At 45.0% G+C, this 121,896-nt stretch overlaps 7 protein-coding genes across 13 annotated transcripts; 4 read left to right on the top strand and 3 right to left on the bottom strand.

Moving 5' to 3' along the window:
- Nucleotides 1-282: 282 nt before the first annotated feature.
- On the bottom strand, nucleotides 283-35,417 carry LOC147210538 (kalirin-like). 2 transcript variants are annotated; one of them, XM_086112277.1, is made up of 57 exons: nucleotides 34,924-35,417; nucleotides 33,876-33,950; nucleotides 33,693-33,807; nucleotides 33,376-33,568; nucleotides 33,007-33,230; nucleotides 32,586-32,904; nucleotides 32,383-32,505; nucleotides 32,124-32,315; nucleotides 31,524-31,655; nucleotides 31,314-31,448; nucleotides 31,149-31,241; nucleotides 30,908-31,030; nucleotides 30,713-30,829; nucleotides 30,410-30,484; nucleotides 30,214-30,336; nucleotides 30,038-30,090; nucleotides 29,676-29,823; nucleotides 29,429-29,598; nucleotides 29,246-29,343; nucleotides 27,637-27,800; nucleotides 27,411-27,530; nucleotides 27,257-27,336; nucleotides 26,616-26,754; nucleotides 25,065-25,199; nucleotides 24,703-24,856; nucleotides 24,483-24,598; nucleotides 23,378-23,500; nucleotides 22,692-22,874; nucleotides 20,451-20,575; nucleotides 20,106-20,172; nucleotides 18,950-19,059; nucleotides 18,802-18,871; nucleotides 18,625-18,714; nucleotides 18,321-18,413; nucleotides 18,137-18,248; nucleotides 17,217-17,407; nucleotides 17,023-17,124; nucleotides 16,791-16,945; nucleotides 16,308-16,410; nucleotides 14,647-14,808; nucleotides 14,335-14,506; nucleotides 11,934-11,987; nucleotides 11,174-11,277; nucleotides 10,756-10,887; nucleotides 9,733-9,846; nucleotides 9,578-9,648; nucleotides 9,425-9,491; nucleotides 9,151-9,254; nucleotides 8,286-8,355; nucleotides 8,099-8,185; nucleotides 7,867-7,959; nucleotides 7,733-7,783; nucleotides 7,574-7,651; nucleotides 5,928-6,113; nucleotides 4,093-4,264; nucleotides 3,879-4,024; nucleotides 283-2,851 (listed from the first exon to the last, which is right to left on the bottom strand). In XM_086112277.1, exons 1-57 carry the CDS (start codon nucleotides 34,976-34,978, stop codon nucleotides 2,666-2,668), a joined length of 7,044 nt encoding a protein of 2,347 aa, XP_085968403.1. In that variant the 5' UTR covers nucleotides 34,979-35,417; the 3' UTR covers nucleotides 283-2,665. The 2 variants fall into 2 exon arrangements, with proteins under 2 accessions (XP_085968403.1, XP_085968411.1); XM_086112285.1 differs by having other exon boundaries at nucleotides 9,733-9,843.
- Nucleotides 35,418-36,164: 747 nt separating this feature from the next.
- Nucleotides 36,165-43,903, top strand: iqcb1 (IQ motif containing B1). The gene is made up of 15 exons (XM_086112240.1): nucleotides 36,165-36,364; nucleotides 36,439-36,546; nucleotides 37,035-37,203; nucleotides 37,321-37,438; nucleotides 37,516-37,591; nucleotides 37,702-37,801; nucleotides 38,727-38,893; nucleotides 39,435-39,529; nucleotides 39,606-39,724; nucleotides 40,502-40,568; nucleotides 40,835-40,910; nucleotides 41,007-41,167; nucleotides 41,413-41,550; nucleotides 41,650-41,806; nucleotides 42,412-43,903. The coding sequence occupies exons 2-15, from the start codon at nucleotides 36,444-36,446 to the stop codon at nucleotides 42,597-42,599; spliced, it is 1,734 nt and encodes a 577-aa protein (XP_085968366.1). The 5' UTR covers nucleotides 36,165-36,364; nucleotides 36,439-36,443; the 3' UTR covers nucleotides 42,600-43,903.
- A 286-nt stretch (nucleotides 43,904-44,189) lies between these two features.
- On the bottom strand, nucleotides 44,190-46,924 carry pomca (proopiomelanocortin a). The gene is made up of 3 exons (XM_086112265.1): nucleotides 46,894-46,924; nucleotides 44,822-44,943; nucleotides 44,190-44,745 (listed from the first exon to the last, which is right to left on the bottom strand). Exons 2-3 carry the CDS (start codon nucleotides 44,933-44,935, stop codon nucleotides 44,287-44,289), a joined length of 573 nt encoding a protein of 190 aa, XP_085968391.1. The 5' UTR covers nucleotides 44,936-44,943; nucleotides 46,894-46,924; the 3' UTR covers nucleotides 44,190-44,286.
- Nucleotides 46,925-48,594: 1,670 nt separating this feature from the next.
- ftcd (formimidoyltransferase cyclodeaminase) lies at nucleotides 48,595-56,345 on the bottom strand. Its single transcript, XM_086112252.1, has 14 exons — nucleotides 56,243-56,345; nucleotides 55,002-55,185; nucleotides 54,328-54,456; nucleotides 54,147-54,235; nucleotides 53,482-53,661; nucleotides 53,230-53,367; nucleotides 52,274-52,405; nucleotides 52,132-52,193; nucleotides 50,533-50,659; nucleotides 50,297-50,458; nucleotides 50,135-50,178; nucleotides 49,921-50,059; nucleotides 49,730-49,825; nucleotides 48,595-48,797 (listed from the first exon to the last, which is right to left on the bottom strand). Exons 1-14 carry the CDS (start codon nucleotides 56,297-56,299, stop codon nucleotides 48,714-48,716), a joined length of 1,623 nt encoding a protein of 540 aa, XP_085968378.1. The 5' UTR covers nucleotides 56,300-56,345; the 3' UTR covers nucleotides 48,595-48,713.
- On the top strand, nucleotides 56,272-67,279 carry senp7b (SUMO specific peptidase 7b). 5 transcript variants are annotated; one of them, XM_086112230.1, is made up of 23 exons: nucleotides 57,548-57,663; nucleotides 58,208-58,292; nucleotides 58,385-58,446; nucleotides 58,521-58,694; nucleotides 58,854-58,945; nucleotides 59,016-59,155; nucleotides 59,276-59,483; nucleotides 59,559-59,749; nucleotides 60,577-60,610; nucleotides 60,686-60,886; nucleotides 61,827-62,050; nucleotides 62,145-62,209; nucleotides 62,997-63,113; nucleotides 63,186-63,305; nucleotides 63,393-63,485; nucleotides 63,582-63,649; nucleotides 63,758-63,798; nucleotides 64,456-64,499; nucleotides 64,580-64,648; nucleotides 64,962-65,112; nucleotides 66,044-66,166; nucleotides 66,318-66,419; nucleotides 66,620-67,279. In XM_086112230.1, exons 1-22 carry the CDS (start codon nucleotides 57,653-57,655, stop codon nucleotides 66,402-66,404), a joined length of 2,400 nt encoding a protein of 799 aa, XP_085968356.1. In that variant the 5' UTR covers nucleotides 57,548-57,652; the 3' UTR covers nucleotides 66,405-66,419; nucleotides 66,620-67,279. The 5 variants fall into 5 exon arrangements, with proteins under 5 accessions (XP_085968348.1, XP_085968356.1, XP_085968325.1 ...); XM_086112222.1 differs by lacking the exons at nucleotides 57,548-57,663; nucleotides 66,318-66,419; nucleotides 66,620-67,279 and adding an exon at nucleotides 56,272-56,397 and having other exon boundaries at nucleotides 66,044-66,261; XM_086112199.1 differs by lacking the exons at nucleotides 66,318-66,419; nucleotides 66,620-67,279 and having other exon boundaries at nucleotides 58,385-58,428; nucleotides 66,044-66,261.
- A 413-nt stretch (nucleotides 67,280-67,692) lies between these two features.
- LOC147210533 (interphotoreceptor matrix proteoglycan 2-like) lies at nucleotides 67,693-89,588 on the top strand. 2 transcript variants are annotated; one of them, XM_086112179.1, is made up of 21 exons: nucleotides 67,693-68,197; nucleotides 68,271-68,438; nucleotides 69,266-69,432; nucleotides 69,523-69,551; nucleotides 70,311-70,343; nucleotides 70,752-70,807; nucleotides 77,040-78,367; nucleotides 78,458-78,607; nucleotides 79,850-79,908; nucleotides 80,006-80,026; nucleotides 80,131-80,384; nucleotides 80,497-80,558; nucleotides 80,633-80,849; nucleotides 80,977-82,478; nucleotides 82,549-82,768; nucleotides 84,641-84,851; nucleotides 85,198-85,386; nucleotides 86,233-86,428; nucleotides 86,790-86,869; nucleotides 87,060-87,112; nucleotides 87,245-89,588. In XM_086112179.1, the coding sequence occupies exons 1-20, from the start codon at nucleotides 68,119-68,121 to the stop codon at nucleotides 87,091-87,093; spliced, it is 5,055 nt and encodes a 1,684-aa protein (XP_085968305.1). In that variant the 5' UTR covers nucleotides 67,693-68,118; the 3' UTR covers nucleotides 87,094-87,112; nucleotides 87,245-89,588. The 2 variants fall into 2 exon arrangements, with proteins under 2 accessions (XP_085968305.1, XP_085968313.1); XM_086112187.1 differs by lacking the exon at nucleotides 70,311-70,343.
- Nucleotides 89,589-94,050: 4,462 nt separating this feature from the next.
- Nucleotides 94,051-108,124, top strand: LOC147210532 (target of Nesh-SH3-like). Its single transcript, XM_086112167.1, has 20 exons — nucleotides 94,051-95,576; nucleotides 96,150-96,593; nucleotides 98,283-98,462; nucleotides 100,732-100,800; nucleotides 100,878-101,010; nucleotides 101,797-101,978; nucleotides 102,154-102,206; nucleotides 103,097-103,136; nucleotides 103,465-103,524; nucleotides 103,725-103,784; nucleotides 104,255-104,302; nucleotides 104,387-104,527; nucleotides 104,615-104,704; nucleotides 104,771-104,980; nucleotides 106,000-106,105; nucleotides 106,191-106,270; nucleotides 106,371-106,400; nucleotides 106,478-106,636; nucleotides 106,702-106,824; nucleotides 106,904-108,124. Exons 2-20 carry the CDS (start codon nucleotides 96,506-96,508, stop codon nucleotides 107,017-107,019), a joined length of 1,968 nt encoding a protein of 655 aa, XP_085968293.1. The 5' UTR covers nucleotides 94,051-95,576; nucleotides 96,150-96,505; the 3' UTR covers nucleotides 107,020-108,124.
- Nucleotides 108,125-121,896: the final 13,772 nt, after the last annotated feature.

Genomic DNA, 121,896 nt, shown 5'->3' with positions numbered 1-121,896 from the left:
AAGCCTTTGTCGTCACTTTAAACGTCCTTTGTGAACCATTTCGAGTGCCGCGCTCCGTCTTTTGCACCTTTGAACAAGGGTGGGCAAACTTTTGACGACAGGGCCACTTTTTTAAAAGGAATTGACGGGTTATCGTTTGATGAAATGGGGGAAAAAAATAGAAATGAAAATGTCTAAGTGGAAAATGTTAATCAGCTTACTTTAATGTTGAAATAATTCATTCGTTTATTTCTTGGGTGATGTTTGATTTAATTAATTGACCAGTGAATAAAATAATTGAAATTATGTTACAATTTGTAATGTGTTTATTCACAATAAATCATTGGAAGGTCAATTTTGCAATTAAAAAATATAAAGTGAATCACAATATTTCACACAACAAAATAAAATGACGTGATGGGGGAGTGGGATAAATAAAATCCACCCTTTCTGGCCCATTGAAAATTGATCATACAACAAAACTGAAAATTAATTACCTACAGTTCACGTACATACGAGTACTGCATATACATTTTGATGAAATCATTTTGTGGAAAATTTGCAAAATGAATGCAAGAAATATGAAAGGACTCTTGATCACGCCAGACTTTTTTTGTGGCCACGTTTTGCCCACCCCTGCCTTAATGTTCACCATTCCCTTAAAGGACTCATAAGGGGCTGAGCTCCCTCCGTGACTCCCTATAGTAGAAACAAATCGGGAGCAAAATTCTGAGAATTTTCAAAGCTGGAAACTGTCTATGGGAATGAATAGGAATATACCAGCAATTTACGAAATTGGAAGTTGGCTCATTATAGCTCGAACATTTTCAATAAGTTAGGTTGGAGGATGAGTACTATTCAACTCCGCATTCACGTTTTTGTGGAAAAACAAAACATTCCATGAAACATTGAAAAATTCAACTCGCAAATAAAACGGAGTCGATTGATGTCATGTCGTTGAATTGTATCATTTTGCATGGATGATTTGTGCTTGAAGCTAACATGACATTCCCATTCGTTTACCGACCGCCAAATCCCTATTTAATACCCAAGGAAAGTTTCCAGTTTTTCCTATTTACATCATTTTCCACCACTGCAACCCAACGTTTTGCTAATAGCACACTACATTCGATCTTAAATCCGACAGAACGCAACTTCGCGTCAGTGTCAATCTGTCAATCACCATGCGCTTCCTTCTACCTTGAACTCAGCACCACTTTCTCAGGCTGCATAGTTGCTTAAGGACCAGGGTGTTGTCTGAGAATGGCACCAGAAAAAAGACGAGTCGAGAGCTTGATTGGAAACAGGAAGGTGGGACACGGAGAGAAGAGGTCGGGCACAAGGAGGTTGGGGCAAGGAAAAAAGGAAGTCAGACGGGGAGACAGGCGGACGAGATGACGGTCAGGAAGCGGGATGGGCAAAAGTTGGACGGCGGGACAGACGGCATCATGTTGAGAGACGCAAACGAAAAATGCATAATCAGCCAGCCAACGAGAGCAGGGCTGCACGTTTGGAGTCGCCGACGGTGGCGGTGGGCGACAGAGACAAGAGACCTTTTCGGGAAGTGTGTAAACAAGAAGGCGCCACGGTGCTTCCGGGGGGGCAGAACACAAAATGACCACTGCTGACCTGAACTGAAAACAATGACAAACACTTGTGCTGACAGATATTTTTTTCCATTTCCCTTAAAAAAAAAAAAGAAAGAAAAAAAGAAACAAAAATAATACACGAGTGGATGTTATAAAGAGCTGTACAGATGTTTAAAAAAAAAGTGGTGGTAAAAGTATATATACTTTTTTTTTAATTTATTGAGTGGAGCATATATGCCCTGAATGTATGAAAAAAAATAAAATAAAATCCAAGACTGGATGTCATAAATAGCTGTACAGATACTAAAAAAAAAAAGAAAAAAAAAGGGCTCGGGGGTGGAATGTAATTTCTTTTTTTTAATTTATTGAACGGAGCATATATGCCCTTAAATGTATGTTACCACCATGCCGGGAAAGTTGTTCAGCACCCCCGTCTTACAGGACAAAATTGGTGAGAGTTTATTGGTGTGATAAAGACGTCTGTCTGAGTTTGCTCTTGCCAGCCGGAAGGACGTGTGGCGTCATGGGCAAAAGGTCTTTTCGGAGTTGCGCAAACAAAACAAACCGCCGGCAGCACATGGTTGTCATGGCCCTGCTACAGTGGGGCACCACCGCACACTCGGTGCATTTAAAAACCTACACAGGAAGGCGCCACTAAGACACACTCACACACATACTCGTTTTCTCTCTCTCTCTCACGTGCACACGAATATGACAAACAGTTTCTCTATTCAGGTGAAAAAACAGATTCTATTATTCTTCATATTGATCATCTTCAACCAATCAGTGGCATGTATGCAGTACATATATGTGCATCCTCATCATGAAAGGGGCGGAGTCACGCAGAGACATCCAAAGGAACTCCGTTTTTTTTTTAAACTGTCTCTTGTTGCTTGGCAACGGCAGGTTCCCGGATCCAAAAGTTTGTGATGTCACCTGCGATTGGCTCGTGGACCAATCGGATGGCGGTCCTGAATGGATGATGTCTGGAGGTGTGTTTTGACACTGAAACCACAAGAAGGAGGGCGGGCCTAACATTACCTGCTACAGGAGGTCCGTGTGCGTGTTTGTGCAGGGGTGGTGGGGGGGGGGGGGGGTCATTGCGTGTCGAGCGCGCTGCGTGCCACCCAGCCCTCGGCCGCCGGCGAGTCGCTGTTGGCCGGTCGGTACACGAGACTCTGCCCCTGTTGGTTGGAGGCCAGAATTTGAACCTTCTCGCCCCGGAACACGCAGATCTCGTCTTCGCGTACGGCCACAAAGTCCTGGAGCACCAGCACCAACTCCTGGGGGAAAAAAAAAAAGGTCGGGAATCCAGTGGAATGGATGTGAAATAAAAGTTGGATCTAAAATGACGTTGGAAAATTCTTAACCATTTCATGCAAAGCACGGGAGCAGGGGTGTCCTATTCATTTTGCCACATTGTTGATCGGTTTCCTTTGTAGAACCCTGACGAATCTGAACCCGAATAAATGCAAGATTGTCCCATTTGACATCTACACAACAAATTGATGAATAGCTATTTTTGAAATCACAGGCCAGTAAAAACCCTTTCCCCAAATTATTTGCTTATTTTAAAAGCGGTTTTGTAACAAAAAAAAAAAAAGTCTTGCAATATCTCAATGCTTTTAAAAGTGAAGACAATTTGCACTTTTGTTATTTTAACAAGAAACATGAAGTTGATGCTCATAATTTGCTTTCAGGGGCGAAATAAAATGTCGCGGGCCAGATGTGGCCCCCAGGCCTTGCGTTTGACACCATGCACTCGAGGGAGCCCGCCTACCGCTCACACCACACTGACAATCACTGCTCGAAGAAAAAAGTTATCGGCCCAATATCAGCCTTATTTCAATGTATAAGTTATTGTGAAGGCCGCGGATACCAGCCACCGATACGTCAAGGAAAACAAAACAATTGATTCGCCTTTCTTTCCACGAGTTGAAACTAAATAGCTTGACATATTGACGCACGATCATGTGTGTCCGAAAGAAAGAAAAGTCTTGGTTCACAATTCTCCGTCGTTGGCCGGGTTCACATGGAGACTTTTTGCTCCTTCTGATTGAAATCATATCACGTGAAGCTCTCTGATCACCCGTTTGCATGCGACGTACTATATTCCGATCTGCGATTTACATGTTCCACTCTTTTATCAGCTCAATGTGTGTCGTGAACAATGTAAACGTCACGTGATTAATTGAGATGGAAGTTCATTTGTATACTCAGCACAGTAGTTATAACACTGTTATTAAACCAACATCTTGATGAAAAAACAAGTTAGTGTGCAGTTTTGCACACTTAAGATTTGATTCCCACCTGGACGTCCTGGTCGCTGTCTGGCAACGGCTGAGGGGCGTGGCCATTAGGTGTGGGCGGGGCCGAAGGCGATCGCCCCGACGACAGGGGACGGGTCACCGATATGCCGCCTTCCTTTTTCTGGTACTCGATGGGAGACTGGAGAGCTAAAGCGGGGCATTAAAACGTCAACGAGGTTGACCAAACGCTGCCGCGCATCCGTCCCGTCGCTCACCGGACAAGAAGTTGTTCTGTGCTTCCAGCAGGGCGGCGATGTTCTCCACCCAGGTGCTCTTGATGCCGGTGGAGGACGCCTGGAGCGTGAAGCGCTCCGCTGAGCCGCGAGACCACAACATAAACTTACAGGGGTCTCCCTCCACGCTCTCCTGCATGGCCAGGTAAGTCACCTACAGACACACCCACAGTGAATACCCGCTCAATCGCCGATTGATTTTTCTTTTTTTAAGCTTTGAAGACAAATGTGAATTTTAAGCCACATGTCATCAGTGAAGTGCCACAACAATCCAGGCAAGCACTGAGTCTGACTGGATGTACATATGGTGTAGCTAAAAGAGAAAACGCCGAAAACTGGATGGCTTTGGTGTCTACTAAAGTCCAACCAATGGGGATTTTTTTGGGCGGGGGGGTCATAAAGGTATGCTTCAAGGTTTGAAATTTCAGAATTTCTGGGCCACTGATGCTAATTTCTATAAAAACGTGTAGGATTTTCTAGCTGTTAGCATTGCGCTAGCAGACATTTGTTATCATATCGTTTGTTTTTTGTCGTTTAATATGACAATGCTCAATTCCCTTTGGTTGTATGCGATGCTGCTTTGTGTGTGTTAAAGTGGCAGCTGCTTCAAGCTTTATACTTAGAACGTCAATTGTCATTTCCGTCAACCCAGATTACCGTTTCGCCTGCTCCGTTCAGATTAAGCTAGCGGGCTTTTGTTATTACAGTCGAACCTCGATACAACGTCCCTCGAGGGACATAATGAGTCTCTACGTTGTCACGCTAATTCGCAAGGTGGCGGCGGCAGTTGGCTTCCCACGGTTTGTCGGAACGAAGGCCTATTCACTATTTTGTGGGGGGAAAAATAATCCAGTCGTTATGATGAAGTTTATGTTCTAAAAGTGTTTGTTGACAGCAAAATCAGCAAACGGAAAATGAATTCCGTGAAATTGGGACTTGGAAATGAGAACGTTATAGCGGTGAAAACGTTATAAACGGGGTATGTTGAAAAGAGGTCTGACTGGATATGTTTTGGTGGAATATGGTGTTCGATGAAATAAACAGCGTTTCATTTTCTTGTACAATAAATTTCAACTGGGTGCGACAAACTGCTTGGTGAGCGATTCTGTTCTGATCGAGAGCGAGAAGAGGCGCGATGGAATCGGTTAGAAAAGGTTTAAAAAGTTGAAATGTGAGTGGGAGGGGTTAAACCAATGTGGGCAAATTGGTCCGTTGGTCTTGTTAATCCGGCCCGCCGGAGGTTGGTCCACAATTGAGGTTCAATGTGAATGATTGCATTCATTTCAATTGGACTTGTAATGACAGGCAGTTCACCGCCAGGTGGCGCATTGACTTGAAGTCGCAGAACACGGGGAGGGGGGGGGTCTTTTCGACCACCTAGGACCTCTGTATCGCTCTGCTTCTACTGGTCTGATCACAACCCATCTGCAGCAATGCACAGGCTAAAATAGGTCATCAACAACACTGTTGTCATTTAAAAAAGTATATTAATACAGTACTTTCATGCTTTTGTTCTGTTGATGTTTGATATGGACTGTCAACAAATGCGGGTTTTTTTTTTTAATGTACCATAGCTCGTGCTGACCTGGCCCTTCTGTCAAATTTTAAAAGTCAATGCGGCCCCCCGAGCCAAAAAGTTTGCCCACCCCTGGGTTAAACCATTCCAAAACATTTTGACATGGTCTCATCGGATTGTATACTTGAGTTTGTTTGTTTGACGTGCGGGTCTGGAACACGTCACCCGGCGCTAAACGCGAGTGAGCCGAACTTCAGCGTGAGCACTCGAGCGTTTTTCTCGAGCGGTCCGCCAGTCTGACCTTGATGCTGTTCTTGAACTGGTATCCCGGATTGTTGGATCCTTTGCGCAGGAGTTCGCTGAAGATGATGATCTGCTCGAACAGGAAAACCCGGCGCTCTTTGCTGCGGGACAGAACTCCGCCGTCCTGCTCCCACACGCAGAAGGTCTCCTGTTGCAGCAGCTTACCCTGAGAGGTCAACTTCCCCTGAGGACAGACGCGCATCGGGTCAGGGGTCGCAGCGGTCGTGACAATGCACCGATGCGGGATCGGCATTGTCGCGACGCATCGTGATCGCAGTCGGCCTTCCTTGTCATGCCGGAATCGGAGCACGCAAAGTGGAAGACAACCCCAGATAACCCTCGGCTTCTTTTTTGCTTCAGATAGTCGAGGAGGGAGGCGCAAAATGCGCTTGCTTGCAAATACAAGACCGCAATTGTGAAGGCGGCATCCATAAATGCTTTGACAACTTTGACATAACGTGAATACACGATTAAAATAATTAAAAAATAATTAGTGCAATAATAATAATAATAATACATTTTATTTATAAGCGCCTTTCAAGACACACAAGGACACTTTACAATAACAAAAAACACAAAACAATACGGGTTGAGCAGCGGCAGCCAAAACGCGCCAGCGTTCACTTAACCCGGAAGTCAGAAAAAAAAAAAATCGCATCTGAGGCAGATGACAAAAAAAATCAAATAAAACTACAGCGTCCTGCATGAAGCATTTGAGCCATGTTGCGGCGGCACTGCCGCTGGCAAATTATAGTCGTGATATAACTTAATATTCAGCATCTTTAGATTGTCTTATTTAAGCCTTTAAGAAAATATGACTTCTGTGTCGTTGCTTTTTTTTTTTTTTTGGAAATATAAAATCTGACTGAATATTTATCATTTGATATTTTTGGGGCTTTATATCCCGATGCATGAAAACATGGTTGCAGCGGAGTAAAGAGAGCAATCGTAACTGATCAGTGGATAAAACTCCAATATCGACAAATATAAAAATAAAATGCAAGCAGGTGTTGATTTCATCATATCCATGTAAAAAATGTGTTCTGGCTCCGTCAGACCAGCGTCAGTAAACTTTGGGAGGTAGCCCGGATCATCGAGCCACTGTTAATGTCGAACACTTCAGCGGCACGGCTGTCTTTAATTTGTTTCTGCTCTGACGTCAGTTACTTTGCAAAACGGAGACGCGCAATGACGTAGCTATTGCATTTCTGAGAAGTACAATGTGTTCAACGTTTTCGCCCCTGTAGCGTTCACATTTCAAAGTCTCGCTTTCACATCCTTCATTTTCCATTTGCCCTATTTTGCCAACAAGGAACATCTTTCGAACGTTAAACTACATTGCAACGACCCGATTTTGCCCACAAAATTGAGACAATGCCTTCGTTCCAACGAACCGCGGGAAGCTAATTGCTAGCGCGACCTTGCTTTAAATACTGTTGACTTGACTTGACTTGCTTTGGGAACAAAATGTACAGCGCGCGCGCGCGCGATTCGCCTCCGTTGCTTAGCAATGCGACTGATCGACTCGTATGTTGTTGTACTTCCGGAGGCACGCTGTGGTCTTGAGTGCTCCGAAAACACGTAACTCACACCCAACCGACTGAATTCTGAACTCATTCGGGAGTTTCTCGTGAACGCGCCTACCTCGTATCCCTGCAGGCGGCCGAGGTTCATCATGTCATTGCAGCGCTTCGGGACCAGCGACATCAGCTCCAGTGCTTTCTACACACAAATAACAGGGAGGCGGTGACGAACACAACGGCCAATTTGCGACGGTCCACTTAGCCCCTGAAGAAAACCGACCTCGATCTCCTCGCAGTCCAGCCCGGCTTTGGCCGTGTACTTCAGGAAATCCTGAGACGCAAGCAAAGCAAGTCATCGTCAATATTTGCCACCGCGTGCGAAGCTCGGAAAACATGACGTGTCTTGCGACGGACCTTGAGGAGGAGCTGATACTTGGTGATCCTCTGGATGGGTTTGATGAGGTAATCGCTGATAGACATCCTGCAGCTGATCTCATGCTGGATTTCCTGCAGACACGCGCGAATGAGTCTCGCCTACTTTCAGCGGCGGGACAAACGTGGACGGGCTTCATGTTTCCCTCAGCTCGACGAAGCCGAGGCACCTCTAAGGCGCGTACGGTAGGACGAGCGTGGCGATGCACAATACCTCAAAGAAGGTCTCGTACTCGATGACGATGTACTCTGACCGCGGCTTGTTCTGACAGTAAACCACGTACATGTGAAGGCGACGCTCCTGGAGCGCAGACGCGAGCAAAAAGAGGACAATCGGTCACGCCCGCGGTTCATCTCCATTTGATGTGTGCTTCCAAAAAAAAAAAAAAAAAAGGGCTCACGTGTCTGATGAAGAGGTCGGCCAGAAGGTCGTGATTTTGAATGCAGCGCTCCAGCTCGACTAGGAAGAAACTACAGAACAACATACAATGAGTGCGTGTGGGATCATTCGTGTTTCTTCTGACTGTGAGTCATCTTACAACACAACCAATAACATTAGCAAAAAGATTTTAGCCATCTATAGGACCAGAGACGTGAGCTACATGAATCAGCACAAAAATATTCAGACCATATTTAATCTTTTTTTTTTCAATTACAATGGTGCGCTTCACCCAAAACAACACAATCCTGTTACTTATATCAGAAAAAGTCATCGACATCAAAAGTTTGTTTTTGTTTTCCATCACATGGCTAAATTTGTTCTTAACACAGCTAGCATGCACTCTTGGGCAAAATTAACCATTTGTGAATTTGTGATTTTTTTTATTTTATTTTTTTTAAATAAAAAATTCCTACTAGAAAAATATTACCCGATCCTCGTTTTTCATGTAAATATTGAATTTGCCTATTTTATACATACAGTGTAAGAGTATTAAGATAAGAAAACCTTTAATAGTCTCACAATGGAGAAATTGCCACTTCACTAAATTTGCAATTTATTGCTTCTCCTTTTTTTCATTTTTACCGGCACTTTTTTTTTAATTGAGCATTTTTAAACCTCCCTGTTTATATTGCTTGAAATAAATACTCTTTTTTTTTCTTTCAACAAGATTTATTCAACCATATTTTAAAAAATATATACTTTTCAGGTGTCTTTTTTTTTCAAATGACCTAAATGATCAAGTTTTCAAAAACGTTGTTGCCCTCCAGCGTGCCCCCCCCCGCCCCCCCCCGCCCCCCCCCCCCCCCCGTGTATTGTACACTCACTCGCGATGCCAGTCGTAAATCTGCTGGATGTTGCCAAAAACAATCTTGTCTTTTCCCCTCATGTCCTCTGGGATCCCTCTGACATCCAGCCTTGACATAAAGCCCTGTTTCACACACACACACACACACACACACACACACACACACACACACACACACACACACACACACACACACACACACACACACACACACACACCCGCGCGCTTTGGTGTCAGGTACATCAATGCCTTCAATAAACTGTGAATTACGCCGCCCACGTTTGGCATCTAACCTCAACAATGACACCCAAGTCCTTCACGTAGTCCTTCTCTGATTGGACCATCTCGTTCACGACAAACCTGCACACAGACACACCCAGCGTGAAGCTCGCCACGCCCCGCGCGCTCAACTCATCTCGGCGGACCGTGGAATGCTTTGGTCTCACATGCGGCCTCTCATAGCTTTGTTTTGCTGCTCACTGTCCGACTCGTTGGAACTTTGGTCCGAGTCGAGCGCCTGCGGACCAGTGACAGTCATATCAAAAAAAAGGCACACGGCAGCGAGTTAGAAAAAGAAAAGTGGTCGTGAATTCAATGTTACCGCGGTGTTGTTGGGATCTTTGATTATCTGCATGGGAGGTGGTAAAGGGGTGGTACTTTCTTCCTCTGGCTCCTCCTCTCCTCCACTTTGTCCCGCCTCCTCCTTCTTTGCCTTCTTTGCACAGAAAGCAACAAAGTCAACTAACTATTGTTGTCACTGATGCACGACGAAAAATCTAGTCACATTTTATTTGCTCTTTGTATTGAATAAAAACTACCAAAAAAAAAACTACATTAGTGCCTTGAGAATTAAGTTGAATTTATTCCATTACCACTCGTACGTTGTATTTCAAATCAAATCTTTTACCCCTGAAATGAATGGAAAAGCCATTAAATGTGTTCCAGCCTTCTTCTCCCAAAAATTGTAAAACATTTTATAAATTTGTATTTTAATGTGTAAAAATAGCATTCCGTAATAATTAAATCGAAGGTCAAGAATTAAGTTTATGTCGCACTATATCGATATAATGGCAATTGCGCTCCTACTTGTGTTGTGCCCGTCTTGGCCACCTGGGGGCAGTACTTGAAAGACAGGTGCGATTTAGCAGCAAACGTTGTAGTTGATGAAGCATATCTGATTGCGAGTACAGTGCTGCGCCATTTGCGTTCAATCGATTGTTTAAAGGGTTACAGCACCAAAACATACAATATATGCTAGCGTTAGCTTGAAGCTAGCTAACTGACATGCCAAGCTATGTGGTTGTTTTAAATGCACAAGGTGTGTTATACTGTATTTAGTTCAACAATCTAGGAGTGGCAATAAACAGCTTGAAGCTTTTGTTCTTCCTAATTGGATCTGACAAGCTGTGAGTTGAGTAACTGACTCGAGTCAAAAGCAACAACAAAAAACAAAGGCAGAATGTTGGCTCGTACCAGAAGTTGAGTCAAATCTATGCACGACTCTGTACTTGTGTGTTTTTAAGCGTTATTTTAGAATGTCAATTGACAAAAGAATACAAAGAATGGATGACAAACAGATTTTTGTCTTGTGTGCTTATTCATTCTTTCTTGTCTGCGCTCCTACCATTGTCGAGTTCCCTGTGAGGGGCATCGTCACTTCCAGCTTGTTGTCCCGCCTCCTATTTCGAATCGGAGCTTTTTTCTGTCCATCTGCTTTTCCTTGACTCAACCTCCTAACGGGACTGGTCAACCAGCGCTGCGGTGACACACACACACACGAGACCTTCAAATTAGTCAATCTGGTTGTGGTCTAATAACTGGAGCTCATTGCACTGTCATGGGACTGGTCTCGAGATTTTTGGGGTGAAAATCAATTATTTGCAGATTTTTGTGATTCAGGTGTTGGTGTTAGCTAGCTAGGTAGAAAGATATGGACAGATGGCTACAGTAGCTATCAAGTAAGCAATAACACGAATCGGAGTCTGGTGGTGTTTTTGGATGCCTGACTGCTATTACCAGAACTGATTTCAAGTCCTCCTCACCTTCAAGGTGTTTCCTGTCCCGGTGCCACTACGTTTTGGTGCTGGTGAATTGGCAACGGCCCCTGCAGCCCCGCTCGCATTGGAGACCACAGCGGACGTCCCACCTGGGAGGAAAGACAAGGCGCGCTCAAGGCACAACTTCTGAGGTAAGTTCCGAGTTATTGTGGTCAAAAGCAAACAAGTCAGAAGTCAAGTTCTACAATCTTGCCGAGTTACCTTGTATGTTAATTCATCCACCCATTTTTCTGAAGTGCTTTTCCTCACATATTTTTTTTTAATAACGCCAAAGCCAGTCTCCTTCTTGTCCAAGACTTAATTGTCTACTCGGTTGCCTATCGATGGATGAAGTTCGATGTTGTCGCAAATTTCTCATGTTGCCATTCTTTTTTTTTTTTTTTTGTCCCCACTGATGTCATCAAAAACATAAATAATTGAATCTAAATGAAATAATCTTTGGAGCTCCCTCCATGTTACTTGCTTTATCAAGTGGGGTAGACTGCACTTAGCATGACAGCCCACAAAAAAAAAAAGAAAGAAGAATAAACAGCCCCTTTTGAAAAATTCTGATTTTCTAAAGTCAACAGGCAGGACGTGTCAAGTCATGTTGTTCAAATCGAGTCTCATCTATACAAAGTCAAGTTGAATCTTTTAGACAAGCAAGTCCCAAGTCCTACAATTGTTCACATGAGATGCTTCAGGTCATGTGATTCCCCCCTCAACCCCGTAACTGGGGAGTCGTCCATTTTCACTTGTGTCTTACTTTGAGTGGGTTGAGAGTGCAGCCCGGCTGTCTCAGGGGTTAATGGTGCAGAATCTGCGGAGGTAAACAAACACACACACAGTAGGGGGGACATAAAAGCATTTATTTACTAACTGATTTACTATGCAAGCTTATCTATTCACTGTTCTTATTGACCCCCACCCCCACCCCTTTTTTCTGTCTGTTGTTTGATTGTATTGCTTTTTATTGTTGGCTGTATGGTGGCACTTTGAGATTGGTTGTCCAAATGTAAAGTGCGTTATAAATAAATCTATTTTGAATCTCTCTCTACCAGCAAACTAGTGGCAGGCAGGACAATTAAATGCTTTTTTTTTTCCAGCAGATGGCCGAAGGGACAGCATGTTGGAACAAAACTGAGCGCCACCCTCCCATTTTTAAACTAGACGGGACACACTCAAGAAATGGCACTTGTCTTGTACAATGTAAAGTCGTCAGTGTACCCTTTGGACAACGGTGTACATTTACAAACTCCCTAGTCATGAATGTGGCAACAAAAGTGAGATCACCCCCAAAGTGAAAATGTCCAACTGGGGCCCAATGAGCCATTTTCTCTCCCCGCACGGCCTCCTGTCACCAACGAGTGGCTCAGATGTAAATAGGGAGCAGGTGCGTTCAATTCAATCTCATGGCACTGGCAAGCAAAATGCTCTGACCGTCACATCCGCATACATCAGGCGGATGCGTCACGGTGCACCACACGCAGGTAGAAACCTGCGTGTCCAGTTTGACACGTCAAAAACATTCCTGCCACATTTCATCACTCCGGCTTCGGCTTCGCTGTCAATGTTTAACCACCTCTCCCACTGAACGTTCACAATTCGGACCCACCTCGTCTGTCCTCGCACGTAATCCAGCCCCACACCACCGAACAATCCCAGCATGCACTTGTGCCACGCCGCATGCTTCAGCGCGCATCCATGCGGCCAAAGCAAGCATCGGGGGTGACCCGCAGAGAAGCCACACGGTCGTTGTGAACCATTCGATACAAGTCCAAAAGGAGTACCGGTCAGGGGGCGTGGCTTAGTCAAAAAGGGCGGGGTCTTGAAGGGAGGGTGGCTTGAGAAGAGTTCCCATTTGTTGTTTTGTGATAACAAGGGGAAGCAAAGTGCCTTGAAATGGAGTTGATGACGTCAAATGAAATTGAAAAATAGAAATCATAAATTCACCCAGTCGTGAATTGAATTGTGCTCGCCCTCGCGAGTGCGTTTTTTTTGAGTGAGTGCCATAGCTTGTTAAATTCAAATGGATTTCCATTTTTACATGAAAACCGTTTTTAAATTTCGTTTTTAAATTTCATTAAAAAAACTTAACTTAAAAGTAAAATATGATGACTTGTAAAATTCTAATGTATTTTAATCAGCAATTTTAATTTCATTTTATAAACTTTGTCGTGCGTTTAAAAGTTCTAACTGAAATATTGTGTCAAAATATTCTAACACAAATTTAACTTTTTTATATATTTTAATGTTCACAAGTGAAGTGTCATTGGATTTTCATATAATTATTCAACTTGTTACGTGTATTTACAATTTTGAATCATAAAAAAATCGGGTGACAAATTTTCAGGTAACTTTTTAAAAACGTTTTTTAAAAAAAAGTAAAGTGTGATAAGTCGTTACATTCAAATGTATTTGAAATTGAAATGTTAATCAATAAAACAAAAACAGGCATGTGCAGTGCGGGGGACGTGGTGGGCTATCGGTGAAGGGCTGCCAGTGAAGGGAGTGACGTGCTTCCTCTTACGAGTCCCAGTCAAGAGGCGAGCAGCAGCATTATGGACCAACTGGAGATGCTTCATGGAGGACTGTCTGACTGTCTGATTTACACACCAAAATATTTTTTTTCCTTTTTTTTTTTAATGATTTAGTTAGCTAAGGGACTCACCCACTAAAAAAAGAGGTATTTATTGATTTATTTATTTGTTTAATGATTTTTTTTATTGCTTTTTATTTGTTTATTTGTCGTCAACCTTTATTTCTCCTGGTAAGGCAAGTGAGAACAGATACTCATTTGCAATGCCGACCTGGCTGCAGACCGATTCGTGCCAATAAGGTACAAACCACGTTTCCTAACGAAGCGCTCCGAAAAGACACTTTGAACATGTTAGCGCAGTTATGTTTAGAAATGTTATCCATGTTTTCAGAGGCTATTTTTGAACTTTTCATTTTCTTGATTGTCATGAACCTAAATTCAAATGTGGGCCCCGGGGTGACAAGAGCTGAGAACCACTGGTTTAGAGGACACCCAACAGAGACAGGAAAGGACCTGAATACAAACGGTGTTGACCAGAAAGCGTCAACAGGAAGTCAGATGGACAGCAGATAGGGGAAGTGGGTGTGGCGGGGGGGGTCGCAGATTCCGGGTTCCTGAAGACACTCACCCTTCCCGGAGCTCGGCAGCGACGATGAATTGGAGGCACTGAAGGAGGTGGTGGTGGTGATGCAGGAGGGGGCATTGCCCGAGGAGGCAGGGGACGCCGGCACCAGTGTTTCCATGTCGGCAGCACTGTGGGAGTGCGAGAGGCAGAGGGCGCTCATCGGCAACAAGCCCTCCTGGTGGGGGAAAAAACCCCAAAAATTAGAACAGTCACCATCAACACTTGACACCAATGGTGGGTTCTGGCATGTGCGTTATGTGCGGCCACACCGGTTGCTATTCCCGGGACCGCCACAAATGTATCTGGGCGTCTTACCTGTTGCGGAGTTTGATCGGTGGTTCTGACAAGACACCAGCCAGGTCGGTCCGCTGAGCGTTCCACGAGCTCCACAGTCTGACCGCAGCGGACGCTGAGCTCTCCGGGTGAACCAGAGGAGAAATCCAACAACACCACCACTAGCTCGCAGCCTCCCGACAGCTAGATGCAGGTACACAAACACGCAGGTGGGTTATTGCAAAGTACCGAACTTGACCCATCCTTCAAAAATGAGACACACCCAATCACAAACTCCACACCCTTTGTCAATGTAGTGTAGTATATTTTTCTGAAGACTTTAGTAAGTTACTGTCAAATGTATTCTTTTAGAATCTTCTGGTGTGCGCACCTTGGCCACCTAGGCGCATTAGAATACCCATTTGTTCATGGAGGAGACACGCGTAGAACGGTCAGTACTCAATCAGGCTCACAAATAGTAGTCGTTCTTCGCAGAGGATAAATAATGTATGACTTTGAATATTGTCATATGATCTGTCTACATGTCGTCCTCCACCATTTGTGCTCAAATATCCATTGCTAAAAAGGGTTATAGCATCGCAACACCGGTGCTGTTCGTTAGCCTGTGTATGACATTTCCAATTATGTGTTAGCATTAAGCTAGTGGACCGAAAGACAATGCGGTTGTTTTAAAAATATGCTGAAAAAAATTTGGAAAGCTCCTTTTGGAGGTATGAGTATGCCGGCTGACGCCAGCTGTACACGAACACCAAGTGGGAGCGGCATGGCTCGGGTGGTAGAGTGGCTGTTTCCCAATCTGAAGGTTCTGAGTTTGTTCCTCAACCGTTGAGTGACTATGAAAAAAAACTAATGGTATACAAGCGACAACAATCCTTGACTGGGAGTGTCCCGAAAGAGTTGGAAGTCTCTTTTTCGGAAGATTATTTCAGCATGTGCGAAACAGATGCTTCTCGTGAGGTTCACTCCATAAGTCAGGCCGCATCCCAGCTTGTTTTTGCTCGCAAGTCAAATCAAACAAATCAGCAAATCAACTGCTCGTATCTCAGAAGTCGGCTCACTCACACCCTCTGACGTTTTTGTTTGATGATGCGCCGTGAGATTCTTGTCATGTCAAACATGCGCCATGCTCAATCAAAGGGCTGGGAAACACTCTTACAGCGTTGGTCTAGTACCCGCCTCGCCCCGCCCACCAAACACGCCCCTGCTCGGACCGTGGCAAAATTAACCCGCATGAAACTGGTCCCTGGCACAAAAAAAAAAAAAAATAAGGTGAGGGGCCCCTAGTCTACAAGTAGAAATTCAGAATCTGATTGGCATCATGTCAAGACTTTAGACTTTTTTTTTTAGATGTTCTTTGGTTCAAAGCTGCGGGATGAAATGCCTGCATTAAAGATGAGCTGCTCTTTATACAACTCGGATTTGAGAGACGTTGATATAAGCTAACTGTCCCATAAAAAAACAAACAAACAAAACCTACCTCTGCAGCAGAGCAACGACGCAAAGTTTTCTCCAACAGTGAGACCATGAAGGGAGGAAACCCCCTCGCATGCAAACTTACACACACACACACACAACACACACACACACACACGCACAAGCGCACGCGTGCACACACCCAGCTGCAGCAGCGGTGAGGTCATGACGCACACGCCTCTCACAAAGTGTTGGCGAGTGAGCCGTACCTTGTCGCTGTCTGCGGTGTTTTGGGATGTTCGCGAGGCGATGGAGACGGTGTCTGGTTGGCTGCTGGCATCGCCCAAGCTGTCGGCATCCTCGCTGGTCTCCCTGTCAAACAGGAAGGGCAAAAAAAGTCTGTCAAGCAGCCAGATGCGGAAAGTCTCACGTCGTGGAACACGGGGCAGGGCGACACAGCCTCAAACTCTCGTCGCCGTGGAGATCGAAGCCCTTCACGGTCACCGCATGTGTCGCCATTTCTGAAATGGGTTAGCTCAGGTCAATTGATTAGAAACAGAAATGGTGAAAAGTCAGCGACATGATGTCCAAAGTCTGAACCCAAACTTCTGAATTGTGAAGCAGATGTGTGAAGCGCTCCTCGAATGATTCTACCATTCCTTTGAAATTATTATTAAAAAAAAAAAAAAAAAGAGATAACAGTTAATGATTTGCTCATTGAAGGTAACCGGGTCAGTCAAAGGCGCGCTCACCTGCGCGTGATGCTGCGTTGTCGCCCAAGAGTCAAATTTGGAGTTTTGGGAAGGGGGATGGGCTCCCTCAGCGCCCCCCGCAGGTGACCCCGTCTCTCCTGGATCACCTGGCGAATGCTGCGGACCCACTCCTGCTTCAGCTCCAAGGACGATGCCTAGTGGGAGAGCGTGACGGGTTGAAGGACGAATCCCGCCGCGGTTCTCAAACAGAAGCGACGCCCTGAACGTGTACCTTCAGAACCGTCTTGTTGTCCGAAGTGGGCGTCCTGCCGACCCAAAGCGCAAATTTACAAGGATCCCCTTCGATGTGCTCCGTCACGCCAAGTTCTGATGTCTGAGGTGGGGGGGGGACAAAATTGAGTCGTTAGCCGAGGCCCTCGTCCGTTTGTTTCTCTCGCTTTGCGTGCCCAAGCGGTGCAAAGCTACCCTCAAGCGGCTCTTGTAAAGGTATTTGGTTCGTCCCGATGAATCTTTCATTTCCTTGCTGAAGATGAGCGACAGCTCAAACAGGAAGAGGTGTCGGTCACGCCCCTTCCTGATGAGGGATTTTGGTTCCCAAACGAGAAAGGAGTCTTGCAGCAGGAGCTCACCTTGCACCTCCAGACCTTCTTCGAGACCTGACAATGAGATCTCAGCGTTATTCCTTTTCCAACTGGTCAGTGAACCCGCGAATCCACCACTTGCTGTTCGTATAAAAACAAAAAAATGCCTTTGCGTTCATTTTAATACGCCCAGATTGAAGTCTCCCGAAATTGAGAGATCCTTATTTTTCCAGTATATGGCGATAACAACCGAGTTCTGCCACGAGTCGTGACTTAGAAGCCGACAGTTGCCACAAGATGGTGGCAAAGCCCCGCTGTCGTCTAAGTGAAGCTCCTCAACCCCACCTCAACGTAGTTCCTTGGCACCAAGATGCCACAAGACTCTTGTCAAAGCAACACCGTAACTCAAATTCAATTGCAAATATATAGTGGAACGGAAAGCGAGATATAGTTTATTGTAAAATATGATTAATTAACTGATTAGTTAATTGGCTAAGAATGATTAACTCATTCAGTCGCAGCCAATTCTGGACTAAGTCTGAAAAGACGTTTAAAAACGTCTTTGGGAGTGAATGAATTAATTGATAAAAAAAATATATTTGTTGATGTGTTATTAATTTAGTTTTCACTGTCTTTGTTATTGATATTTTTATTATATATTTATTCTGAAAAGATCTAACGATATTTCTTCTTCTTTCTGCCTACATTATTGCTGCTGGAGGCTGTAATTTCCCCAGTGTGGGACTAATAAAGGATATCTAATATGACAGGAAGTTAAAAAAAAAAGGCTTTGGAAAGAGTCACCCTCTAACATGCTAACGTGCATAGCATCGTTAGCTCTCTTGGGAACACTCAGCATGACGTCCAGGCCTTCTTTGATCTCGCCTTTTCCTTCTTCGCAGCAGGCCAACAACTCCTGCAAAGAAAAAAACAACGCCCGCTCGTGAATGGAGTCAATGGTCGGTCGGCCCGTGCGTCGCCGGCTCACCTTCAGCAACAGTTGATACTTTGTGATCCTCTGAACGGGTTTAATGAGCGCCGATGAGATGGAGTTGGCCAGCCCGTGTCTCCTCTGGACCTCCTGCGAAACAAACCACACGACAAAAAACAGCGTCGTGTTCAGGACCACGCTCTCTCACTTGCCGAGACGAGACCAAGCTTTCGGGGAGTCGGGTCCAAGACGAGACCAAGGCTGTCACAATGTGGTCTCAAGACCGGTTTTGAGTGTGATAACGGAAACGGAAACTGTGAGATCAGAAGACCTTTTGGATGTTAAAAAAAAAAGGCCTCACCTCAAAGAAGCCAGCACCATGCTGCTGGATCAACAAGCTGGAGTCTGGCTTGTTCCTGCAATAGGTCACGTACATGTGGAACTTGTCAGCCTAAGAGGAGGAACAAAAACACACACATAAGGGTGGGATGGATGACCAACCCTTTTTTTTTTAAACTATCAAAGTAGATTTGGTTACCCAAGTGACAAAACAATGTCCCACATCTTCAGGAAGTTGCTCATAGTTCTCCAGCTCCTTCAAGAAAATACTAGAACAGACATGGCTGCGTCATTTGCGCGACGGACACGCACAAACGCCGACGCATTCGTTCGTGCTGATTCCCTACCTGTTATGGAACTCGTAGATATCCTGGATGTTCCCGAAGACCACGTCATCCCTGTTGCTGAGACCGGACGGGACGTCCTCGGAGCCGCTCGTCATCTCCCACAGGTACGTCTGCGGCGTTGCGGGCCACACAGTCAAGAGGTATCATGTTGCGCCAGCGTTAGCGCGCCGTTACGGCTTCAAAGCAATGCTTGCGAGGATGGGGAACCAAGTACGAATCATCCATGACTGTACTTGAGTTGATTTCTTTTTTTTTTAGGTATTTCTACCTCACTCGAGTAGCTTGGTAAGTAAAAGTATGGACTTGTTTACAGTTGTTGGACCAAGATAGTGATCGTTTCAGCAAAAGCTTTGGCCACTGAAATGACTGCGTTTTCATTGTCAGAGATGTTGTCAACATGGAAATATGATATGTTATATTGAATGTTTAATGTGTTTTTTTGAAGATTTGGCAGGAGCTAAATTATTTTTCCAACGCATTTTTTTTCTACGGCGGGGGTCGACTGTAGCGTAAATGCACAAGTTGTTTAAAAACTTCTGATTGGATCGATGAACTAGTATTGTTATTTTTTTTTTCAAGATCGCTGATGGCCTGATGGCCATACAGAATGTAAAAATTAAATTCTGAAATTTTAGTAGACTATCCATCCATCCATTTCCTAATCCGCTAATCCTCACGAGGGTCGCGGACGCGCTGCAGTCAATCGCAGTCGTCTTCAGGCAGTAGGCGGGGCACACCCTGAACCGGTTACCAGCCAATCGCAGGGCACAACCATCCGCACTCACAATCACACTTTGGGACAATTTCGAGTGCTCCATTAACCTGCCATGTATGATTCTGGAATGGCATGGGGGGTGGGGGGGGGGGGCACGCAGTCCATGTAGGAAGCTCGGAGTTGAACCACTGTGAGGCAAACGTGCTAACCAGGAGACCATCGTGCCGCCTTTAGTCGAGCATTTAAGTACATTTCAGACACGGTACCTGTGTTTTTTGTTTTGTTTTGTTTTGTTTTTTTACTTGTATTGAATACAATAAGTTGAATCAGTACTCGAACAGTCTTTTTCTTCTTCTTTATTCATCTGCGCCTCGAGCGTGAGCACTTTTGCCATCTCTGCCTAAAACCAATGTGAGCAGTGCAAACAGGATGGAGTAGTACCTCGATGCATTCTTGAAGGTCCCTGACGTAGACCCTCTCCGTTTGCAGCAACTCCGCCATGATGTACCTGCAATATACACACTTGTCAGCCAACATCAAGCGCACTGCAATGGTTCTTAGCATTTTTATGACAAGCAGCACTTCACACAACACTTGACTTGCCAAGTACCACCGCCATGACCAACATTAAAGCACAGTAGCGTAGTGGGCCTGTTAAACTAGTTAAATCATTTAAATTCACTGCACATAAACTAAGTTGAAAAAAATCGACCCAAATGAATGTTTGGCAACATATCACAATCATAAAAGGCGCGCAAAGGCAATGACCGAGACTCGGTTACTCACTCTTTCTTGCGGGCTGAGCGTCTCTTCTCATCGCTGACCTGGTGGCTGGGGTCTGACAGATTGACTTCCGGGTCCGAGTCAGACAGACTGTTGGGAATCAGCTCGAGCTCCAAGTCCTTGTTGTCCTAATGGGGTAGGGGGGGGAGGGGCACACCCTCCTGTTTATATTCATCTTCCGTTCATTCATCTTCCGAACCGCTTCATCCTCATTAGGGTCGCGGGGTGTGCTGGAGCCTATCCCAGCTGTCTTCGGGCAGTAGGCGGGGGACACCCCGAATTGGTTGCCAGCCAATCGCAGGGCACACAGAGACAAACAACCATGCACGCCCGCACTCACACCTAAGGACAATATAGAGTGTTCAATCAGCCTGCCATGCATGTTTTTGGAATGTGGGAGGAAACCGGAGCACCCGGAGAAAACCCACGCAGGCCCGGGGAGAACATGCAAACTCCACACAGGGAGGCCGGAGCTGGAATCGAACCCGGCACCTCTACACTGTGAAGTCGACGTGCTAACCACTGGACTACCGGGCCGCCCTCCTGTTTATATTCTTTAACTATTTAAAGTAATTAAATAATCATTTGTGAACCCATTAGGTGACGTACAAATGTAGCATCGTGCTTATCATGTTTCGGTTTGGGACCAACAGGTGGCACTGTAGGGCTCCCACTGCAGCTGCACACCTGTTATGTAATTTATGTAATTAGTGGTATAAAGGCCAAGTGCCAGTGCCAAGAACTTCAGACACCACTCATGATCAACTATATCGATTTCAAGAAAGCCTTCGACAGCATCCACCGGGAGTCACTGTGGCAGATCGTCCAGCTGTATGGTGTACCCCTCAAGTACATCAACATCTTCAGGTCATTGTACCACAAGTCAAACTGTTGTGTCAAAACCAACAGTGGCACAACTGATGATTTTGACATTGTCACTGGTGTAAGACAGGGTTGCATTCTGTCACCCCTACTCTTCATCATCATAATTGACTTTGTGATGAGGAAGTCCATCACAGGGGAAAAAGTTGGTATCAAGTGGGGAGGGAGCAGACTAGCTGACCTGGAATTTGCAGATGATTTGGCTCTATTAAGTCACACCCAGCCCGCACTCCAGGAGTTGACCAACAATCTGCATGAGCACGGAGTTAAGGTCGGTTTACGAATTAGCCAGGAAAAGTCCAAGGCCATGGCCGTCGGACAGCACCAACACCTTCAACCACTCACTCTACACCAACATGACATAGAGTACATTGACAGCTTCACATATCTTGGGAGTAACATCTCAAATACAGGTGGTGTGGAGAAAGACGTCAACAGTAGACTTGGTAAAGCTGCGGGAGTGTTCCAACGCCTCCGCAACATCTGGTCATCGAAAGCCATCACTACGACCAGCAAGCTACGCCTCTATATGTCAGTGGTTATCCCAACAGCGATTTACGCCTGTGAGACATGGATGAAGACAGCCAACATTACCAACAAGTTAGATGTCTTTCATCGGCGTTGCCTGAGATCCATCCTGAGGATCTCATGGAGAGACCACATCACCAACGAGGAGGTGATGAAGAGGGCAGGAGTGGCTGAACTGTCAGACATTGTCTCTGAAAGGAGAAGGAAAATGATCGGCCACGTACTCCGACTGCCAAGAGAGAGACCGGCAAGTGTGGCCATGGACTGGATGCCAGAGGGTGGAAAGAGGAAGAGAGGTAGGCCAAAGAAGACGTGGAGACAGACTGCCAAAGAAGACCTCAGTGAGATGGGTGTCAGCTGGCATGGAGCAAGAAGGGTCGCCAGTGACCGGAACAAATGGAGGAGGCTCGTCGCCCAATGTTCCAAATAGGAGCGGGCGGAACTAACTAACTAACTAAGTGGTATAAAAGGACTCCCCGCCCGACCGCTCATTGTCGGGTCATTGTGTTGCTTGTTTGCTTCTGTCAGGTTTGTTTCAGTCATTTATTGAGAGTTTTTTCGCTTCTGCCATGGTTTTTGTTTGTTACTTTGGATTCGTTTTGTTCTTTGGACTTTGTTTTGGATTTAGTTTTCTCTGTGTTTTAATACAATTCTTCAAGTTCACCCTGCTCCTCCCTCTTTCCTGCTTTTTGGGGTCCACCACCACCTCGCATGACACGTGACAGTGGTTGAAAATCACCACCCTGATGATGATACATTTACATGTTCCCGCTGTAACTGGCAATCCAATTTACAATGCGGTCAAAAGGCGGGGTGGGGGTCGGCGGGGGGTACCTGTGAGCAACCTCCCAGTGCCGTCTCCAGCACGTGGCGATACTGGCCCATCCTGATGGTGAAGTCCCGGTACCGTTTATCCACGGCGGAAACACAGCGGCGAAGCTCCAGGCGGTGGGCGTGGCCTTTAGTCAGCATGCTCTCGGCCAATTGGATGAGCAAGTGAACCTTTTCCTGGGTGTGCTGAGGAGAACATGACAGACGGAGTCAGAGGCTTCACGCCATCATCTTTGTCACCGTGCACACTCGGAGCTGATTAATAAAAATATATATATACTGTGTATATATATATATATATATATATATATATATATATATATATATCCAGCGCCTTAATATGGAATACTGACTATCATCTAGGCTGGTATACACATAGCTTGAATATCAACACTGCGCCTTAATATATGAAGATAAAAGCAGTTGTTTTAAAGACCGAATTTAAATAAATCACACCAAAAACATTCTATAAACATTTTACCTACATTCAAACAAAATCAATCACATCTTAAAAGATTAAATGCACTAAAAAGTTAAATACAACTGAACTGTGCTCAGGCAGTGGCTCTTTCACTTGCCAATAGGGGGAGCCCAAACAACACACTGCGCTTGTCTCACTGCGCTAAAGCCCTTCAAAACGAACAAAAATAAACCTTTAGACCTTGGGCCGGCTCCGTGCACACTCTTACCTTGGCCGAAACACAAAACTGCCGGTGCTGGTTGAGCAACTCCTGCGTCTCCGTCGCTGTTGCTCCTGGTGATGTGTGTGTGGCCAGGTAGTGGTCTCCTGACTGTGCCAACCAATCCAGAGCCTGTCCAATTGAGGGTATTGTATTTATTTATTATTATTTTGATTTTTTTTTTAAATAAATGACTCAATGCAGCCTTTCAAGACGAATATCTGCATTTTTACAGAGAACCAGTGACAATGTGGTGGGAACGCATATAGTTCTCTGTACTCTTTCAAAGTCCCACAAAGATACTGTACATGATTTGGACTTTTACTGTTTGAATTTCCCCCCAGAAGACCCTCCATGACTAATGTGCACATAAAAAGTGGTGGACACTAAGCCAGTTCATGTGACTGTTTCAAACTCCATTTTGATTTTATCGATTTTAGTTGACACGGCTCAAATTTGACAACATCCTTATACATTTTCATTTCAATTGTTGTGCATTTTGGGTGACTTGAGGGAAACTAGTCAGAAGTCATCAAATGTCAGGGTGAAAGGATGACATTGAGGCTACTTATGTTGCTATAAAAATATATAAGATAAGATATCCTTTATTTGTCCCACACTGGCGGCCCGGTAGTCCAGTGGTTAGCACGTCGACTTCACAGTGCAGAGGTACCGGGTTCAATTCCAGCTCCGGCCTCCCTGTGTGGAGTTTGCATGTTCTCCCCGGGCCTGCGTGGGTTTTCTGCAGGTACTCCGGTTTCCTCCCACATTCCAAAAACATGCATGGCAGGCTGATTGAACGCTCTAAATTGTCCCTAGGTGTGAATGTGAGCGTGGATGGTTGTTCGTCTCTGTGTGCCCTGCGATTGGCTGGCAACCGATTCAGGGTGTCCCCCGCCTACTGCCTGAAGACAGCTGGGATAGGCTCCAGCACCCCCCACGACCCTAGTGAGGATCAAGCGGTTCGGAAAATGGATGGATGGATGTCCCACACTGGGGAAATTTACAGTCTACAGCAGCAAGATTGTGGGTAGAAAGAAGAAATCGATCCATTTGATCATTGCAATACAGTTACATTTTCATCAACACAACATCAGTAGCCAGCGTTACGTACCTGCTGTGTGTGGTTCTGAAACATGACGTACTGCTGGCACTGGTCCAGTCGGCGCTTCTTTAATGTCCAAAAATGAAGCACTCTATTTTCTCTCTGAAGCAACTCACTGAGGATACCTGGACACGACGGACACACACACAAATGATGAGCGCCGTGTTTCCTGGGGCTCCTTTACATTTTCACATGGTGTACATGCGTGCGTGCGTTGGGTTCATGTCACCTTTGACCTGTTGCTCTGGTACCCGTGAGTGCCCAGTGACCTCGGTGACCCCCGACACGGTGACATTGTGGCCGGAGATGTTTGCCATGGTGACGCTATTGCGGTGGATGTACTTGAGGAAAACTTCTGCGTTCCGTCTTGCGAGCGTGCAGGCCTGTTTCCATAGTAACAAGAAAGTGAAGGGCGTCGTCATTACCGCTAGCAAATTAGAATTGTGTTTAACATCAGCAGTTCTCCAATTTGGGCTCCAATTTCTTTCTTTTTTTTTAAATTGCCCACGACTTTGTGAAGGGCCAAATTGTAGCCGGCAGACCCCGGGGAGCTGTGGAACCCGGGTGGGGAGCCACTGCTTTACACGACACCTTGAGAAAGGCTTCCTTCTGCTCCATGTGTTTGTTAATGAGAGGCAGGAGATGCTCAGGCTGTCTGTCTCCGCCCCCGCACCAGTCCTCCTCCCTGCGGTACTCCTGCTCCAGACTCTCCAGCACACCGCATACCTGCATATTCCAAGTGGACACACAGGTCAGTATGAGGGCACTTTGGGACATCATTCGAGATTACTGCTCACATACTAAAACACTCTCATATACACTACGGAAATGCACACACACACACACACACACACACACACACTCCCCCCACCTCTGAAATGCCCTCACACTCACCCCTGAAAAGGTCTTACACACACGACTGACATTTTTTCACTCACACACTACTGAAATGCTTCCACAACGACAAATGACATTTTTTGAAGACTGAAATGCTCTCACACACTACTGACTTAGGGTCGGGCACGAATTGCCGGTGACTCGCCTAAAAACAGACACCTAACCAGAATTTTCAAATTCGAATCAGAACAGGCCACGCCAGCACAATAATGCTAACCGGCACGTAGCTTAAAGTGTCATTTCTCCCTTCTGTCGTTCCCCACCGTCTCGCTTGTTACTTTCGCAGCCCTCCCAGACCATAGGAAACCGCGGAACTTGTGAAGGTTGCTTCAGTGCACGTCACGGGTGAAAGCGGGCTGCGTTCGCGCCGTCCTAACAAGGTAAACAAACTACGATAACACCCAGGTGAGCATAGCACTAGCTAGCAGCTGGTATGATGGTTTTAAATTTGGTCCCAAAGAGGACCGTGGGTTCTGCCGCTGGCCATGGCGAGGGATACTGGAGGTTAAAGTTATTTTAAACGAAGAAGAAAAAGCTTCCTGTAGGTCGACGCGGCGGCATTCCAGTCTAAGTGTACACTCTGGTACGTTTTCAACAAAGTGAATGTGAGGCTGGTACAGCACACTGAACGGTGTGGATAAAATATAATATAAGTGCACTCTATTTTCCATTATGATCAAATTTGACGTTTTTTTTGTGGAAAAAGTACAATTTGTAACCCATTCGAGTTGATTCGGGACTCTCTACTTAAACAGGAAACGAATAGGCAGGTTTTGGGGCCGAGCCCGAGCTCTCCGACTGATGCACAACTCAAATGGTTTTCCACGACTGAAATGTTCTCAAGCGCACACTATTGACACTTTTTGGCTGACATACACAACTGAAACAACGTTAGCTCATGATAACCAAAGAAAAACGACCCCCCACCTCCAGGTGTTTTTATTTATATGACACAGGGTCGATGAGCTCGAGGCTTGTGGTTAAAGTTGCCACAGGAAGACATCCGCTACAAATAAGGCTACAATCTGTAGTATCTCGCTTCACCATCAACTGCGTTGATGCTCCCTCGTTCAGGTTCTGCCTTAAAAGTCCCCAAAATATCAAACGAACAAACCAGAAATCTCAACCGACAAGAAAAGTGAATTTTAACAGCATTCACAAAGTAGTTGTACTTCATTACTTGCCACCATATATGAATAAAAATGTCATGTATCATATTGATAGGAGGACAAAACTTCTGACAACCTGTTGCGATGTTCTGTAGAAAGCGGCGGAAGCGTTGACCAGTTTGAGTCGGTCCTCGATCCGCAGCATCAGAGTCTGCCAGTGGAGCGCCACCGTCTGTGCGCAGGACCTCACTGCATCCGGATCATAATGGCCTGACCTAGATCAGGGGTCGGTGTTTTGGGTCAAGCAAACAAACGCAAGCGGCACAGAGACAAACTCAGAGACAGAGAAATTTGATTGCAGTGCAAAATAGATCTGGTATAATCCATCCATCCATTTTCTAATCGGCTTATCCTCGGGAGACGTGCCGGAGCCTATCCCGGTCGTCTTCAGGGCAGTAGGCGGGGGACACCCTGAACCGGTTGCCAGCCAATCGCAAGGGCACACATATACGGAAAACCATTCGTGTCAATTTTGGGGTGCCCAATCAACCTGCCATGCATGTTTTTGAAATGTGGGAGGGAAACCGGAGTACCCGGAAAAAAAAAACACACAGGCAGTCTGGAGCCAGAATTGAAGCCTGCACCTCTGCACTGTGAGGCCGACAGGCTAACCATTTGATCAGCGTGCCGCCAGATCTGGTCTAGTCGACTACAAAAAAAAAAAAAAAAAATCCTTACTTCCCGAATGCCTAATACGCAGTGTGTCTGTGGACTAACCTGACGAGCAGTTCCGCTCTCTGCTGCAGGGCCAGAGCCACCTGGTGGGTCCTCTGCAGGGAGTCAGCATGCAGGAGAGCCTGGACATAACACCAGTTAGATGTTCCCCAATGGAAAACGCAAAGCCTTCAGTTGTGTGCGTGCGTGTAGTAACCTCTATGGCCTGTTGGAGACGCTCGTGTTCCCTCTGCAGCTGTTCGGCTTCTGACAAACAACTGGAGTTCAGCATGCAGGATGACAGCATGACCTCACCCTCCGTGATCCAACCCAGCACCTGACCGACGCACACGATTCAGAACCACAGGTGTCAACCGCATATTCGGCCTTGCGGGTGTGTCCGTGTGACCCGTGTGACCCGTGTGTGTGTGTGTGTGAGTTACCTGTTTGACCTGATTCTGTAGGTGTCTAAACTGCAGGTTCTGTTCCAGGTGTGTATGAGTGTGATCCGCAATCTGCTGCAGTTCCTTCTGTTTGTCCAGCATCAGGCGTTGCAGCTCCTCAACCTGAGATGAGAGATTGCCCTCCACCTCTGACAGCTCAATTCCTGGTACTCTCACACACACACACACACACACACACACACGCACATGCACGCACACAGGGAGACACGCAGAAATGTGCACGTGCATGTCAGAAAATAGACTCCGCCAATGAAATTCAAGTACATTACTATAAATGTGCAACCACCAATCATGTGCTTACAGTATGCGTGTGCGTGCGTGTGTGTGCGTGTGTGTTCAGGCAAAGTCAATGAGCGGGTTTCCATGGGGACCAGCTGAGTGCAGTTTCCATGGCTACCCCATCCCCCTTTCGCCCTCCCCCATTATCCTCCTCTGCTCCCCCCCACCCCCTTAAATCATCTGTATGTTACTGAAGCAGGCAGACTTACATCAGCCACTCTACAGTGTATTAATATATCACATTCGACTCAATCATATTTTCACCCTTATCGTTCTTTTCACTTCCACAATGGTGCTGCTCAAGGTATCGACTGGCTGTTTTCCTGTAGGTGTCTGCACGCTCCAAAGTGAAGAGCTACACGGGCGCTTCACCACTCCCGGCTCAGCGGCTAAGCTGTCACCCGCAAAGTGACATCATTTAGGTGAAGCCTGCAATTTTGACCCGCGAGCGCACCGAGGAGGAAGCACGAGAACCCCAACGCAAGAAACACAAAGCTACTTATTCAACTTTAAAGAGAAGGGGCTATGAACTAGAGTACCGTTCAGAAGAAGAACGACAGTCACTGAAGGAAGTGGCAAGCAAACCAAAGAACCACCCAGTTCATGGAGAACATGATGACACTCCCTTCTGCTTATCTGGGCAGATGCAGCGATTGAGGCAGAAATGCCCAGACTTCCCTGTACCGATCTCCCTCTTTAACACCCCCTTTTGCACCCAAAAAGAACTTGGTGCCAGGGCCAGTACCGTGCTTCTTTAGAAGAACGTGTTTGGTGTTCCACCGGCAAAGAACCAAGTAGGAGTGACGTCATTACGTCATGGTAAAGCGTCCAAACGTCACAGTTTCTGTCCAAAGAGGGCCTGCCCCGTCAGGGGTCATCAGAGCAAGTCACTCACATGATGCTTGACACAATTTTTACTCCAGATCCAACCTTCCCATTTTTATTGAGGTGTAAGACCCCAGTGGCTTTGACTCTGAAAGGATTTGAACCCCAAACTCTGTGTGTCAAAGGTCAGCACTGCAGTGTTACCCACAGAGCCATTCACCCACCACCAACATTTTCGAAGAATGATTACTTTAGATTTAGTTTAGCACACAACCAAAATCCAATTTTCAACCCAATCCGCTGGGTCTGAATTATGAAGCCATCTTTCATCATACCTCCATCCTATAACGAACTGAGCTCTCAAAACATATCAAGAGCCAAAACAAAAATAAAATGAAATTATCAGCCGTTGCCATCGGCTTGGTCCGTTTTGTGAGTTCCATCTCTCTGAACCGTAACAGTTTGCGATTCCCGTTTGCCACACCTGTTGACTTGACCTCGGCGATGTACTGCTGAAGGTCGTGACCTTGTTGGACCACCTCGTAGGTCATGTTGTTCACCGCGAGCCTCCGTTCCATGTGCCTGGGGATGCAATCGAATGAATTCTGAAATATCAGTCTCAAGCAGACATTTATTGTTCTCTTTGTCTGAACACCAAAGTGTCTACCTGTGAATGCGTTGCTGTGCTAATGTCAGTGCCTCCGGGCTCGCTTCAACGAGTCGCGACGGCCCGAGTGCTTGCTTGTCTTGGCTTGCGTCAGATAGCCGCTTCTCAGCAGAAAGGTCCTGGGATTGTTTCTGGAGCTCCTGCTTCCAGGCGTCCATCTCCCCGGTTACCTAGGAAACAGCACGTCGTCCACATTGACCAACAACCGCGAGGTTTCAAGGTCATTTGCAAATGTCCCCACATTTACCTCCAGTATGCACTGTTGTAGGATACGCAGTTGCAGGTAAACATCCAATCGGATCTTCCGCTGATGGAAAACTTCCTCCAGCTGAAGGTGGAACTCCTCCAGGTGCTGCAGCACTGACTCCACATGGGCCACTGAGCTGCCCTGGGGCCTAAAACAAATGCACACGACAGTCACTTTGTAAACCACACCTCAAGCGATCAGCTTCACGCGCCGAGATGAAAACAAAGACACCCAACTCAAGTACGAAACAAACAAGAATACTCGATTGAGCCCGAGCTGGCTCATGGAGGGAAGGAACCGTAACCGCCCCGGTAAACCATGCAGCCGTGGGACGCAAATCGAAAGGCATCCAGGCTCTCTACCTGAGTTGCAGGATGAGGTCTTCCCCTTCTCTGATGACACTCATTGCAGCCTCCTGAGGGGCGGGGTTTAGAGCCCGGGTTAATGTGAGGGTTAGAAGGTCGGCAGTGGAAGGGATGTCGGGCTTTGGTGAGAAGGTTAGTGTTTAGGTCTGGGATCAGACAAATCAGCCTTTTACCTGTGTGTTGGCCTGCTGCTGTTGTTGCTGGTTCATAAGCGCCTGCAGAGCGTCCACCGATTCCGAACCGGTGCAGAGATCCGTCGAGAGCTGCTTCTGGAGTCCTTCCATCCAGGACGACAGCTGCGTGCGGGAGGTTGGGACTGTGACGGAGATCGGGTTTCCAGTTCTGTCACTCGCATCCTTCAGACGTTACCTCTTTGGTGTGCGTGTAGAAGGACACGGCCAAGTCGAGCAGCATCTTCCTTTGTTCTACTTTCTGAATGAACGCCTGCAGAAACACACACGCAAACACACACACAGCACGTCGCATGCGTTTCTCTCCAGATAAAATCATCGAAATAGATCATTACAATTTCTTTGAGCGGAGAAAAAGAATACTTCGGCATCGCGCTTAACTCATTCACTCCCAAAGACGTTTTTAAACATCTTTTCAGACTTGGTCCAGAATTGGCTGGTACTGAATGAGTTCATTTATTGTCACGTCGAGCTGGGTCACCTGCATGCGGAGCTCCAAGTCTCGGGCCGCCTGGTAGATCTCTTCCTCCTCACACTCGCCAGACTGAGCCAGTTGGTCAGCGGCTTCCAGGAGCTTCTCTGCGTTGGTGTAAGTGTTCTAACGAAAATCACATGCGCACCGTGAACACGTCACGCATACGTATAAAGAAGTGTGACAATGAGGGGTCGCGCTCACTTGAGCCACTTGCTGGAAGTCGTCGTGACGTTTCTGAAGCGCTCGCGCTCGATGCAGAGACTTCCCGACGCCGCCGTGTTTGTTGAGGAAAACCTCACCGTGCTGCTCCACCCAGTCCAACACCTGACGCGGTTGGAGGGAGGGAACAACGGATGGATAGAGACGCTTATTGTGGGGCCCAATGTGTCGCAAGCCAGGAAGTAGTCGAGTCCCATCCTGTCAGTCGATGCGCGCACTGTACCTGTTTGACGTCTTGTTGAAACACGCACAACTGAAGGCGCTGGTGGAGGCGGAGCTTGCGGTGTTGCCACGCGTTCTCCAGGTCATGGTGACCCTGCGACAGTGTTCAGTGAATCCGCAGCTGTCCGTCCCCGAATGTCATCGTGAGATGCCAAGTCGGCTGTACCTGCATGACCTGGTGCAGAACTCCCATGATGCCATGTGTGGTGCCAGTGAAGTCCGGTTTAGTTGACGTGTCGTTGTGCTCGGTCACCGTGCTGCGGTTTAACACCTCCAGCAAGGCTTTACCACTCTCGCTGACCTGCGCACAGACAGGTGAGCGGAAGGGCAAACAAAACCCACGTCCGGATTGCCACGCCGACGCCGAGACAATCACCTGGGTGTAGTTGGCGGACACCTCCTCATTCAGCTCCTGGTGTTTTTTTACAGCTTCCTCCAGCTCAGCCGTTGCCATCGGCAGCGATGCCTCGGCATAGGTCTGAAGCCACGCCTCCGCTTTGTGAAGGAACTGCGTACATAACCAGGCGGGAGGACAGGACGGGGAAATCTATGAAGATGTACGACAATCTTCGGCCGATTCGCAATTCGCTTTTTCACATGTTTGCTTCTTCCTTTTTTTTTTCTTTCCGCGGGAAACCTCCCCCCCTTGGTGTTTTTGTGCTCTTTTTATAACGCGCTGGGATGCTTATTTTAATGCTAAGAAACAATGACAAATGCCATTGACGTGCGCACGGTTAGCATGTATAGCTTCAGTCTTAGAGCCCTTTGAAGCCATTTGAACACAAACGGTGAAGCAATGCATGTAGACGAATTATATAACAGTACTCACACGCATATATTCTTTATCCTCTATGAAAAAAAACGATTCATCTTACTGAGTCACTTATAGTTTTGATTTGTGTGCATGAATCTCTCTTGGTGGCCGAGGTGGGCACACCAGAAGCAGCGGCACAATCACCGACTTCTGACGAATCACCTGCTCTGCCCCTTGGTGGAAGCCAGTGGCCATGGCTAACGTGTTGCTACGCTCTTCCAGAGCTGTGGTCAGTAACTTCCAGTCTTCTTGTAGCTGTGAGGACACCGTGGCAATCCTCTCCGCCCCAAAGTGACCAGCCTCCGCAAGCCTGGCTGCCACGGTAACGACACTGTCCACATTTACACTCCCGTTCTACACACACACACACACACGGAATGTGACGTTTGCACGAAAATGCTGAGTGCCTTCACAAACTCACCATCACATTTGAGGTGAAGTGCTGATGTTGTGATTGTAAGTCAACGGCGTGCTGGTGGTTCTGACCGACCTCCACCAAAGTCTGCATGAACAACTCCTTACTGTGGGCGATCCACTCGGACATCTGTTGGAGGCAAAATCGGATGAAGCGCGATTTGTGGACGACTCGCCAGCCGCTTGGTAGGCGAGTCTGCTCCAGTTCACCTTGGTGGCGTCCTGCTCATAAAGGTGCAACTGCAGTGCCTGGTCCAGGTGGAGCTTCCTGTCGCTCCAGCTCTGCAGCAGGTGAGTGCGAGCCACCTGCAGACGGTCTAGTAGAGAGGAGACCTTTGGAGCCACGCTTTGGAAGTCGGCCCCACCTGACAGCCAGCTGCCGTGGCTCCCGCCGCCGCTCTCGTTGGAGGTGTCCCCGTGGGAGGGGCCCAGGCGCATGCGCTGTAGCAAGCTCCTCCCCTCTCGGTCGAGGGCGTCGACTGGCGCTGTCGCGATGGTGTTTCGGAGACGATTGTGTTCTTCGAGTATTCTGGAGATAAGAAATGGATTGCTGTTGCTAAAATGTTTTTTTTCTCTCTTTGACACACACTGGCAAGCTTTTGAGCAGTTAATCAATAAGTGGGATCCTTACTTGCGGGAGTCATCCACATCTTGCGGTTCTGGTAAACTGGTCAGCCCAACTTCCAGCTGATCCAACTGGTTCAACAGTTGCGTGGCGGCCCCCGAGAACTCCTCCAGACCCAGACGCAGCTCGGTCCACTCCACGTGATCATACTCCAAGGAGCCACCGAGGTCAGACGTCAACTGAGAAGGGTCGACCAACCGGGAGAGACCTTCGACAGACACTAGACTGGTCTGAAGACAAAATTGTGAATCGGTAACAAGCTTCGGTAGGAATGAAGTTTATATTACTCGAAGTCAAGTTGTTAGTAACAAAACATGAGGTTGTATTCTTGGAACTTAGTGACGTTCGTGCTCATTTCGAATGAAATAGCAGTACCTCAAAGCTGAGCTTGGCACTGCCCAGGTTGGTCTTGTGTTTCTGCCAAAAGGTATCAGGTTTGATGAGCACCGCCGTGTGGATGTTGGAGGAAAAAGATTCCTGCAAAGTACGTAACACGGGCTTCACGCTGTCCCACTTACTACCACGCATGTCCACTACCACTGTGAACCCTCGTGCACGCACGTCCTCACTGAAACAGAGAGAGAGAGAGAGAGAGAGAGAGAGAGAGAGAGAGAGAGAGAGAGAGAGAGAGAGAGAGAGAGAGAGAGACGGTCAACGGAGACGGACAGTCCTGCGACGACAAACAAGCGCACCTAGGTATGGTTGACAGGTACGTCACCAGCCGGCTCAGATCTTCCTGCTTTATCCGCTCATGGTTGGTCCTGGCTGGGAAGGTCAGGATCGGTCCTCCTCGTTTGTCTCGTCCCCCTGGACATTGAACCGGGTCAAGACCAGACCAAAGCAGAATGCCGCCGTGCTCTGGCAGCGAACTTTACCTGACACGAAGGCCACTTTCTCTCTGAGCACTGTCAGCACGTCACCCGCCCGGACCGACTCTGCTTTACTGGACCCTGGAATTCCGAGACACGTTGTTATCTCTCCTGCCAACATGACTGCACCAAACGTGGCTTTACCGTGGTCCATGCTGGGCTCTGTGGCTGAGAGTAGAGCGGTCGGACTTGCATCTAAGTGTGGGAGTTTAGCTAAGTGACTCATCATGGATGAGGTTTGCAAGCATGGACGCACGCGTCTTTCAGGACCATGGATCAAAACAATCGACGAGCAACCCGAGTGTTCCATCAGTTGTCAGTTTGAGCAGCAGACAGCAGATCAGCGAGGGATGCGCACAAACATACGCACTGAGTCGGCGACGAGCCCAAAATAACTGCGTTGTGGAGGGCTTCAAAGAAAGTTGCTCGAACTGTCAAGACTCATTAGCCTGATGACACAACAACCATCAGGAAGATGTCTCACTCTGACTTGAAGGTTGACCCGATGGCTGTTTGAATGTTCACCCGTCCATTTTCCATACCACTTAACCTCATTAGGGTCAAGGGTGAGCTCGACTGACTGTGGGCGAGAGGCCGCGGGGTACCCCAATAATAATAAGAGCAAAAACCATTCTTTGTCTTTGATCAACATGCATGTTTTGGAACATGGGATGAAAGACTGTGGACGCAAGGGAGAACATGCAAACTCCAGACAGGAAGGCCGGACGGAACCTGTGAGACATTCAGTCTCAAACGTGATCATTGCAACCACCCCTGTGAAAATCAATAAAGGAGTCCATAATTATATCGCCTCATAGACAGTTGCAGTTGCTATAATACGGTAATTAAAACGTGGTAGCCAATCAGAGCGCAGCATTCCCATTGGCTTTGGAGTACAAAAACTCGTAAATGGGCATGTGACCATATGCCCATAGCAAATACAGTACGGCGCTCAGAGGGTGCACGCGCGCGCGTGCACATCTTCCATGTCAATGGGCGTATGTGAAGGCATCATGGCGATAAAGCAGTTCGCGCGCACAATCACACGCCCTACCTGCCGTCGCCAGGCCGTCCGGGCCCGTTTCTCCTGCTCCATCCACCGAATTCATCCTTCTCCCTCCTCCTCCTCCTCCTCCTCCTCCTCCTCGTCCTCGTCCTCGATCTCGCTCCTCCGTTATGTACCGTTGCTCGCCTCCTCCCCTGCCTACCCGTCCATACCCGCGGCTTCACATCGGATGCGGCGCCCGAATTAAGCTAATATTAGTCCGCCGTAAGGGACGGATGCGTTCCCCTCCTCCCGGTAACGATCAGTGGGTCAGTGATGGTGCATCCTCCACGTTCAGCCTCGGCACACCTCCTCCTTCTACTCCTTTCCGATGGTGATGGTGAGGCTTTCTACGGTGACGCCGCCGCACGGCACTGAATCTCACACTTCATCGTAAACGTTCGCATTACCGTTACCCCATGCACGTACCGGTATCTCGCCCCCCCCCCCCACCCCTGTTCTCTCTCAATGATGATAAGCTCGCTCGGTCTGCGCCGAGTAGCACCAGCGCGCATGCGCGCAGAGGGGCGCTGTGCACGAGGGCTGCACCAGCTGCTGGACGCGCGCTCATGCGCGCACACGCAGGCGCACTCGCGATGCCGCGAAAGTTACACTAGTTCACATCTGGTATTTCACAGTAGTACTTAAAGCACACTAACATAAAATCGTACACTTTTATTCCATTACGAACACCTCGAACACTTCGATTAGTCTGCTCAAGTCGCACTGCGAGTGTACAGAAATGTTATACGGGAGTGGATAGTGGAAAAGACATAAGATATTGGTTCTACAGGTAGGCCTTGGCGGAATTTACATACCAGTGAGAACAAAGTACAGTACGTACTGGCCCATTGTCAACATGCACAAGTATGGAAAGATATGCAGCAATTTAATGCAAGAGTACATTAGGGATATGACACTGTCTGTTGCTTTGTACTGTCTGTAGGTTCAGTGGTGTGGACATATAACTGACTTTTCCTGCTCATTTTATTAAGTAATTAATTAATTGTACATCTATATGTCAAGTCAAGTCAAGTCAGCTTTTATTGTCAAATATGCTCTGTGTGTAACATACAGCACATATGTCGATCTCACTTCCCCCCTCTCTGTATATCTATCTATCTATCTATCTATCTATCTATCTATAGATATAAAGAGAGAAACGTATTAATTGGAATCGTTACATTTGTGCTATTGAATAATGTGAAGTGAAGCCAATGAAATCGCTCCTACGTCATCATGAAGCGCCACGAAAGAGGGACGGCTAGATAGTCGGAGGAGGATGACTGTATGTGTTGATTTATCTTGGCTAAATTGGCGAGTTTACGGCACTTATAATAACCGAAACGGCTCCGTAAAAGTGCCTTTAGATGCGAATGGTGGGGCATTCGCGGTCCATAATGCAGCGTTAAAACGGTGCTAGCTTAAGGCCACTTTGTTTCGTGAAGAGGTATGTGATTTATGTCGGGTTATTGTTGGCCCGTTGAGCATTAAGTCCATTGATTACTTATTACTATGCTACAGTTACGATGGAGCAGCCTGACGAGGCTGTAATGCGCCTAAAGCGACAAGTGGAGGACTCAAGTCTGAACACTGCTGACAGAGTCAACCTGCTGAATGACACTTTAGAGCGTGAGACCTTTTCCTCTCTCAATTACTCACTGAATCTGTTTGTCTGGTAGCACAGGTGGGGAGATTCGGCAACAAGTCAAGTTAAGAATACTTTAGAATCATATATATAGGAATGTGCAAGTTCATATATTGCCCATGTCGATTTAGAGACTATTTTGAAACAAAGAAAAAAAAAGCATAATTGTTCTTCACAGTAGAATTGTGACTTTGCAGCCTAGGAAGATTCGTGTCGCAGAATGACAACAGTTGAGAACAACTGGGGTAATGGAATTTGGAACCTCTCATTTGATTTGATGTGCTCTTTTCTGCTCTGCCTAGCTTTACGCTTTTACACTTTCTTTCCTTATACTTGCTGATAGGCGAGGCATGGATGTAGGATCCGCCATTATTGTTTGGGGCTGAATTTACCATCAATTCCCCCCAAAAATGTGAATGTTGGAATAGTCCAGTGGGAAAAAAAAGTAAATGGGATCTCTCATCAAACCCAGAGTTTCTCAATGTGGCGGCGGACCAGAAGGACAGCAGTGCACTGACCAGAGTCAAGTCCCTTTTGTATCAGAACGGTATCCTGAGCCACTGTGTTACTCTCATCACTTTGAATCCCCAAAGACCACAAAGCATCTGGAGAGCCGCGGTCACGCTGGCCTCACTCACAACGTAAGTGCCAGACAACAGGCCAAAAACTTTTTTCTCTCTTTGTCATACTTCCCTATCAAACACAGGATGAGGGTGTTTGCCCGATCTAACTTTCCGTCTGTCTGCTTATCGCTTTAGCTCCTGTTGCGTGGGGGTGGAGCCTGGTGAATCGTCAGAGACTTTTCATCGGCTCTTCTTACCATCAGTTGCGGATGGCCTCCTGTCATTAGCCAGTCATCTTGCGCGGCGAGCAGATGTGAGGTGGTGCACAGACATATTTACCTATCGATCGCACGCAATATTAATACGTTTAACTGGCGTGCGCCGCGTCAGTGTGTCTCTCCTTTCAGGAAGGTGATGGACTCGGTCAGTTGCCTTCTACGAGCGCACGCACAGCTCACCGCACAAGGTGAGTACCCTGCTGGTTACTGGAAAGTGCCACAATGATCGCCGCGTCTAAACCTTTCATTTATAATGGTGCCAATTGAAATGAATTGGCCGACTCTTGTATGCTCTTAGTTGTCAGTTCTTCCCACTATGAACTCATTCAGTGCTGTGATGAGGTCACCATGTCACTGCTCTGTGTCCAGATGTGGATTAACATATGTACAGCAAACAGGTAACACATGCACGCACGCACGCACGCACACACACATGATAAAACGAGCCCCCGTTTATCAAAAAAAAAAGAAAAATATCATCACCTACACTTATTTCATAAATCTCTGTGAGTGTTCACATTTTTAAATGACCACTCTTTTTAAGAATAGCCTTTGAGGTTATACATGTGCTCTTCGGAGGCTACCTGTTGCAGACCCCTGCTTGAAAGTATTCCTGTTCTTACTGTCTCGCGCTCAAAAAAGGGAGACTGTTGTATAACATGTCTTAAAGAGAAAGAACTCTCTCAGCACAGTTCTACAAATAAGAGGCAAAGCATGCTTGCTTCCAGCTGTTTGTCACTCCAAGTTGAGCTTTTCTGTAAACCTGAGATGATGAACCAAAATGAAATTGACATTAATTTCAACACCAACCAAATCATATTGTCATGAATGTCCGCTATCTTATTACTAACATATAATGCAAACAAACAAAACCCAAAATGGCTTTACAGAAATTAGCACAGATGCTACAGCTATTACTTTAACACGTTTGCAATTGATGTGTCCTCTTTACAGCAAACTACAACAGGGAGTGACAAATAAAAAGGTTGAACAAAGCACTTTTATTTGAAGAACTTTGCTTGTGAGACCTACGTTTTATTCAAACTGTTTTTTTTTTTTTGTGGGGCCTTCATATACAGTATGTTCACAATGTCTTTTTACGTGTTTTTTTGAAGTGTAAATGTGTTTGATTCATATGTGTTGGACGCATCGATGAAGAAAAGTTTTCTGATCTCCGTTTATAGATCTTTGATATTTGGAATGTAAAAACCCATTAAAAAAACAATCACTTCAATACTGGCATTATAGCAAGGATGTAACGGTAACCTTTTAATTGCCAAAGGTTCCCAGCTAAAACGCTTTCCTCTATCCTGGTGCGCACAGTGACTTCCTCTCCAGTTTAAGCGATGACGCCGTCCTGCTGCTGCTCAACGAGGCTGTTGGCCAGTTAGCTGTGACCTCTGATGAGGCAGTGGGCGCAGCATCTGTCCGACTGATCCTCCACATGGCCCGTCAACTGCCGCTTCAGCCCTTCCTCTTCAACTTCAAAGGTGAGGTGGTGACGTCTGAGGAAATGTCATTTGTTTATTTGCGACCTGTTGGCTCTGTTCACGTCATAGCTCCTCCCACCCGGGAGCATTTTGAGGAGATCAACCAAGGAGTGACAAATGTTTCGACAACAGAGATGTTCTGTCCTCAATGTCGTCATTTCACTGAGATTTCAATTCATACAAACAACACTCGTTCACCGATTCAATCAAAAGATGGAGCAATTTCTCTATTTCAACAACTTGTCAATTTGCTCAATAGCACACAAAACCATCAGGGGGACCGCTACACCATTCGCGACTAAATGCAAATGATTTTGATCCTCGATCAGATCGGTGTAAAGTCTATGTATGCTTTTTTTTTTGGAATTAAATGGACCTCAAATATTGTCACTTGTCAAGTGTTTGCGTGGAATTGAAAAACATCAAAACTTTCTGTTCTTAATGCGCGCGAATGCGTTCGATGAAATCGCAGACGTTTATTTTGCAGCAACTATTAGCCAGCGTAGTTGCCGTTTCCATCTGAAATACTTTGTCTTTGCAGGTTTGGACAGCCTGTTGGACAAAGACTGGCGAGGACGAGGCTTTGACCCGGAAGTAGATCAGCTGATCGCACTTATCCAGTCTCAGGAAAGCACCGTGAGTCTGTTGCAGGAGTCACCCCGTCTGTCCCCAAACTGGTGCTTTGTGCTGACCGCCCTCCTCTCTTACGTAGCCTTCTGGCGCCCGCGAGAGAGCGGCGTGTGTGATTCAGGCAGCTTGGAAATCGTATCTGACCAGACGTAGAGTCAAGAGTCTTGGCGGAGTGGTTTCCATGCTGCAGCGTCGCTTCAGGTGTGTCACTCGATTCATGGTAGCGCAGGATGAGCTGGCCTTAAAATCTCAGATTCCCTGCGCCTCCATCCCCAAAACCAGAATTCAGATTTTTCTTTCCACCTTCGCTTATTTAAAAAAAAGTGTTCATGCATTTTTTCCCCTCCAGCATTAACTTGCATTGGCTTCCACAGATGTACCGCATTTGAGATGATAAAAAAGTCTGCTACGTGTTGGTAAAAATTGACCTTTTTCCCCCCCCAAAAAAACATGCTTTAAAATCTCATGAATAACACTTTTTTTTCTTTTCACTCCTCCCAAAAAAGATCCAAAATCAAGGGTTGGTATTATAAAGGGGGTTAATAAGAAGCTGCAATTTTCACATTGTTTAGACATTTATTAGTGGTTAGGCAGTATGCAGGGATTGTAAAAAAAAAAATGGAATCAGTCATTTTTGGCGCATATTATCACCACCAAATCACGACGTTGGCGTCACTGACCGTTTAAAGCAAGCTCCTCTCTCTTGGCAGCCACGTTGTTCGTATAAAGCAGTGCACGTCAGTGGGGATGGACTTTGAGCTGCGGAAGCAGCTAAAAAAAAACCCAACAAAAGCAAAAAACAACCCCGCTAAAAACAATCAATGACAATACAATTGACTCGAATGAATCAATTACTATACATTGATTCATCTCCCAGCCCTAGAAGTGGTAATAGAGTGCGTGTGCGTGTGCGTGTGCGTGTGCGTGTGTGTGTGTGTGTGTGTGTTTGTGTGCGTGCGTGCGTGCGCATTTTGTCAGGGCTCGCAGAAGACAACAGCAACAGCAGAGGGATGCACAGCGGTGGCAGGAGGAGTTGAATTATCAGGTGAAAACAGCACTCGCTAATACAATTCAATACAATGAATCCTGATTTAGAAAGTGCTTTCACAACAGCTGCAGCTGTAACAAAGCACTTAGCAAAACAGTTAACATAAAGTAAAATAATAAAGCCAACAGATAACAGAAAACGCGGACAGTCGTGCAATCCTAACCATTTAGGATTAGCATACACTGACACTGCCCACCACCCAAGATGACTGCATGTGTGTGTGTATATTCGTGCACGTGCATGTGCATTTTGTGTTTGTGCAGGTCTGTTTGCAGCGTCAGCAGGCAAGGACAAAGTTCCATCAAAAACAGAGAGAGCTGCTGCTGCTTCTACCTCCTGGTACATTTTCGCAAACACACACACACGCACACACACACACTCTCTCCAATGCACGCAGACACACATCGTGTAACGTGTTACTCCCTCCCCATCCAGACCAGGTGCAGCCGTACCTGCTCGAATGCGAGATCCGTGCCGCCGTTTTGATCCAGAGCGCCTGGCGAGGCTTCCTAGCCAGACGACATATTGACTCGCTGCGACCTTCATCGAGACTCGCGCGTGCGCAGCAGGAGGCCGCCAGGACACTGCAGAGAGCCGTATACGGACATCTCTTTTTTTTTTTCTTTTTTTTTTTCCCTACACTGTTAATATCCGTTCCTACCTCTTAATCTCCGTTATGAGATGAAAATGCCCAAGATGCTGTCATTGTTACCTACAATTTTTATCACATCTAATAGATCAGATCATATGTACAGTTTGATGACATTTGACGATCATCCAATCCGACTTGAATCAAGAAGCAATGCCAGCTCGAGTCTGCCCGGCTGTTCCCATCTTTCAGGTCCGTCGCTTTCTCCAAGAACGTCAGGCGGTTAAAATCTTGGCCTCCGCGCCTTGCTGGATTGGCCAGAAGGGTTTGACAGAGAGCAAGAGGGCAGCCTTGAAGAGACGGGTGGACGAATACATCAGTCAGCATCCTGTAAGGCACTCCTCCCTTGAATGACTTTGACACAGTTCCACTGTACTGCGCCGCTGCTGAGCGCCAAGATCTGCCTGCCATGCCTGCGTATGTGTGCAGTCAAGCGGGGTGAGTCGACAGGCGTGTGAACAACTCCACGTCGACGTGCAGTGGCGGCTGCGAGTGCTGCTGCAACAGGCCGTGCGACAAACGAGGGAGGAGCAGAAAATGGAGTCCCTGTTGGCTCGCACTCACACGCAGCTGGACGTACTCAAAGGTTTGTTTTTCGCTCGTTTGGCGCATTGGGCGAATTGTTTGAAATGAATGCGCTCGTCTCGGGACACGCTCGTATTGGTGTCTGTCGAACTTCAACATTTTATTTTCAGTGTTGGGAAAAAATACTTTCAAGTCACCGATGGCGTCACGGTTCACTCACCTGACTTCCATGCAGGCAGCGTGGGTTCGATTTCGACTCGGTGACACCGATTTATGAATAATCCATGTGTCGTTCTTTCTTTGCATTTTCCATTGGCAAGCAAGAAAAGTCACTCATTGTTTCTTTATTTTATTTTTATCACCTCACACACAAAAGGGGGAAAAAGTCGAGATTTTTCATGTTTTCATTTTAGGCTCTGACCCAAATTACAAAATGGAAACAAATATTTCACTGAAATGGAAAGAATGAACGAAACACGTATTGTGAATGGTCGTCTGTCTCCGTATTGTGACAGTACTGAGAGTAACTGTCGACAACTCCAGGGTGTAGTCTGCCTTTCGGCCAGCTCACCAGGACATCGAACAGGATAAGCGCTTGAGAAAATGGAAGGATGGGAAAGTCTTGCATTGATCCATCGGTTGATTTTTCCCTCTCTTCCTCCGCAGATGCCCCGCCCCTCTCTGCTGTCACGGCGACTGATATCAAGTCCTTCCTGAGCCCTTGCGGTATCATCGCCACTCGGGCCCGTGACGCTCACATTGCCAGGCTGCAGGCCGACAGGCTGCCCTGGTGGCGGACTCTGGGGGAGACCACCGCCGGACTCGAATCAAAGGTGGAAGTGGACAGCAGCTGATCAAATGTCACCTTGTGAACCCTCACAGTGGTTCTCGAGTACCGGACTGAAATTTCATTGGTGAGAGCATTTCAGTAGCCTCTGTGAGCGGATCCAAACAAATCCAGGCGCGTAACATGGGCTTGCCTCACACATTTTGGGGTCTATGCAAGCAGCCACAAAATTTGAGAGATCTTCCATTTTTATTCTTTGTCCTTTTGTGAACAAGCGAGAGAAGTGTGAAAATCATCCAGTGCTCGGTAGAAGCAATGTTTTAAAAACAAAAGTATTGATGCCCCTCCTCCCCTTTTTTTGGTCTCAAAAATGGTTCGCTCCACCCAATCCCTCTCACGTCTTCGCAACTGAGCCACGGGCCAAGCATCAGCGTGCTGGTTTTCAGTCACAATGTCGTTTGAGTGAGTAGCCCTACCTTATTTTAAACCGGTACACGTGGCAAATTTCAAGCTTCTACCTCTCAATAACATTCTCATCATTACCAGCCTTCATTTTTGCCGTATTTCCCCACAGGTCACCACGTTTCCATTGTTAGGTAGGAGTTGGCTTTCTAGCTCGGAAACATAAACAGGTGGTCGCTCAGTACCACTGTCGTTTTTGAATTGCAATGAGAGGCTCCCACTTTTGCCGTGTGCGCATCTTCCTATTCAAGCCAGGGGTGCTCCTCACTGGCAAATTGACTGGGGTAGTTATTGAAAGTCCTATTGTGTGTCTGAGTGTGTGTGCGCGTGTTCAATGGTTTTTAGAATTCAAAGCAATAATGAAAGCAACACATGCTGTATGTATCTATATGAGCGATATTAGCCTGCTATCAACATGACTAAGTTGGCTACTAATACACAACGAGCATTCATGATTCAAAGGTTTTTTTTTGTTTTTTTTTGCCCCTGCAGTTACCGCACACGCGTGCATACACACACACGTACACACGCACGCCGTAATGAGCAACAGCCGTAACGGCTGCTAAGATGAACGAGGCACGGGACGCACTTTCGTAGCTCACATGTATCGTTAAAAAATGATTCTCTTGGCCCTCCAGATTCCCATTCTTTGCCAGTACCCTCGGTGAATTGTACATGAAAGGCAGCGGGGGGGGGGGGGGGTTGTTTTGTTTTTTTACAACAGACTCTTGACTGACATCCCGCCCTGCGAATAGAAACCTGTGTCGCAGGCTATGACGCAAATATTCGTTGACGAAATGTTGACATTTGATATTTATTCGACACATTTTAACAGCATCGGAAAACGTTTATAATGTTTGTGTAATGTTTGTCCTCTGACAGAAACCATATTAAAACAAAAAAATTATATTTCCCATGTTTTTCAATTTTCAAACATTTTTGAAAAAGCTCTAGGGAGCCACTGGGGGGCGCTAAAGATCCGCATGCGGCTCGAGAGCCGTGTGTTGCCCACCCCCGCCCAGCTTAATGGAATGTGGCCTGGTGACCAAGCTGTCAGCATCCCGCAAACTCCGATCCGAAATTCGTTTTATTGGCAAGTAAGCGTTTGCGCGCGAGACCCCCTCAGTCATGTTTGAGGGCGAAATGGCAGTTGCGTGAGACTCAAAGGAGCAGGCTAGAAGGCTTTTGTTTGCAAGAACTTTTATGTTTCCATGTCATCAATATTTACAGTCAAAACACACTTGGCGGTCAGCCTCTCAACTCTTGGCCGACCGCTCGCGTAAAACCTATCGCTACTCGTGCATCTGTCCATCTTTGTTGATGACATTCTTGAGCAGCGTGACCAGCGGTCTCTGCTTGGTCTCGTCCCAGCTCTTCATGAAGCCGCCGTAGCGTTTGCTGGCGGGCGGGCTGCTCCAGCGAAAGTGCTTCATCTTGTAGGAGCCGTCTTTCTTCCGGACACCGTCCTCCTCCATCAGCTCTTTCTCTGCGCCCACCGGGAGCTTATTGTTTAAATCGCGCCTTATCTCCCCGGGGAAAACCTCACTCGACTCTTCTTCCACGCCATTGGACATGTAGACTTTAATGGGACGGCGTTTTCGGCCGACGGGTTTCCCCCAGCGGAAATGCTCCATGGAGTAAGAGCGCTTGGCGGGTGGGGAGGAGTCGGAGTCGGGCGCGGGGGAAGGCCGGAGTGGCGCCGAGTTGGGGTACAGGTCACCGAGGTCGGCGTGACAGAGCTGCAGACACTCCTGATGTGAGGTGACGTAAACACCAATAAGTGAGATTGCAGGATCATCTACGGCCAGGCGACAGTCGTGTTTTTACCATCATGCTTTTTGAATCCAGCTCCTGACAAGCCGCATGTTCCCAACACTGACTGGCAGCTCCTCCGGCCACACCCACAAGCACCGCGGTCACCAACAGCCATGTAGGACACATCCTGCTGCCTATCAGGTACACACGGATGCAAATGCTTGAATAAAAAGGACTGTGTTAAAAGTAGAAGTTTCAACTCCTGTCAAAACAAAGTGTCTTGAATGAGAAAAATGAGGCTTGAATGTTGTTCAAAAAAACAAACATTAATGACCTAAATAAATGTTTTTTTGTCACACTTTCGACTTTGATCAGATAGATGTTGTACCGATCCGGTGCGCCTTGACCGCTTGGGGGCAGCATCATACAGGCAATACATTCAGAGACAGAGGAAACATCACAACTCTTGAGGAATACTATTAGTTATTCTCTGCAGAAGATGAAGAATATGCGCCTTTTGATGGGGTTTTTTCTGTCTCCATGTATGTGTTGATTAACGGGTTCTAACTCTGCCGAATAGGTGCTACATGTTATTCGTTAGCCCTTCTATGGTGTTTTACCATGATGTTTTAATATTAGCATTCAGCTAGCAGACTAAAGACTGGGGTATGTGGTCGTTATAAAATGGGAAATTCTCTTTGTTTGATGTTTATCGTGTGACAACACCTTGAAGCATCTTTCTGGAAGAATTGTTCACTTTCTGCCGAAGTGCAGTTTGTTGTGAAGTCCATACAATGGCCGTTTCTCAAATTTTTGTGTAAGTCGGGTCATTTACATCTCAGGACACCACAGGTATTCTATACACCGTGCTCGTGCACAAATTCACCTTTTCAGATCTTTTTACTAGAAAACAGTGATATGCAGAAAAACTCACGCCGTGCGCCGGCCAACGCAACAAAAGTTTAGAAATACAGTTGAGTTGATTAGTCTTAGTAGTCGCAGAGCACTTGAAAAAAACCCACTGCTGTATACAAAGTATACAAAATAATTCATACAACAACAAACAATAAAACAATAAGTTAATAACAGACAGTGGGAGGGACAAAAACAGTCAAAATAAAGATCAAGTCTCATGCAGAGTCAAAAGCCAAAGAATTAAAATGAATTTTAAGACGAGTTGGACAGCGAGGGGGGGCTTGCCCAACGTTCAGCGGGAGGTCTTTCCGAAGAGAGGGAGCGGCAACGGAAAAGTCTCCATCCCCTCAGAGCCTCCGCTAAGTTCTCGGTACCTCAAATAGTGTCTGGTATACATTATATAATAGACCCGAGGTGGCGTGTTGTGGCATCTTGGTGTCAAGGAGCTATATTGAAGTCAATTGTGAAGTTCCACGTAGACAAAAGTAGTGCTTTGTCACCATGCATCGTCTGCACCCCGGTTCTGAGCTTCTGGATTAATCTCAAGGCCTTCCAGTGTGGAGTATCCGAATAGCTGTCAAGTATATTTGACTCTTAAGTTGTCCGTCACAAATGTGTTTGCGTTTATGTACCCTGGAATGGACTGGTGACCAGTCCAGGATTTCTTGTTAGTTCTGGTGCTTTGCTTGGCGATATTAAAGTAAGCGGGCTCTGATACAAGTCACTGATGGTTTTGTTTTGTTTTTTCCCCCACACGCAGGCACTCAGTTACAATCAACGTGAATATGAATGGTTGCCGGTCTCCACGCGTGCTGTGATTGACTGGCGACCAGTCCAGGGTGTACCATGCCTCTCCTTCATAGTGAGCTGGGATTGGTTCCAGCTCACCCACAACCAGTAAGAGGTAGAGAAAAGGGGGGTTAGATGGTCTCCTTAGTGCCATGTTGTGGTTTTCGGTTTATTTTGAGCATTTCATCTGTCGAAAAAGTCGAGCATAACACTCGCCAGCAAATTTGTACTAAACCCTTTGAATCAGCAAGTAAACGTTTTTTTTTTCCTCTAGCACATTGCGTCGTCATAATAATAATTATAATAATCTAAAAGTAACTTATGTAATATAATAATATGTTGGGCCTGTAGCAAAAATAAATTGTCACACAAAGCCATCTCTGATTTAAAATTTTTCTGTTGAGCAGATTTATGAATGAAAGAAGGAAAACAAGTCTTACCTCTCGTCGGTCTTTGCCTTGTTCTCTGATGAGTGCTGGTTTCTTGTGTCCTCTTGGATCAGTCCACTTTTTATATTGTCAGCCAAGAGGCGTACACAGACATGCGCACACGCAAACACACACACACACACACATACACACATGTCGCACTAATGACGTTCATAATTTTCCCCAGTTTTTCTCTGACGAATATTTGCTAAATAATTGACCCTGTGACAAAAGCATCACTTAATAGGCGTCACTTCATCACGGAAGCCACACACGATGAAAAAAAAAAGATGGTTTGCTGCTGTGCGGCAAATGTCAAACGTTGGATTCCGTAGATTAACACCAGGTCGGTATGTCGTCACTGGGATTTGAACCTGCAAACCCAGGTGTACGGTTACACATCTGCACACCTGCTGCCCCGCCGTCCTTTTGTCTGCAGGCTCAGCATCGCTCAATAAGATTCTCCATGCCTCTCTAGGCTTTACTACTTGGCCTCTGAGATTTGAAAATTGGCTTTCAATCGTTTTCTTTCAACCTTTATATCCTGGCGGTGCTGCTAAACTGTTCCACAGTGAAATGCTGACTCGTTCCCGGTTTGTACAGATTGTTCCTTTTTTAACTTATTTGCTGCCAAAGATGTTTTTACATTTAGTTTTTTTTCCCTTTCAATACCAGGTCGGCCTTTCAGTACCGGTATTTTTTTTTTTTTCACATGGTAGGGTAAAGAAATGTCTAAAAGTGGCTGGCACTGAATGAGTTAAGTTATATTTCCCGCTTACGTTATAACCCCGATCGAATTTCTATAATTTTGATTGCAAGAGGTGAATAGTGGGGCAGGACTTATTCCAAAGGGTAAAAAACCCAATGGAGAAAAAAAGAGAAAAAAAATCAGGAAAACTGAAATGGTGAATAGCAGTTTTCACGACTGAGGACTGCATACTTATAGTTCTCAGTTTTAGCATGTTTTCAGCAATCTGCAACGATGTATTGTTTTGAGACGCAAATCTCTGAAATCACTTCAGGTGGTCTTTAAATATTATCAGTGGTGTGAACCACTCTTGGTTCCAGGCTTACCTTCTTCAGAAGGAAACAATTCTGTGAGGATCCAAGTGCTGAATACAGCCAAACCTTTCATCTTATATCAACTCCAATACTTCCCACTGTATGGTAACCACATCACTTACATCATGTACTCCCAAAACTAACTAAATAAAAAAAATGGAGGAAAACATACATCATAACAGCAAAATTATATGAAGATTAAGATTAAAATAGCTAGCGGGAAGCCGCTAGCTACTACCAGCTAACGCGGGCAGCAGGCGCCTGATCATAGAATGTCGGTGTAATTAATTACGGGGATTTTTAGCATTCTTAATTAATGTTTGAACATGATTTCAGAATGTGCTTGTGTTGATGATGGTGGCAACAGTTTGTGATGGCAATATAAACCTAAACTAGGCTCTAACTAGCCAACTTTTCACCCCGAACGTAACATCATAAAAATTCTCGTGACCAAATAACAAACACTGAACCTGAACTATAACATGCGTGTGGACCATTTAGAACATTTTCTCCTCCTTTCCAAGGTCATACATCCATTTCTTGAAAAATACTTTTGCCTCTAATGGAACATGCGGCGCCATTAGCCGTTCTTGTGGCCTTGAACATCCCCGACAAACAGACGCATGTCAAGTAATGGCTCTTAAGACGAACTGACCCAAAGCAAAGACTTTTTAATGACTCGTGGTCAAACATTTCTGCCATCATCCGGCATCACAATGTTGCGTTGAATTTGCTCAACACAATTTTTCAAAGGACCCAGACGAGCAGGCTCATGTCCGCTTGTCTGCATCTTCAAGAATGGTGGAGGCGCAATTTTGCGCCTCCTGTAATAATGCCGACACTCTGGACTGAGTCTGCAAAACAGAACGGACATCAGGTCACTGTGAGATCAACTTAATCGACAATGTAAATAGACTGTTTAAAAAAAAAAACATTGAGTGAACTCAAAATTTCAAGGCAACAAAATTTAAGGATGGGAAATTCAACAAAATATTTTCAGTTTTGGTAATGTAAGAAGTGTCTTGCCCGCATTTCACAACAAAAACATTTTCAAACTAAATTTAAAAAAATACATGTTGTGGAACCCCACCACATGTATTAATTTAATTAATTATTATTTTTTTTTTTACAGCTGTTTATGCCAAGGTACTTGCAGGTGGCAGAAGAGTGATTGAGTACCATTGAATTGAAATCAAATAACTTGTGTTTTGGGAGATGCAGCAAGATTTCCGATTAGGTTTTTCTTCCGTTTCTGGTAGGATGCGCCGCCAATGCTAACAGAGGAGCAAGGATCTAAGAAGTTGCAATCTAAGAAATGAGACGAGCCCCCAATGTGTGTTGCTCTGTATTGAGATGATCACACAATATGACTAAAACTGTTCAATGCCTATTTTTTATGTCTGGGGTCTGTCGCAGATAAATAACACTGGTCATTTTTTTAAATGATGCAAATACATTTTTGAGATTTTTCCTCACTGATTCTGAATCTGTCCTCATTTTTTCCCTTTCTCTAGCACATCAGACTTTCTTAATAATACTATTATAACAATAATATATGTAAAATAGTAATATGTTAGATACAGCAACAGGTGGATTTTTTTTTCCTGAAACATCAAAGCTATAAATTACAATGCGTGGTAAAATCCGTAGTGTGGGAACTTTTGTTGACAAACTTAAAAACTAACATCATAGAAAGGTCCGTCCGTCTTCTGTCCCCCGAAAGTATGTATGGTACCGTGGTGAAAAGGTTGTTGGAGACTCATCCAAACGGCACGTGGAAACCTACCTCCATCTTGAAACTGTCATCAGTGATGTCTTGAAGATTGATGATGACATTGTAGTAGGCCCCGAAAACTGCTGTCTCCAAGGCTTTGACTGCAACCTGGAAGCCACACAGACAACGCTCATACCCGGGTGCTTCCAGCTCAAACATCTCATGATAACACGAGACCGATTTCCCCGCTGACAATTCCCCACCTGAATATCCGATTTGCAGCTGACGTTCCCGTACAAGACAAGTTCCTTAAGCGATGGCCACAGGGTGCTCACCCTCTCAGCCAGAGCCAACGGCACGCTCACTGCTTGCTTTAGGCCCTCCTGCAAGGCCACCTCACGCCTGTCAGGACACGACACATCATCCAAATGAAATGTTTCCGTGCCGCTGCAAGACCAACTTGGTCTCTGAAGTTACCTTTTTACTTCCTCCTTAGAATTTTTGGGCATCTTCAGCGCTGCCTAGAATCAAAACAGAGCGGATTTGAAGCACAAAACCGGAGATGTTCCGGAAGCTCACTAGATTGTAAAAATAAGAAATAGAAGATGACAACAAGTCATCTGACGCGGAAAGTGAGACCATGTAGGCCTTGAAGGCAGACGAGTCACTGTCCACCATACGCAGCAGCTCGTTCATGGCATCATGAAACGGAGGAATCAGTCTCCTCATCACGCCGTCCACCGCCTCAAACTGCCTCTTGCCATATGTCATCTGGCCCACCATGGCGCCCAGTGCTGCTCCCTGCTCAACAAAAGTTGTCGCCGCGATGAAAAGGTTTAGCGTGGGGCACAATATTTTGTCTTCTGCCAAGTTACCAGAGCGGCCACGGCGGCAGAGACGGAGCCTCCGCCAGGGGCGGCTGTCCGAGCGCCAACGCTGCGAACAAACTGCTGCAAGGAAAGAGATGCCAGGCGGCCGTTGTCCTCTGACCTCACCATGTACCTGTAACAACGTACAAAATACTTCGTTGCTTACTCTTTCTAGATCCTGAAAAGTGAATTCAGAGGTTTGTTTTTAAAAACATTATACATGTTTGATGATAATTGCTGAAAAACTAGGCAAAAATTGAGAATTTTGTTTTATTCAATTGAAGAGATTCAGTGCTCTTTTCTCACCATTTTAGTTTTCCTGATTTGTGTGTTTATTTACTTATTTTTAGGTGTGGCTAAAACAGTGTCTAATGATGCACTTAAGAGTCCACCATTACCCCTTTAACGCCAAAACAAACTTGGTGTTCATTCGGCACCAGTGCTGTGCTTAACAATTTCTTACGCGGAACGTGTTTGGTTTCCCACCTGCAAAGAACCAAGTAGGAGCGACGTCATTACATCATCGTAAAGCGTCCAAATGTCACTGCTTATGTCGACGTTTACCCAAGAGCGCCTTCGCTATTAATAATAATAAGGCGCTATTGGCATCTGCTGGACAACTTAGCATAGCATCGAGTATACTTGTATGTAGTATATAACAGTCAGGGATATGCAATCGGCAAACTCTTCTATCTTTACTAATCATTGTAGATGTTCACGAGGCTGGCTGCGAGTCGGAGATCGCATGCTAGCTGAGCACATCTGTCATCGCTCTGCTGGTAGGACGCAATTGTGCCGGAGTTCGCCGCTCAACAGTTTGTGCAAAACTGCCATGTGTCCAGGGAGTGAGTCCTCGACATCTGCAAACGTCATGATAACCCCGCCCACTGTCCCCTCCCCCCACCCCCTGACATAGTTGGTCTGTCCCCCACAAATAACTAGCCGGCTCAAGCACCAGTTTTAAGCATCAGAACTAGAGCCAATTTCGGTAGTGGAAAAAGAAAGAACTCGTGCTAACTCGGGCACTGGCCCGGAACTGGCACAAGCACAAGTGGAGTGGAAAAGGGCCACATGAGGAACTTCAGCACCTTTGCGTCAGTGGTTGTCCGGCACAATTACGATGGGCAGTTAGGTAGCTAGCTATGCCCACACCCAGAAAATGCATCTTCCTTTCACATAGTCCACTGACGTGGCTGCTTTAGAGCGCCTCATTGTCTGTTGCAAGTGCGCCTCACGTGTTGTAGAGAAGGCGGAATCGCAGCTGGGGGGAAAAAAAAAAATTAGCCATGGGCAAAAGTGTTACACTGGCATGGCTGTTTTACAGTGCTTTGTTGTTGCGACGACCTGGTCGAATATAAATCAACCGCCTGAGGCTTCGTAAGCAAAGTTATGGGAACCTTTTGTTCTGATAGCATGAAAGCATGAGCTTTGAAAGTATTTTGTGTGCAGGGATTTTTTTTCTCTCTGTCGACCTGCGATGGGCCAAAAGTCGCAACACCAGAGGCTGTTTTTTTTTTTAAACTTTGACCAAAGTAAAGGAGTTGAGTCAAAACAAGAGTCCCATAGTTTCACACACTTCACACACTGAGAGGAGTTGAAACTCACTCAATTATTCGCTCCTTTGCTTTAAACGGACCCAGAGAGTCGAGACCCAGCTTGCTGATCACCTGATCACAAAGGGAAGCTTTAAGAGGTTAGAACCCGATGGAGCCCTGTGACAGAACTCTCGAGGTGAAGCTTTCCTCACCAGGCGCACTTTATGCTCCTCTTCCACGATGAAGAGCTCTTCCTGAGCAATGTAGTAGTCCGCAGCATCCAAAAGAGCTTTGAGAGGAATCAAACCGACAATCTGAGAGCCGACGATGGGCAGCTTCAGATCCTGGGTGGGGGGGGGGGGGGGTATGAGCAGTGTCAGTGGAAGGGCAATCCGGCTCACGTTCCTCTTTTTACACGGTAAAGTTCACAACGGGCAGAGTAGTCTTCATATCTCTCTACTCGAGCTATTGGACGCACAATTGCATCGTGTGCATGAATGGCTTGTTAGAGCTTTTAATGACTTATTTGAACTTATCGTGAACTGCGTTTTTGTTGATTTAGTTTAGCTTTTACAGTCTTTAGGGGTTTTTTTCCATGTTGTGTCTTGTGTTCCACGTTTCTGTCTTATCTTAACTTTTTTAATTTCTACCTGTTCTTGTCAGTCCAGTCCCTGGTGTCTGCCAATCAGCTCCCTCAACCACTCGTGTCGTGTCCAGGTGGACCTCACTTATCTTGTATTTAGTTACTTTCTTCCTGTCTGTTCATTGTTTTGTTTTTTTTCTGTACGCTGCCGTCAGCGGCCACCGAGCGTGTGTCACGTCATGCTAACTGTCGTGTTGTTTTGATTTCCTTCTGTTTATTTTGATTTCCAAGGGTCGCTAACCTATTTGAAGCAGAGAGCTTCTTCTGTGAGGGAGGGGGAGGGGCTGCCACGCCCCTTTCATGACATTGTCCTAATGAGGCTGGTGCCTCGGTCAAGGTGGCCGCTCCTAGCGCCCCTCTCCCGGGTACGCGTGTCGGGCGTTCCGCTGGTATCTTGAGAAAGTGGGCGTGTATGTAGTCTGCAGGGGCGGTACGGGCGAAGTTCCCTCAATTTTATACGCAGAAACGATTGAGGACCCAAAGAGTCTTGTACATGTGTCATTGTTGGTATGCGTAACTTCTGACCTCCGCATCCTTGCAGATTTCCTCATAGACACGGTGGAGGGGCGTTAGCTCAAAATCCAGGATGTTGGTGGACACCTGAGCGAGATTGGCCTCATCCAAGTACCAGCCGATGGCTTGAACCTTTTTCAGTAACCCCGGCTGGGACGTAGCCAAACACACACATCTAGTCACTGAGAGCTTATGGAAAATGATGTTTGACATGCTCATTGTCACTAAGGGAGCATGATCAAGTGAAATATTCCCAACGTGCACCTGGTCTTTTCCTCGGCCCTGCTCCCTTATGTCCAATGCGATGCGATGCGCCTGCTCCTTGGTGCTGATCACGTTTACATTGTAGGCAACGAGGAACTTACGAGCGCCCGTAACCGTGGCGCCCCATGATGCCACAAAGGTGGCGGGGCCAAAATCGGGAGCCCACTCCTTCTGTTTCAGCTGGACAGCAAAAACATGGAAAAAAACGTTTTTTAAGTGAAACGCCGCGGAGGGAAGGAAATGTCAATTGCAAGAATCTGCAAATCATTGACACCGGGCACTGAAAGGGGTTTGTCACTGTGGACAGATGCCACAAGATGGTAGCAGAGCCCTTAAATTGGAAAGGACCATAAAGCATCAACACCATGCATCTAGCATGAACCAAATGAACCCATGGTACTTTTTTTTTTTTGTTCAGTTCAGCTATTCAGCACAAATTATCCACCTTCACATGAGGCTCATTAATAGTGTTGACTAGCATACCAGCCGAACTAACATGCTGTCCCAAGCTGACAGGATATCACGCATGGGCAAAGAAACATCCGCACTTATGAAGATTTCCCGTGTACACCTGATGATCTCTGATGAAAGTGGTTGTAAATCACAATTAAACATGAGCCACAATGTTGTGCATGGCAGGCGTCTGATTGCTTTCAAGGTCTGACCTTGTCTGCTAAAGCTTCATACTCGCCGGCTCTCACAGACGGAAGACTCCTCCGTGCCTCGCTTCTTGCTGCTTCGCCGTATAGAAACACTGAGGAAACAAAGCTCGTTCGTTTCTTTTTTTTTTTTAAGTTTCAGAATTTACGTTGACTTTTTGTTTTCAAAACAACGTGGTATCCCCACCTGGCACATGCAGCATATCCGCCAGTTTCTGTCCGAAGATGTTGGCGCAGCGGACACAGTCCTCCATACTGACGTTCTGGACAGGAATGAAAGGACAGACGTCCAGCGCTCCCATACGAGGGTGCTCACCTGCACGTATGGAATCCAAGCGATCACTTTCTAACAATTAGTTTACTGTAACTCATTGCTCTCCAATATCAATCAAAAATCCGTCTCCCCCGTCCAGTTCACAACAAAGCCACGATTGACAATGACCGCGATTCTATCTTTGGCCACCATGCGACGCAGGAATCGTGCTAAGGTAAGCCATTTTAAACTAAAAAGAAAAATGCCGCATGTTAGAAACCAATCAGCAGCTCCTGCTAGCACTACAGTATTTCCTTCTGGACTGCCTAACAGACGAGGCCCCGGCACTCCTATTTGAGGCACTCTGAATAACTGAACGGTACATTTGAACAAAGTTCTGAGTTTTCGAGTTAAACACCAAACACTCGGAGCACATTTCTGAACGCCGTTCGGGCACCAAAACTTTGGAAGAACCTGCTTGAGGAGATGTACAATTGGGGACCTCGAAATCACTTCTTAAAAGTCAATTTTATACAGCAGACTGTTCTTGACGTGATGTTATCTCTTCCCCCCTCCACTGCGTGTTTAAAGGTGCTATTCGGACTGACCTGAGTGGCGACTCATGTCAATGAGGTTGAATGCCTGACGGGCTGCATTCAGCGCTCCTTCCACCACAGCTTCAGGAGAGCCCACAAACGTGTAGACGGTCCGGTTGGTGGAGGCTCCGGGGTCGACATCCAGCAGGGTACATCCAGGTGTGCTGCTAATGGCCGCCGAAATGGCATCAATAACCTGAAAGTTGACAAACGGTGACAAAATCCATCCATTTTCTCTGTGGTTCAAATCTGAGGTTTTCAAACTTGTTGTGATCCATGGACCCCTTCCAGGGATGAACATCAGTCAAACATAACTTTCCAGTGCACCCCTGAATGCCATGGGATTTAAAGAGTAGTCTATTTTCCAGAAAGTAAGTTGTAATGTTCTGATGAATTCCCTTTTTTTATTTTTGAGAGAGAGAGCCAATTGTCCATCCATCCATTATCTGAACCGCTTTGTCCTTATGAGGCTCACGGGCGTCCTGGAGACCATCCCAGCTGTCTTCAGGCAGTATGGGGGTCGGGGGAGCACCCTGAACTGGTTGTCAGGGCACACATAAACGATCAACCATTCACGCTCAAAACTCGCATCATAGTGTCGTAATGTCACCGATGTAACAGCCAATCAAAAATTGTTACATTGTGTCATCAAAAATAAATACATAAATACGGATATAGGATCCAGTTGCCAAGCCGTTCCAATACAGCATACTGTATATTTTTATTTATTTTTTCTTCCCCATAATACTTTAAACATGTATCATTTTATATGTACCTGCATCTAAAAAGTGAAGCAGGGAGAGTCTCTGTTATTGAACGACACGAGTGCGCTCCACACACTCTTCTTTGTTTCTAACCCACTTCCTCTCTTTTTTGTTGTAGCTTGTAGCTATACCACAGGGAGATTCTTCCGCTTCTTCCTTGAAAATCGCTGTTGTTTGTTCTTCAAGAAAAGAAAAAAAAACGCTAATACATGTGGCAACTCAAAACGTTGTTTCACAAATGCAGTAATACACATTTTCCATTGCAGTGAATTGGTTATCTGTGCAAGGGTGCTGGTACAGGTTTCGCCAACTTTTTTTTTTCCCAATTGCCGTGTGCCTCGGTGTGCGGCGGGCCTAACACATATGACATGAGCATGTTTACAGATTTAAAGATCACAAGGTATCACAGGATGAAATTGGCGAACCCTTCGTGGAAAGAAAGAAGCAGTGGGACATCAGACAATTCCACAACAACTCCAAAGAACTGACCTCTTGATTTTTGCCCTCAGAGAAGTTGGGGACGCATTCAACCAGCTCAGATGCCATAATGTCTTTACGCTGACCTCTGTCAAGAACTGGCTGGATACATCTGTCCGCTCCTGAAACACGCAGAAACACACGCGCATACAGCTGAATCATTAACAGTAGGTCATCACAAATGTTGAGTACACAGCAGACAGCGGCCCTGCAGTAGATGCCCTGCAACCAGACAGTGCTAAATGTTCAATCAATTGGTAGGATTTCCGGTCAAAGTTCATTCGGCTCCTCACAATAAGTAACTCCAACTTGATAAACATTGTTTCATGTGCAAGTCAGTGATTGGAAAAAAAAAGGGAAAACTACGGAATGTTATCCTCTTTGGTTGGACATGAACTAGAACTCATCGAAATGAGAGGACAACAACACCTTTTAAACCTGTGTGTGTGAAAGGTGATTATAACTGTCGAATGTGTATGTGACCGAGCAGTCACTTTCACTTATAAGAAACTTGATTAGTTTATGAACCACGAACCATCATACAGGAGATGTGGGCTTTCTGCCCATGTTATGCTCAGAGGCAGAAAGCATGCACGTTTGTTGGTTGTGAGTTTTACATTTGGCACCGTCAAGACACTGGAAAGAAGGTGAAGGGAGAGGATAGGATTTACGCACATTCACGAAGGATTTAGTCTTCACTGAATCAAATGTGCCACTTTTGGGTTTCGTTTGGGTTTCATTGCATTCCAAACGATCTTCCTGGCTGAACTTGTGGCTGAAATCTTGGTTGGTTTACCTGACGGTGGCTTGGTATCAGCAGAACCACTAAATGTTCACTTTGTCAGTTAAAACATCACCATTTACCATTTACAAATCCACCAATCGCCTTTCTTCAAATCTTTAGATAGCTTTTGATATATTTTTCCTGATTTCTGAAGTTTAACTACCTTTTCTGGCAGTTCTTTTGACAGTTCTTTTGCTTTCTCCATGGCTCAGTATCCAGTAAAGTCGGTGCAGCCTTGGATGAAATCTTAGAAACTCGTCGGCCGTTTATATTTTTTCAGTGTTTTCTATAATGTAATATCATATCCTACTGTATTAAGGTGCCTCGGTAATGGTTCCCATAACAGTGTTGAACCAAAGACGGCAAAATATCTGACAAATGAAATTTATCATAAAAAGTGTGCCAACGTTGGTTAAACTGGACCAATCAAATTATATGATGGTTGTTATTCCGTTTTTCTTGTCTTTTTGTGTAAGCGGTGGTTGGTACCAACCAGCATAGTTCAACGTCTGTGGCGTAATGAAGCAACGTAGATTACGTAATTACGTATTTGCGTAATGTGCAGCTCAATTTGTGGACGACGAAAAAATGCTTCCTAGCGTGTTTTGGAAATTCGTTGTAACGTTTCACGAGCCGCAATGACAAAAGTGTTAGTATGTCGTTCGGCTTTACTGTTTTGAGGATGTAGAAACTGAACAGCTCACTCGGCTGTATCGGAGTAACTAAGCAAGCGGCTAACCAGCCGGCTAAGCAGCTTTGGTAGCTATAGCTAGCGAGCGAGTTTGCGGTTAACAGTAGCTCGTATAAAAGTTCACCGCCAAAGCCGTCTAGTTCCTCTCTGCAACACGTTTATGGACGAACAGTTTTTTATTTTTGGGGAAATACGTGCAGACATTCGGCTGCGCCTGCAGCCAACATTTTGGCGGATTCTAACGAAGACTGTTGATACGTTTAACTTGGTATACTTATTACTTGTGTGGTAGGCACTCACTGACTAACCAAACCCACCGGGTAGTTCTATGTTTTGCAGGGACGTTTTGGTGTTGCATTATTTTGTCTAACGTTAAGCCCACGCGTAGCAAAGTTCGGACACGAAACTATACAACAAAATAGTGACAAAGAGAAATAGCGTGTGTGTGTTTGTATATATTTTTTGTTTTGTTAAATTTTGTCACACAATGACGTTTCTTTAGAATCCCCAAGAAGACGTCGATCGCAGCATCTGACTCCACCCACCAACGGTTACACTCACCGCAAAGCACCGCGCTTAACTTGCAGGTGATCTTTTATTAATGCCCTTGAAAGCATCGTCGCCAGAGAGTTCGAATCAGAAGCGTTGCGTTTCTGTTTTTAATTTTGTGTTCGATCAGAAATCAGGGCGTGGGTGGAGTCATGGCAGCCTCCATCGTCAGAGGTCAGGAGAACGCTTTCTGTAGGTATCACAATACAGTAACTGATAATCGGGCGAGGGTCACTTGATGAGCGGGTTTCTTGTGTCTGTGACAGCGCGCATGGTAAACTGTGCTTTAAAGAAGTTGTCCAAAAGCTGATGGGACTGGAAAGTCCGCCCACAGAAGTATCAACGACCACTCACACGGCAGCAGGGGACAGTAGCAGCCAATCACGGCCGTCAACGAAAGCTCCTCGTCCTCGGAGTTCTTCGGTTAATTTGTTATACAGGTGAGCTTGCTAGCAGTAGTAAGAGTTGATCTTGCATGCGTTCGCTATTCACAAATTCATCTATTTATGTATATTAACCAGATCACGGGACCAATTACGTGTGTAATTTGAGGTATCGCCGTACCACAATAATAATTCATTGTCCAATTTGTCCAACAGATGGCGCCCAAAGCTCGCCTCAGACATTTATCAACGGCCTGTATTGGACGTGGACCGTCTTCCTCCACAGAGGAGTGATTATAAAAGCAAAAGTATACTTTTCTGGTTTTGCAATAATCCCATTTTAAGTTTGCACGTCTCAATGCAAACGTTTGCCTACAGGTTTCTGTTCACCGGGTAAACGTGTTTCCGTGGAAGCCTATGACTCCCTGACTGAGCTGAGAGGACGCCTGCATGATGGGAGGTTGAGTTCCTCCGTGCCAGGATACAAAACAGTCTTGACAGCTGATATTATGCACGAGGTGACGATCAAGTCTCATGTGATCAGTTGCTGCAGTATAGTCAGTCAAGTTGTTGTACAAATAAACATGTATTCTAAGATGCTTCCTAAATGATCTGCTTGTCTTTCATCCTCTTCTCAGTCCACTTCGGCTACAAATGAAGCGTCTTCTTCACTGGAGACAACGCCTGATGCCCATCGAATTTTCAACAGGAAGTTCAATAGGAGCAAATCAAATGAGGAGCCAGGGGAGAAAGAGAGAAATATTTGGATGGCCTTCAGACAGAAGAAGAAAACGAGCAGAGTGTCTGGTCTTTCTCGCAGCAGGAAACAGACTCGATCGGAACCCAGTGAGTTGCGCGCAAACTCTGCCAGCACCTTCCTTGCTGCAACCATCTTACGTCTCAATGCTTCCGTTCTTCCAGTTGTTTTGTCCAGTGAGGACGACGAGCCCGACGAAGGTGATGAGAGAAAACGGATTGACCAAACTCCTCTTTGGAATCAAATACCTCATCAGACACCAGGAGGAGACCCGAAGCTGCCGTCCTTCCTGGAGTTGGAGTTTTTGTCTCTTCACGTCGGCATGATTCACTCTCGCGCCAACGGGAAGATGATGGTGAGATGTAAAACCACTTCATAGCGTGTGGCCAAGTGACACATTTCCTGTTGTGTTGAGTGGTGGCTAGTGGAAGTTTTCTGCGGGAGATTCACACGAAACATCGTAGAAAATTGCTATTTTTCAACATTTCAGACATATATACAATTTTTTTTAAAAATGATTGAAACAGGAGCGTCAAGTGACGTCTTGTTTATATTCCTGCGGAAGCGCAACCGCGCTTAGTTAGCATGAGAGTAAGCTCGCAACCAATGTCAGCACCCTTACTTTCAAAGATGGTGAGGTACGATAAGACTTGAAATCAATAACTCGTAACTCCAGTGAGTGAACATGCTTGACTCGACCGGAAGTTCCAATTTTTTATTTGACTGACTCCACAAAGTGCTTGCGTGCATAGATGCTGAGCAGAGATGTGACGGCGGCCATGTCATTTAATATTACGCCCCAACTTGGAAACTATCTATTGCATTGAAGAGGAGCTACCGTCAAACTTTCATCAAGCGTCGATGGGTAAAGAAACATGCGCCCCAGACTGGAAGTGCCTCACTCATCCGACGACACACGAACACAGCAAAACCTCCATTTTAGTCAGAATTGGCTACATGCTATTTATCCCGCTCATCTTGAAACAGATCTACATCCAATTTGACATTTTAAATTTTAAATCACTATTTATTTATTTTTTAAAAAATGCCCTGAAGGAAAGTAATGTGCGCCCTAGCACCCTCTTATTGACCAGCTGCCACTAGTTGCTCTTGATATTAGACAAGTATGACCTGTTGAGAAAGCGCCAGGTTCTAACGAGACATTGGTGTCTCTGTGTCCAGATTACATCAAGTGGAATCGTTCTGCCGCTTAAAGGTACCAAACACTTCCTCACAATCGTGCGCCTGTGTGTCGGAATGTCTGATGTGTCGGCGTTTCTCCGTCCGACAGGAGAAGATAAAGGCGAGGTCACTGTGGTTGCATCACAAGTGCGAGGCTACGGCTTATGGGACGGCGGTGTAGCTTTGGATGGGACTCTGCTGGCTGATCCGGTGGGGCCCGCTCCATCGCTGCTTTTCCTCTGGGTGACGGACGCTCAGGCCAACGTACTGCACAGGGAGATGACCTTTATGCAGAAAACCAGTGCTTCAGGTAAAATTGCCAGGATTTCTGTTGTGACCCACACTGCCCTCCATGTTGATAGGTCACATTGTTGTGGAATAAGGTTTGAAATTATTGGATTGGATAAGCTTTATTGTCAAATGCACTGTATGCGTAACATACAGCGCAGATGACATTTCTTCCCTCTCAATATAACAATATAACAAATGATTCATCTTTCTCTGTCTTTAGTCACAAAAACCTGGCATTCTTCAACAGTGCTGCATCGACATTTTATATCGACTGTACATCCAAATATTATTGGGTCCTAATTGTTCCGATTTGGTGGAGGTCTGCAGTCATTCAAGTCTGTCTTACGTTATCGACTCAAGTGTATTTCTGGAGCACTTGAAAACAACCACCGCTGCATGCAAAGTGCTGGACACGGAGCAAAAATCATTCATACAACAACAATCAATAAATGAATAAATAACAAAAATAGTCAAACTAAAAACTCAGGTCTCATGCTGAGTCAAAAGCTAAAGAATAAAAATTCATGAGAGTTGAACACAAGATGGGCAGCGAGGGGACTTGTTCAGTGGGACGACGTTCCAAAGAGAACGACCGGCAATGGAAAAGGCTTCATCCCTTCCGAGCCTCCGATTAGTTCTTGGTACCTCTGTGTCTAGTGTCTGGTCCGCAGACCCGAGGCACCGGTTGGGGCAGAGGAGCTCATACAGGTGTGAGGTGGGGCCATTTGAAAACAAATAATAGAAACTTGAAAAGAACTCCAAAACGTAAAGGGAGCCAGTGAAGTGATTCACATTCCAATGTCATGTGTAGAATAGCAAAGTGTACTCAGCCGTGGTTGCCAACTGCCAGCCAGATCAAGGAGAAAATCTTGTCTGAATGTTTTTTCTCGGCCTCAAAAACGTCGTTTCGTGGCCCGTGTGAAGTCATAATAATTGACCGGTCGTTCTCGGGACCGCAGGGCCGCCGTGCTCCATCCTTCTATTGGTGATGACAGAGCAGCTTCCCGAAGCCCAGGCCGCACTGCTGGCATCCATGTTGGAGATGACGGAATTCAAGGATGGCCGCTCTTCCTCGGCGGGGGGGCTGAGCTCCCCCCTGAGCTGGACCGATGGGCTGCTACTCATCCACAGCTGTCCCGCCCCACTGGATGAGCACCTCCTTCGTCTGCTGGGTCAGTCACCGGTAAGGCGAACCTTTTTGTCTCGCGTCCCCGCGAACCGCGGTCGTTGCGTAGGGGGCGGTCCACCTCTCATGTGCGATTGCGTTTGTCTCCCAGGAGATAGCCAATCCGCTGAGAAGAAGCTGCAGGAATCAGGCATCTGCTCTGCAGCTGGCGAGCAGGTCAAAGACGACCTCATACTTATATTGACCAGGGTCTGCTGTAAATGGAGGTGTCAAACCTATTGCAGGGGTCGTGGGGAGTGTCATTTGGGTTGGACCAGTAAAGTCGTTGCAAGATGAATAAGAAGAACAGTAAGTTCTAGTTTTTTGCTTTTTCTTTTGAATGCAAAGCAATGCAAGAACATGAGGAAAAACTTTGATGTCATATCCATCCATCCGTTCTCTAATCCGCTTATCCTCACAAGGGTCGCCGGCATGCTGGAGCCTATCCGAGCTGTCCTCGGGCAGTAGGCGGAGTACAACGCCAACTGCTTGCCAGCCAATCGCAGTAATGTCGTGTCATTCCACAAAACATGAATAAGACCCTCAGATTTCTCCAGAAAGACATGCAAAAAAAAAAAATGTACGCACACATGCACGTTAAATGCACAGCAATTGAAGTTTGCACAACTTGAAAGTCAATATTTGGAACCGATAATGCACACTTCTATAAATTATCGGCTTTAACTGCGCTAAAATTACAAGAACAAATTCTTCGTCTGTTTGTCGTTTTGTTTTCTTCCAGTTTACTTGGCTTTCTCGTCCAAGCGCAGGTCTTGACTCCGCATACACACATTCACGGCCTTACAGACGTTTGTATCGTAACAAAGGTTACTCCCGGATTTTCTTTCCACTTTCAAATTCATCCGTGGGGACAGATAGAGCTCCGGGCTATAAGTTTGATACCTCTGCCTTACAGCCAATCTTTGAAGCGTTTTATGACCGCGTGACATTATTTGGCGGACAGGTTGATTCAGTACCCGGCGGCGCCCTCCAAAGGCCGGATCACAGTGACAAAGGAGGACTTGGCTTGTCTGGAAAGTGGGCAGTTCCTTAACGATGTCATCATCGACTTTTACCTCAAGTGAGTCCACAGGAAACGTCAACCCTTGGAAAGGAGCATCGCTCACCTTCCCTCACTGGCGTCTTCACCCAGATTCCTCCTCGTGGAGGGCGGGGGCCGCGCCGTGGCTGAGCGCAGTCACATCTTCAGCAGCTTCTTTTTCAAACACCTAAGCAGACGGCAAAGCTACACCGAGGGTGCCACTCTTGTCCCGTAAGGAAAAGGAAAAGCTCATGTCATGTTGGATAAGGAAATGACAATGTGTATAAAATGCAGGCGGGGGGGTTTCTCTCTTCTCAGAGATCAGTACGTGCGCCACCAGAGGGTGAAGACGTGGACTCGCCATGTTGACATATTCACTAAAGATTTTCTCTTTGTGCCAATCAATGAGGAGTAAGTCAAGTTAGGAGGTAGTCCTGAAATGTTTTTTTCCTACCCCTCTTTTTTTTTTTTTTTTTTTGCTCGCGCCTGACCCGGTGTTTCTTGCAGGGCTCACTGGTACTTGGCTGTCATTTGTTTCCCGGGTCAGGATGGCAACCATTATGAGCAGCGTACAAGTAAGCTCATTGACAAGCTATATTTCAATCGACTGGTCGAGCCTTCAGCGGCTGCTTGCAAGATGCTCCGACATCCAGTTGCAATTTTGACACAATCTCTTGTTTTAGGTGGATCCAAGCTCCTCAGTATGAGATCAGAGCAGCCGCCGGTAAATATTGCAGACGTATGAGCCAAGGTGGAAGGATTCGTGTTCCCTCGCAAAGATGTGTCGAGCGGTTAGCGCGTCGAGCTCACAGTGCAGAGGTCGTGGGTTTGATCCCGGATCCGGCCTTTCTGTGTGGACTTTGCATGTTCTCCCCGTGCCTGCGTGGGTTTTCTCCGGGTACTCCGGTTTCCTCCCACATTCCAAAAACATGCATGGGAGGCTGATTGAACACTCTAAATTGGCCCAAGGTGTGAGCGTGAGTGTGAATGGTTGTTGTGTGCCCTGTGATGGGCTGGCAACCGGTTCAGGGGTGTCCCCCCCCCCACTGCCCGAAGACGGTTGGGATAGGCTCCAGCACCCCCGCAACCCTTGTGAGCGGATCAGAAAATGGATGGATGGAGAGATAAACTTTGTTTGCGAGGGAACACAGAGTTGCTTTTTTTTTCCCTTCCATGTCACCTTAGGGGCTCTTTATAAAATAATTAGTTTCAATTGCAAGTCAATTATTCTGTCTGACAATGATCAAATGAATTGACATTTATAACATGTTTAATAGTAAAGAAGTCTACTAGTCCAATCATTACATCCCTGCATTTTGGTGTCTCAATTATCGTATGACTAAAGATTGAAATGGGGTGGGGGGGTTTTTTTCTCTCTCAGGCATGCACGGAGCAAGGCTGCATGAGGGAGGTCACGTTGACGAAGTGAGTATTTTGCCCAACTGGTGAATAGCTCCTCCATGTGACATCATTTATTTTTGACTCTATTTCATGTTCGCCTGCAGGCCGTGCATCCTCGTCATGGACTCTCTGAAAGTGCAGCAGCATGAACATGCTTGCAAGCTTCTACGAGAGTGAGCGTTTACATTCACCTCCAAGAGTGTGCACCCGGAAAGTATCGAAAAGTGTTCAGAATGCTTCACTCTTTCCACATTCTGTTATCTCATAGCCTTGCTCTCAGAATTCCAAGTCCACTTATAAAAAAAAAGGTGATTATTTATTTTATTAATAAACCTGCAAATAATTCAACCCACCGCTAAAAAAAAATTAGAAAAAGTGAAGTGCTTTGAACATGTTCTCGTGGGCACATTCCCGCAAACCACTGAGCAGACTTAAGCAGCGATAACTTTGCAAGAGTCACCTGGGCCCTAACAATGGCGTGTGCAGCTACCTGCAGGTGGAGTGGGAAGAACGTAAGGGACGACATCGCGTCTTCTCCTCAGACAGCATGCACAGCTACAGCTGCAGCGTCCCGCAGCAGGACAACAGCAGTGACTGTGGCTTGTACCTGCTGCAGTACGTCGAGAGCTTCTTCCAGGTGATGACACCATATGACCTAACTCCACTTTGTGACCTTGACGTTAGTTGTTTTTTTTTTTTGTTTTTTTACTTCCCAATCTCCATTGAAATGTGCAAAAATACGGTGTACCGCAGACGTGGCAAAAGTACTCCAACTCGGTTCTTCGGTAGATGTACAGACTGGTAAAATTAGTACTGATCCAACTTACCGAATGAAGTAAATGTAAAACACAATAGAAAGGTACAAAAGCAAAAAGTCCAAATGAATGTTGTCTATCAATAACATACCATACTCATTTTTGATAATTTGGCTCAATGGGGAGAAAAACAATCGTTTCTCTCTTATATTAGCCGTTCTCGCTAGCTAGCAGCGCTAGCTAGCATTGGCTCACCCTTGTCTGCTAATTAAATACTGTAACATACTAATGTAGGGAGCAGAGTAGCAAAAAATAAGCACATTAATTATTGATAACTGAAAAAATGCACCTTTTAGTTGTCCCCCCTTGGATTAGACCGACTCTCAAATGCGCAAAACTCAGATTTTTGTTTTGTTTTGTGTTTTGGCTGGGTTCAAGACACAACACATTGATGGTCAGTTCTCTTTAACAAGGCCATAAATCATAAATATTTCTTCTCCACATCAGTTGTCGTTTCCTTCAACGCTTCCTGATCCTCCATGTTGCTTTCGTTCCTGTTTTTTCCGCCTGATATTGCAAACCATCACTCAAGTGAAAGTTGAAAAAAGAGAAAGTATCTGAACATGCCAGCGACTCGGAATTAGGGATATTTGTTTTCAAAAGTAAGGAGAAAAAGTGAAGGTGCGTTTATGTCCTGTTGGCCAAACTTTAAACTGCAGCCGCAGTTTTTCTTCTTTTTTTTTTTTTTTCTGTCAGAAACATGAACACAAGCCTGTGTCACACATTGATCTATTGCCGTCTTCTGCTTCCCAGAACCCCGTGGTCCACTTTGACCCCCCTCTACATTTGGCTCGCTGGTTTCCACGACAACAGGTGCGACAGAAACGTGAGGAGATCCGGCGCTTGGTTATGAGGCTTCACAAGAGTCAGTCACAGGTTGAAACGATTTGAAGATCGTACTCTTATTTTTCTTTGCTGTATATTTAGAAATATTGTTTATGGAAACACAATAAAACACGATTCATCGATTATTTTGAAGCTCTCCGTGATTCCGTTGATTGATTGATTTTCTTTTGTGGAACTGCAGTGCGTTTGGTCTTGGTACGTTGGATGGGGTGAAAGGTCAGGTACGAGAGCGAGCCTGCAGACGATCAGTCAGCTTACAGCTCATTAGCAGGATCACACAGCAGTAGGTCGACTTCTGTTTGTTTCTTTGGGGGGGGGGGGGGGGTCTTTCAACGAGAACATTTTCAGTTCAACTTTTCATTTTGCTGCTCTGCGACGCAATCTTTCAAAACACATCTCGGTACTTCAGTGAGTTTCAACCTTTACTGCCTCTGTTCAACATGATGTCTGATGTCAATGAATTCCATTTTTTTTTTCCCCCAGTCCGGTCCTCTTTGGTCCTGGGCCTCACTGCATCCTGCGTGGTACTCATTCCATCGTAGCCTGGGCTAATCTGCTCAATGGGAGGGGAAGATTAACGGATTTGAATCCCAGACTCCAAAAATAATCTTTGTCCTTAAGATACTGATCCTGATCGGCTGCGTCCATTCGACTTCAAACTAAAACAAGCGTCGTGGGGGTGACGTTGAGTATTTTGTGCTGTGATCTTGAGACAAATGTTCTGCAGCACTCGACTTTGTCCCCCGGTGTCTGTTAAGCTCATTATCCAATAAAAGATGTCCGCTCTTGTTGACAAAGGGGTGGCGGAGGTGTTACGGGAAGCTGGAATCACGTTCGTGTTCCCACTTTGAGTTGAATCTGGTGCTGATTTGACAGGAAGGGAATAGTGGGAAAATCAGAATGACTTGAAACAGTACAAAAAGATCACGAGGCTACAGTGCGACTCTTGATTCAGACGGACTTTTTCTTGATGGTTACGGACTTGTGAAAATATATCTTGGTTATTCAAGGGGTTGGGGCATCACGATGAACTGCAATCTAATAAGACCCCAGGTCCCGCTGAAGGGAAAAAAAAAAGCTCAAATCATGAGTCTGAATTTTACATGTTCTGATTTAACAAACATTAAAATTTATGGGCCATAATTCTCAATGGTATATTTGGCACAAACACAACATTGTTGGTGGCAGCAGCACGCATCGAGGCCACTTTTGTTCAACTTGAATTGGGGGCTTAGTCAAGGTAGATAGTCAAGGTATTTATAATAGCTCATAAATGTTTTCATAAATTATAAACAGTAGAAAACACAAATCCCCTCTAGATTTCTGCTAGAAAGCAAAAAAAAAAAAAAGCAGCAAAAGCCTACTAGAACACCTGAAATTGAATTGGGATTGGCACTTTAAATGGAGGCAGGCAGGTGTGTCCCAAGTTCCATTTAATACAAGTTTGAATTTGACTGCTTCATCCCAGTTATAAAAGGGTGTGCACACTAATGCAACCCCACTATTTATTTATACCCCTCTTTTCACTTGAGTCACCAGAGTATCGGCCACACTAAATTATGATCATAATTTTGTACCATCACAAAAAGTTGGCATTTGATCAGGGTTGTGTAGACTTTTGGTATCCCCCGTGGAGCAAAAATAATAATAATAATAATAACGGCCACTTGTAACATTAGTTGTTGATATTTTGAGAACTGTAATTAAAATAAAGAAAAGATGGACTCTGGAGGCATTTAACCGCTGGGTTATTTGACACGAGAAACACATCGAAGAAGCCGGGTCAAGTAAATAACGTCTGCCCGCTAACGCTCATCCAGCCCGACAGCTTAACAAATAGGATTAGAGCTTCCATCTGCTCACCTGAGACGAAGCCACCCGGCGAGCTCCGTCCCTCCGCCGCGTCACCAAACCACGTCTGGACAAGGGCGAGCAACGTTTACACATGAGCTGAGGACGTGAGCGGCGGCCTTGGCTTCGATATGGCGGGAAAGCATTGCGGCTTGTGGTTATCGGCGTTGGGGCTGCTCCTTCTGTCCGGCTGCGTCAACATGGACACAGGTCAGTTTCTCGCCGCAAAAAGGCTCGTCGCTCACCTGTTGTAGGTCACTTTGTGTTTCCTCGCCACTCTCAGGCGACGAGACGGAGGATTCATCTGAAGACCTGCGGCTTCTGTTACGGCATCACGGATCCATGCCCCGCAGGAAAAGGAACCTTCTGTTTCCCAGCGGAGTCAAACTTTGCAGTCAGGAGACGCTTGACCAAGCCGTCTCCAACCACCTCAACTACTTTCACCTCAGAGGTTTGTCACAATTGTGCCGAGCGCCACGATGACGTTTTAGACGCTTAAAATGCACAAAGCGCTTGTCTTAACCATCTTAAAAACTACATCTGGCATCATTAGAAGCACCTAATGGCGGAGAGGTCGGGGGTCACACAAAGCCAAATGGTTAAGTCTCCAATACGTGGGTCACAAGATTTCCCGAAGCTGTGCTAACCTTCTTGAAACTGAGAGCTACCTCTTGGGCACCGATTAATACAAAGAGATACCGGTTTGATACACACTTCCAAATTTGCTGAAATTACCCTTCATTTTATGTTCTTAGAAAGCACTGATGGTGTAGTGGTCCAATCGCCGGACTTGTTGTCCCGGCAACGTGGTTGTGAATGTTTGTTTGTCTCTATATGTGCCCTGCGACTGGCTGGCGACCAGTTCAGGGTATAGTCTGCCTTCCGCCCAAAGTCAGCTGGGATAGGCTCTTTCTAGATTAAGATATCCTTTATTTGTCCCATAATGGGAAAATTTACAGTGCTGTCTGTCTGTCTGTCTGTCTGTCTGTCTGTCTGTCTGTCTGTCTGTCTGTCTGTCTATCTATCTATCTATCTATCTATCTATCTATCTATCTATCTATCTATCTATCTATCTATCTATCTATCTATCTATCTATCTATCTATCTATCTATCTATCTATCTATCTATCTATCCATCTATCCATCTATCTAATTTTTTTTGTTTGTTTGTTTTTCCCCTCAAAATGGCTTCTTACCACATGGTCTTTGTGGGCGACCCGGTCCCCCGTGGGCACCATGTTGGTGACTCCCGGTTTAAGCGCTTCCGTTGTGCTCCAGTGTGCCAGGAGACGATCTGGGAGGCCTTCAAGATATTTTGGGACCACCTGCCGGAACGCGACCAGTATCGGGACTGGGTGGGCCGCTGCATGGATGGCTCCATTAGCATCAAGGAGATTGGGAGGTTCTTCAGTCAATCGGAGGAGCACCTGCGCCTCATTCGCAGCGTGAGTCGCCTATTCGTTGTGGTTTAGCCCGAATCATGTTTCAGATCTACCGGTACACATCTAACAAGGTTCTCTGGATGTTTCTTTCAGAGAGTTGGCATGGCGGCGCCCATAAGCAGGTCAGTCTCTCATGCTTTATAAGAAAATTTCACATGACTGCTATATATATTAGCATATAACACGGAGTGATGAAACAACAAATCCCTTGACCCTCTGGGACTCTCATATTTGTGTTCATTTAGCACAGGGGCGTCAAACTCATTTTTGTCGCGGGCACACAGTTACGTCTTCCCTTGGGGGGCCGTTATGACAGTGAAAGCGAAGAAATATTTAATCATCACATCGCGTTATTACTTGTACACAAACAAAATGACAGATTATAAATTTTGAAATCAGTCAACTCTTTGTTTGTTGTTTCTTACATTATTGTTCAAGTGAGTGGAAACCGGTCACAAAATTATTCCGATACAGATTTCAGCAAGGATCACGGAAGTTGACACATACGATTTGCTTTCGCCGGCCACGTAAAATGACGTGGCGGGCCGGATCTGGCCCCCGGGCCTTGACTTTGACACCTCTGATTTAGCAGGACAAACTGAGTGGGGCAGAATGCAAGTTTGAGCTACCATGTTTGTTGGTCCTTTTTTGTCAAGAGCGCAGGGTTGTGGTTCTGTTGCATGTCCGTGGTCTCCATGGTCCGTAGAGCGGAAATATTTGCCCGTGTTTGCTTGAGTCTCGATTGAGCGGCCTTCCACAGAAAGTCAGAATTGCAGACACAATGAAAAACCAGTCGAGGAGCATGTTCTCCAAAGTGCGAGCTCACCAAACGTTGATGTCTTGTTGACAAAACGTGTGTTGTCTTTCCTCACCCGCTGCAGTGTTCCAATCAGCTCAGGCCCACCTCTGTGCAGGTAGGCCTCCATGTGTCCATTCACAAGAGATGGCAGGCTGTACCTTTCTCTTGGTTTTGTTTTCGTTTTTTCATTTCGTTGTGTGGTGATGACAGAAAATCTTAAATTCAATATCTGCTATGTTGCTATGACTGGAGGAGATGGCAAGCAGAAAAAAACCCGACTGTCCATGTTGAAATAGGCTCAATAACCTGAAATATGGAAGGTTCCTTTTGCGACAAAAATCACACGTTCAGTGTTGTACATCTCTGGCTATCCCTTTCCGCTGCTTATGGTTGCTTCACGCGTACATTTACGTGACGCTCCTAACTGCGCTCTGTCGCTTGGCATACCTTGACGTGTGAAAAGATTAAACGTAACGAAACAATTTTGTCTTCTCCAATTTTACTTTGTGTTTGTGTCCTGTAGTTCTGGAAGTTTGTCCGGCATTCCAGTTGGAGGACTTTTGACCAGCGCCCAGCCAGGTAAAGCATCACCCGCCACCGTGAACCTTTGATGTCAACAAAGCAGCACGTCTTTTCATATAAGAGTACATTTCTTAGTAATAGTAGTAGTGGTACTGAACTCAAGTCAAAGTAGGGGTTGTGGGAGGGATTGTGGTCGTGGTATGAAAGGTACAGCGGGAAAAAGGAAATGGGAGAAAGCGACCAGAACCATTGTCACCGTGGTAATGATTGTTAATACTCAAACGTTATTGTTAGCATAGAGTGGCCTGGCGGTCCAGTGGTTAGCGCGTCGACCTCACAGTGCAGAGGTACCGAGGTTCAATTCCAGCTCCGGTCTCCCTGTGTGGAGTTTGCATGCAAAGTAAGCTGGGAGACGATCCAGCTCACCTGTGACCCTGAACAGGATAAGCAGTGGAAAATGAATGGGTGGATGGTCGGCCGGATGAGTTAATTGGAGGAGTAAGTGTTTCTGAACTAATATGTTTTGAGTGTTATGGTAGAATGGCGGCACGGTGAGCGACTGGTTAGCACGTCCGCCTCACTGCGCAGAGGTGCGGGGTTTGATTCCGGCTCCATCCATCCTGTGCGGAGTTTGCATGTTCTCACCATGCCTGTGTGGATTTTCTCCGGGTGCTCCGGTTTCCTCCCACATTCCAAAAACATGCGCGGCAGATTGATCAGGCACTCTAAATTGTCCCTAGATTGTGATTGTGATTGTGAATCGTTGTTCATCTAAATGGTTGTGTGCTCTCCGATTGGCTGGCAACCGGTTCAGGGTGTCTCTCGCCTACTGCCTGAAGACTGCTGGGATAGGCTCCAGCACACCCGCATCCGGCCCGAGACTAAGCGGATTAGAAAATGGATGGATGGATGTTATGGTAGATAGAAGGAAAAAAAAAAGAGTACAGTATTGCAAAGCTTAGATGGTAAGTGGTGGGAATGGAGCTGCTGCAGGACCAGGGTGATGTCATGAATGCAGAGGTCTGTCAGAGCTAGCATTTTCAGCGGGAATTATGGGGAAGCTCAAATACACGAGGTCTGGAGTCGCGCTACGGATGGGGATGTCGGTAGTTTAGCGGTGAGGGAGCGACCCAGAGTGTTTCTCAAATGGAACTAAGTGCACCAGGTGCCGTTACTAATATGAGTCTGAAATGAGAAGGTGGAGTCGAAAAATGTTTCCCAACCTTTATCGATCCAAGGCACACATTTTATATTAGAATAAATCTGACGGGGACTCCACCAAACAAAATTGAAGAAAAAGAGCATGTCATTGTTGTCCCCGTTGCTGGATGCCGCCGGTACATTTTGGCACACAGTCTGAATGCAAACCGCCGCAGAGAGAGAGAGAGAGAGAGAGAGAGAGAGACGGGCTCCATGTATCATCAGATCCCCCCCTGGCAGTCTAGGCCTACGGCAGCTTATCTCGGGGTTGACCCAGGACAAACCTGAGTCAGCCCTGACCAGAAAGATGAATACTCGAGTCTGCTTTTAAAATGACGAGAGAGCGTCTGCCTCCCAGATTCACCATTAATGCTTCCACAGAAAAGGAGCCTGATCGTTGAAGGTTCTTCCTTCTGTTCTACTTCCACAGATTTGGGGAATCAGAGTAAATCTGAACTTTGGCAGCGTCGTGTTCTAGTGCAGTGGCTCTCAAACTGGGGCCCTGGTAGTCCGCAAGCCAGAGCTTGGGGTCCGCAAAAAGAACTCGCAATCGGTCATTGTTGTATCATTTCACGTAACACATGGGCAGCGCTGCGCCAATAAAAGACATACTAAAAGACATACTAAACCAATTACTTCTCCCTACATTAGCTGTGGGCTTATTAAAAGCTCTGATATGATTGTGACGTCTGCATTAAGTAAGAGTTACTTAACAACCGAATAGTTGACTGTTATTTTATTTTATACTACATTTGTTGTGCAGTAGAATAAAACCGTTTGAAACTACAGTAATGGGGAAAAAAAATCTATGTTAATAAAATGTTGAATTACTCTATAATATATCCATAATATATATCATAATATTCCCCAACTAAGATTCAAGTTTGGAATTGACAGAAAACCAGTGGCAGCACCCAGCACACTACACAGGTGTTGAGTGGAGATTCTGCCGCATTGCTCTGTGTGCGGGGTACCTCAGGGGTCCCCGCCGGGACCCAGAAAGTTTGAGAACCGTTGCTCTTGTAGCTTCATAAGCCACCACTTTAGTGCCTTCTGACGAGGTGAATTCTAATTTACATTCAAAATTTTATAGGGAGCCAGCGTCGCAAAGTTGGCACAGCAGAAACAAGACCTCTTCTGCTTGTTCGAGTGCTCGTGCCACAACATTTAGGAACCAGCTGGAGAGTCTTTAGCGATTGGATGGAGCAGCCTGCTAAGAGAGAGTTACAATAATCCAGGCTAGAGGTCACAAGGATGCACTAGTTTTTTTTTTTTTTCCTGCATCAGATAGAGACGAGAAATTGAAAAATGTTTCACGTGAAAAAATACTGTCCTTGAGACTTGTTTTATGTGGGAGCTGAATCTTAAATGCCGATCAAAGGGTCCTCACTGTGCTGCCCGGGGAGGAGCAAAACGATCTCTAGCTTATACATTATGTCATTGGACACCTTGCCTCGCACTTCCTGGGTGCCAAAGAATCTCTGTATGATGATGATGATGATTATTATTATTATTGCTAATTTGAGTTTTGGCGAAAATTGGAAAGAAAAAAATCTTCCAAGTCTTCCAAGGCATTGTTTCTAAAAGGAACGCCTTAAATTTGGATAACTGATTGTTTTCTTCATGTTACATTGATAAATAAAATTGCGTGTCATCAGCGTAAAGGTCTTTTGACACTGCACTTTGCGATGCGCGGCGTACCGGGGACAAACCCGTCGTGAATGTGCGTAATAGACCATCTGTTGATTGCTGATATGAACAAAGTGTCTGCCATCTGACATGTGGGATTTAAACCAATTAAAGACAGTTCCTTGAATTCCTAGATTAGTCACTTTCACTCGTGCTTTCTCATCCGGACCGAAATTCCTCAAATAGATGATAGTTTCAGAGAATCCCACAATTATTTGGCTTTTGTTTTCTTGAGAATCTCGGAAACACGCAAAGGGTGTATGTGGGCCTCATGGGCGACAATGTCTGAGGGGAGGGGTGAACTCCAGCTGTCCATTTGTAAAAACGTTTCCCTTCGATCTTGGTTTGGTTCCAGAAAGGAACATTTCTGTTTTGTCAGTAAGGCGGTCGATAAGGGAGAAAAGTTGAAGAGGGGATGGTGGAGAGGTGCTTCCGGGTGCCATCCACATCATAGTAAAAATTTCTATTCACAAAAAAAAGACAAAACTTTCCAGAGAGGGAGAATCGAGATGTTTTTTCAACTGGAAGTGGGACGTGGAGACTGTGTTTTGTAAAAATGTACGCGCAAGTTTGAAATCGGTTAAGATGGTCGGTGTCCACTTCCAACCCACAAGCAGGAGCAAGCAGTGGGCGCCGGAACACATGCGCCCTTCTGCCCAGAATAGCTCATTAAGCCTATTTACAGGCCATAGCCTGGTCAATGGCCGACCAGAAGATGAAGTGTTCCCGAGCTTAGTGCGACATGAGTACCAGGGGTCATCACAACCGACCTGCGAAGTCTGGGTTTGGTAAAAACGGGTCGAGGGGCACTCGGAAGTTTGGATGCCCACAACATTGTTGTCAGATGACATCGGTGCGTTATGTTTGGTTTGGTTTGGTTTGTTTATTGAACATAAAACATATATACAGTAATAATTTGACAGAAAATAAGGTAGATAAAAAAAGAAAGAAATCAATCTTCATACAACACAGTTATTATGTTCAAGGGAGTAGGAAGAAGTAAAAAACTTATCTAGTCCTACCCCGTTATGTGATTGTATCTAATAAATCATTTTTATATCAATCAGAAAAGAAAAAAGTAAGAAGAAAGAAGTCTCCATTAAGGCTCATACTTTACCCTTAACCGTGATATTTTTACAACTTTTGGTTTGTATCGGGATTATATACTTCCACACCCTGACACTCTTGTGTCAATTTTCTCTTGTATTCATAATGGATATTTATATACCTTTCTCTATTTATCAACTTAGTTCTGATTTATCATTATATTTAATGTTTTGAATTTATCATTTTAACTCTGATTGATGTAGGTTGTTTGTACTATTTTTTTGAATTTGTTTTTGAACTCAGCAAGCGATTTACTCATTTTCAGATTATTCCACAGATTAACACCTTTGATAGATACACTTCTTTGCTTGATGTTTGTTCTTGTTTTGAGTTTTTTGAATAAGTTGGTACCTCTTAAATCATAGCTGCTTTCTCGAATTTCGAAAAACTTCTGAATGTTTTGGCAGAGCAGGTTATTGTGTGCTTTGTACATTAATTGGGCGATTTTAAAGTCAACCAGGTCATAAAATTTCATCGTATTTAATTTGATAAATAGTGGATTTGTGGGTTCCGTATATTTTGATCTATTAATAATTCGAATTGCTTTTTTTTGTAGGTTGAGAATAGGGAGTGTGTTTGTTTTGCAGGCATTTCCCCATATTTCCACACAGTAGGTCATATATGGTAATAATAATGAAGTGTATAATGTGTACAAAGATCTCTTATTTAGCACTTCCTTGGTTTTGTAGAGGATCCCTACGGTTTTGGCTATTTTTCTTTTTACGTTATCGATATGTGGCTTCCAACATAGTTTTGAGTCTATTACTAATCCGAGAAACTTGGTTTCATACGCTCTTTCTATCTCAATTGAGTTTACCATAATTTTAGCTTGGTGTTTGATTGGTCTTATGCCAAAAACAATTAACTTCGATTTTTTCAGGTTAAGTGACAATTTATTTCTGTCAAACCAGTTTTTTAATTTGTTTAATTCGTTTTCTACGGTTGTCAGGAGCTGTTTCAGATTTATTCCAGAACAGTAGAAAGTTGTATCATCAGCAAATAGGACACATTTAAATTGTTTTGAGACCTTGCAGATATCATTTATATATAAGATGAATAGTTTTGGACCAAGCACTGACCCCTGAGGAACTCCGTGAGTGATTTTTAGTTGATTCGTTTTTTTATTGTTGAGTTGCACGTACTGATATCTGTTTTCTAAATAACTTTTTATCCATTTATAAGCTACACCTCTAATGCCATATCTTTCTAGTTTTTTCAATAATATACTGTGATCTATTGTGTCAAAAGCTTTTTTTAGATCTAGGAAAACCCCAACAGTAAATTCTTTGTTGTCTATATTAGTGGCTAATGCTTCCACAAACTCCATAACTGCCATTGAGGTGGTCCGTTTTTCCCTGAAGCCATATTGATTCTCACTTAACAGCGCATGCTTTTGTATAAAGCTATCAAGTCTGCGAGAAAATAGTTTTTCTAATATTTTTGAAAATTGTGGTAGTAGTGATATTGGTCTATAATTTGTAAACCGATGTCTTTCTCCACTTTTATAGATTGGAATAACTTTAGCAATTTTCATTTTTGATGGAAAGATACCAGCTTTGAATGACAGGTTGCATATGTGCGTGAAAGGTCGCACTACATATTCTATAATCTGCTTTATTATTGTCATGTCAATATTAAAGCAATCAGTTGACTTTTTATTTTTAAAAGTTTTTATAATATTTGATACTTCTTCTTGTTTTACAGCAGTAAGGAACATCGTGGAGGAGTTTTTTTCTACATATCTATCTATTTCAAACAAGTTTGTTGGATCAGGAATTTGTTTTGCTAGGTTACTGCCGATGTTGACAAAATACTCATTAAATTCAGTTGCTATTTCTGCAGTTTTTTCCAAAATAGTATTTTTGCCTTTGATAAAATACTCTGGATAATACATTTTTTTAGGACTATTTCTGATTACTTGGTTAAGTATCTTCCATATTTCTTGTGTGTTACTTTTATTCTGCTCTAATAGTGCATGATAATGATCTCTTTTACTGGTTCTTATAATATTTACTAGTTTATTTTTATAGGTCTTTTATAGGTTTTTTTCTGCTTCTTCAGTTCTCAATTTTAAAAACAATTTATATAAATTGTTTTTCTTTTTACATGCGTTTTCTATGCCTTTCGTTATCCATGGCTTACTTGGGTCTTTATACTTTTTGGAGATTTTAGTTAATGTTTGTGCGTGAAGAGACCACAAGGTTTATCTTTATTCCATATGATTCATCTCTTTTTTTTTTTTCTCCAATATTTGTATTTCATATTTATTTTTGCTGGCATGTTGCTGTTGCAGAAACCCCTGGCCAAGAGGCCCCAACTTGGAAACCTTCAGCCTCTGCACACGAAGAAGTCCTTGAAGAGGAATTAACCAAGACTCCCGTGGAGTCGACCTATGACTCTGTTGTTGTCGGCTGTGGTTCTAATGTCAAAGGCCACTCTGACAAGACCGCAAAGGAACCTACTGATGCTATTGTCGAGCTAATCTCTAAGCCGACTGTCCAGGCCCCACAAGACTATAGTCGTCCAGGGGTCACCGCTTTCACCGAGGAAGGTCTTCCAGATCCATTTCTATCAGACGTGCTGACTGAAGAAACACAATTGGAAAAAGAGAAAACCGGTTCGATGAAAGATCCACTCGAAGTTGCCGAGGATGACACAAATGAGGAAGAGACGATGGTGGCTCCTAAAGAGTGTGTCAAATTAGTCGATGAGGCACGAGAGGAAAGCCTTGTTGAAGCTACTGAAAAGCCAGCCGAAGCGCCCGTTCTACCTGCAGAGGTTGTCACGGAAACGCTGGAAGAAAAACAACTGGCACGTGATATCAACCTTGGGGAGGAAACGGATCCTTCACGAGCAAAATCTGTGGGAGGTGAAACTGGACCTGGAGTACCTGGCACACACGATGCGCATCTTGACTTCACATCTGCAGAGAAGACACCCGAGCCCGGGGCTGAAACTTTGGAGGAAATGGATGACAGGATACACATAACAGAAGAATCCACATCAAAAAGTTCCGAACCTGAAGATCCGGTCAAGGCAATTGAAGCGAACATTGGCAAGGCACATGCTGAGTCTGATGATGACGTAAATCCAGTTATTTCTGTGGATAGTTCAGAGAAATTACTGCCAGACACTAAATCGGAGTTGCTGGAAGTTATAGAAGAACCTCCGGAAGACTCGGAATTGGGACGTCCTTCGGAAATGACCACACAGAGTTCTGGAGTCGAAGTCGATCATGCGGAAAAAATAGAAATAGTTCATGAAGTTGAGGAGGAGCTTGCAGGTAAAGATCTCGGCCCACTTGTCTCCTCTGAGGATGATGACTCCCCGGAAAGTGTCCGGTCCAGTCCTGCGGATGTTCCTCCTGACGCAGTCCAGCTCATCTTGACAGACGCAGCGGCGGAAGAAGGAATACGCACAGTGGCACCCTTCCACGAAACGGTCGTTAGAGCCACTGCGGAAAGTGACGCCAAGGTTGAGGCCACACCGAGCGGCTACGTGGCAGCCACCACAACGTACATTGTGGAATACAACAACGGCAATTTCCCAGATTCCACAGAGAGCCCCCTGAAGGCCGATGACAACTTGCTACGTTTCCCCTTTGAGGAGCAGGAGAACTCGGTGAGTCAGACGCATCGCAGATCACCAATTTTTATTTGATTTTTTTTTTCGACTTCACTAAACTTTTCCCATGTTCTTACACGCATTCAGCTTCATAATGAAATTGACAACTTCCTGAGGCCTCCGAAGGACCAGATGGTGGAGCTGAGCATGACACTGAGGGAAGAATCATATACCGGAGCTCTGAGAGTCCCGAGCAGTGTCCACTACCAACAACTAGTTCGACACTTTATCCGCAGGGTACGTTCGTGCGCGAGCAAGTTGAGCTTCGTGCCAAAATTGTTTTGAACGATCTTGATCGTCTCACGTTCAATGGGTCACCAATTTTTCTTCAAAAAGTTCTTTACCGTTCAAACCTCGTGACGAAGCGAATCTGTACGTTATCTCGGTCGTTCATTAAAACCATATCCAATAAAATGGCCGCCAAATGCGATGTATAATACAGTACGAACATTTATAGGTGTAAAAACATGAATGTGTGATACAGTATAAACATGTCAATTACTAATACAGTCAAACGTCGGTTTTCGTCCATAATCTGTTCCAGAAGGCTGTTCGAAAACCAAAATAGTTCGAAAACCGAAACCACGCTCTTTTTAAAAATAAAAATGTTTATTGAACACGTCTGCTCACAATGGAAAGCAACACGAGGTAGCGTCACTTCCTCGTCTACCCGAGGAAGCGTCACTTCCTCGTGGAAGGAAGGCGAGGGGAGTCAAATGGTGCTTTGAAGTGCGCTCAGTTTGTTCGAGAACCGACATTTGTTCGTCATCCGAGGCATTAAAAACCTCGAAATTTTTGGTCGAAAACCGAATTGGCTCAGAACCGAGACCTTTGAAAACCGAGGTTTGACTATATGTAAATGAAGAAGAAAAAGATTTTATCGGACCTGAAAAAAACAAGTGTAGCGTTCCGACATCATCTCGGAAAACATTCAGCCAGCAAATGAAAAATGCTTTCTCCTCTTCAGGATTTGTCGCATCCCAAAGCCGTTTACGATCTACTTTCGATCTGTTGGCCTCGAACTCTGCCGTGATTTTGTTGCCATTCGGGATGATTGTCGAAATCGTCAACCAATTCGCATGCTCTGTTGAGCGTCGTCTGGGAGAGTCTCCCTTTCGGAAGTGGGAGACCATTTCAGCCTTCACAGACAACGAGATTTGCTTCCGTTTACCAGACGTGTTTTCGAGAAGGACAACAATGTAGCAGTTGATCTGAATGCGTTGCGAAGCAACAGAGGGGAGTCCCGCGGTGTACATTTTGTTCATACGCAAGGTCGCGGTGGCAGTTTGCTTCCCACGGTTCGTGGCAGCGAAGGCCTTGTCATTATTTTTTGGGAAAAATCTGGTCGTATGATCACGTTGACGTTCTAAAGGTGTTCGTTGGAAGCAAAATCGTCAAATGGAAAATGAATGACCTGAAATCGGGTCTTTGAAATGTGAACAGGGGTCATGAAAACAATCTTTGTTGTTGACGGTCCAGGTCAGAGACGCCTTTGAGAAGCTGCCAGGCTTCAAGAACGCCTTTGTCATCGAATTCAGGTGCGGATCTTGTTACGCTGAAATAATTGCTGACAGACTTGTGATTAGAACTTTTTATTCCAGTTTTTCTGTCATTTCTTTTTTTCTCTGTTGTCAGACCTCAAAAGGACTTAGAACGGTAAGGCCGCATCCTTAAAGAGTAAAAACTGCTGCATGTGCAGGAAGCCAGGAGGTGAGACAGCGGGCAATCGATATGTTTCTGCTTCGTTGTTGTCTTTTTAGGGGTCTGGTGGTTCATGTCCACTATGCCATCACTTTGGCGGTCAGTAGTGAGGGCATCTCCAATGCCACGATGGATTTCATCATGCAGCAGAACAACCTGGTGGAGAAGAGCTACCCTGCGGCTGCCGAGGAGCCAACCGTCGTTTACACCATCACAGACTTCCGCAACTACATTACGGAAGCTCTTCGTAAAGACAACGTGCTGACCAACAGCAGTCTGGGGACCCATTCGGACCCGCTGCTGCTAGAGAACGGTGACTGGAAGCGGAACTCGATTTTTATCTCTTCGGAACGAGAGGAGTGTCCACTCACCTTGATCGACTTCAGACTCACGAGGTGTTGAAATATACCGTCTGTGTCCCACAGCTGGAAATGTGTTATCTCCGGGGGACCCGACAAGTCGACCGGCCGACCTCTACGACAACATGGTGACTCGCCGGCAAATACGGCAAATTCCGTCTTTGGGAGTGAATGAGTTAATCTGTGATAATCATCTGGACAGGATAACGTCCTTGCTGCGGAGAGACCACCAGACGCGCCGACACACGAGATGGAGAACGGTGACGGTTTTCTGAAGAAAGATGACTTCCTTTTTGACTCGTGGAAAGACACAAGGAGCGAAGCGGTGAGCGAAAATGACGTCTTCACGGTGGATGAGAGTACGACGTTTCCACCGATCCCTGAGAGGATACCAAGTCTGCTGCCAAACGGACAAGACTGTGAGTTATTAGTTATTATATTGGGCGTTTTTTTGGATCATTTCCCACACGTCTACTCATATCGAGTTCTGTTCAATGCATTGTCACACAAATGTTTTAATGTGGCTTGTGTTCTTGTGCTTGACAGCTGATGAAAATATTGAAAAGGAGGGTTTTCTCATGAGCAATGAAGGAAACAAACCCTTCCAAGGGGACCGCCAAGCTTCCAAAGCTCCACCTTCTCAGAAAGGCCTTGAAGTCACAATGGACTTTGGATCCGGCTCCGGTTTCTCGGGAGACGGGCGGGAGGGAGTTCTTCAGTCTTGGGAACTTGAAGCAAGCTTTTATGGTGAAAGCCATCTCGAGGTCCTCCCGCCACCGGATCTGGAAGAGACCGATGAAGATGATGGAATCCAGGAAGTAGGTGAAACTCTCGATCAGTCACTAACCAGCAAAGAGGATGGCGTCATGGGTTCCGAGTCTACCCCCTCGACACCTTTGCGCACACTTCCTCCATTTGAGAACCCATTCTTGGATCAGGTTGTATTTACACCGCACATCAGCACGGACCCCCGCTTGGCTACCAGCGGTCCACCCGTATTTTCACCGAAAGGCACGTTGACGGTTGAGTTGTCGATGCAAACAGTGGAAGCATCCGGCCTCGACAAAGAGCCTCAGGTGACGCAGGATCAACACCATTTGGTGGCACTCACGGGCGCACCTCATTTGCAGACCCGGTCTAATGAGCACCCGGGTTTTGCACCCGAAGTGGCAGTGACAAGCGAAACCACAAAAGCTTCTGCTGTGCAGCAAAACACGGACGCCGCAGCAGCGATTACGTCTGAAGACCCAGACGAGACCGCACAAGGGCCAACGGTTGAAGAAGTAATAAGAATTGCGGTTGAAGAATCACACTTGGACGGTCTACCCGCTGAAACGCCTCGTGAGGAAATCTTACCCGAAGAACCGAGTTTGCCACTTCCAGAAACCCACCGTGATGAGCTGGAAGTGTTCGAGGAGCAACATATCCCGTTCTCTCCACCGACGCCAGTGGTCGTTACCCTGGACGAAGACCTGGCCCTCGATGAAATCTTAGTTGTCACAAAGACCGCTGCTACCGCCGCGGCTCCTGTTATCACTTTATCCCCCGTCGGTTCAGACCCCAACCCCATCGCCCTTTCCCCTGAGAAGGATTCACCGTTCACTCGGGTGTCGGATTCAGCCCCCGAAGACGACGACTCACTTCATCACGAAGATCACGGTCTCTTTGGCACGGTGTCTTCAGAAGTCAATGAAAACCCCCCCAACTTTGAAATCCTTAAAACGGAGACTTCGATGCCTCCGGCAAACGCGAACGGCACTGAAGCGACGGAAATGCAGACCGTCCATCGCAACCCCTCGAGCGTGACAGGCATCGGCGTCAGCCTTGACGTGTTCCAGTATGGCGGCATGGTCACCGAAAGTGACAGCAGCGGCTACTCCAGCGGGGCGCGGGGCTCCGAGCTGGATGCTATCGCGCTGCCCACCAGGCCGATCCAAGCTCTGACGGTGTTCTTCAGACTCCGGGTGACCAACATGGCGTTTTCGACGGACCTTTTCAACAAGAGCTCCCCCGAATACAAAGCACTGGAGCAACGGTTTCTACAACTGGTGAGCACTGGTCCACCGCGGAGTGAAAACCCGTCGCGAGAATAACATGACGTGTATGTGTTTATTTCAGCTGGTCCCATACTTGCAGTCCAACCTCAACAACTTCCAGAACTTAGAGATCCTCAACTTCCGAAATGGCAGTATCGTGGTCAATAGCCGGATGAGATTTGGCAAACCGGTTTCTCAAGGCGTTGCCAACGTTGTCTTCCTCATCCTCGAGGACTTTGCGAACACTGCCTACCAGACCATGAACCTGGCCATTGATAAGTACTCGCTGGATGTTGAGTCAGGTAAGACGGAGCCTCTTGCTCATTTGTTGGAACATGCACACAGTTTTTATCCAAGGATGTAAGAAATAACCCTGCGGATTGCAACCGAGGACAATTAGTAGGCGATGATGGTTGAGTTTGAATTCGAGCATGAAATGTCACAAAAATGACAATTCCATTTTATTTAAATAGGTCAGTGTTTCTTCAGCTGGGTTCAATCGAACCCCAGGGGTTCGGTGAGTCGGTCTCAGGCGGTCGACGGCGCCTCTGCCATGCAGAGTGAGACACGCTCGACTCAACACGTTCATTAGTTATGACACGCCCGCTTGGCAATCACTGGCTGCAGATGATCACATGACATTGTTTGTCCAATCAGTGCTGCGGGAAATTTAGTTCGGTCAGTCATCACCGTGTGACTGTTGTGATAGTACGTCGTACAATTAAAAAAAAAAAATCTCCTGAAATGTTATTTACTTTTTTCTGGTTTTAATAAATGTGTTTGGGTTTTTTTATATCTTGAATTTTTGTTTTAAATATATATATTTATTTTTCACTCATGAAGGGTTCGGTGAATGTGCATTTTAACTGGTAGGGTTCGGTACCTCTAAAAAGGTTAAGAACCACAGAAATAGGTCATTACTGTTCTGTTTTTATAACATAGGCTGCTATTTTACCGAATGCTATTTTTCTTACTGGAAAAGGATGCAATTGAATGCCGCTGAATAGCCACTGTTCACACTCTAATCGAGCGCAAATCGACGCTCCTGCCGCCTGTGCACCACTGCTCACTTTTTTGCCTTTTTACACGACATTACTTTTGGGTAGTCCAGCCGTCAGTCGCTGGCCAGCATTTGAAAGTGGCTCTGAAACTTCGCTGTGAAAGCATCCAAGACATGGCCAGAGAAAGTGTGTAGCGCTGGAAATGGCTCAAATTAGCCACTGGTTCATATGTGACAGTGGGGTGGAAGTGCGGCATGTCCCCCCCCCCCCCCACACACACACACACACAATTAAAAACACTTTAGTTGGTGACTTAATTTAACACATGACGAATGGCATAACACTCCAGAGATGCAAACAATTGTATGCCAACATTAAAAAGTACGTTTTCCATAGGATGTCCTCTGTAAGAAATATTAGAAGCATTTAGAAATAAATTCACATTTGACTCAATGTAGAACATTTATACAGCGTATTATTGGTACACTTGTATACAGTACTATATATATATATATATTTTTTAACTTATTCAGACTTGTTTTTGAAAGCACTACCCACCACCCGCTGGTCCCCAAAGCTGTCGGTGTCCATTACAAACTGAGCTTCGCTGTCATTGTACAATTCTAATCTGCTTGAGATCCCAAAGCCGAAATGCCCGACAAAGTCGATCGTGTACATTTTGCGTATTACCATTCAGTCAACCGTCACTTCCACCAAAAACCGTTTAGCGGTAATGTCGAGGAGGACTCCAGTCTGCATTGTGTCACTGCGTGCAAAGACTCTTGACACGCCATCGCTGCAGCGGTCAGGTCACATACGGCCGAGTTAATCTGTCTGGGAGGAACGTGAGCGGAACAGAGTCGCACCGGTTCAGACGCGCCATCTTGGTGACCTCTATTTGCACAGTTCACTCTGTTACTGCCGTCCAACCTGTTAAAAAAAATAATTTAACCGTTAAAAATCACATGAGTACTTTTGCCACCCGTGTTGTCAAATCTGAAAGTTCCATTTCTGGAAACGGAACTGTTTTAACCCAATACAATCAATTTGATGAGTCAGGTAATATATGTCCAACTATACTGTAAATACTTTTTTTTTTAAGAGTGACGGGAGCTCAGCATGATGGTTAAAAGTAGGTAATAAGAATGAGGCTTATTTTGTTTTGCTGTCTAGGTGACAACGCGGACCCCTGCAAGTTCCAGGCATGTAACGCCTTCTCGCAGTGTATGGTCAATCGCTGGTCCGGCGAGGCCGAGTGCGTTTGCGACGCGGGATATCTGAGCGTGGACGGCCTGCCTTGCCAAAGCGTCTGTGACGTGCAGGAAGACTTCTGCCTCAATGACGGCAAATGCGACATCATTGCCGGCAAGGGCGCCATCTGCAGGTCAGACTGCTTTGTTGCAAGGGCCAATTCGAGGATCGTGTCCCGGTGGCCTTTCTTTTGGAACGCGTCGCCTGTGAACATGTTCGGCAGCAAAAGCAGAGGGAACGTGACCTCTGTCCCGACGTTATTTTTCATAACTACTTTTCATATTACCGTACTTTCTTTCAAAGCCCTTAAACACACCGCAGCCCCACAGTTCGGGCTCATTTGTAACATCAAATCTCATGAAACATTTTCCAGTCTTAACTGTATGCGGTCCAGGCATGTTTAATCTTTCACATGAAGGTCACGTGGGCCACACCGTCTGTGGTTTGCTCCCTTCTTGACTTCTCTTGAACAACCGCAGGTGCCGCGTAGGAGAGAACTGGTGGTACCGCGGCGAACACTGCGAGGAGTACGTCTCCGAGCCGCTGGTGGTCGGCATTGCCATCGCCTCGGTCGCGGGTTTCCTTGCGGTGGCGGCAGGAATCATCTTCTTCCTGGCCAGGACCCTGCGTGAGCAGTATGACACAGAGGACATGGAGGATCCGCTCAGGTGAGTCGGGCGGTCGCTCACCCTGTGCTTGTTTTTACACCAGTGAGACCCAGTTGAGTGAGTTTTGTGGCCAACTGAACAGGCCCACATTTCACACTAAGTTAATTTGTGGATGATGAGATCATCGTTTCAGTATACAGGGTTGCTTTGAGATAAGAGTGACCTCACTTAAAACTCATCTCACTTAACACCAAAGCAGCCGTTTGGCAGATAGTGAACAATTCTTCTGACTACTTCTTAAAAAAAAAAAAAGTGCTTAATGCCACTCCCCACTGCCAAACAAAATGTACAACAAAGAGAATTACACGTGTCATGTCAAACAACAGATTGCTATGCCTAAAGTCTGTTTAGCTTCATGCTAAATAAAAGAAGACTGCAAAATGTCACGGATGGGGTAACGAATAGCATTGGTGTCATGGTGTCATACCCCTTTGGGCAATGGATTTTTAAGCATAAATGCCGGAGCAACACATGTAGACAGATAATATAACAATACTCAGAGGCATGCATTCTTTATCCTCTGTGAAGAATAATGAATATTTCTGCAGCTTACTGAGCATTTTTGAGCAGCACAATGTCCAATGAATTGATACCCAAAAAAAGGGTAAAAAATGACTTCCTTACATTTTGTCGTTTTGTTATGATTTTTTATAGAACACAATATTGTCAGTGCTATTTTATTTATTTATTTATTTTATTACACCAAAAAAATTCTGACAATCTTGCCAAGTGATTTTTCTAATACCTCGGCTCACTGGTTTACACTTTAGTTGAATTGATGACACCACTTCAAGCACTTCGAAAAAGTCCAAACTTTGCGCGAGTGACTAATATTCTGTGTTACAGACGAGGCGACAGCGTGCCAACTCTGGAATGTGCCACGAAATTTAACCCCATGTTTGAGAGCGACCCCGTCACCACCCAGTACTACCGTCGCTATGACGATGACTGTCCCCAGTACAGCAGCCCCACCGCCACGTCGAATGAGCTCAGTAGCGAGGAGGTCCGGCACATCTACCAGAACATGGCGCTCACCAAAGAAGTGCGAGACGTTTGCGGTTTGATCTCCATGTCTTGTGACGTTTTGCAATTTTGTGTGCCATATCTCATGTTGTCTTTGACGAGGCGGTCACCTCTCAAGCGCTCTCATTGGTCGACATCGTGCCGGGGAAACCAATGATGCGTACAGCCATGTACAAAACCTCTGAGTCATTGGACATTTTTTTCCGAATTTGCTATGGAAAAAAAAAAAAGTGATGTAGTGAAGCCGCGAGAAATGAAGCGCGATATAGCGAGGGATCACTCTTTTCCAATTGTGTCACTTGAACCTTGCGCTAAAAAAACAAAGCCATGGTGTTGGTACATTTAGTGGATTCGTATCGCTGACTCTTGACCTCCGGCAGGAGATCCAGGAGCGTCTGAGGATCATCGAGCTGTGCGCCAGGGATCAACATTTTGCAGACTTTGTGCGACAGACACAAGTGTGAGTGATTCCACTCGAAAACCGTGCAAACGTTTTGTCAGCATTCACTCACTCAAGCTTGAACGACTAATCCCAAAAGAACTTTGCTTCAATTGGGGAAATCGAAAACTCGCTCATTGATGCGACATTTTGCTCTTTTGTCGAATGTCAACTGGTTAAACGTCATTTTTGTTTCCTTTTCACGGTGCAGATACCTGGAACGCCGCGGCAGCTCCACCACATAACGGGTTGCAAGCTTAAGAGGTACTCAAGTCATGCTGGTCATCATTTTCATTTTATACTTGGGTTGATTCTATTTTAGTCCTCGTTCCTTTACACGGATGTATTCTAAATCGATCAGTGTGTTCCCTAATAATATATTTTTTTACTTTTCAGGGTGGCCCCAATGTTCCTTGTACCAATCACCATCAACCTGATTCATTTTATTTTTGCATTCTAGAATGTTCAAATCTCACAATGAAGTAGACCAGGGGTGCTCAATACGTCGACCGCGATCGACCGGTAGCCCGCCGTCTGGTCCCAAGTCGATCGCAAGGGGAGTTGAGGGGAAATGGGAAGAAAAAAAAATTGTCTGTGTGCGTGTTATTAATATTATATATTTTTCTGTTAGTGTACACTGTACACTTAACATCCGATCGGTTTCCCTTTCACGCAGAAAAAGTATTGGCATAATAAAATAACATTGAAAAAAAACAAATAAAGCAGTTACCTTTAACCTACGGTGGCGCGTGACCTCCATCACCAGAGGTTGTTAGCGGTCAGCAGTCTGCCATTGCAGCCTACGATAAGCGCTGTTGCGATCGATTTTTTTTTTTTTCATTTTTATTATTATTATTGTTATTATTCTCATTCAAAGTTTGTCTCCTCTGCAATTCACCGATGGCACTGGCAAAGAATGTGAATCTGAAGCGCCATGAGAAACGTTTTAAAACGGTAAACGTACGGACGATCGTTTCTGCACTTTTAACACATTGCTAAAGTGCGCCTCGTGCCTCCGCATCAGGTCTCCCGCTAAGGTAGACGGTGATTTCCTTTTTCACAAACTCTTGGATCGACTTTATTTTTCTGTTTCGCTCATGTCAGGGGCCATTATGGCTGTTGCTCATCATTGCGCGCGCGTGTGTATGTGAGCATATGTGCGGACGTGCGGTAGCGGGTCGATCGCGGGAGTTGGGTTACTTGAATAGTAGATCTTTGGTGAAGAAAACAAAAAGTTGGGCACCCCTTGAAGTAGACTGCCGTTCAAGTTAGGTTGGCTAGCATCTTTTTACGACAGACAGCTGCCTTTGTCTGCGACTGTGAAAGTGGTGACTTGGGCGGTCGTAGCTCCTGACTGGACAGAGAGGTTGATGAGTTTTGGTTTTTTTTTTTTTTTTTTTGCAAGTCAACTTTTGAGCATTGACCCTTTCCACGATCGTGTCTGATCTTTTGGTTGTCATTATCTGCTTGTGTCCGTTTCTTTTGAACTTGTTCCATTTTGTCCTTCTGTATCAAACTTCACTTCAAGGGCCTGATTCACTAAAATGTCAAGTATCTTTAACTCATTCAGTACCAGCCAATTCTAGACCAAGTCTGAAAAGACGTTTAAAAACGTCTTTGGGAGTGAATGAGTTAAGAGGGTTTGCACTTTATGGAACTGTGACGCTTTTCACCATGGAACATTTTGCCAGGTCGGTAGTAGGTTTGTGCAAACCCTTCGTAAAGCAGGCCCCAAAAAAAAAATAATATATATATATACTGTATATATACAGTACATATATATATATATATTTTGCTGCTGTCATGTCATGTTCGTGTTGCTTCCACCGACAGTCATTCCTCCGACGCGGCTCGCGCTCCGCAAGAAATGTAGCGATTTTGTCCTCTTTCCAGAAACCTTTACCTCTTTGTTCCTGGGTTGGTTCTTGGGGCCGGCATGACACTTCCCTCAGTGCCTTGGTCGCTCTGTTAGCTTGTGGACGCGATGCAGCTCGGGGCCGTAGAAACAAACTCATTTCGTGTTTCGAGCTGGATCGCTTCACTTGTTCCTCTTGGCTCGGTTCGGTCAGCCGCCTGCACAGGGCAACCATGCACCCTGCATGTTTACAGCAGTCATAGATTAAGAGTAGCCTGGCGATACATTTGCTTTTGCTTTTTTTTTTTTTTTTTTTAAACGACACCCTGGTGTCGCGCTTACAATTAACATGTTACATTAAGATTTTATATATTTCTGTATATTCATGGTAATTTAGCAAAGGAAGCTGAAACTATTGACTCACATTTCTCAAGATGGCAAATTGTGCTGTTTTTTTTTTTTTTTTGTCTGTCACATTAAAAAGATATCAATGCTTAATGTTTCCAAATTCTGTTTGAAATGACCACATCAAACCTTTTTGCATCATTTTTCTGGCACAAGGGTTCGTCAAGGTTTACTAAATGTTGTTATGGATATTGACTTTACAAAAATATCTTTACGGTCAAATTTGAGCAACCTAAAAGTCCTAACAAAGCCTCCTTGAAACAACATTGCACAGCTACATGTCTCCCTTGCGTTCTTTCCTTGTGGGTTTGTTTGTCTAGACGTCTGTGCTTTGGACAAGAAGCAACCAAGCTGCTTTGCCGAAGATTGTCTTGTGTTTTGTATTGTGTTTTCTATCGGTCCAATCACAGACCAACATGACTGTCAGGTGTGTTTGAGCCAGCAGCACCCTTTTCTAAAATAAAATGACAATATTTTTTACTGCGTCTCCCCATGTCTCACTGACATTTTTACTTGCACACAAAGTGGTACTGTCTTCTAACCATCCGTTGATGTTTTGTTTTGTTTTTTAAAAACTGAAACAAAATATGCATTCTGACAATATACGGAATAGTGCCCGAGTATATTTAGCTACATTTTAGTTGAAATCGATTAAATCTGTAATGCCTTTATTTTGGGGGGGTCGTTGTGTCGCTAGCTAAGGTAGGTCCGTAATCAGGCAGATTAAATATTTGCTTGGCCGTCCTTGATATGTGGTGTGATTGCAGAGACACAGCTATTAGGTGTTGTTGTTTTGTAAACATGGCAGGGGTCAAACAATCAACAGACATGACATTTATCTTATTTCTATATAATATAAAGAATTTTTGAAAATCTCCTATAGATACTATTTTTGAGATTTCCTCTGTAATTGTTTTGGGATCTAATCTTAATATTTCTCCCTCGTTCGCTAGCTAGCCATCTTGCCAGCTAGCTAGCTATCTAGTCATCGAGCCAGCTAGCTAGCTAGCTAGCTAGTCATCGAGCCAGCTAGCTAGCCAGCTAGTCATCGAGCCAGCTAGCTAGCAAGCCGGCGAGCTAGAGCTAGCTAGCTAACTAGCTATTGTATCCATCCATCCATCCTTCTTTGTAGAAGTCAACTGGTCATTAAAGATAAACTCAGTTGTTTCCTGTCTGCCCGGACCCAGACGCAGCGAGGTCGTCTGTTGCTGTTACATAACAGGAAAAAAAAAGAAACACTGAAGTGTGCTTCTTGGTTTCCCTTTCAGTCTTGGTCTAATTGACGACAGCAAACGTTTTATGCTGTCATTTTATTCAGGAGCACACAAAGAACATGTCTCCTTGATGGTATAAGGTGAAAGGTCACATCTGCTTCCACCGCAATTGAAGGGAGATTTGACTCTTGGAAGTTGTGACGAAATGATTGCTAATGCAGAACATCGGAGTAAGAACACAAGGTTGAAGGGGAGAATAAAACGGAAATGCGGTGGAGAACTTGGAGTGTGGCGTCTTCTCACAGAACTTCTCATATTGAAGCTGCTATGGAAAATTGGCCGAGGTCTTTACCGCTCTGCTTTCCAGACCCGAGACCATCCCAAGACCCAAGTAGGGTTCGCTAATATGGTGGCGGCCACACAGGCAACCTCTGCGAACCCCCAAATCGCAACACATGGAAGGAAAGTGTGCGTCCTCTGAAATCTGACATGAAATGTGTTGATGTCCAAACGCGGGTCCCCTTGTCACGGTTCCTTCATCTGGAAAAGCTGACAAGAAAGTCAAGTGGGACATTGAAGCCAAACGGGAAACGTGCACGTGAGTCACCGAGGAAACTAAACCAACTCGAGTCCAACAACCGATGTTTGTTCGTGTGATCGAGGAAGTTGTTTGTCTCTTTGCTATTTTGAATTTTCCACATGCGTTTGATTGACCACTTAAGTGCTTTCCCAGCAGCTCCTGAAGAATTTTCTGTGTTCTGGCTTCCCTCTTTTGGTCTCTGGCGACATGATCCCGAGGCCTCTGTACTGAGTTTTGGCAAAGCATTCAAGGCGTTTGGAAAAGAAAAAGACGACAATTGCCCAGGTAATTACGTCAAGCGCGCTACGTAAGAGCCTGCGGAGGCGACTGGCTGCCAGCCGACACCCTATGGAACAGCGAGTCTCAAAAGTGTGGTAAGCGAAGAATCACCGCCCGGGTATGGTTCCGTTGGAGCCCATTGAAATTAGAAGGGATCAGAAAGCTCACTTTTTCAAACTTCCATTGCAACATACTACTTTTGATCTCGTGGCAGGCGGACGGCCCCGTCGTCTTCCCCACAGGCCAGTTCACCGCTGGTGGTGCCGACCAAAGCACAGCAACAGTCTCAGATGATTTTTATTGAAACATCCATTGTAATATACAGTACCAGAAACATTTATTATTATATGCCTCCGCCATCTGCTGCAACGCAGTCTTGCCACTATTTGTGTCAATACTGTATGGCCAGGGAGTCGGTGAACTCTGAGAGTCTCCCACAGAAAAAAAATATATACAGTATATATACGCCAGGAGCCACAAAACCCTTTTTACATCTTAAGTGAGGCTAACGCTGTATATATCTTAGGGTTATTTTTTCTTACTTGTATAAAATCCAGTGTTTTACATTTATGGAATCAGTTCACTCCGACAGAGAACACACAATTTCAATAGTGCTTGGAACAAAAGCTCTGAAAAAAAGAAACTTGGTTGAGGCTTACTTTTAAATAAAAATAGTCAATGGCCAAACTTAAATTGTCCCCCTGCAGCGGAGCAAAAAAAAAAAAAGCAGATCCAAAATGCCGTCCGCTTCTGTGTTTGATCCTTATTTTAGCTTGTTGTCATCTGTCAAAAAGACAATTTCACTGGACAAGTGAAATATATATTTGAAGGCAAATAGCCAAGTAAAAATATTTGCATAGGCTGATTAAAATGTAATTTTTGCTCCGTAACTTCAACGCACAGCGTCGGCGCATCCGAGCTGTCGACGTGTCGTGTTTTTTCCAGGTACTCCTGCTTCCTCCCACACCCCCCAAAATGTACACGTTGAGGTTTATTGAAGCCGTTCCAAATTGTCCGTGTCCGTGAGTGGATTGACGCTCTGCGATTGGCGAGAGACCAGTCCAGCGCGGAACACCCGCCTCTCGCCCAAAGTCAGCTGGCATAGGTTTCAGCTCACCCGCGCCCCGAATGAGGAAAAGCCAGGGCGGGATTGTGTCTCGCCGGCTACTGACGGAGAGCGGTTTTAAAATGTTGCGTCAGTTGTGCAGCGAAGCGAGACTCATGCGGCAAATGAAGCATGTCAATCAGAGCCGATGGGCGGTTGATAGGTTCCGAGCATCTTTCCGCAGCAATCAAAGGTGGCAAAAATCAACGCCAAAAACTACAACCTCGGAAATGATCTATTATTACGGAGGATTACATGCAGCATAGTGCTCGTTAAATATTGCTGCTTGTAAAACACGGTGAGTGATATTGTGATATTTGGTATCCATCCAATACCAAGAAAATATCAGTCCAGGATCGACAACATCCCATCCTGATACTTTTTAATAATTCAGGTTGACGCATCATGATATTTCTAAACGTGAATCAACTTCCAGAACCTTCAAGAGTTTTTGTGCTCTTTTTCCTTTATAATTGTAACACCTTGAATTTGGGAAATACTTGAGAATCAGGATTCAATTTTTTGTGTGCTTTTTTTTTCTGCAAATATATCACACGTATTAAAATATCGCTCTATGGCGTGCTATCAACCACTATCAATATCGGTATCATTTTGTTTATTTTGTTGCTTCTCCTTTTTTTTTTTTGTGTTATAAAAGCCAACGTCTGTCAACCTTTTCGACGCATGTTGTCCTGCGCAAATGTTGAAAAAAAAAAGTAACGTCCCTATTGTGACAAAATAAGGAGTACAATGAGCGGATATGTCAGGGAGGAAGTAAAAGTCCAGTTGTCTGGATAATAAATCCCCCAGTTCCTGAATATCTCCTTGAGTACAGTCCCACAGTATTTTTACTTGATTACTTGCCACCGCTGAAAGTCATTAGCAAGAAAAGCAAGCTGAAGTCCTCACAAAAGTTTCGCCTCGCTAATGATGAACATGCTCAGAGGGACAAACCTTGAGTGAGTGGGTGGGTGGAATTCTCGTGTCTGGGGCTCAAATGCTGACCAGTCCTGCGGTACACAATAGGCAGCTTTGTTCCGCGGGTTATGTAAGTGTTGGCTAACGTGATGTCATGCACGTGCGGCAATGCCATAACTTTGGCAGGAAGTGGCCTTGGATTGGTTAATAGCTTTTTAGCTTGCAGCATCGGCTGATGCTTGCTTTTAAGTCTCTTTTTTTTATTTTTTTTTAAGTTTTGTATTTTTGTATAATCGACTGCAAGATTCGGCAGTGATTCTTTCAATCAGCACGAGAATATGGAATAAATCTGCATATGTACACGGCCAATGTCAAAGACGGAAACATTTGGCGACGCTGGTTGCCGATCAATTTGTTGTGGTTTTGAAATAATTACAGGTCAAATATTTCATTGCGGTGTGCTGCCATCGTAATAAAACCTTCCATTCGGTTCCACTTGATTTCAAACCGATGGCTCGTCAAAGAGCAGAAATACTCTTTGGGGGTTTACGGTGTGAAACACTTACATTAATATAAATGATATCTAAATAACGATTACATGAATATAAATAATATCTAAATAACGATTCAATGATGGGGCATAATGATCAGAATAAAATTATTCTATGCAAATGAAATGAACAGAAAAGGGAAATAGAACTGAACTGTACTTAGGAAGGGAGTTCCAAAAATAGCAAAACAAGCAGACAAAGAACAAGAACTATTCAAGGCTGATGCCTTCATGACGTGTCATTACATAAATCTGACATACCTGCGAAAAAGTTATTATATATAATATTACATTATATATTTTGTATTATGTCTAGATATATGTGTTATTTTATAAAGACCTGTTTTTCAAGAGCAAAAGTCATATTTTTCCAGAATAATAATAACTGCGCCTTTTTCATCATAAAAAGTGTCATATTTATTCCGAGAGTAAACTCATATGTTTTGAATCGACTTGTTAACCGATGACTTCATCTTGGCAAAAAAATACGACCTTATCCTTGTAAGATTACGAGTTTGTTCATGTAGGGATTGACTTTTTATCTTGAAAAATGCAACGGGATTTTCATGCCATGATGCCATTGTCCTTTCAAGAAATATGAATTTGTTCTTGTAACGTTGCTTTCAACCAAGGGTGAAGACGCCCGATGGCAGCTTGGGTACTGCGAGAGGCGAGTCGAAACCTGTCCCCAGCAGCTATCCATCCGTAGATAAACACCTTTTCACGCTCACATTTCTAACATGGATCATCACATCGTCATAGACGGCCTGAAGGACTCGGTCGGCATTTCAGGAACTGCTCTTGAATGGTTTATATCCTACTGAGCAAATAAGTCAGGTTTTCCTTGGTTATTGCCCCGCCCAATAAGTCAGAATCTGTTCCCACTCCCTCTGGGATGACTCAAGGGTCAGCCTTAAGGCCTTTTCTTTTTTTGCAAATACATGCTCTAAATGGGGCGGCACGGTGGAGAGAAATAGTTAGCACGTCTGCCTCACAGTGCAGAGGTCGTGGGTTTGAATCCTGCCCCAGGCTTTGTGTGTGGAGTTTGCATGTTCTCCCCGTGCCTGCATGGGTTTTCTCAGGGTACTTTGATTTCCTCCCACAATCGACTTGACTTATCACAGTTTTTATTGCCATGACAGTGCTACCAACATCAAGCCAGCGCCATCCCAAAATCATATTCAGTCACTAATTTGGGACGCTAAGAAACCAGTTAATTACATCGCATGACATGTCACAAGTTGCAGAGGTTTGATTCCGGGGCTCGGCCTTCCTGTTTGTAGTTTGCATGTTCTCCCCCGTGCCAGCGTGGGTTACCTCTGGGTACTGCGGTTTCCTCCCACAGTCCAAAAAACATGCACGGTAGTTTGATTGAAAACGAAATTGTGAGCGCCAATGGGTGTTTGTCGCTGTGTGGCCTGCGATTGGCTTCAGGGTGTACACTGTTGAAATGAGCTGCAGCACGCCCGTGACCCTCAGGAAAAGCGGATAAGATCATGGTTGGGCGGATGCTCTATTTTGGGGGGGAGGGCAGAATTTGGACAAATGACACTGTGAGTGATGTGTAGAATGAAGCAAAAATGTTCATTTGACCCTACAAACACCACCTATGCATCACTTGCTCGTTGACATTGAAAACAGTGTTGCAAAAATTGCCACCTGGCAAGATGTTTTTCCGTCTCCGACTGCAGTTGAGTTCACAGCACGTGTTTGAGAAGCTGACAAAGGCGGAATGAAACCAGGGAACTAAATACAAGCAAACTGACGAGACAACAAGGTGCACCTGGACAAGACACGAGTTGGAGGGAGCCGACGAGAACAGGTGGAAACAAAAAGACAAGACACGGGGGGGGGGGGGGCGCAAAAGGGGACACAACCGGAAACAAAAGTCAGCCTCGTCAAAACAAAGTCAACACAACACAGATCGTGACAGCTTGGAGTCGTTCAACTCGCATGCAAATGCAAAGCACCTTGTCAGTCCTCCGTGAAAAATGGACTCGGGTTTGACATCTCTCAATTTTTCCATTTTTGCTAAATGGCGAGAGGTTTATGGGGAAGGACGGAACGAGAATATAACGCCTCTCGTGCGTAACGTGAATTTCCTGTGCGCACCTCCACGTCTTGCAGCTGCAGCGGTGAATGTTTATCTGGTCGTGTCCTGTGGACAGATGTTTGTCCGGTGTTTAGAGTCGCATTTGCCCGTTGCATTCTTCTCATTCCTCACCATGCAAAGCCGAACGCTTTGCATGATGAGCCCGTTGGGCACTTTTTTCACCTGTAAAATTAAACAAAACAAACAATTGAGAGTCAGACATGCGCTCTTGTTGATCTGCATTGATGAAGAATGTTTCTCCTAACGATGGGCACTAATTTGAGATGTCATTCTGCCCTCCAGGGGGACGACCCTCGAGAGACGGCGTCGACCTCCGTTTTGAAGACGTCAAGTCAATCGGTTCAGGAAAAATGTTTTTGTCATGTTTTGGGACTTTCCTCTTTCTCCTTGGAGCTGATGGGGGTTGTGTGTGTGTGGGGGGGCGTGATTCAAGAGGGAGAAGTTAATGTTTCAGGAGGGGCCACGCCCCCCCCCACCCCATGCTGAAGCTATAAAATCTATTCTGCCTGCTTGTCTCCACTCCTGAAGGCATCTAAGGGCTGAACAAACACATCTTGAAGTGTTTTGGGGTGTTTTTTTTTTTGCCTCGGTCCCGCTCGAGCTTCATCCAGTGTCCTCATCCTTCAACTGGGGAGGCCATGGCACGTACCGCTTCCCTCCTCCATCACCTCTTGCTCTTCGGAGCAGCGGTTCTGTCCGGCTGCATCCCAGCGCAGATGACCCGAGGTAGGCAAACGGTCTTTGATGAATCGAAATCACGAAATTGAGCATTTTATATTTCCTTGGGGAGTGTAAAAAATAGCTTAAAGGCTTGGGGGGGGGGGGGACATCAAATTCACAGTATTTATTTTTTTTGCTGTTTGTTCCAGTACATGGAAATATTGCAGAATGTGTGCCAGAGTGACACCTTCTCCGTGCAACGTGCCACAGCACACCTTTTGTTTTTAGTTCTACTTTAGCAAAAAGTGTTGTTAACCCTTTCACGCACCCTGTAACCTGAGAACATGATAAGCTGTCCACCTCAAAGTCCACCAAAACATTTGCGCTGACGTCTTTGATCCTCCAAAAGGGCGAAGGCGTCCTCTCCCCCTTGGTGCGATCCTGTCACATCCTATTCCCGCCTTTTAGGATGCAGCGTTTGGGGAAGCGAAGCGACGCGATGATTGCGATAAGGCCGTACGGGCTTGCACTGGGTGGGCTGGGCTTCATGATCAAACCTGCGAGGGGTCCGCCTCACCGCACTGGGCGTCAAGTTACGTAAGGCCATCAAAGGCTGTCAAGACTGGTGCCAAGAACAACAGGGATGCCTCGCTCGCCGTGCCTCTTGCTTCGCATGGATGTTCATCGGCATAGGTGGCAAAAGTACACACGCTGTGCTTCAGGAGAAGTCAAAGATACACGAGCTTCATTCTAACATGCGACCCAGAATGCCATAAATGGGCGAACTGGACGAGCGTCAATGTCACTGTATTGTAATCTAAACTTTTAAGCAATGGATATTCCAATACAATGTAGACAATAAAACAATACTCGTGAGCATGTATTCTTTATCCTCTCCTCAAAAAAGCCACGAATATTACTGCAGTTTACCGCAATGCCGTGACCGTCCATCTTCTTGTTTTTTTTTTATTTTTATGTATGCATGCATATTGTACTGCAGCATAATTCCCATTGTACGATCATCATGCACAAATTATTTCTTAGATATTATACAAATTATTACTTCTTTACATTTTGTCCAATGATGCATATTATTGTATAATTTTTGAGATTAGAGTGCAGACTTCTCATCACTCTTGTGAACATGGAAAACGAGTACTGTATTGTTTCATTCTGCAGGTGGGAAATTGTTTTCCAGTGCAAAATAAGTCAACATTCAAATCCACCAGAGAGACTCGCAGCAAAGTCAAGATTGTGAGCTCCCAATCAATCAAGATATCATGTCGACTTCATCTCTCCCGCTATTTGCATTCTTGTTATGTCGTGTCATCATCCGCGCAGCCTATTTTGGCAAAGTACCGTATTTTCCTCACTCTAAGGCGCTTCAGAGTAGAAGGCGCACCTTCAATGAACGGCCGATTCTAAAACTGTTTTCATAACTAGGGCGTGGAGAAAAGAGGCGACAATAGTTGCTGCGGATGCGCATCGGATTATAAGGCGCACTGTCGGCCTTTGAGAAAATGGAATGCTTTTAGGTGTGCCTTATAGTGCAGAAAATACGGTAGTAGAAAGTTTGGACATTTGTTTTCTGATGTAGAGCATAAAAGTAAAAAGCCATCAGAACAATAAATTCCCAATGACAGACACCTTCAAAATCTGCTTTAGTAGAGGGGAGAACTGTGACCTCGCTCATTTCATGCGGTCCGGATTGGACGCCCGAATGCGAGTATGACGTCTTCGCACTTGTCATTGCAGTCCGTCGCCACAATGTGAAAGTCAAGATCAACGCCACGGGTGACACCATCACCATGAAGTTCCTGCGACCGAGTCCTGACTTCAAGCTGGCAGGTTACATTCTAGGTTATGGCAGCAGCGTCTCCTCCAAGCAGTTCATCCCTTTGCCTGAAAACGGGATACCCTACCAGGCTGAGATGGGTGAGTAATGGCACGTCTTGGGGGGTTGGGGGGAATCAACTATTTCATTTTGACATCACCTAACACCACTCAGGCTTTTTACACCAGCGGTCCCCAACCTATTTTGCCCCAAGGACCGGTTTAATGATAGACAGTCTTTTCAGGGATCGGCCGTTAAGGTGCGGTGGATCAATACAACAAAATAATATGACATGACCGGCATGAGAAGTGTGGTATTTTCTAAACAATAAGAAACACGAATCATGACACGAGGAACGTCCTATCGGGCCACACCACTCTCTGGTCGCAATGGTAACATTGAAAAGTTCCTTCAAAATAAGATACACCGAAATGCAAAGTGCATGAAAAAAATACGACTCTCCACACAGCATATTATGCAGTGGGCTTGTTGCGTGGGAATCTCCCGTTGAGATCAATCCGTATTGTAAGTAGAACTCCTGATACTGTCGTTTAAATGTCGCCTTCTTTTTCTTGGAAGTGGTAGGCTCCTTTTCTGTCACCTGGCTGGACCTTTCCCCCTCCCCGAAAAAACTTTTCAAACTTTTTTACTGATTTTGCTAGCTCCTGGGTTTCATTTTAGCGGCAAACCTATCATGTGACCGAGCAGCGCACCTTCACCTGCGTCAAGAGTGGCATTCAGTGTACGGAGGTAACATATAATCCGGTAATTTTTCAAAATAAAACATTTTTCAGGTTCTGAAATAAATAAAACGGAAGGAAGTTAAAGTTATTTATTCTTCCTGTGCGGCCCGGTACCAAATGACCCGCGGACCAGTACCGGTCCGCGGCCCAGGGGGTGGGTACCACTGCTTTATACTAGAAAGACAACTGTCAAATTTGTGGCATGAATCCAGACGTTTTTCCTCTAACGATGGTTGGCTAATCGAATTTCTTCATATTTTGTGGAAATGATTGTTTAATTGGCCAGCACGGTGGTCGACTGGTTCGCACACGGGTGTCAAAGTCAAGGCCCGGGGGGCCGGATCTGGCCCGCCACATCATTTTATGTGGCCAGCAAAAGCAAATCATGCATGTCAAGTTCCGTGATGCTTGCTAAAGTATGAACCAAAATTTCAAATTGTCATATGTAATCCACAATAACAGTCATTATTCTTGACTTCTGATTTTAAAACTAGTTATTCATCAATTTGTTGTGCGCTGTATATGTAATATGTGGAGGGGATTCAACATTTATAAGGTTTCCCAAAATTCATAATGGCCGTCCAAGGGAAACCGTAACTACAATGTGGCCCGCGACAAAAATGAGTTTGACACCCCTGGGTTAGCACGTCGGCCTCTCAGCGCAGGAGTGTAGGGTTCAATTCCGGCATTGTCCTTTCTGTGTGGAGTTTGCATGTTCTCCCCGTGCCCGCGTGGGTTTTCTTCGGGTACTCCGGTTTCCTCCCACATTCCAGAAACATGCACGGTAGGTTGTTTGAACACTCTAAATTGCCTCTAAAAAGTCATTATTTCACTCTCCAAATAAAACATTGACATATTTTGTACACAAGTTAGCACACTTCTGTTGTGAACCTGATGTGAAATTACACAGGAGGCTCATGTCAAGACAGCTATGTAGGAACAGCAAACAGATGTTTTCCTCAGAATCCCCCCCCCCCCCCCCACCTGCATTTTTGCCAACATTTTTTTTTAAATTCGTTTTGGACTCAAAGGTTACAGTTCTGACTTTTGCTGTTGGATTTTATCGGTCACTCGAGCTGCAACAGGAAACTTGCTCTTGCTCTGTCCAGAATGCTGCTGCTCGCCTCTTGGCTGGTACTCGTAAGAGAGATTACAGAACTCCAACTCTGGCATCCCTTCAATGGCTGCCAATACATTTGAAAGTTCTTTTGAAGATCCGATGAATTATTTTCAAATCTTTCAATGGCCTGCCCTCACCTGACCTCTCTGAGCTTCGACACGCCTGGCCGTCCGGTGCCTCAGGTCTGATGACCAGACACTCCTCGAGGTACCGGAGGACTAACCCCAGAGGGGATGGAGCCTTTTCCGTTGCCGGTCCGCCTTTTTGGAATGAACGTTCGGCAAGCCCCCTGGCTGCCCATCTTTAAAAGTCATCTTGAAACTCATTTTGATCCTTTGGCTTTTGACTCAGCATGAGTCAAACTTGATTTTTAGTTTGACTGTTTTTGTGCTTTCAACTGTCTTTGTTATTCATTTATTGTTTGTTGTTGTATGAATTATTTGACTGAAAAGTCTGAACGTGTTCACAAGAGTTCCTCCGTCACAGATCAATCATCTGTCTCTTTAGATGCGGAACCTAAGTACCTGGTGGCCGTGCAGCCGGTCCTTCCCAACCACGTGACCAAACACTGCACAGGTATTATGCGAGCGCTTTCTGTTTTTCCTCCTGCCTGCCGGACGCACGTTCTCACTCCGTCTCGACTTGGTGCTCAGGAAAGGTGAACTTGGACGAGCCGCTCAATCTGGTGATTGGCAGCGTCAGCCCCACCGCAGTGCTGCTGTCCTGGGGGAGCCGTCTGAAAAATTCCTTTGACAGGGACATCCTGGATGATTGCCTGCAGGACGGGTGAGATTGGGAATCTGGGCACATCCTGGGTGTCACTTTGACAAAATGATCGCAATTTGCTTTGTCTAATTAAAAAAAAGAAAAAAAGTTTCGCGCCGTGAGCTATGTTGATGTCAGTTGAGGAGCATCATATCGTGTTTTGTGACCCTCTTGGCATCCGTAGGCCGTTAGAAACCTTTTTCAGGTCCGACTCGCAGACTTTGGAATTCGCAGCAGGTCTTGGCCCTCAGTGCCACACGACGCAAAGATCTGCATGAAGCTCCTCACATCACTAATGCCGTGCAATAATACGATCAGTGTAATGTACTGTGATGTAAAAAAATCAGCCATACAACATAACCCCGTTGTTTATCGTCGTGGTTGTCCGCAACCATTCTGTTGAGAGATGTTGTTCTGTTCTGAATGTGTTCTAACTGATTTGTTCCAGTTGACTCTCACCTCGACTGCGATTGTCACCGTCTCCATCCTTTCCTGCCTTTAAAAATAGATTTTATCTTTTCCATCAAATAAGTCGAGAAAGTTGGAAAGCTAGGGCTTTGTTTTGAAACCTCCGGACAGATGTCTCCTTGCCAGAAAATGACTCGAGAGAGTGCTCAATATGTTGTTCTTGAAAGGAGGTGAATTAAATTTTCAACAACTGATTCCTTTTTCCATGTTTTTTGACCAGCAGCAGGATGCGGAGCTTCAACTCTCAAGTCTCCAATCTGTCCTAAGCTCCAGCATGTTGAAAAATCTAAAGTGCAAAGAATAGAACCCTGAGGACCTTTTGTTTCTTGTTTCCATTAGTTTCTACACTGTGCGCTACCGGGAGAAAAACAGGAAGTGGATCTATCAGACATGCCCGACGAGTGACACGGTCATCGACAACCTGACTCCTGAGACGCCCTACGAATTTGGGGTCCGCTCCAACAAGGATGACCGCAGCGGTGCCTGGAGTAAAGCCATCATCCAAAGTACCAACCTGGCCGGTAAGAAGCCAATATTGAGGACTGTCTGCGATGTCAAACATATACTTCAAAGTCAAGTCTTTTTTTTTTTCTTCTCCAAAGTCATAACAAACGAATGAATCATTTAGGGACAAAACAAAAATATGTCATTGTGTTAGTTTTTGTGTGCTTTCATGTTTATTATTTTGTGTTTCAGCTAAAACAAAACCGAAGCCACCAAAACGGCGTCTTCCTCTGGTGAATCCACTGGTGTGTAAAGTTTGTTGGGGGGTTTTGGGCGGGGGTACGGGGGCATTTATTCTGGCATGATTTGGAATAATACATTGAACCCGGACTATTCATGGGGCTTAGGTACCAAGCCCTGCCGAGACTAGCAAAAAATTGGGAATCATAATGCTCCTCCATGCTTAAAATGTTTGGAGTTGAATATATTTATAGCTTAAACCCTAAATAGTCCTTGAAGATGAAACCTGATTTCAGAAAAACAGAAGTGCGATAACGCAAGTGTGAATCTCACTGCTTCGCAACCATTAAAAATAACAATTTACCACTTTCCTGTCAGACCTTTTTTTATGTTATTTGATTCCGTGTTATATCAATCATCACTTTTTTTTTTAAATGCAATGAACCCACTGTCCTCAACCAAGAGCGATGAAACACGATGAAATAAGTTTTTTCGATTAGACGGGGCTATGGCCTGTCTAAAAGAAGCTCCATCCCTCAGTTCATCAGCGGTGCTTCAAACAAAGATGCCACATAATTCTGTGCCGAATCAATATATTTATATCTCCAAGGAAGTAGGCTTGTTTTGGCAAATAATAGCGGATGGGTTCCTCCTAAAAAAATTCCAAACTTTCCCTGCATCATCTTGAAAAGTTTACCGCTGCTCTGGCATTGAGCCTACAACAGGCCTGGCGGCCTGCCGTGGGCCCTTAAGATGGCCGCCTGCTGCTCTGTTCGCAGAAGGAGCAGAGTTGCAAAGAGCCCAATTTGTCATGGCTGGCGTTGATACTTTTTGCTTCAGTTGGAATCTTGCTTATGGTCGATAAATCTCGCCAATCGCAGCTGAGCGGTTTTGGTGACATTTTGAGTTTTGGTCCTTTCGGTCATGTGAACACTGCGGCCTGTTTGTGTTTCAGAACCCACTCAGGCCTCGAGCTTTCTTCCCGCCACGTCCAGGTAGCGCCTCCATCTGGATTCTTGATATTTATCCTCTGACACAATCGTATACGTCAGGGCTGGGCGATGAACCGATAGCCAGGGCACTGAGTTTTTGGGGTTGGACTGTTGATTGATTTTATTGATTTATTTCCAAAAAAAAGAACTAAGTTGTCTCACATTTCAAATGTTTTATTAAAACAGTGGGGAAAAAATCGGAGTTCTTATTTAAAAGCTCTGTTGCCCAGCCGTAGTTTACTCGAACAGTAACTTGTTAACACATGATGTAAAACAAAATAATAGTAACAAAACAAATCTTGAATTGATGTGATGTTGCTCTCATTTGCAGCACTTCACAACTGGACGCAGTCTCGACTTCCTTCGCTGCTTCACCGCGCGGCTCTCCCAGGCAAGTGGCACTCTTCATTTGCTCGTGACCTCTGGCGTGACCTCCGGCGCTCGAGTCGCCGGCGATGAGGACACGCTAGCATTTTTAAATGGGGTGTCCTGATCTCAAGCTTAGATTTTTTGCTTCTAGGAATGAACGCATTAGAGCAACTGAGTATTAAGTGAAACACCGTTTTTTGTTTTTTTTTCTTCTCCCTTCAGTGAACGGACACCGGGATTTCCCCCCCATCAAGCCCGTCTTATGGACACGTCCTCGTTCAGGTTGGAGATTGTTTTGCCTAAATAGACACGGGGGGGCTAAGAATCACCGGATGAGTTGCGGCAATGAGCGCCTTTTGTTGTTCAGCGATGGTGAACGGATGATTCCCGGGCCGCTCGCCTTCTTTCTAACATTTGACTTTGAAGATCCTCTTCCAAACCGCGAATGAATGGAAGCCAAAACGCAAACGTTACCTGTTGGCTTTGAGGTCGCCATTGATGTTTATACAAAAGCTGATTGGAAGGAATGCGACGGCTCCGTTGCCGGCCTCATCGTCTTTCAGCTTTCGGCGCTCTGCCGTGACTTGTTCGCTCGCTTTCTTCTTTTGGAAAAGAATCAGTGGAGTGTTCCACACCTCATCGATTTTTCCATGAACGTTGTTGAATTTTCCATGTCAGAACTTAACAAGGAGTGGAGTGATGTTCTTGTTTTTCGATGAGTGATGACGTACGATGTGGCGTGTGTGTTCCAGGGTCTCTGGGCAAGAAAACAAACCTGCTTGGAAAACCGAACCAATCAGGTGAGGTGAACGGCGAACCAGCTGCGTCGACTTTCTGCTTGGATCCCGTTTTCCTGAGTTCCTGAGTTGACTTTTCTTCCGCAGAGAAGACCGTCGACCGGAAACACGCCGATAAACTGGCCGTCCTCCAGCCCAAAGTTCCGGTGGCCGCCACCAAGCCAACTCACGCCAGGCCGACCGAGCGCCGACAAACATACACCACCACGATGTCGCCCACGACTCAAGGTACGACATCAGATGGCGTGCGAGGGGTGGCGCAAGCTCCCTCGCGTGGACAGATTCTGAGCCCGGACGTGATGCTTCCTCTGACAGCCCCTCAGCAAGAATCGTGGGGAAACTCAGACTTGTTCCAGTCGCAGCCCACCTCGGACATTGACGCCACGGGCAAAAAACGTTACGTGGGTAAGTGTCTCTCCTTGTCAGGAATCGGCGCGAATCCAGGCTGAGTATCGTACGTCGCCTCTGCAGCACCTCACGTCATCTACCAAACGGGCAAGAGAGCGGACGAGCCCTGTTCCATTACATCGTCCTTGAACTTCTTCCCCGAGGATGAGCGCAGCGACGTCAACGTGACGGCTGCGCCCAAGTCACCGCCCTCGAACCTCACTGTGGTCACGGTGGAGGGATGTTCTTCCTTCATCATTCTGGACTGGGAGCAGACCAACAATGACACCACAGGTACACCAAGAGTCTTGGAATCTCATCTCACATGTTCAAGGGGAAGTCCAGTCAAACGTTTTCTTGACCATATGCGCCTCCGCTCGTCTAAATACCGTACTGCCTTCTGAATAAGATTGCGTTGGTGCGGCTCTGGGAGGAACCCTACCCCCAAAATCCACTTGTTTGTATTCATTTCAAGGCTCCTTCTCAGGTAACGACCAACTTGACTGGTTGTTACCTGAGTCCTGAGCAACTGTGATGTCATTTTCAGTCGACAGCAAGTGGCAAAATGGCCGTCCCCTGAGATGAATACAAACGGGGTGGATTAGGCTTCTGAATTCATATTCCACAAATGCAATAACTGTCACAATCCTGTCCCATTTGTTTTTTCAGTGTCGGGCGGGAGTGGAGGGGGTTCCCTCCAGAGCCGCACCAGTCGCTAATCTGTCTCGTTATCCAGCTGCCTTTATAAACCTAACCACAGCTGGCTGTCGGATTATTCGCCTTGCTCACGATTCTCTAGACGCTCATATCTTGTTCATTCTGCTCAAATTCTTGCCGTAATTTGTGTCATTCTTCGTGTTCTTTTGTATCGTTCTCGTAATTGGATTTCCTTGTCTTTTTATGACAAGCAATTTTACGTTATTTTCTCTTTGCCTTTTTTGCAAGTGTTTTTGGTCTGTCACATTTGGTCCTGGTTCTTTGTTACCAGCGTCTTTGTCAGTCTTGCGGGGGGGTTTTGTTTTTCTTTTTTAATAACCCTTTTTGTGGAAAGACCTTGTCTACTTTTCTGGGATCCACCTCTACCCGGATTTGTCCTGAACGTAACAATTTAGGCCACATTGAAAATATTGTAAAGACAAGTTTTTGAGTTGACTTCTCCTTGAACTCCACTTCCACTCGTACTCTTTTAACATGGAGGGATCGTGATCTTCTTGAGTAACAATCGATAACGTCACACTTGAACAGTCCGTTGGATCCTTTGAAGAATAATGTCCAAAATAGCTAACAGTTAGCCTCTCCCCTCGTTTCCTCAGAGTATGAAGTAATCTCAACCACAAAAGGACCCGACGGTGAGAAAGTTTCCATTTTGACCACCAACCAGACACATACAGCAGTGGAGAACCTGAAACCTGAAAGCAGGTAAACGCAGGTTCCGTCAGAATCTTTCAAAGCCATATTGAGTGGGACTCAAGTGGAATTCAACGTGTGCCCTTTTCCATGATAGTTATGAGTTCAAGGTGAAGCCAAAGAACGACTTTGGCGCAGGTCCGTCCAGCGAGCCAGTATCCTTCAACACCGAGTCAGGTACGATAAACTGCCGTTGAGTCTCGCATCTGCGCCGTTTCTTGTTTCGAACCGGTGTGGAAGTTGCAGTGATTCATGATGTCTTCCGATTGTTTCCCAGCGGACCCTCGGGTGAGCGAAAACGTCTCAGGTAAGGCCAGAAATTGCGTCTTGAATGATGCCGGGGCGAGGATGAGACAACCCTAACAAAGTGGCTGATCTTGACAGGTAAAGATGCCATCTGGACGCAGTTCCCCTTCAAGGCGGACTCTTACTCCGACTGTCACGGCAAACAATACGTCAAGAGAACCAGGTACCGCAAATTTGTGGGGGTCCAGCTCTGCAACTCGCTTCGGTACAAGATCTACCTGAGCGACTCGCTAAACGGTGAGTGTCTTTCACCGCCACGGGAAGTCCGTGAAGCCTCGACCAAGACGTGTTCTGCTCCACAGGTAAATTCTACAACATCGGGGACCAGAGCGGCTTCGGTGAGGACCACTGCCAGTTTGTCGATTCGTTCCTGGACGGGAGAACTGGACGGCAAGTGGGTGCGGCCCAGCTGCCATCCAGATCTGGTAAAAAAGCCATTTGACATCACATCGCAGATGACGATTCAAACCTGGATGCGACTGATGAATCGTCTTGACCATTTAGGCTTTCATCGAGCGGTGCGACAAGAGCCTGTTCAGTTCGGCCCAATCGGTGGACACTCCCACATCGGCTACGTGTCTTGGTACGAGTGCGGAACTCCCATCCCAGGAAAATGGTAAACCCGTGACTTTGGGCCAGGGGGCCATTCTTTTACTTTTGCCAGGAGTGGAACTCCGATCAAAAATAACAAACTCGGTTGCACGTTACCTCATCAGTGTGGAAAATGAGACTTCTACATTTGCAGTTTGCACATCAGAAATGTCTTTCTGTGGCTACGCAGAGAATTTTCTGTCCTGAAAATGTTCGTCACTTAAAGAAGCGCTCAAACTTCAAAAACAAAAAAAGAAAAACACAGACAAAACTGGGTCTTTTGAATTTTGCAGTTTCAGCTCTACAAGTAAACGACATTCCTACACAGTGGTACCGCTACTTCAGTAAGAAATGTCTTAACTAGAAAATATTGTAAGGCGAGACGCGTTTTCCATGTAAATGCCCTAATCCGTTCCAATTTGCTTTAGAAAACACAGTAAATGTTTTCTAAAGCATAAAAAGTGACAAATTGGCGAATGACGAGGACGCTGCATAAACACACATCTATCTGTCTACATGTATAGACACGTGCGGTAGAGTTCCCTCTTAGCCAATGGGATGCCAGGAAGATGCTCGGCAGTAGCCAATAGCAGAGCAGCTCTAAGTATGTCGCGATCAGGAAACTCGGAGCTTTCGCATCCTGAAATTTCTTTTGTAACAAGAGGCAATATTTTACTGTTGAGGCATTTCGAAACTTGAAAATTCCGTATGAAGAGACGTTTGTAAGTAGAGGTACCGCTGCACGTGTAAATATCTTTGTGTGAAATCAACTAAATTTGGTCGTGGGGAACGGCTCAGGTTCATTGGCTGTTCATCCTGACATTATGATACCGTTTCATTCAGATACATGAACTGGTTTTTCATGTGTACGGTAACATTGTGTAAGTTTACAAAAGGGGAACAGCGGGGTGCTTTTCTTTTCTGTATACAGGGACTTTCATCAAAGCAAATGTCATTTACATTCATTTTCGAGATGATCCAAATGTCCGTCTCGTATGTATTGAGCGCCAGAAGCTGTTAATGTTATTTTGTTGGCGCGAACACACAGGAAGCTTTCTCCCTGGTTTTTCTAGCGTGTGAAAATGTGGTTGTTTTTATATTTGAACAAATAAAGACTTCGATTATTTTTCAAAATGTTTCTTGAGTCTCTTCCTCCAAACAAAAACGCCTGAGGATCAGGATTTAAGCAACGGTGCTAAAACGGAAGCAATACCTCAGTTCAAAAATACAACCTAATAGTATTGATTTAGAGTAGCGGTATAGCATCAATCAGACCATAATTCAAATTCTTGTTGTTTATTTGATGTGTTAATAAACAAAGGAGCTAATAAGCACATTTGCCTGTATTGGGACATTTTTTGGAGGGGAAAGGAAAAATAATGACGAACGTTGACCACAATCGGGGAATTCAGCAGGGGAGGTTAAAAAATACATTTAAAAACCCCCAGCAGGAAATCATGTTAGGATAGCGTAGGCTCGAGTCCACCACTGTTACATAACACTGGGCCACCCTCCATTTCTGACTCCACAAAAACACGGAAACCGTCCGTTGACGTGACCACGATTCATTTCCACAAATGCGGCACAGCATTGGCACCCAGTTTCAACTCCCGTCATTCTGCAGCACGTCAGTCATCAAATGCAAAAAAAAAAAAAAGAAAAGGGGAAAAAAAAAGCCTGCATGAAAAGTCTGTCTGTCAAAAAAGTGACGGGGGTGAGCAACACCCACCAACTACAGTTGACACAAAGGCAAAGGTTTTGTATAAAGCTGTTTTTTGATACGCAAGGACCCAAAGAAAATATTTACAACAAAAAATTGTTAAATTGGAACAAGTGTATTCACTTTGAAGCGCAAAAACCCCCCAACTCTTTCTACAATGACTACTGTGTCAAGGTCTGACATGTTAACATGTCACAGTGCAAATGTGAACAAGTTGAACTGCGTTGGATGCAACAGTGAGAATTAGCATGAAACTATTTTTTCAGCATTTCAATGTTACTTTGGGGTGAGTGGCTAAAACCGCGCCACGCATGACGCACTTTCGACTCCGACATCAGTCGCCTCTCCCCGACTTTATAAGAACTCAGGCACCTTTGTTTGCGTCAGCAGTTATCCGACACAAGTGCAACATTCGGTTAGCTTGCGAGTTATTGTAGAGATTCTGAAAAACAATCTTTCCTTCAGATAGTGCTTAGGCACGGCTACTTTAGAGCACCTCGTTGTTGGCACCTACTCACAGAAATTTTTTTTATTTCGCTTTTCTGGGGTGGGGTTGACAACCTCTGTTTTTAATGGAAAACGTGTGGCTCCTCATCAACAATTACACTGGAGATACTGTATATATATGTATATACTGTATATATATATATAGTGTGTGTGTGTGTGTGTGTGTGTGTGTGTGTGTGTGTGTGTGTGTGTGTGTGTGTGTGTGTGGGGCACAGCGGGCTCACAGTGCAGAGGTGCTGGGTTCGATTCCGGCTCCGGCCTTCCTATGTGGATTTTGCATGTTCTCCGTGTGTCTCCGTGGGTTTTCTCCAGGTACTCCGGTTTCCTCCCACATTGGAAAACATTCATGGCAGGTTTGAGGATATGCAGATTTCATATACACACACACAGACATACTGTATCTTTATTTTCTAATCCGCTTATCCCCGGGGGTCTCAGGCGCGCTGGAGCAGTAGGCAGGGTGCATCCCGACCTTGTTGCCAGTCACTTGCAGGGAACACACTCTGACAATCAACCATTCACGCTCACAATCACACTTCGGGACAATTTGGAGTGTTCCATTAACTTGCCGTGCATGTTTTTGGAATGTGGAAGGAAAGTGGAGTACCCGGAGAAAACCCACGCAGGCATTGGAAAACATGCAAATTTCACACAGGAAGGCCTGAATCGAACGCACCCTGCACCTCTGCACTGTGAGACCGCCGTGCAAACCAGTCGTCCACCGTCCCGCCTTGAAAAAAGTACCGTTACAGTATAAATATGTGTGGTTCGACTGTATATGAAAACTGGGAGGTCTACAAGAGGATGTTAAAGTGGTCCTTTGATATTTCTGTACCAGGCCCTCCAGGAACAACATATAGACACGCCTGTCTTTCGTGAAAATTTGTTTCATAAACACAAGCAAAAACAAGATTCAGCGAGTCCTCAGTCAGTTTCTGCTTCTTGTTGGGTTAGTGCCGTCCTCGGTTGGCGGCTATTGGACATGCGTTGAGTCTTCGACTGCAACTGTACCTCGGGGCGGCGTTTAAAGGACATGCAGCCTTGAGCTGGCAAGCTGTTTCCCATCAGATCCGGTTATGTAATCTGCCATCTTCCTTCGTGCTCGTCTAAGCTTGTTGGCCGCGGGTGCGGCAAGCAGCATTCCTGACGACCCTGTGGCAGATCAGACCAATCAGAGCGCACAGCCGTGTTCCGAACGCACTGAGGCATCGTTGTCTTTACCGTTGCCGTGATTGGCGATGGCGACCGCTCAGCGGATGGCCGGCGGAGGCCGTGACAAAAGTATTCACAACTCTGTACTTGATTCGAAGTACCGGTACTGAGACTGGCATCGAAAAAGACCGAGCCTGCTATAAGTAGAAGTAAATATTTGATTCTATTACCGGTACTTAAGTACAAAAAATAAAACATCCGTTTTTACCGTCACTTATATACAATACCCATTTTGATAAATTGAACATTTTAAATTTTTGTTTTTTCAAACTAAGAGCAAGCTAACGTTGGTTCAACTTTAATGCTATCAAACGATGTTCCCATAGCTAATGTCGTCAACTACTAACAACAACAAAAATGCTAAATTAGTGACTGACGCCAAATGAAATCAGCTCCTGCCGACTTTAACTTTTGCATTTGATCTTTTTTTTTTTTTTTTTTAATGTGTCGGCATTCACGGAAGTCGAAGAAGTTAGCGAGCATATTTAAAAAAAATGAAAGAGTACAAAGTATATAAACGCTTTCAAATGTAGGGAATAAAAGCAAAAATGATAAAAGAAATTAGACCCCCCCAAAAAAAACGCTCGACGGTGCCTTGAGATATAAGTGACTCAACTTTTTTTGCTCTGACTTGATGGCAGTGAACTCAACTCACTTCACAGTAAGCAGCGGTTTGGCAAATAATGAACAATTCTTCTTCTTCAAAAAAAAAACAGGCTTCATGCTGTTTCATGCCATTCCCGGTTGGAGTTTACTGTCAAACTAAACATCAAAACAAGAAAATTACATGTTGTGTGTTTATAACAGCCAAACAGGATTACAAAAGAGCCTTTCAGCCTGCCCCCGTTTGCTTCATGCGAACATGTAATGGAAAACGCCATTGGCAGGCAAACAATGAGTTTTGATAGTCGTCGGAATACAACTCTTTCAGTTGGGGTGTAACAAAACCCGATTTGAATCGGAAAATCAGTTTGGATGTACAGTACGATGAAATATAGCGAGATACTTCTCCAATTGTCTTTTATTGGAGAGAGATATCTTTGAAGAGTTGTTTACAGTACTGACAAGTTCAACCCTCTGTGTGGAAAAGGACCAAAACCTGCGTCATACAGTACTCTCTCCAACTGCGCCGCGTCGTATTGAATCAAATCGGAACCAATAAACGTTAAAAATCAAATCGTCCTTGAATTGTGTCGCACCCCTTGCTTTGAGATACATCACGAATCGTCTTCATGGAGAGATGCAAACCCCCTCGCTTCAACAGTGGTGGAGCAAGACATGTAAACAGACAATATCACAGTACTCACACGCATATATTCTGGGGAAAAACAAAAAACAAAAAACAACCCGACTATGATCTTACTTAACCACTGAGAGTCGCGCTGTCTTTTCTTCATTTTTCTGTATGAGTGTTTACACTGCCCACAAGTGGCCATGGCGGGCAAAACAGAAGGAGTAGCACAATGAATTAAATTACAGCTTTATTATTATTACTCTGACAAAAAAAAATAACCATGTCTTTTTTTGAGAGGAACATGCTTGAATGAGAAAAATTTACTAACGTCCTGTACAGTAACGAAGCCCTTCTTTACTTCCCACCACAGAATTTCTGGTTTGAAGCCATTCCTCGGGAACAGCGGCGGGTGGAGCACCAGAGCATGACGACCAGATCTTTGTGTCAGCACCTTGGTCAAGGGACCGGTCTCGAAATGACTCCGCACAAAAACATGTTTGACTGACTCTTAATTTCCTTCACAGTCGCCTGTGCAGGGTTCTGGCGCTCAAACCACAGAAGCCGATGAGTGAAGCTGCAGGTCTGCCGACACGATGTCATTAACGTCTCGGGTCGTCCGGTCGTGGAACCGGACGACGGATAGACTCCATAAGTGAGTGGAGGACTTTATGGGAGTGAGAAATGGCCATTACAGGTTTGTACCGACGAGGCCTCACGTGTGTCACTCCTGTAACATTTACTGGCCAGTGAAGTGGCTGCAGCTGTGCTTCGTTATGTAACTAAAAACAATTTGGGAATGCCTCACGTGAATTGCCAGAAGGCTTTCGGCAACACAAACAGGTTTCGGCAAGAAACGAACGTAGTGTTGTATTAAACGATGTGTTATTAGCAGAGGCGCTTCAGTCACGTATCGTATGTGGAAGTCACGAGTCAGTTTCAAGCTGCTTGCTAACATAAACTGAGCAAGTTGAGTCGTGTCTCCACCAAATTTTGTTGCCATTTCATTCATTGGGTGTAAGACAAGTTTTACCATCTTGCTCAGTTACAACATGAATTTGAACTGAAGCCACTTGGCGCCCACTACTTGCACTAGTTAGCTGTTTGAAATTTCACAATCGCAGAGCTTGATAACGGCTTCAAAGCCAGTGTGTTTGGCCTTTTACTTTTTCGTCTTGGCTATTAAACGCACAACTGCCATGGTGCTTAAATAATGAAAATGCACCCCAAAAAAATCCCCAAAAAACGTATCTTTCAAGCCCAAGTGATACACATGTAAGCTTATGTTAAATTATTAATTCTTTTCATTTTATATTTGAGCATTATATTCCTTTACGCTATAGTTACCTAAATTATATTCTGTTTAATAATTGTTGAAACGTTCTTATGTTGCTTGCATCTGATTGGCTGAAGAGAAGCAGGAAGTGTTTTCGTTACCGGAAGGAGGTGTGTTCTATTTTCAAACGTAAAACGTGGTCAAGCTTAAATAATGAAAACGCACTCCCCCCCCCCCCCCCCCTTTCCCAAAAACGAAAATGCAGATTTTCAAACGTAAAGCTTGGTCAAGTCATGTTCTCGGAGTCGACGTCATCGATAACGCTAGCTGCACGGCATCAACTGATCCTCAGAGGTAGTTAACACGCAGCGTAGAACGTATTTGGTTACCGGAAGTCGACAAAAAGAATATCGACACTTTCTAGAATGCATAATTTACTTGGGTTTTTTTTCTATTATGGGGTGAACGTAACCCTAATCGAGTGACCGCTGTACTGAATAAATTATTTTTTAGAAACAGTCCTAAAATAGTCGACTTAACTCTCACTCGAGTCTGATCATGAGCCGAACTGTAGCGGCTGCAGTGTGTCCAGTCCAGCTGCGTCTCTGTGCCGTGTGTTTGGGCTGTTTCTGTTTGTTAAATGCTCTTTCCTTTCTCGTTAAACTGTGTTCCTCTCAGCGTGTGTCCCTCGACACAACAAGATGGAAATCGCGCTCGCAGCGTTTTCTCGCTAACGGACGCGCGCCAGCGCCATGATGGATGCCATCTGGTGACGAGTGGAGAGAATGACTGACCGTTCAGACCATGAAGCAAAAAGCAGAGGCTTTTTTTTTTTTTTTTTTTTTTTTTTTTTGGTGTGTGAAAATACTTGTCTTGGCAGTTCCCGGGAAAGCTGTCAAGACCTTTTGTGCAGGCGCCGGAAGAATCTTTCTTGTTTTTTTTTCTGGTGTGGTTTCGCGTGCAGGAGCAAGATCATTTTGATCAAATCTGTCAAAAGGAACTTTATGGCGACGGCGTTGGCGTTCCAAAACTATTCGTTGCAGCTTTTTGTGGTCACGTTGAAGTGGCGAATCGAAAGAGGGGTTCGATTGTTATTATACGTCATTATATGTAATTGTTTAACACTTAGACTGTATATCAAATATGACCCGTTTTGACATTTGACAGCGATGAAGAAAAATAACCTAAGTGTGAATCATTTCACCCTGAAATTTGATCACTTTTCTTAAAGTGATCCAAAACACACAAAATGAAAATATTTGAAATTATTATTCCTTTGTACGTGTACTAAAAGATCCATGTACCTTGAGACTGTTGTGAATCAAATTTAACTCGCCATAACTTCTGTTTTTTTAATGGCACAGTGGCAATTGTGTCTTGAACAGCCTGTATTCCGACCGCAACCGCGCAGTTTCTCGCAATTGGTCTTTAAAGGCTCTGGGGGAATCTTGAAACAGTAAAAAAGTCCAAGTGATGGACTGTATATGTGTATTTTTATGGGACGAGGGGCTTGGGGGTCGTCTTCTCGGGGCAGTTTGAAACAGTCTCAAGAATGGTCTGTTTCAACCACAATCGCACATATTCCCGCAGAAACACCTGCTGATCTTTGAAGGGTCATCGGGGGAATTTTTAAACATTGAATGAGTGAAACGGCGTTGGGACAATCATACATTCGAAACCGAAGTAACAAAGGGTACCTTGACGCAGGCGCTCGATCCGCACATGTAAAAACAAGTACCTGCAATGTTTTGTCTGAAACACTAATCAAGGTTTAATCATCCATTTATTAATGTCAGGCCTTTTATAATGCCTTTGGAAATATCTGCGGTTCATATTTTAAATGGAAGCAATAATTATGAGAATATTCTTGGCTGGAATTTACTTTGTGTGAATGGAAAATGAACAGTAGTATGAGAAATTATGCAAGAGCAGACCGCGTGACAGCCACCTTCAGAACCGGCCCTGAAGCTGAATCAACAGGTGGTGAAAGGATTGGTGGAAGCTTTTGGGAAATTTTCGGTTGGTAACACATGAACCACACGTGTGTTACCAACCGTGTAAAAATAAAAGAATAAATAAATGAAATCAAAAGAAATTTTTAAAACGTAGGTGGCGCATGATCTGCAGGTTGAGCCCCCCAGATCCAGACCATCCCTACAGTAAGTGAAATCCATTTAAGTGCTCCCTGAGCATGTTTTCATAGTATTGAAGGCATTTATTATCTTATGGTCTGTCAAAATGCTTTTTAAAAAAAAAAATCATACAAACACATTTAAAAACATACGTGTAGAGCAGGCATGCCCAGCTCAGGGCTTGGCGGGCCCCCGTCCTGCCTGTTTTCTAGCTCTCCCGGCTGCAACGCACCTGATTCGGATGATCAGCTCATCGACCAGCCCTGAAGCAGCATCAGAACCATCCTGATGATTTGAATCGGGTGTGTTGCTCTTGGGAAAGCTGGAAAACAGGCAGGACAGCGGCCCGCCAGGACCGACTTTGGACACCCCTGGTGTAGAGAGAGCAAGAGCAATGGCTAATACACAAATACTGCACTCACAGTGTAACAGTGTAGCGATCCCTCTGTGGGGAAATAATAACATCCCGTTTTTCTCTTTCCAATTTACAGATCGATACTGATAAGTACACGAGCAGAAGAGGAAACCCCCCTAAGATGTTATGATGTCAGCAAACTCAACATCTGCTTCCAGTCAGTAGGCTCATTTCATACTCTGGAGGAAGGCGCCGCCCCATCAGAACTTGTGCAGCAGAATCCACCCCCCCCCCGCACCCCCCACAGCCCCCTCCTCCAGCACAGCTGACCTCCACAGCGCCGTCCCCTCGGCGCATCAGTCGACACCCACCTCGGACCTCCTCGCAGGAAAACAAACCCCCGCAGCAGAAACAACAAACAATCCCAGCATTTATGGACCGTTCAAACAGATGGCCACGTGTTTGCTCTCCCATAACCACGTGTTCATTTACAGAGCCAGCGTCGGCCGGTCACGTGACCCTCACCTTGTGCGGTCAGAAGGCCGAACGCGCATTTACGGCTGCTCTTGAGTTTGACAACTCATTTGCCTGCTTTGCTTCATTTATGTCGACATGCAGAGTTGGACATTTGACAGCAATAAAAATACCTTACATCTTCACTCTGAAATTTGATGCAAAATCTTCCATTTACAATTAAATAAAGATCAATTTAATTTGTATACTTATCGACTTTTAGTATTACTCTAATTACAGTACCTGAGCTTAAGTTCGATATAAATTTTAATAAATGCTAGCTACATTAGCAGCTATGCTAGCTGGTCAAGAACAAATTTAACTACTGTATAATCATCCAAAAACGATTGTTATTGAAAAAAATGAGAAACATGGTTGCATAGGTTTGAATGACACTTTATCGCAGCTAAAAAAAAAACATTGAAAAGGTCCAAAAACTAGACAAGAGGACTTGAGATCTACCCACTGTTAGAAAGACGAGCTAGTTTATTTCTGCTGAGTCTTTTTTTCAAATTCTATGAATGGCTAAATAGGTTGTAGCAACAGAACCCTCCCAGTCAGCAAAGGCATCTGGCCCGGATACGGCATGAAGCTGGCACAGCTGGCCTTGAGTCGGCACTGGCATAATGCATGTGGGCCGAACACGGCCCAGGAGTGGCAAAGGAGGCACTGGCTTGACTCTGGCAAACCAGATGAGGGCCAGGTGTGGAGTGAAGTATTTGGGCCAGAAATCAATTTACAACTCCGGCCCGTATATGGCCAGCCAGTATTGAGCCAACCTTAAATGCAGTTTCAGATTTATTTTTTCAACACACAGCCTTGTTTTACAATTGCACACCGATGCGGAATTCCATTCATCACACACACACATACACACACACACACACACACACATACACACGCGCGCGAGGTTCAATCAGGCCCGCAGGATAATTTAAAAATGAAAAAATGCATAAAAGACACAAAATTAATATTTTTAATAAGGTGCAATTCATTGTGTATCCGCTAGGGGACATTGTTTTGCCCAGAGAAGAAGACAACAGCAGCCTCAGTCCGTCACTGAGACAGACCCATGTCAGCAGACGCTATCAATAGCACTCTCACATTTACACATTTAATAGCACTCTCCTTAGTTTGTAAGGTGTAGGCAGGGATTACATTTTATATGCACATGTAAATGGTTTAAAACTTCATTTCTTTATAAATCTTGTTTAATCATAAAGTGCATTACTATATTTTTCAATACCAATTACTTGTTAAAGTTTGTACAATCAATGGGATCAGTTGCAATGCATATATGTGAATGTAAAAGTAAATTGCACATTTGTTGAAGGAAATGTAAGGTGCTTCATTAAATGTTTTGTAAAAAATACGTTCATTAAATTTCAACATTTTCCAAATGTTCGTGTGTTTCTTTATACCAAACCAAAAGAAAGACATATTGTTTTGGTTGTTTATAGCAAAGTATGGGATCATTTTAATGGTCCGGCCCACTTGGCCATATGTGGCCCACCATGTGAAATGAGTTTGACACCAGTGATGTATAGTAAGGCATTTTTAGCCGGAAAAAAAAAACAACTTGTAAAGAAAGGCGTTTTTAGCACAAAAAAACCCACCATGTAAAAGAAGGTGTTTTTAGCCAAAAAAAACGACCATGTGTAGTAAGGTGTTTTTAGCCGAAAAAAAAAAACGACCATGTATATAGTAAGGCATTTTTAGACGAAAAAAACGACCATGTATAGTAAGGTGTTTTGAGCCGTAAAAAGAGACCATGAAGAGTAAGGTGTTTTTAGCCGAAAAAAAAGACCATGTATAGAAAGGCGTTTTTAGCCGAAAAAAATGACCATGTATAGTAAGGCGTTTTTAGCCCAAAAAACAACAACGATGTATTTAGTAAGGCGTTTTTCGCCGAAAACCCCCCAACCATATCTAGTAATCCGTTTTTAGCCGAAAAAACGACCATGTGTAGTAAGGCGTTTTTAGATGAAAAAAACGACCATGGATAGTAAGGCGTTTTTTGACGAAAAAAACGACCATGTATAGAAAGGCGTTTTTAGCCGAAAAAAAACGACCATGTAGAGTAAGGTGTTTTTAGCCGAAAAAACGACCATGTATAGTAAGGCGTTTTTAGCCCAAAAAACCCCCAATGATGTATATAGTAAGGCGTTTTTAGCCGAAAAAAACGACCATGTGTAGTAAGGCGTTTTTAGCCGAAAAAAACGACCATGTAGAGTAAGGTGTTTTTAGCCGAAAAAACGACCATGTATAGTAAGATGTTTTTAGACAAAAAAAACTACCATGTATAGTAAGGCGTTTTTCGACGAAAAAAACAACCATGTATAGAAAGGCGTTTTTAGCCGAAAAAAATGACCATGTATAGTAAGGCGTTTTTAGCCAAAAAAAACCAAAACAATGATGTATATAGTAAGGCGTTTTTCGCCGAAAAACCCCCAACCATGTCCAGTAATCCGTTTTTAGACCAAAAAAACGACCATGGATAGTAAGGCATTTTTAGCCGGAAAAAAAAAAAACTTGTAAAGAAAGGCGTTTTTAGCCCAAAAAAAACGACCATGTAAAAGGTGTTTTTAGCCAAAAAAAACGACCATGTGTAGTAAGGTGTTTTTAGCCGGAAAAAAAAACGACCATGTATATAGTAAGGCATTTTTAGACGAAAAAAACGACCATGGATAGTAAGGCGTTTTTTGACGAAAAAAACGACCATGTATAGAAAGGCGTTTTTAGCCGAAAAAAAACGACCATGTAGAGTAAGGTGTTTTTAGCCGAAAAAACGACCATGTATAGTAAGGCGTTTTTAGCCCAAAAAAACTACCATGTATAGTAAGGCGTTTTTCGACGAAAAAAACGACCATGTATAGAAAGGCGTTTTTAGCCGAAAAAAATGACCATGTATAGTAAGGCGTTTTTAGCCAAAAAAACCCAAAACAATGATGTATCTAGTAAGGCGTTTTTCGCCGAAAAAACCCCAACCATGTCCAGTAATCCGTTTTTAGACCAAAAAAACGACCATGGATAGTAAGGCATTTTTAGCCGAAAAAAAACGACCATGTATATAGTAAGGTGTTTTTAGCCGAAAAAAAACGACCATGTGTAGTAAGGCGTTTTTAGCCGAAAAAAACGACCATGTATAGTAAGGCGTTTTTAGCCGAAAAAAAAAGACCATGTATAGTAAGGCGTTTTTAGCCGAAAAAACGACCATGTATAGTAAGGCGTTTTTAGACGAAAAAAACGACCATGTATAGGAAGGCGTTTTTCGACGAAAAAAACAACCACGTATAGAAAGGCGTTTTTAGCCGAAAAAAAATGACCATGTATAGTAAGGCGTTTTTAGCCCAAAAAAAAAAAAACAATGATGTATCTAGTTAGGCGTTTTTCGCCGAAAAAAACCCAACCATGTCGAGTAATCCGTTTTTAGACCAAAAAAAACGACCATGGATAGTAAGGCATTTTTATCCGAAAAAAACGACCATGTATATAGTAAGGCGTTTTTAGCCGAAAAAAACTACCATGTGTAGAAAGGCGTTTTTAGCCGAAAAAAACGACCATGTAGAGTAAGGTGTTTTGAGCCCAAAAAACAACCATGTATAGTAAGGCGTTTTTCGACGAAAAAAACGACCATGTATAGAAAGGCGTTTTTAGCCGAAAAAAATGACCATGTATAGTCAGGCGTTTTTAGACAAAAAAACCAATGATGTATCTAGTAAGGCGTTTTTCGCCGAAAAAACCCCAACCATGTCTAGTAATCCCTTTTTAGACCAAAAAAACGACCATGTATATAGTAAGGCGTTTTTAGCCGAAAAAAACGACCATATGTAGTAAGGCGTTTTTAGCCGTAAAAAATGACCATGTATATAGTAAGGCGTTTTTAGATGAAAAAAAACGACCATGTGTAGTAAGGCGTTTTTAGACAAAAAAAACGACCATGTATAGTAAGGCGTTTTTAGACGAAAAAAAAGGACCATAAATAGCAAGGCGTTTTTAGCCGAAAAAAACGACCACGTATAGAAAGGTGTTTTTAGCCGAAAAAAACGACCATGTATAGTAAGGCATTTTTAGCCGAATAAAATGACCATGTATATAGTAAGGCGTTTTTAGATGAAAAAAAACGACCATGTGTAATAAGGCGCTTTCAGCCGAAAAAAAAACGAACATGTATAGTCAGGCGTTTTTAGCCGAAAAAAAAGGACCATAAATAGCAAGACCTTTTTAGCAGAAAAAAACGACAATGTATAGTAAGGCGTTTTTAGAGGAAAAAAACGAAAATGTACAGTAAGGCGTTTTTAGCCGAAAAAAACGACCATGAATAGTCAGGCGTTTTAACTAAAAAAAAAAAAAAACGACCATGTATAGTAAGGTGTTTTTAGCCGAAAAAAAACGACCATGTATAGTAAGGCGTTTTTAGCCGAATAAAAACGACCATGTATAGTAAGGCGTTTTTAGCCGTAAAAAAACAACCACGTATAGTAAGGTGTTCTTAGCCGAAAAAAACGACCATGAAGAGTAAGGTGTTTTTAGCCGAAAAAAACCGACCATGTATAGTAAGGCGTTTTTAGATGAAAAAAAAACGACCATGTATACTAAGGCGTTTTTAGCCGAAAAAAAACAACCATGGATCTAGTAAGGTCGTTTTTTTCGGCCAAAAATGCCTTACTGTACATGGTCGTTTTTTGGGGGCTAAAAATGCCTTACTATACATGGTCGTTTTTTTTCGGCCAAAAATGCCTTATTATACATGGTCGTATTTTTGGGGCTGAAAATGCCTTACTATACATGGTCGTTTTTCTCGGCTAAAAACGCCTTACTATACAAGGTCGTTTTTTTTCGGCCAAAAATGCCTTACTATACATGGTCGTATTTTTGGGGCTGAAAATGCCTTACTATACATGGTCGTTTTTTGGGGGCTAAAAACGCCTTACTATACATGGTCGTTTTTCTCGGCTAAAAACGCCTTACTATACATGGTCGTTTTTTGGGGCTAAAAATGCCTTACTGTACATGGTCGTTTTTTTGGGGCTAAAAATGCCTGACTATACATGGTCGTTTTTTTTCGGCCAAAAATGCCTTACTATACATGGTCGTATTTTTGGGGCTGAAAATGCCTTACTATACATGGTCGTTTTTCTCGGCTAAAAACGCCTTACTATACATGGTCGTTTTTTTTCGGCCAAAAATGCCTTACTATACATGGTCGTATTTTTGGGGCTGAAAATGCCTTACTATACATGGTCGTTTTTCTCGGCTAAAAACGCCTTACTATACATGGTCGTTTTTCTCGGCTAAAAACGCCTTACTATACATGGTCGTTTTTTGGGGCTAAAAATGCCTTACTGTACATGGTCGTTTTTTTGGGGCTAAAAATGCCTGACTATACATGGTCGTTTTTTTTCGGCCAAAAATGCCTTACTATACATGGTCGTTTTTTGAGGCTAAAAATTCGTTACTATACATGGTTGTTTTTTTGGGGCTAAAAATGCCTTACTATACATGGTCGTTTTTTTCGGCTAAAAACGCCTTTACATACATGGTCGTTTTTTTTTTCGGCCAAAAATGCCTTACTATACATGGTCGTTTTTTTGGGGGCTAAAAATGCCTTACTCTACATGGTCGTTTTTTTGGGGGGTAAAAATGCCTTACTATACATGGTCGTTTTTGACACTAAAAATTCCTTACTATACATGGTCGTTTTTTTGGGCTAAAAACGCCTTACTATACATGGTTGTCTTTTTCGGCCAAAAATGCCTTACTATACATGGTCGGGGTTTTTTTCGTTGAAAAACGCCTTTCTATACATGGTCCTTTTTTTCGTCTAAAAACGGCTCATCGTTCACTTCTTTGTACCGGCTCGTTCGCGACCGACACATCACTTGTGAAAATGTAGGTGATTGAACAGTCAGAGGTGCTGCCAAAAAGAACCCTTTCTGCACTGAAATACATTGATATTA

This window comes from Hippocampus guttulatus, chromosome 1, assembly GCF_054856545.1.
Source record: "Hippocampus guttulatus isolate MCC_2025c chromosome 1, RoL_Hgut_1.0, whole genome shotgun sequence".
NCBI lineage: Eukaryota > Metazoa > Chordata > Actinopteri > Syngnathiformes > Syngnathidae > Hippocampus > Hippocampus guttulatus.
Note: the sequence above shows the minus strand (reverse complement) of the source record. Positions and strands in the feature narration are given on the sequence as shown.

What these genes read in the sequence shown, in the direction of transcription:
- LOC147210538 (XM_086112277.1), bottom strand. Translation starts at nt 34,978, where the DNA reads ATGAATTCGGTGGATGGAGCAGGAGAAACGGGCCCGGACGGCCTGGCG. An exon ending in TGTCCGCCAACTACACCCAG is followed by an intron (nt 31,449 to 31,523) that starts GTGATTGTCTCG and finishes GTCTGTGCGCAG; the next exon opens with GTCAGCGAGAGTGGTAAAGC. An exon ending in CCGACCTCTTCATCAGACAC is followed by an intron (nt 8,186 to 8,285) that starts GTGAGCCCTTTT and finishes TCTGCGCTCCAG; the next exon opens with GAGCGTCGCCTTCACATGTA.
- iqcb1 (XM_086112240.1), top strand. Translation starts at nt 36,444, where the DNA reads ATGGAGCAGCCTGACGAGGCTGTAATGCGCCTAAAGCGACAAGTGGAG. An exon ending in ATGCTGCAGCGTCGCTTCAG is followed by an intron (nt 39,725 to 40,501) that starts GTGTGTCACTCG and finishes GCATTTTGTCAG; the next exon opens with GGCTCGCAGAAGACAACAGC. An exon ending in GCTGCTGCTTCTACCTCCTG is followed by an intron (nt 40,911 to 41,006) that starts GTACATTTTCGC and finishes CTCCCCATCCAG; the next exon opens with ACCAGGTGCAGCCGTACCTG.
- pomca (XM_086112265.1), bottom strand. Translation starts at nt 44,935, where the DNA reads ATGTGTCCTACATGGCTGTTGGTGACCGCGGTGCTTGTGGGTGTGGCC. An exon ending in TGGATTCAAAAAGCATGATG is followed by an intron (nt 44,746 to 44,821) that starts GTAAAAACACGA and finishes ACCTCACATCAG; the next exon opens with GAGTGTCTGCAGCTCTGTCA.
- ftcd (XM_086112252.1), bottom strand. Translation starts at nt 56,299, where the DNA reads ATGGCATCTGAGCTGGTTGAATGCGTCCCCAACTTCTCTGAGGGCAAA. An exon ending in GCAAAGGAGCGAATAATTGA is followed by an intron (nt 50,660 to 52,131) that starts GTGAGTTTCAAC and finishes ACGTTGTTACAG; the next exon opens with GTACATGGTGAGGTCAGAGG. An exon ending in CTGCCGCCGTGGCCGCTCTG is followed by an intron (nt 50,459 to 50,532) that starts GTAACTTGGCAG and finishes TTTGTTGAGCAG; the next exon opens with GGAGCAGCACTGGGCGCCAT.
- senp7b (XM_086112230.1), top strand. An exon ending in AGGTCAGGAGAACGCTTTCT is followed by an intron (nt 58,447 to 58,520) that starts GTAGGTATCACA and finishes TGTCTGTGACAG; the next exon opens with CGCGCATGGTAAACTGTGCT. An exon ending in GCTTGCAAGCTTCTACGAGA is followed by an intron (nt 64,649 to 64,961) that starts GTGAGCGTTTAC and finishes TGGCGTGTGCAG; the next exon opens with CTACCTGCAGGTGGAGTGGG.
- LOC147210533 (XM_086112179.1), top strand. Translation starts at nt 68,119, where the DNA reads ATGGCGGGAAAGCATTGCGGCTTGTGGTTATCGGCGTTGGGGCTGCTC. An exon ending in CAACTACTTTCACCTCAGAG is followed by an intron (nt 68,439 to 69,265) that starts GTTTGTCACAAT and finishes GTTGTGCTCCAG; the next exon opens with TGTGCCAGGAGACGATCTGG. An exon ending in AGCAACGGTTTCTACAACTG is followed by an intron (nt 82,479 to 82,548) that starts GTGAGCACTGGT and finishes TGTTTATTTCAG; the next exon opens with CTGGTCCCATACTTGCAGTC.
- LOC147210532 (XM_086112167.1), top strand. Translation starts at nt 96,506, where the DNA reads ATGGCACGTACCGCTTCCCTCCTCCATCACCTCTTGCTCTTCGGAGCA. An exon ending in TCACCGCGCGGCTCTCCCAG is followed by an intron (nt 103,525 to 103,724) that starts GCAAGTGGCACT and finishes TTCTCCCTTCAG; the next exon opens with TGAACGGACACCGGGATTTC. An exon ending in TGGAAAACCGAACCAATCAG is followed by an intron (nt 104,303 to 104,386) that starts GTGAGGTGAACG and finishes TTTCTTCCGCAG; the next exon opens with AGAAGACCGTCGACCGGAAA.